The sequence below is a fragment of the Nuphar pumila genome, chromosome 16 (genome assembly GCF_984573655.1).
Source record: "Nuphar pumila chromosome 16, dmNupPumi1.hap1.1, whole genome shotgun sequence".
Taxonomy (NCBI): Eukaryota; Viridiplantae; Streptophyta; class Magnoliopsida; order Nymphaeales; family Nymphaeaceae; genus Nuphar; species Nuphar pumila.
This window is the reverse complement of record NC_143264.1, coordinates 82,977,407-83,116,832: the sequence shown is the minus strand read 5'-3', so window position 1 is coordinate 83,116,832 and position 139,426 is coordinate 82,977,407. Positions and strand designations below refer to the sequence as shown.

Below are 139,426 nucleotides of genomic sequence, written 5' to 3'. Positions count from 1 at the left end.
TGTCATGTCATACCCTCCATACTTGCACATGCACCCATACCCAGGTGACATAGCTTGACATCCATTTCGTATAAGTCCAAATCAAATTTTGCAACTATAGATAAAATTATTCTTATAGATGCAAACTTTGCAACCGGTAAGCATGTGTCAACATAATGCACTCCTTCCCATTGGGAAAATCCCTTGGCCACTAACCTAACCTTGAATTTATCAATATTGTCAGCAAACCTTTATTTCATTCTTAACAACCATTTACAACCAATGGACTTTCTTCTCTTAAGTAGATCAGATAGTTCTCAAACATGGTTTTCTCAATGCACTCAATTTCTTCATCCATAAATTTCACCCAGTTTGTTGATTCATGTGAGTTAATCGCTTCATAATAGGTCAAAATTTTGACCAAATCATTAAGATCTACTGAATAACATTGTTATTCAGCTAAATAAACATGGTAATCATTTAAATATGATGGAGAAGTTATAGGCTTCTTATGACCAATAATCTAACGAGAAAAGAAGGAATCACCACCAGTCGGTTCATGAATCGTCAGACTCATAGATAAGGTCATATGAGTCGTCACTATTATCTTTGGGGACTTCAAGATCCACATTTCATTATTCTAGAAAAACATCACTACTTTCACTCAACCCCATATTGGGATGATAAAATCTATAGCCCTTGGATCCTTTCGGATATCCAATAAGAGTGCATATCATTGTTTTGTTATCCAATTTATCTCTAAACTAATGAGGGACTTGGACATGAGCAATAGATCCCTACCTTCAAATGTGGCTTAGGTTTGGTTTTTTACCATTTCATTGCTCATATGGTGTAGATACAACTGCCTTACAAGGGACTTTATTAAGTATATATAGTATAGACTCCAAAAAAAACTTTTGGTAGAGATGCATGAATCATCGTGGATAAGGTCATATTCAAGAGTCATGTTATACCTTTCAACTACACCATTCTATTGAGGCATTCTTGGCATTGTTCTATTCAAGACAATATTGTGCTCCTTACAATATGTTTCGAACTCATTCAAAGTGTACTCTCAAACTCGATCTGTTTTAAGGATTTCTATGTTATGTCCTAATTAGTTTTCAACCTCTCGATGATATTCTTTAATTTTTTTTAGTGCCTCAAACTTATGAGATATCATATATATATATATATATATATATATATATATATATATATATATATATATATATATATATATATATATATATATATATAATTGTACCTCAAAAAATCATCAATGAATGTGATAAAATATTGCATTCCTCTATGGGTATTAGCCCTAAATGGACCGCAGATATCTGAATTGACTATTCATAATAGCTCAGAGGATCTCTCTCCTGAGAAGGGTTTCCTTGTCATCTTAACCGATAAACAAAACACATCTATGAAAGGGTTTTTGGTCAAACTTAAATAATAATTTTAAATTCACGAGTTGCTTCATTTTGTCGAGATTGATGTGACTTAACCAGTGTTGTTAAAAACATACCTCAAAGCAAAAAAAATGTGTCTTGCCTCAAGGCGATGCCCTTTTTGCCTTGAAGGGAAACCTCAAGAACACTTGCCCTGTGGTGTACACTTCATACACTAAGACGTGCGCCTTAGGGCAAGGCGCACCTCAAGCATGAGGTGTGCACACAAAATTTATCGAGTCAAATGGGGGTTAAATTTAATTCCTTGCTATCTCAATCTCGTTTTTGGGTCTCCCTGCGTCTCTCGCAAAGAAGATGAAGAAAGTGAAGGTATGCTTCTCTCTTTCCCTCCTCTGTCTCTCGGTTTCCCTGTGTCTCTCTCTTCCCCTCTCTCTCTCTCTCTCTCTCTCTCTCTCTCTCTCTCTCTCTCTCTCTCTCTCTCTCTCTCTCTCTTCCGTCTCACTATCTCCCTCTTTGCCTCTCTCCTCTTTCGCTCGTCTCTCTTTGTTTGTATCTCTCTCTTGTTCCTCTCTCTCTCTATATATATATATCTATCTCTTTTCATTTTTTTTTTGTTTGAAAGGCAAGTTGGGGTTTAGTCAGACCCCTACCAGTTATACAACTATACCATTGGGTTTTAACCTGCAACACCCCGATAAAAATTGATGTGCACTCACTGCCCCTACCAGACAAGCCAAGCCCCTGTTGTTTTTTTTTGACTGCTTTCTAAACATATCCATGGCTTCCTTTGATTTTTGTTTATATTTGAATTTGTTTGGTTTTATTTGAATATCAAATTAATGTTATTTTTTGTTGTTTAGTGTATAATCAATATGGGCAATAGGGAGTCATCCTTTGATGCTACTGCATTTAGATCTCAAATTTTTTTGTTGAAATTCATTATAATATGTGTTGAATATGAATTTGTTGGTTCTCTTGAGTATGAATATAAATTTGAAATTTATTTTTTCTATATTTTTTTTATTTATTCATAATTTTAGATATTTTTTATAGTTGTTTTTTAAGTTTTTTTTTTTAAAGGCTTACTCTTTATGCTTGGCCATAGTTTTTGGTGCAGTACCTCACTTTGCCTCAATACATTTCACAACATTTGACACAACCTTTTGTGCCAAGTATTTATATTAGTCATTAATGCATAATAAACATAGGAAGTATAACAAGGCACTATGTCAAGTTTGAATAGTACAAGATCCTGGTGAAGAGCTCCCTCAAACATAATTCAATAATGTTTGCCTACGGTTGCTTCCATTGAAAAAAAAGCTTGTTAGTAAAAACCACTAAGATGTAGTATTCAGATAATATATACTAACAAGTTCAAACAATTGAAATCACTAACATTTACAACCACTAAAATGAATTTCAAAAAATTAGCATACCATCCAACAAGTGTCAAATAAAAAATAAAGAGAGGCCACATGTTTTTCTCTTTTGTTATAGATTCTCTCTTTCTCCTCCCTTTGTTTATATCACGAGATGAGTTTACATAGTCGACATTGCTTGCTTGTACCAAAACAGAGAGGGATCTAAGCAATGGAATTTTGGTGACCAATAACATTGACCACCACGATGATCTTTCCTCTCTTATATTTTATGCATTTTTTTTTTTATGGTTGCAGGTACTAGCCCGTGTGGTTGTCATTTATCAAGGCCAGAAACGAGGCTTCTTTCCAATAGGTATATCTGCTCTCCTTTATTCTTATCAAGAGTTTGGTGTGCAGAGTCCTTTTTTTACGCCACCTATTGCTTATGAGGGTTCCAAAACAAGCCTCAAAGATGAGATACATTGTGCGCATAAACACCTGCACACTATATGTCTTGCAAAATGCCTAAGGGAGGCAATAAAGGGAAAATTAAAGAGGACGGTGTGCAATTAATTTACTGCACGCCACTTGTTTGGCAGAATGTCTAAAAGAAGTTAATTAAGTTACCTCTTTCATTAATTTCCTTGTCAGCTAATTGTGCAGGATGAGGATTTGAAGCATACCTGATTGTGCATGCTACAAATCAAACATTGATCAAGCACAAAATCAAAATATCGGATCGATCATATTGTGTCAATCTTTATTTGTCATTGATCGAATGCAACACATGTGTATGTGAGGTGCGGTGGGGTTATGGTGATGCATGCTTTGCTAAGTAGAAAGCCCATGCCTTGGATATGGCATGCGGCGACAGCACGAGACAAGGTCACATTGCTCATAAGCAACTCAACAAGCAAGCCTAAGTGTGTGTTACATCTCAAGTGCATTTGCTTAGCTCCATGCTCTGTGCCATGGGGGTCTCTCTGGCCACCCGCGGCCCATCTCAACTTCAAGTCTGCAAACGGAAGCCTTCCATGCAGAATTCATGTGTCACAGTGGAGTATTTTCCTGCACAATCATGTAAAGAACGTGTCTGTGAAGTCAAAACATAGAAAGAAACTACTTCATCCGGAGGTGGCACGCCAGTGCCTATGAAGGCCTGCCCAAACTTCAGGGTCGCGTATCTCCTTGCACGTTGAGAATTATCAAGTCAAGATCGAAAATCTCGCTGACACATTCATATGTGACAAAGACTATGGGTTAGTCATTTTGATGAAATACAAAGTCTACGTTATGGAACTCCATTGAGAACAAAAATTGTGTGTTTTAAAGGGACATTAGGTTTCCTCTTATTAACGGGGGTGAACGCCTATAACACCTACATAGGAGACATTTCTCTTGACTTGTATTGGTGCACCACAGTGCTGTCCGGAGTGAGCAACTCCTATATCTCATGAATAAGATATCAGAGTGCACGGGGGTGCTCACGAGTATACAAATTTCTCATGGGCATGCGTGGGGCTCACTTTTGTCACCTGCCATGCCGCCCAACTTCACACGTTTATGAGGAGTTCAATGAGTGCATGTCGAGCGACGATGATTGGTCTTGGCTAGAGAGCTTCACTACGTAAAACTAGCAACTTGCTTAGGTTGGAGGCCGAAAGGTCTTCTCCATCATAGTGGGGGTTATGCATGGGACGTGCGTTGCGCTCTGTGTGGCCCGCAGGTGCTGAAATGCAATATGCTCTTCGTTCGGTGCAACTCGGGAACTTAATGCTCACTCCAATGTATGCGATACTTATTCGGATGTGTAGCTGGCTATATCAACCCTTGATTGCTCATGCGCTCGTCACAGAAAGGTGACACACTCGTCACTCGTAGGTTTGAATGCTCATACGCCAAAGACTTTGGCATTGCCCGCTTTATTGACATGTTCGACTATGTCGCTTCAGATATTTTATTGTGCTAATCATGCATGGGATATGCACTGCCTCGAATCCGCTTTCGCTAGGCTTAAGTAACTTCTCATCTAAGGTAAGTCGTGTGTTGCATGGCTCAGACAACCCAACAATCTTATTCTCCATGCGAGTCAGGAAGATGCAGAGAAAAAGTTTATGACAAGATGCATGTTCTGATACTACTATTGGATTGAGAGTAGTGGAAGTTAGGTGAGTGACAACAATGGTGAGCAAAGTCCTTCTAATATGGGAATTGACAAAGCCAACACCCAAAGGAAATGTTCCCAAAGACTATATTTTTCACTGTCAAATATCTCTAGGATTTATGAGTTTTATTTCTTAGATTCCTCATCCCTTGAGTCGTTACCATGCATAAAGAGCCCACCAAAAAAGTAGCTCACCCGTTGAGAGTGGTGAGTGTGTGCAATTTACCAAACTTGATTTTTAACTGTGGTAACAGGTCTTTGTAAAACACGTGTTGTAAAAATAGAGGTAAAAAAGCATAATACAAAAAAAAAACTCTCGTTTCACATGGGTTAGCAGAGGTGATGAGGATACACAAACGTGTAAAATATAGGTGAGGCCAACATGGCCACCATCCTTATCTCTAAGGCTAACATTATGCTACCAAGAATCGAACCTCGTCCATTCATATGATGGTCTAGGCTCCACCTGATTACACCAAGCCCCCTTGGAGCCGCTTCCACCAAGCCCCCTTGGGGCCGCTTCCATCTTGCTTCTTATATTTTTATATTATTACATGCTTTTTAGTTATAAAAGACCAATATTCTCTTCTACATCTTTACATAGTTTCATAAATGTTGTTTCCCATTATTTCCACTTTCACTTGCTACATATTTTCTTTATCACTTTTCACATATTTTTGCAACACCTCATGTATAAGTGATTTACAACAACATTAATTTTTGTTGGCTTTTGCTTCATGAATGGCTTCCTCCCATGTTCGATTATGGAAACTATGGTTATACCGCCCTAAGTTTAGTACCATATTATTGTTGCAGCTAAAATAACATACATGTTGCTATTGTCCAGATTCCCCACTAACTCTTGCACGGTGTTTGATTCATGAACAATGTTGGACAAGGACACTATGCTCTGTCCAGTCTTGTTTTCACTATGTCTAGGACAGTCACATGGTGTCTTTGTCTAGCGTTTGCATTGACCACACTAGAACACTATTGTCCATGTGTATCGCATGTTTGATTCACCATCACGGACCATTTAGACAAAAATATTTAAAATTTTTACATTTTGACAACAAAAAGATACTCTGAGATAAAAAAAAATTAAAATTTAGCATGCATCCACTCAATGATTGCAAAAAATAAAAATAAAAATACAAAACTCTAAACATACATTAAAAAATAGATTTAACATCATTCACTTGATAAATTGAAAAATAATGGTCACAATACAAAAAATCCTAAAATCTAGGCATACAAAAAAAAATCAATTTCATCATTCACTCAATAAATTGCAAAAATATGGATTAAAATGCAAAACTGTTAAAATTTAAGCATACTAAAACAAATAGATTTTGCATGCATTCACTCAATAAATCAGAAGCAAATGGATTAAAATACAACCCCTCCTAACATCTATGCAAACAAAAAAAATCGGATTTAGCATCATTCACTCAATAAATTGCAAAATTATTGATTAAAATATAAAAAAACCTAAAATCTATGCACAAAAAAAAAATGGATTTAGCATCATTAACTCAATAAATGGCAAAATTATTAATTAAAATATAAAAACCCCTAAAAACTATGCATACAAAAAAAAATGGATTTAGCATCATTAACTTAATAAATTGCAAAATTATTGATTAAAATACAAAACTCTTAAAATCTAAGCATAATTGAGAATTTTTTTTGGATTTTGCATGCATTCACTTAATAAATTGCAAATAATAGGAAATAAAAAAACTAAAAACTAAGCATACAAAAAGATGTATTTAGCATCATTTACTTAAGAAATTGTAAAAATATCGATTAAGATGCAAAACTCTTAAAATTTTAGCATACCCCAATAACAAAACATAGGATTTAGCATCATTTACTCAATAAATTGCAAGGATATAGATTAAAATGAAAAACCTCAAAAAACTAAGTATACCTAAAAAAAATGATTTTGCATGCATTCCCTTAATAAACTGTAAAAATAGAGACTAAAATACATAAAACCTCTAAAATTTAAGCATAAAAAATATATTTATTATTATTTACTAAAGATATTGCAAAAATATTATTGGATTTTGCGTGCATTCACTCAATCAATTGCAAAAATAAAGATTAAAATACAAAAAACTTAAATTCTAAGTGTCCTAAAACAATAGGATTTAGCAAGCCCTAACCCTAAAACCGGGTTAGACTTACGAGAGAGAGAGACATTGACTGTGTGAAAGAGAGACGTTGACTAAGAGAGAGGCATCGACTGTGGGAGGGGGGAGAGAGAGAGAGAAAGCACATACATGTTGCTCTTGTCCAGATTCCCCACTAACTCTTGCACGGTGTTTGATTCATGGACAATGTTGGACAAGGACACTATGCTCTGTCCAGTCTTGTTTTGACTATGTTTAGGACGGTCACATGGTGTCCTTGTCTAGCGTTTGCATCGACCACACTAACACTATTGTCCATGTGTATCCCGTGTTTGATTCATCATCACAGATAATTTAGACAAAAATGTTTAAATTTTGTACATTTTGACAACAAAAAGATATTCTAAGATAAAAAACAAAATTAAGATTTAGCATTCATCCACTTAATGATTGAAAATAAAATAATTAAAATATAAAAATCTAAACATACTTAAAAAAATAGATTTAACATCATTCACTCGATAAATTAAAAAATAAGGGTTATAATATAAAAAATCCTAAAACCTAGGATGACAACAAAAAATTGAATTTCACCATTCACTCAATAAATTGCAAAAATATTAATTAAAATGCAAAACTCTTAAAATTTAAGCATACTAAAAAAAAGGAATTTGCATGCATTCACTTAATAAATTGCAAGCAGATGGATTAAAATACAGACCCCCCTAAAATCTATGTATGCCAAAAATATTTGGATTTAGCATAATTCACTCAATAAATTACAAAATTATTGATTTAAATATAAAACCCCCTAAAATCTATGCATACAAAAAAAAATTGGATTTAGCATCATTAACTTAATAAATTACAAAAATATTGATTAAAATATAAAAAACTCTAAAATCCATGCATAAAAAAAAATGGACTTAACATCATTAACTTAATAAATTACAAAATTATTGATTAAAATGCAAAACCCTTAAAATTTAAGCATATTTGGAAAAAAAATGTATTTTGCATGCATTCACTTAATAAATTGTAAAAAACAGGGAATTAAAAAAAACTAAAAATTAAGCATACCAAAAAAAAGGATTTAGCATCATTTACTCTAGAAATTGCAAAAATATTGATTAAGATGCAAAACTCTTAAAATCTTAGCATACCCCAACAAAAAAATATAGGATTTAACATCACATCATTTACTCATGAAATTGCAAAGATATGGATCAAAATGAAAAACCTCTAAAATCTAAGTATACCATAAAAAATTGATTTTGCATGCATGCCCTCAATAAACTTTAAAAACAAAGACTAAAATACCAAAAAAACCCTAAAATCTAAGCGTATAAAAACTAGATTTATTATTATTTACTTAAGATATTGCAAAAATATGGATTAAAATGCAAAACCTCTAAAACCTAAGCATAGCCGAACAAAAAATTATTGGATTTTGCGTGCATTCACTCAATCAATTACAAAAATAAAGATTAAAATGCAAAAGCCTTAAAATCTAAGCCTCCTAAAAAAAAATAGGATTTAGCAAACCCTGACCCTAAAATCGGGTTAGGCTTACGAGAGAGAGAGAGAGAGATAGAGAGATAGATAGATAGATAGAGAGAGAGCACCACCGATAGAGGAGTTCTTGAAAACCTGAGAGGGGCAACGCCGCTGGTGGAGAGGAGTACAAAAGGGAAGAGAAAGCAGTGCGAGAGAGAGGAGGGAGAGGCAGTTGGGTGGGGTTAGAGATGGCAATGGACCGGGGCGAGGGTGGGGGACAGGGTCTCCACCCTGCCCCGTCTCAAGATTAGAACCTCCATCCCCGCCTTCATCCCGACACGGGGATGGATTTTAACCTCCACCCTTGTCTTCATCCCCGTTTCATGTCCTCCATCCCCGGTTCAAACGGGGATGAGGCAGTACCATATGATTGTTGGAGCTAAAATAGCATACATGTTGCTCTTGTCCAGATTCCCCACTTACTCTTGCACGGTGTTTGATTCATGGACAATGTTGGACAAGGACACTATGCTCTGCCCAATCTTGTTTTGACTATGTTTAGGATGGTCACATGGTGTCCTTGTCTAGCGTTTGCATCAACCACACTATAACACTATTGTCCATGTGTATCGCGTGTTTGATTCATCATCACAGATAATTTAGACAAAAATGTTTAAATTTTGTACATTTTGATAACAAAAAGATATTCTAAGATAAAAAACAAAATTAAGATTTAGAATTCATCCACTTAATGATTGAAAATAAAATAATTAAACTATAAAAATCTAAACATAATTAAAAAAATAGATTTAACATCATTCACTCGATAAATTAAAAAATAAGGGTTATAATACAAAAAATCCTAAAACCTAGGATGACAACAAAAAATTGAATTTCATCATTCACTCAATAAATTGCAAAAATATTAATTAAAATGCAAAACTCTTAAAATTTAAGCATACTAAAAAAAAGGATATTGCATGCATTCACTCAATAAATTGCAAGCAGATGGATTAAAATACAAAAACCCCTAAAATCTATGTATGCCAAAAATATTTGGATTTAACATCATTCACTCAATAAATTACAAAATTATTGATTTAAATATAAACCCCCCTAAAATATATGCATACAAAAAAAATTTGGATTTAGCATCATTAACTTAATAAATTACAAAAATATTGATTAAAATATAAAAAACTCTAAAATCTATGCATACAAAAAAAAATGGACTTAACATCATTAACTCAATAAATTGCAAAATTATTGATTAAAATGCAAAACCCTTAAAATCTAAGCATACTTGGAAAAAAATTTGTATTTTGCATGCATTCACTTAATAAATTGTAAAAAATAGGGAATTAAAAAAAAACAAAAAATTAAGCATACAAAAAAAAGGATTTATCATCATTTACTCTAGAAATTGCAAAAATATTGATTAAGATGCAAAACTCTTAAAATCTTAGCATACCCCAACAAAAAATATAGGATTTAACATCACATCATTTACTCATGAAATTGCAAAGATATGGATTAAAATGAAAAACCTCTAAAATCTAAGTATACCTTAAAAAATTGATTTTGCATACCTTCCCTCAATAAACTTTAAAAACAAAGACTAAAATACCAAAAAAACCCTAAAATCTAAGCATATAAAAAATAGATTTATTATTATTTACTTAAGATATTGCAAAAATATAGATTAAAATGCAAAACCTCTAAAACCTAAGCATATCCGAACAAAAAATTATTGGATTTTCAGTGCATTCACTCAATCAATACCCTAGAATCGGGTCAGAGAGAGAGAGAGAGAGCACCACCGATAGAGGAGTTATTGAAAACCTGAGAGAAACAACGCCGACGGTGGAGAGGAGTACAGAAGGGAAGAGAAAGCAATGCGAGAGAGAGGAGAGAGAGGCAGTTGGATGGGGTTAGGGATGGCAATGGACCGGTGCGAGGGTGGGGGACAAGGTCTCCACCCTGCCCCGTCTCAAGATTAGAACCTCCATCCCCGCCTTCATCCCGACACGGAGATGGATTTTAACCTCCACCCCCGCCTTCATCCCCGTTTCATGTCCTCCATCTCCGGTTCAAACGGGGATGAGGCGGTACCATATGATTGTTGGAGCTAAAATAGCATACATGTTGCTCTTGTCCAGATTCCCCACTTACTCTTGCACAGTGTTTGATTCATGGACAATGTTGGACAAGGACACTATGCTCTGTCCAGCCTTGTTTTGACTATGTTTAGGATGGTCACATGGTGTCCTTGTCTAGCGTTTGCATCGACCACATTATAACACTATTGTCCATGTGTATCGCGTGCTTGATTAATCATCACTGATAATTTAGACAAAAATGTTTATTTTGTACATTTTGACAACAAAATGATATTCTAAGATAAAAAACAAAATTAAGATTTAGCATTCATCCACTTAATGATTTAAAATAAAATAATTAAAATATAAAAATCTAAACATACTTAAAAAAATAGATTTAACATCATTCACTCGATAAATTCAAAAATAAGGGTTATAATACAAAAATTCCTAAAACTTAGGATGACAACAAAAAATTGAATATCATCATTCACTCAATAAATTGCAAAAATATTAATTAAAATGCAAAACTCTTAAAATTTAAGCATACTAAAAAAAATGAATTTGCATGCACTCACTCAATAAATTGCAAGTAGATGGATTAAAATACAAAACCCCCTAAAATCTATGTATGCTAAAAATATTTGGATTTAGCATCATTCACTCAATAAATTACAAAATTATTGATTTAAATATAAACCCCCCTAAAATCTATGCATACAACAAAAAAATGGATTTAGCATCATTAACTTAATAAATTTCAAAAATATTCATTAAAAATTGAGCCCTTGTCCATGTTGTCCATTCTATCTCTCCTGGATAGATCTGTCCCCTGGACATGTGTATATGTTTTGGATCGGTGGACACATGATTATTGTTATTAAAACTGAACCAAATCTATGGAAATAATAATATGAGCATATTTAATTAATATAGAAAAATTGGATTTTTGGCTGTTTTGGGGTTGGGATAGGACAAACAACTGTCTAGTCCAAGTATGGATAGCTGGTTGGAACATGACAGTTTGTTGTCCAATCCTAGACAATTGTTCAGATTGGTGCTGAACAACTGTTGATGTGAAAATTACTACAACACACACACACACACACACACACACACACACACACATATATATATATATATATGATGGCTCCAACATATTCACTCGACAGGACTGAATCTAGAGCGGACCATTCCCAGCCGACGGGTCGGTTGGGGCTAGCACACTGTAAAAAAAAGGGTTTTGATGTTTAAAAAGTATATATATCTTTTTTTTTTGTTGCGGTCTGGTCAAGAGACCAATCGAGCTTGGCTCTACTAGCAAGGTCTGACCAGATCTGGCAGCACCATGATATGCCTGTCGTGCTTGTTGGGGCCCGATCGAGTGGGCTCGGCTGGGCAAGTGCCTTGCAAAAAAAAAGTTTGTTTGAAAACAAAATTTTTTAAAGAAAGTTTTTTTTATGCAAGTTGTGATTTGTCTGAAAAATTTTCAGATTTTCTATGTGTTTTACATGGTAGATCATGCAAAGGTGGAGTTCAGTTGGCTAGATGAAAATTTTCTGCTTGTGCTCATGTGATATGATTATGTGAACCTAGAAAAGACATATTCAGTTTTGGCATGACTAATTTCAGAGTTTTGCTTCTGAAAATAGGCTTGGTTTTATACATGCAAAAGAATGATATTGCTCACATGCCTAGACTTGTTATATTATGCAGGTTCATGATATTATTATAAAGTTGTTTTATGTACATATGCATACTTGAATTGATATGTCTTTGCATGTAAATAATTGCATGAGTGCTCACATGTTTAATTGAAATGGTTCATGAATGAAAGCATGGATTTGACATGATTAGGTAAACACATGCATATGAATATTGTTGTTCTTGCATATCTCTAATTGGCATGGATGAATATGCATTGAAAAAATGTATGAAATGAATGCGTAAGTTGTATGTTCTTTATGGTTTTTGCATATGGATGCATAAATGATCAAAATGAATTATCCTAGGTTGCGTAAGCCTTGAGCATGTGTTGCTCTTTGTTTTAGTTGTTTTATGCATTGCAAAAATCAAATGTGATATTATTGTTATAGTTGCACAGTTCTATATTGCCACAGGTTATGGTCCCATGAAGAGCCTCACATGAGAATTTGCGAATTTGTGTTATTAATTTTGCATGTAAAATTGCAAATTAAAGAAAGATGTAATTTAAAAGAATAATGTAATCTACGTTTCCTTTATATCCCTTCTATAGTATGAAAATCTTGGATATTGTGGTTTTGTGAAACTATGAGGATACTAAAACTCTGTGTGCATTGTTGTACCCCTGAATCCGATATTGAAGTTCTTATTCTGGTTACGGTTTTAGAAAGAGTTCATCACTTTGCCTGGGGGTAGTGTGTAGGCACAACTGTTGTTTTGGTATACCAAGAAACTAATGTCAATGAATATGAATTTTCCTAGTGTCCCGACATTGGATGCGAATTTTTAATGTTTCGATGAATGGTGTAGATTCCTGATATCGGTCGAGGGCTAAATGTAGAACCCAGTAATAAAATACAAATTGTGTATTAAGCTACAACTAAAGAGACTTACTTGACCTCGAGAAATTTTACTCGTTTGAAGTATTCACATGCAACGGTGGTGTGAGTTTTATGAAAACCCTTTTTAAAACAATAATTTTAATGAAAATTCAGTGAAGCCAGACACAAAAAATATAAAAACCGGCTCGCACAAGTGGTGGAGTCCGGGTCGATCTCAGGGAACGGAAAATACTTCGTATTCAACACACAATCTAAACTACTCTTTATTACCAAAATAAAAAGAATTAATTAAATAATTAACTATGGGAGTACGGCCCTACGCAGAGGGCTTAAACAAAATAAATAAATGTTTTTATTACAAACCCAATTAATAAAATAAAATAAAATCCTAATCTAAAAAGAAAAGAAAAGGCTTTAGTGCTTCGAGTCTTCTTGTCCCTTTTTGAGGTAATGTATGTTTTCTTGAACTTTTGCTTTTCTGAGGGCACTTTTGAGGGCTTAAGGGGACCTAAGAGGGTACTTTTAGGCACGAAAAGGCTCCACCGCACGTTCCAACGCCTCCCTGCGAAACACAAAAACACAAACGCAGCAGTACAAAGCCATCTAAACTAAATATGCTAGTTAACGAATTAAAAATCAGCAAAAAAAAAAAGATCTAAACTATGCTAAAAGACAGAATATCCAAACAAACTAACAAATTATAAACCACTTCAAGAACTAACTAAATTAACGTAAATATTTAAATCTAAATCCAACTACTAAATGAAAACTGAAATTAAATATAAAAACATATGATTAATGAAACTTAACATTAAAAGAAAGAACAATGAATAACTAATAAAATACCTAGCTATTGAGCTACAACAATGTATACTATAAAATATTCATATAAAATGTTAATGGACTGAACTACTGTAAGAACACATAACATAAAACACACTAACTTGTTGATGAAAGAACATGTAAACAAAACAACTAAGTGAAAAAAAAATTAATCAACTAATTTGCTGAAACCGTTAATTCTAATCACAGGTAACAATAAAATAAGTTTAACTAATGGGTAATGACTGAATGCTAATGAAATAAGATAACCTAATGAAATAACTAAACAAAACAAAACAAACAATGACTGTTACTACAAGAAAAACGCTGATGCTAACATAACTTAAAACATTATTTGCTAACCTATATAAAAATTGAACACACTAGCCTATGTAAAAATCAAATAACTAACCTATGTAAAAATCAAATAACCTAACCTATTTAATAAACTGACTAGAAAGAAATCAAACAAGCAACATTAAAAAACGTGAAACACAATAACGTTAAAACAACTACTAACTATTAGGGATGCCAACTGATTTACACTTATGGCTGAACACGGCTGCATACCAAATGTAAACGGTTTACCAAGAAACAATACAAACAATCGACTCCTATGCACTAATTAACGATAATGTAAAACAAAAATCAAAGGAAAAAAAAATCTGAACTGCAACCAAATAACGTGAATCTAGACTACATAGTTGTATCCAGAACTAACATTCAGCTATCAAAACTATGGTGATTTTAAAACAGCAAAACACTTATTAATTGACTCTTCAAGAAAACGCTGATCAGAAATCAAGAGATTGATTCATCTATAAAAACGACACATATTTTTGTTTCTTTTAATTTTCTATTTTTTATTTTTGTTTTCACATAAGAGAATGTTATGCTATACAAACCTACATGCAAGATGCAAATAAAACAATAATAAAATCATGAACCACTAAGTTGCAATGCAATATATATAAAAAGAAAAGAGAAAGGACAAAGAGGCAAACCGTGATTTGCTTCCGATGGAGGGATTGGGAAGAAGAGGGTGGTGATTCCAGCTGCGTGCACACGATCCCGATGAAGAGGAAGAGGCTGTCGATGAAGAAGGGGTTCGAGGCTTGATGCAACGGAGGGGGAAAAAGAAGAAGGGGAGAAGAAGAGAGGAGGAGAAATCGGCAATAGAGGGAGAGAGAGCAAGGGAGAGAGAAAAGAGAGAGGCAAGATGGAGCGGGTGTGATAGCTGCTGGGAAAAAAAATCTTCTCCAGCCCTATTAACCTTACTTATAATCCCTAATTAGGTTAAAACAGGTTTTTTCAAAAAGAGTCCAAAGATTTTTGCTAATTTCCAAAACAAGGTCTCTTCTGAAAAACATGTTTTTCTAAAAATCCAAACTTACTAAACTAACTAAAAGTTAGCTAATACAAGCCTAAACTAATTGAACTATAATTAAGAAAATCTAAATCTAATAAAAATACTAAAACTGTAGGAAAAGCTTTAAAAAACTCAATTTTCTGATAAAATTCAATTCAATGTGGTTTCTCAAAACTAACGATAAAAATGGGTTTTTAAAGCGATTTTAACATGAATCATGCATAAATAACGATTAATAAAATGCAAATATTATGCATGATCAAACGGTAATAAAAAGATGAACTTAAATTATGTGCATTTAATAGGGACATGCATATAAAATAAATATCTGATAAGAGATAGTAATTTATTCATGCATATGCATTGAAATCATGCATATTTCTGTTATGCATTAGATCATGCATATTTACTTGTTTTTTTATTTGTGAGGTTGATAATTGCATGATATGTGTTTTCTATCGCATGATAACTGTCTTTAATACTTAATTGATGTTCTCTATTGCTTAAATGATTATTTGAATTATAAATTTTTCATAATTACAACCCTCTAAAATATTGCATGAATCTTATTTGTGTTCTTTTTACTTATTTATTTTATTAGAAAGATTCATACAAAAAATTCTTTGGATCCTGACACTCCTACTTTTGCGTTTTTACAGTCTCTGAAGCCTAGTGATGAGATTTGCTTTGTGAGGAGCTACGAGGGCTATGTGACTTTTTGGCAGCTTTTTTTTGGGACAACGTGACTCTTCTTTTTGCTTTATTTATATTTTATTTGCTTATGTCTCATACTCTATGCACTTTAATAAATAAAGTCTGTGTTTGGTTTGAAAGATGGGTATAAGATCCTTTATAATGGTGGTTATGGTTAAACTGTAAATGCCCTAGGTTTCTGGAAATAATTTTGCACTTGTAAAAAAAAAATTGTCACTTTTTCATGGGTAGAAGTTGGGGTCATTACAAAGGCGGTCATTGAGGATGTTTTCACTAGATATGTGAGTCAAATATAACTTAGATACGTCTAAGTGATGAGTCAGTAAAGATTACTCAGGAAGTGTGTATATAAGGTTCCGATTGAAAACAAGCATAAAACACAGAGAGAGTAAAGATTTCTCAAAAAATGTGTATGCAAGGTTTCAGTTGAGAACAACCATATAAACACAAGAAATCCCTTTTGGCAAAATGGGAGATGTAAGGCCATATGGCCATAAAGTGACTCTTGAAGCCATTTCAACCATCACGATGTTCAAATGCAAGAGACATGTCTCTTAAGGAATGAAGGAATTTATCCTAAAGTTACGTCTCACAATTAGAACTCTTCACAAAATATAAAATGCAGTGAAAATGATATGATTAAGCATGTATGAAAATACAAAAATCATACAAGCATTCACGGTTACAATGATAAAACATTTTGGTCTTGTGAACGAATTGAGAGTTCGGACTTCCTGGCGATATCGAGCGTTAATTACTGCAATGTCTTCATCCCGCTCCAAGTTCTTCATCTGTGCATGTTAGAAGTCTTGTGGAGGCTGCTTTGTTACAATACAAGTCATGGATCTCATCTAAGGGTTCTTCTTGGTGGGGCATGTGTTATGCACTTCCTGCTCCTGCACACCGATGGTTAAGGTCTTTTCTTTTTTTATGACGAGGAACCCTCGCCAAAGCGAGGGCCCCACGACCGCCCTGCCTTACCTGGCCCACCTCTGAAAGCACCTTTCATTCAGCACCTTCACAACCACCCCACTGGCCACGGGGGCAACCCCACGGATGTGTTAAGGTCAAGCTATCATAACTGAGGAGGGGTCTTGGGTTGGAATCTACCTGTGTCTTCCTACTGATAAATTCCGTCCTTCTTTCTATCATGAATGTACCATTAATATTTAAGCAGCGGTTGTAATTTGTTAGTACCGATTACTGTATTTAAGCAACCGTTGTATTTTGATTAGCGTTACACTTAAGGCTTGGACACAGAACTAAGTGATAATCATATGTTTAAAATATCGTAATCTTCTTGCAATATTTTCAAATTTTGTTAAGAAAACGAGATAAAGTATGATATTTTTTGAAATGTCGATTGCATCTGAATACTAAATTTATCTTAGTATTTTTTAATATCTGATAAAAAATGTTGAATAAAGTACGATATTTATAACAACTTTATCAAGATATTAATGTAGGGGTATAAAAGGTATGGGTTTGGGTCGGTTATCCAACCAAACCTGAGTTGATTTAGTCAGATCCAGGCAAGAAAATAATATCTGGCGAGCTTATTGGATTGTTTCAGTTTTGTGATTTTACATCTGAGACCGAATCCAAATATGAATATCGACTTTGATTTTTTATAAATTTGGATTCGAGCAGGATATATGGTTAAAGGTAGGGCTTTCTCCATGTGGCTTCTATTCGGACTAGGCTTCATCCGATTAGATCCGACCCCAGTACAATCCAGGTCCGACTCGTTTTCCTTTTCTTTTATTTTTATTATTATTTTTTTCAGGCTAGGCTAAGGGAAACCGCCCATCACGAACTGTTGATAGGCCTCCGGTTGCTAAAAGTGTCGTGTCAACGTGTTGGATCTGGTTCGGACTCAGATAGGTTTGAACCTGGATCTGACTTTGAAGTAAAGGTACTGGGTCCGGATCTGGGTATGATCGAGTCTACCATAAAGTAAACCGTACTCAGGTCCTATAAGCATTACATGAACCATACACTGTCCATACCCTATAAAATAATATTTTTTCACTTTTACAATGAAAAACAATGGATCTTAATCCGAACTCAGGTCAGACCTGGGTCTGGTATGAAATTTCACAAACCATACCTAGCTCCATATACTAATCAGACCCTTTGGGTCTGATCCGGATTCTAATCGGACCTTCTTCTTTGTTACCAAACCTTGAACGTATAGGGTTTAGTACGGTTCGGGTCTGGATGAAACCCGACCCTTGACAATATGCCTGAACTAATATGGATCTAGATCTTCCGACCCGGATCCGACCGTTGACGCCACGGGAGACTTGAATGTGTGGATGGTGGGGCTGCACCCTTTTTCTTTGACCTTGCCTGAGAGGTAAACGGGTAACTCCTCCCGTGCTTTGCGTCGTAACGTCTCCCTTGTTCCTTCTTTCGGTCTGATGGTCTCTTTCCTCCTCCAATTGCTATCTATATTTATTACTTCAACTGTATATTGCTCTTCTCCTTCTGGGCATGAAGGACCCGATCGTTTCACGAAGCGTTGGTGGTAGTTTTTCCTGAATCTGGAGTTGTTGGGGCGAAAGAAGAAGTGGGTGCATTTCCAAATCAGCCATTTCGTCGATTTTTCTTGGGAAACTTCATGGGTGGATTCTGATTTTGTGATAATTGTGCAGAAGTTGGGACTAATCCTGAAGTGGGTGTTTCTTATTTTGTGTGTTTGAAGAGGGAGAGAGAGAAGAGAGGTGAAGGGGGTTTGTAGGGGTGATTCTTGGCATTTTTAGATAGGAAAGAAAGGAAGGGGTTTAGGGAATTTGGTGTTTTTCTTTTTGATCTTCCTTTGAGATGGAGGACGGCACGGTGAAGTCGCATTATGTGAAGCTGAGGAAGGACCAAGATGGGCCTATGGAGGAAATCGTGCCGGGAGAGCTGAATCAGCCTGTGCAGGTTCCCCAGGTCAGAAGTTGAAATCTCTCTCTCTCTCTCTCTGTCTCTGTGGGTAAGTCAAGATCATGATGACTTTTGGTGTTTTTTCGAGAACTGTAATGTTTCTCTTGTAAATCAAGATTTAAAAGGAAAGGTAATGACTAGTTTTGATTCTCCGAGGCTTTTTCTCTTGATCTTTGTGGATCTATAGAAAATACTGTTGATCTAATATGATTTCAGTGATGATTGTCTATTTGATTCGGTCAATCTTTGCTATTCGTACCGAGTCCAACAGGGCGACCTTCCTTTTGCTTTCTAGTTCCGTACTAATGGCATGTGAATGATTCTGATTGAGTCTGAGTCTGTAATTTTGCTATTTTCGGCGCCATATATCAAAGAAATCAAATGATGGTTGTGGTTAACAAGGAAATTCACAAAGCAAACGAACTGTGGACAATGATGAGAAATAGCGCAAGGGATTTTATTGGCTTTAATAACTAGTAAGACATGTCTAAAGCTTTAAGCGGACACATTCTAAACTTCCCTTTTTATCTCTTGATGAGGAAAATGTCCTCATATATTATCAGCATTTTGTTTGTTTTGTGTTGAGAATTATTAATTTATTACTATTTGCAAGTGAAAGGTTTCATGTTTTAAAGTTAAATTATTGGGAGTTATCGTGAAGTATGACTTCGTTTTTTTGCCAAAGCACATTTGATGAAAGAGATGCTCTGTTGTTCTCTTTCCCATTATATCAGAATCAATTGGAGATGGTAGTTTTTTTTGTGAATTTCACTGGGATTGGTGTTAGCAAAGGCAATTCTTAGGTGTACGTCTGATTCTATTCTATGTGGCAGTTGGTTGTGCACAAATGTCGTGAGTGTGGACAGCCTCTCCCTTCTAACCATGAGCCTCCTGCTGATGAGGCCTGGACGACTGGGATTTTTGGATGTGCAGAAGATACTACCAGTTGTAAGTTTTTTTATTGCTATCTTTGCAAGTTTTTTGGTCTTGCTTAATTGCATGTTTGAGACCTACTCATGGGGGAAACTCCAATTTACTCCCATGTTATGTTCCCTTATGTGTTATTCTTTACGAGAAGCGACACAAAAATATCATGTCCCTGTATCCTTTGCCGCTCACTGTGACATGGTTTGGAACCATAAACTCTTGCTTTTTTTTGCTAAATAAAACAGGATGACACTTCTGTAAAATGTTATGTATAGTTATCAGTGATTATTTGATGGATCCTGTGACTGTTTCATGCCAATATACGCGTGCATGCACACACACCATACTTATTCAAATGCACGTGCTGAACTGTGAGAAGAAAGATGAGTCATGATGTCAAAGCACCGATATACAGGATAATACTTAAGAATCTCTTCGGGTAGTATCTCACTCTCTGGATAACGTTTCCTAGCTAGTGTCCTAGGATAGACATCTTCTGACATCTCAAGGACATAGTTCTGTCATGAGATAGTATGAGAAGATCACAAAAGTTGGCTCTCACATTTTATTTTCTCCTTCCTAAATCATATTACGTTTGAAATTGTTAAGATTTTTCTCTCTTTTGCATAGATCCCCTTGATCTTGATTTACCCTGTTGCATGTTTGGCAACAAAGAAATAATTCACTGATCGCCATTCACTATTTTGGTTCCACAGAATTGGTTTTCTGCTATTTAATTTTTGATGATTGCATCTCCTTTCATTAATGTCAATGCTTTTCTTGAGATAGTAATAGTAGTTAGGGGTGTCAACGGGTCGGGGTTTGGTTACCCTGGTGGAACCAGACATGGACCAGATTTTTGGGTATGGTATCGGGTCTGATCCTGGGTCTAATCGGATCTACTATAAGAGAAACCATACTCGGACCCGATAAGAACTACATGAACCAGACCCGGTAAAATAATATTTTTTATCATTTTTACATTGAAAAATTGCGGGTTTTAATCGGAACTCGGGTCGGGCCCGGGTCTGGTATAAAATTTCACAAACTATACCTGGGTCCATGTATTAATCGGACCTTCGGGCCTTAATCCGGTCTTCTTATTTGTCACCATACCTGGACCCTATAGGGTTTGGTCCGGGTAAAACCGACCCGTTGACACCCCTAATAGTAGTAGTGCATGGTGACCTTGGTGGTCGTCATAGTGAGGTCTAAGGATAATTATGGTGCTGGTTACAATGGTGTAAGCATTAGCAAGTATAGGGTATGTGGAGGTGTGTAAATGCATGTTTCATGTGCATGCACACACACACATATATGCAATGATGCATACATGACAATTGCATACGCTGTGTGACATGTCGTGACATGTCCTACACTATTTTAGCACCTATGTCACATAGGTGCGGGTGCGGATGCGGGTATGGGTGCGGATGTGGCTATGCGGCACTTTAAAAAACCTTGGGTGTGGGGGTGCGGGGAGGATATATATATAATTTTTAACATTTTTAAGTTAACACTACGTGTATGTGTGTGCATTTATGTATTTATATATATATATAATATAAATAAAAATGGACTTGATTAGGTTTAACTTAATCTACTTTTGGATAGAAATGAACCTCAGTGTGGTGCACTTCACCTAACACAAAGGAAGTTGTGTCCAAGTGTCGTACCTGCCTGGGTGCGGGTGCGGTGCCCTGTTAGAAGAGTTCGTGTGACATAGTTTAGCACTATTCTAATAAAGGTAAATGATCCATGTCTTTGTATTCTTGTTTTAAAATTTTTCGCATATATGTGTGTTGTTTCCTATCGAGGCTTGAAAATGCTTGGGAGAGGAAGGTTTATAATGGTTGACAAATCTTTTTAACAAGATTTGGCGGACAAATAAGATGCCTAATGAGTGGAGGAAGAGTACTTTGGTGCCTCTATATAAGAATAAGGGTGATATACAAGATTGCACAAACTATCGTGGTATAAAACTCATGAGTCATACTATGAAACTTTGGGAGAGGGTGATTGAGTCTAGGTTGAGGAAGGTTGTCATGATATCGGAGAATCAATTTGGTTTTATGCCTGGAAGATCAACTATGGAAGCTATACATCTTCTCAAACAACTTATTGAGAGATATAAAGAGAGGAACAAAGATTTGCACATGTTTTTTATTGATTTGGAGAAGGCATACGATAGAGTACCTAGGGACGTTCTCTAGTGGACAATGATGAAGAAAGGCGTTTCTCTCAAGTACATTAGTATAATTAAAGATATGTATGAAGGAGTAGTAACCAATGTCTGCACTTGTGGAGGGGTGACAACCAATTTTCCTATAACGGTTGGGTTACATCAAGGATCTGCTTTAAGCCCTTTCCTATTTGCTATAGTGATGGATGAGCTTACGAGATCAATTCAAGAAAATGTGCCGTGGTGTATCTTGTTTGCTGATGATATTGTTTTGATTGATGAGTCTAGAGCTGGGGTTAATGCTAAGTTAAAATTATGGAGACAGACATTGGAAGCAAGAGGTTTTAAGTTGAGTAAGAGTAAGACAGAATATATGGAATGTCGGTTTAGTAAGCAACGAAGTAGTGATGGGAGTGTAGTGAAGCTTGGTGAGCAAGAAATACCGGTGGATGATTGTTTCAAATATTTGGGATCTATCATTCAAAAGTATGGAGAAATTGATGGAGATGTAAATCATAGGATAAAGGTTGGGTGGATGAAATTGAAAAGTGCAACTGGAGTGTTGTGCGATCGTAGAATGCCATTGCGGTTGAAGGAAAAGTTTTATAGGACGACTATTAGGCCCGCTTTACTATATGGTACAGAATGTTGGGCTGCCAAGAGACATCATATTCAAAAAATGAGTGTAGCTGAGATGAGTATGCTTAGATGGATGTGTGGAAATACAATAAAAGATAAGATTCAGAACGAGGAGATACGCAAGAAGGTAGGCGTTGCACCCATTGAAAATAAGATGAGAGAGAATCGTTTACGGTGGTTTGGACATATTCGGCGAAGGCCTAATGATGCTCCAGTTAGAAGGATGGAGAAATGAGAAAATATATTAGTTAAAAGAGGTCGGGGTAGGCCTAGGAAGACTTGGATGGAGATGATAGGAAAGGATATGAATGCTTTGAACCTCACCGAGGACATGGCATTGGATAAAAATGATTGGAGGATAAGGATTCATGTGGAAGACCCATAATGATTTTCTTTTTTGCTTCATATCACCGACCCCAATTGTTTTGGGATGAAGGCGTAATTGTTTGTTGTTGTTTGTATATGTGTGTTGTTTCCATATCAAGTGAGCATACATGTCCATGTCTATGTGACATAGGTCGTTGGTTTCATTTGTGGCACTAATAGAGCAGTAGCACCTATTTATTAGTGCCACCAAAGTTTTAAGATTTCACTTACATGATTGTAAATTTGACCATATTGATGTAATCTACATAAACTATTTAGTTGAGAACATGTGTTAGGTAAAGAGATTTTTGATGTTTGCTGGTTCTTAAAAGAATTTAAAATTTACGTCAAAACAAATATATCCAAAACATGTTTCTTAGTAAATAAACCATGTTAAACACATCTGCAGGGTCTAATTTAAGTAAATAAATATGAAGACAAAGGAAATTGTAATGAAGTAGCAATGGATGCTTCATTTGTGTGTGTGTGTGAGCACTGTGCAAGCTACTCCATGTGGTGCATCTATGGCATCATAATGAGCTATATGATAAAATTCAATATAATGTTTCAGGTTCGCTCATGCTTATGCATTATTGCAAGTTTCTTTGTGTAGAGTATAAGGTGTTATTTCAATAATTTTTACCTTTGTTGACATCTCAAATTTTTTATCATTTGTTATTGTTACCTATCACTGAAAAATTTCTCCTTTTTTGTTGGTTTTCCTAAGTAATTAGGACCATCTATAATAATATATGTTGTTGTGAAATCTAATTTGTCTTTTCTAATAAATGACTATAAGTGTGTGGTTTACAACATATGTTTTAATGCTATGATCTAGGAGATATCTCATTGTTCACCACCAACATATGTTTTAGTGCTATGGTCTAGGAGATTTCATTGTTCACTACCCTAGGAGATTCTAATGTGGTAGACAGTAATCTAGCCTTTTTTGTTTCTATTGTTGCCTTTTGCTTCACTGATTCTGCGGCTGTAAACTTTGTCTAAGCTTGTTAATATTTGCAACTGGATTTTACTGATTTTATTATATAATATTTAAGGATTGTAACACTTGAATCATGAGTTTTTCGAGTTTGAAACTAGTTGTGGAAATTATTTAGTTTTCATGATGTTCATTTCTTGCAGGTTTGAATATTTTGTTACTTTTGCTGTGGTTTGTTCTGATACATTGTTGATCCTCCTATTGTTTGAGTTGTTTCACCTTATTAGGTGCTCGCACTACTTTGCAATTTATATTTTGTGTGTTTGCAGCTTATTTCTGTTGACTGACTTGACCAGTACTAAGTGGTTTGGCCTTTCTAGCATTTGTAATGAATGGTGAATCTAATTATCCTGTTATCCATACAGTTGAAAGTTGAAACTTGTTAGAAATAATTTTTTATTGTAAAATACTTCTGGGACTTGCTGATAGAGTTAATGTTTGATTTCGGTTAATGATAGAGCTTGACAAATATTTCTTCATTTCCGAGGAGTCATCCGTAATGGAAATATTTGAAATGAAATGGGCAAAAAAGGACTTGGCCTCAAGACTTCACTTTGCACCAAAATGACAAAGCATTAACCCTTTTTTTTCACACTAATAACATAGCAAATCCTCGGAGACTCGAAAATCTGGATGCTAGATGGTCAAGAGTGTCCAAATAGTCCTAAGATGACCAGCAACAACTAAATGAATTTTTGCAGGTTGGCATGGATTATTCTGTCCATGTGTGTTGTTCGGGCGCAATGTTGAGAACTTGAGGGAGGACATTCCTTGGACAACACCTTGTATCTGTCATGCCATATTTGTTGAGGGTGGCATAGCGCTAGCAGCAGCAACTGCTGTATTGCATGGCATCGATCCAGGGACATCATTCCTGATTGGTGAAGGGTTATTGTTTACATGGTGGATGTGTGGTATTTACACAGGCTTATTTCGGCAAGAGTTGCAGAAGAAGTATCATTTGAAGGTCTCTCTGTGTGTGTGTGTGTGTGTGTGTGTGTGTGTGTGTGCAATTATGCATTGTTGGTTATGTGATGAATCTTTTGTTCTTCTGTCTTTAGAACTCGCCATGTGACCCTTGCATAGTTCACTGTTGCATGCATTGGTGTGCACTTTGTCAAGAACACCGGGAAATGAAGGGCCACCTGGATGACGATGTTGTTACACCCATGGCCATTGTAAATCCCCCGCCTGTGCAGGAAATGCAGCTGCCTACTTCAACTACAAGCGAGAACGGTGTCGATCAAGCCCGTCTGGAGATGCAAGCTTTGTAGTTCGAGATGCATGCTGCATAGCACTATTGTGAAGATCCTTTTTTTTTTGTAAATTTTGGGTATGGAGCACCTGGAACCCAACCATCTACCTGTCTTTGGCCCCAATTTTTGGTGCTCGCGACAAACCTGCTTGGAGAATATGGTAATCATAGACTCAGTTTTATTTGTTTTCCTGGACCTCAAATCATAGAAAGCATTAATACATGGATACTTTGGTTCATGACTTCAATCAAGAACTTGATATTATGAGAAACATTTTCCTTGTTTAATCAACATTTTATGGATGAATTTGGTCAAGCAGCTGATGACCATTATGTTTGTCACCATGTCACAATTTTGTAGAACTTGGATGAAACTGTTGAGGCGGCAAATTTTGGATGAAACCTACTGTGTTGTTCATAGGTCCTTGTTAGTGACTGAACATGGGTCTGAGCCACTGCAGCCCTATAAGCAATGAGGTCTGCCCACTGAAATCCCTTTTCACAGTCCAGTTTTCAAATGGTAATGGGGGTTTGTGTGGAATGGAAGAAACAGTTGAGAGAAGACTATGGAAATGTGGCTGTTTTGGTGACCGTGGCTGCACCAAAAAATGTAACAATTGTGCCAGATGACAGCATGTAGGATATAAATGTCAAGCCAAGGTCCTCCTATTCCCTTGTCTGCAAAGTGAAGGGCACCGTGGGAATGAAGAGAAAACAGGTATGAATCTCATTTATTGAAGGGAGAATGGAGAGAAAGGTAACAGGTATGAACCTCATTTACCGTTCGGCATTGGCACTTAACCATTTAAGTCATTTTACCTTAAGAAAATGAAGACATGTTTGTGATCCTGTGAAACCCTTTCTCACATGAGAAAATATGGCTTACTTTCTCACACTAGAAAGTGTTTCACAGGTTTGCAAATGTGATCTTTCGGACCCTTACCAGAACAACAGCCGCCCCATGTGGCAGATGGATTAGATCCTGGGCCTTCAGCTTGACACACGACCCCTCTTACCACATGGGATACCACCTCAGTGAGTACTTCTCCATGGGGGGAGGTATGAACCCATTTGGACAGGCTAGCTAATTTTTTTTCATTTATTATGTGGGTCCCATTACATATTTCTCATGATCATGTTTGTTACACTCTTTCTAGGAAACATGCTCTATTTCCTATGAAAGATACTCTCTTTCATGGGAAAGGGCATGAAACAAACACCCCTTTAGTCTTAACAAGCTTCTCCATTAACGGCATTTGATCACAATAGGCTCTCAAACGACACATTTTAAGAACCAAACATCTCTCATCTCTAGCTCCGCACAACCACTGGGACAAACCCACAACAGCAAAGCAATGGTGCAAGGCCTCTCAGCCATCCATGTCAAACTTAAATATGGATTTTACCAATGTTGTCAGAATCGTATCAGATCCTGAATTCAGAGAATCAGCCATTCAGATTTTGAACCGAATCAGCCAATTTTTAACCAGCAAATGACGTGTCAAAAATATATTAAAAAATATTTTAAAATTTATTTAAAATCGATACTTGCCAAAGCCCTTCCTCTCTTTGATATCGAAGAGAAACCACTATTTTTTGGATCATTGAGAAGTGCAACACCGATTATGCCTTATTCTGCCCCCTTGGTGTAAAGCTCCACAAGTACTCTTTCTGAGAAAGCTTTTTCCGCTGGGCTGGAAACTTCTCTAGATCAAGCATTTACTTTTCTAGTAAGAAACAAGCGCCTTAGGCTTAGGGCTAATGTCCAAATCATTCGGGTGGCTTGGAACAGAATTAGCAGAATCATATTTGATTAATTAGCAGTCATTCTACAGAACACATATACAGCAGCACGTTTGATGGGCCTGGAATGTGAATCAGATGCTCACAATTATGAGTACGATTCACATTGTTCTGCAAACGTGAAAATTTGCAATGTGTAAACGATTTCTCTTCACATTGGTTTTGCAAATGTGTGAGAATGATTTTTTGTGTGTAAACGAAATGGGTTTGAATCATATTTACATCTGATGTGATTCCGCTGCATGCGGGCAACCCCTGTGAATAGGAATCACATTCTCATTTTCAGATGTGTAAACTGCACATTCAAGTGATATTTCTGCTTTAGCTTCAAGCCATAATGAGCAACAGACAATACCAGAAAGATGAAATCTTGACATAAGCAAAAAAAAAAAAAAAGAACGACCTCAGTTGGTGTCAATATCCAGCAATGTGCTGTAGACTAGAATGGAAGATTCGTAGTGAATGAAACACCACAAATTTTGAAACCAGATCAAACAAGTAAAAGAGCATTAAGCGTGTTCTATGATCACATCCGGTGTCGAAGAGCGGCGAGAAGCTTTTCCATCAATTCCTTCCAAATTACAGCTCTAAATGACACTTTTGCCGCTGAAAGAAGAAACACGGGAATAAACAAATATCATAGTATCAGATTATCAGTTTATCAGTTACCAACTCAAATTCATTACTTATTCTTCACATGCAATTATATTGAAACACAGAAAGAAATGGGAAGTGTGAATAGGTCTGTGTGTGCATCTAAACCGCAGGGCATGAACATATTTCTAGGCCAAATAATGGGGAAGGAGTTACCACCTCACATACAACATCTGCAAGATGAACCAACTCTCATGTCATTTATCTGAAAGACGAGTGAAACTAGGGTGAACTGTAGACCTACTGACCTATACTCGAGCTGATTAATTTCCGAAACACACACACACACACACACACACACACACACATATATCTATATATATAAATTCAAAGCAGAATCGCTAAACCATTTTGTTCAACATTACATTATGAAATCTAAAGCATATCTAAAATATATTAATTACAAGTTAACAAACCTATATGAGCTGACCTGAGCTGAACATGTATTCTTGGTGTTCGGCTTGACCAGCCCTATTATACGAGTTCAAATAAGCTCTTTATGAGCCAAACATAACCCAACCACAAGCAGCTCGCCTCATTTCCCTGCCCCACGTGGAACCAGGGCTGGTAAACGAGCTGAACGAACCGAGCTTGAAGTGAATCAAGTGATCAAGCTTAGCTAATTCTTGTGGCAGGTCAAGCCAAGTTCTAGCTCATAATGAGCCCGAGTTCGAGCTGGCGTGTTTATAGAAAAATATGTCATTTTAGAGCTGGAAGAAATAGGATTACAAAAAAAATACATGATAAGTATATTTAAAATATATTTCTTATTACCTAACGAGCTTATACTAGTTGAGCTGAGCCGAGTACCAATTGTTCATATTCAGCTTGCCAGCCCATTTTACGAGTCCGAACAAGCTCTTTACCAACGGAGTCATGAGCGGCTCGACTTGTTTCCCATCCCCAAATGAAACTCAACATGGGGATGGTTTCGCCTGGTGGCTACATAACCAGCTCCACAATTCTAAGCCGTCCAAATTCTCCAGATGGATGATAGAAAACATTCCAAGAATTCAGCCAGGGAACCGATTGACAAATAGTCAAACACGAACAGATAAGAGAACAGACTCTCCACACAAAAATTTCCCAGATAACATATCAGCAGTGCACAAAAGGATGACAATAAAAAAATGCCAAAAAAAAAAGTTCTATCAGACTGCAATCAAATTGACAAACGGAAAAGGCACACCTACGTCTGCTTGGAGTAGGAGGATGAAAACGGGACGCGCTTGTTGCGGAACATCATGTAGCCAACGGGAAAAACGATCCCCACCATCATGATCACGGCCCCGATTATGTACCTCAGAGGGCCTGGTGCCTCTATCTCTAGAAGCCTCCTCATCTGCAAATAAAGAACCGAAAAACTCTAGATTCATCATCCATATCAACCTCAAAACTCTAATTCCTTTCTTCCCATGATCCCAGAAGAAAACCCAAATTTTCGTTCTTCCAATGTACCCAACAAGAGGAAAAAGGAAAAAATAAAACCCTAAATTCGCTCCAGATTAACCAAGAAATCAGCCAAAGTCGAAGCACAATCGCTGAAAACCCTAGTTTCTTCCTCAATTTCCAGAAGTAAATTTGATAAAATCGAGACTAAGAACGAGATAAGTAGAAGCAAGAAACTCACCGTCACCGGCATCTCTACACCAGAATGAAGATCGTTAGTTTCGTTACTCGCTTTCTTTGAGATGGTAAGCAAAGGAACCCGAGTCGTCGCTATTTATAACTCTGCGACGAGGGGCGTAAACGGTTCGGATTCGGTTCAGATTTGGTCCTAATGTATCCTTCATAATCCAGATCCGGAACGGAGTTTCGAATTGCCGTGTTTGGATTGGGAGTTTGGGTCGGAAGCCGGGTCGTCAGAGGCACGCTGCGGTTTCCCCGACGCTCTCCGCTGTTTGGGAGCAGCGGTGTTGCCAAAGCGTTGCGTTGGGGATGGACTCAGCAACGTCATATTTCAACTCCATGCCCTCTCGCTGTATCTGTGTAAAACCCTACTCTCTCACTTCTGCGTTCTTCTTCTTCTTCCTCCTCCTCTTCTTCTTCTTCTTCCTCCTCCTCCTCTTCTTCTTCATACGCAGCAGGTACTCTCTCTCTCTCTCTCTCTCTTTCTCTGGTTGCGCACGCGCGTGTTTGTATGAAACCCTAATCTCTGGCTTCTGCTTTCTTCTTCTTCCCTTGTACAGTTGCCTCGGGCCGCTGTGCGTAGAGCGTTCAAGTCATCTGCTCTTCTCTTCTCACTTCGGTTTCTTCGCTCTTCGTGACTCCTTCCTTCCTTCTCTGTCACGATGTGGATTCTTTGTATTGTTTTCTCCAAATTTACTTGCTGTTTTTGTGCTTCGCCGTTTATGTGCGTTTTTTGATCTGGTTTCTGCCTCTGGATGCTCTACTATTATTGGTGTGTAATGCTGCTCGTTTTGATCAGAGGGTTAAATTGCAGTTTTTGCTAAATTTTTGAGCTTTGTTTCAATGTCCGTTGAATATATAACATTGTCAATTGGATGACTGATTCCGCTATCTAGTTTATCTGCTGCTTTGGTTCGATGTGGTTTCTTCTAATCTGCTTGTTTTTTCTCTTTCTAGATGTGATTTTAACAAATTTTTTGGTGAACATTTTTACTTATTTCTCATGATGATGATGACGATGGCGGTCGTATTCGCGTCATCTTCTTTAGTAGCTTCATTTTGCTTGGAGATGCGTTTATTTACGAATTTGCAGTTTTTTTATATAGAGAAGAACCCTGTGGGAATCCGATAGAGTAGGTTCAAGAACGCAAGCCACTCCACAAGGAAACAAACAAAGCTCACAAAAGAATTACGTGGTTCGGTCAAGATCGACCTACGTCCACGAACCTCTCACATTCACTCAATAATGAGAGTTGCAGCACTATTAGGAATTTAAGGTGTACATCTCAGGATCGGTTACCAGAGTTTTCTCAAAAGGAAATGCATTGATATTATGAGAATGGAACGTGTCTCTATCTTCAACAGAACTGGAATCTGTTAGCTTGATCAGGATTTCCTTCACGTCCCTTGATTGTAGGCCTTGAGATATGATAGCTAGCTTTCCTATTTTCTCAGAATTTCCTAGCACAGGTAACTTATTTCATTTGACTTTGATTTACCATGCATGACATGTGAGATTCTGGATCAGCACCTGCACCAGACCCAATGTGACCTTGAACCGAGATCCTCTAACATCCCCCAGCATGGTCAATGGCGTGGGCCTGACATTGAGCTTGTGATAAAGCCATCTGGATGGTTGAGAGCTGAGTGATTTAGTTAAGATCAAAGTTACCAGAAGCTTCTTAGATAGGTGGGAAGCCCACTTCTCGCAAACTCGCTTAGGAAGCGCGATACTCTTCGCTTTTGAAACTTTATGAGAATTTCGCCAATCCAACGCCTCTCCTATATTTTCTACATGCTTCATCTATTCTTCTTATTTTCTCTCACTCTACTTTTCATGTTTTTTATGTGTTTCCTCACACTTCTCACTCACTTCCATATGCTTTCTCTAAATTGGTAGTCATCATTTTTAGATTTTGTTAAAAATTTAATTCTTACACTAAAAAATCATGAAATTTAAGAATAGTCACTTTTATTTTAGTTTTAATTCGTGTTTCATTTTTATTCCCATTCAATTTTTACATTTCTTTGTTTTATTTCTTGCTTCCCGCTTCTTCTACATTTTAAAATGCATAGCTTCTCGCTTATGCTTCCTTATTGTTTCCCGCCTCCGTGTCCTAGTTTGGCAACCTTGGTTAAGATATCTGCCACTTGGTATTTGGTGGAAATGTAATGAACACTCATCTCTTTCTTCTCCAACTTATCTTGAACAAAATGGATATCTATTTCCACATGCTTACACTGATTATGCAAATAAGTGGCTTCAAGATTATCACACCACATCAAAGAGAGTTGAGTGAGATTAATACCCCTTGAAGGAGAAATCTCATCCACGTGAGTTCAGCTGCCACATTCACTAATGATACTCTGATTCAGTACTTAACCTTGATACTGTTGATTGCTTTTTGGAGCTCCAGGAGACCAGATTAGACCCAAAAAGGCTCCATATCCTCCTGGCAACTTCTTATCATCTGGGCATCCAATATGCTGACACTTCTTTTGACATAGAAGGACGAATTAAAATCTCATGCTGAATAGTACCTTTAGGGTAGCGAAGTATTCTTTTTACAGCTGCTCAAGTAGGAACATGCATAAAATGACATACTTTTTTGACAACATATGATATATTGGGTCTAGTCATGGTTGCATATTGTAAGGCACTAACAACACTTCAATACAAAGTAGGATTTTCAAGACCAGTTCCAGTATAGCTTAACAAGGATGATCCAGTGGCCATAGGGATAGCTATTGGTTTACACCCCTCCATGTTGGTGCATCCTAGAAGTTTAAAGATGCACTTATTTTAGGACAAGAACATCCAATGAGTTGTCATCTCAGCCTCAATGCCCAAGAAAAAATAAAGATATCCCATGTCTTTAATGGAAAACCCCATGAGATAGGAGAACCTAGTCTTACGAGATCCGAATGCATCTTTAGACCCCCAAGTAGGTTTGTCTCTTATGAGTCTTTCTACCGAACTATAAAGCTTGCCTTATATCATGGACCCTCGACTTATAGTGAAGTCGAGGATATAAGAGAATGGGTAGAAGCCCTGAACCTAGAATTAGAGGCCCTACGTAAAGCTAAAACTTGAGAAATTCAACATTTACCTAAGGGCAAAAAGATTATAAAATGTAGGTGGGTGTTTAAAGTTAAGACCAAAAGTGACGGATCATTAAAAAGATATAAAGCTAGGCTAGTTGTCAAAAGTTATTCCCAAGAATACAATATAAATTATGAGGAAACCTTTTTGTTGTTCGTATGAATAGTGTTAGGACCCTCGTTGTAGTAGCCTCTGTTAGAAATTGACCCATATATCAATTAGATCTGAAAAATTCTTTCTTAAATAGTGATTTAAATATAGAGGTTTACATGGATCGCCCTCTCGATCTTAATATCGAGAAGGGTAAGGTTATACATCTTCGTAAAGCCTTGTACGAGCTTAAGCAAACCCCGAAGGCTTGGTATGATAGGTTCAATATATATATATATATATATATATATTTGACATGTGTCTTGCACAACTTCATAAAAAGTATGGGAGGTGACTCAATTGAAGACCTAAATGGCGATGGAAATGAAGATGTTACAAGAATTCATCAAATGCATATGCGAGTGGAACGAGGAAGCATTGAACTTGTGCCTACAGACTGAATTTTTTGTTTATTCACTGTTGACTTGTGATATTTATCTTCTGTCTGATCTGTGTTGTGAAAATTCCCATTCACTTGCAAATTATCTGACAATAGGCATTGACACCAGTCAGCAGTGAGTTTACCTTTAACCCCCTCTACAATGGCCACAAGTTTTGATGTTCCTGAAACTATACAAAATTATTCATTGCAATTCTTGCTTCAAAGCAGGTAAAGACCACTGGATGCTGTATTGCCCATTTATCATGTAATTTTTTCTTCACCATTAACTGTTTTTTTGTTTGTCTATACATGCAGATGCATAAAAAATATCGCCAAGGAGTCTGAGATCCTGTTGATTCACACGTTTTGATGATGCATAAATTATGGTTGCATTTTTCAGTTCCTGATTTACTGCTCATATATATATTTAATGTAATTGGTTTTCTTTCACAAGGAGAGACTCACTGTGTCCTTGCTTTCATATGTTCATTATGCTGTACAGCTAAAGCTCTTGGAACTTATGGCTGTCCATAGCTGGAGCAGATCCAGTGATCAGGCCCGAGTACTTTACAAGGTACTCAGACCACACAAAACACAGAAAATCGCTCTGCATGTAGCAATTTTGTGTTTTATGTTTTACACAGAAAATTGCTACATGCATTAGGGATTTTCTGTGTTTTGTGTGGCCCAAGTACTTTGTAAAGTTCTCGGGCCAATCGCCTAACTACATGCATGCAGTCTGCAAAAACAGAATAGGTCAAGAATGCAGATCAGTGTATCAACTATCTGATATATGAGAATCCTTGTGTTTTCAAGTATCCTTGTTGACAATGTACTTTGGAATGCGTGCTGACAAAATCAGTGTAGACGAAACATATTATCACCTGCTATTTGCTGTTGCCAACTTAAAATGTTAGACGTCGGATCCTTTTTCATAACTTTGATGTATAATCTTAATCAACGATGGGAACGCTATTTGTGAAGTCCAACATATATACCTTCATTGAAATTCAGTTTTATTTTCAAGATTTTGTCAGGAAAGTTTTTGGAAAGGTATAGGAAGGACTAATCAACATTCATCATGGTCTTATTCCATCTTTCTAATTGTATTTCCCTGAATGAAGAGAATACCTGTATTGAATGATTAACTTTTAATATACGGAGGGGCCTTAATCCCCCAGCTTGATTTTTAAGAAAAGGGGAAAATAATCTTCCTAACATTGGTAGTATTCTCTTTGGTCAGTAAATTTGCCGATTTCAAAACATGCATCTACATCAAGTTTATTTTCAGAACAAGGAAATGCAAACTTTTTCCTTGGTATTACTATGTGCGTTCAAAGAAATTCACAGCATATAATAAATTTCTGTCATGCCTATATTTTTCTATCCCCATTTACATATATTTCCTGGCCGTACATGATTCAGATTGAACGAGTTGCTCATCCGGACAACTTACAAAGCTTTATGCAAAAAATCAGAGGACCTTGAGAAACATTGCCTAGCAAAGGCCATTAAATTTTAATGTGAACTTCATGTTCTAAACCATGAACAAACTAAGACAGTTGTTTTCTAAGAAGCACCAGGTAAGTTATGGAGTCATGTGTCAATATTAATTTTCATTTTTTAAGTATTACTTTGCAATATGATCCTAGAAAGTTCTAGAATTCTAGGGTCATCTGTTTTGTGGGGCGTGGTTGGAGATTTTGGACTACTGGTTATGATGATCACTCGTAGATTTTTTGGTAAGATGAGTCCATATGTAAAATATTGTCTACAGTATATTAAGATGATCAATTGTCAAGGCCTGTAAGGTTCATCACAACTGGAGGAATCCGTGAGGCCAATTGTTCTCAAAGGTATGTTGCCCGTTTTGACATCACGAGAAGTATTTATGCTTCTCCAAGATATGCATCATATAGTGCTAGATATCTTACCTCAAGTACATCAAACACTATGGAAACAATTATTCAAAGTAATACAATTTACATTATTATTCTGTCGATGGTTGAATTTTCCCGGTCTGCACAAGCAAATACCGGACGCCGTCGACCCATTTCTGCTTTGACTCCTCATTTTTACACTCAAAATGCATGGCTCCCAGGCCTGTTTTTAAGCTAAAATAACATCTCTTTTCGCCATTGTTTCCTCTATCTCTTCCTGGCCATGTGACAATGTCATCACAAACTCCATAGACAATCCCTGAAAAATGTGGAGCATGCATGAAGATTAGGGAATAGACATTGATCCTCTTTCATATGTTGCTTACTGGTAGAACTGTAGACTAGACATGTACTAAGTTTGTAATTTAAGAGTAGTGTAACCCCATTTACATACCTGTAAAAAACTGAGGCAAGGAATAATTATATAACTGCAGGACCCTTTCCCCATGTATCTACATCTGTATTTTGTCCATTAATTCTATTTTCAAGGGATTTTTTAATTATAGATGGAAAATGTCACCATGTTAAAGTTATGGCTATCTTATCAGTATCTTTACCTAAGAAATTGAATTTCAAAAGATTTAATTTTTAGAAAATGTTATTTCACCAAATATTTTTCTGATAACATTACCTGTAAAAAACTGGGGCAAGGAGTAATTATATAACTGTAGGGTCCTTTCCCCCCTGTATCGACATATGTATATATGTAGCCACCAACTGTCATTATTTTTCCATTAATTCTGTTTTCAAGGGATTTTTTTAAATTTATAGATGGAAAGTGTCACCATATTTAAGTTATCACGATATTATAGGTATATTTACCTAAGAAATTCAATTTCAAAATATTTAAGTTTTAGAAATATTCTTTACCAATATTTTTCTAAGAGAAGCTTATTTTTTTCAATTGTAGGACTGGATGGCATCTACATCATGCAAGACATGTCTTTCTTCTCCCTTTTTGTTCTTCTTTCTCCCCGGGCAGCATTGACCAATATCGTTTCCTAGTCTTCGTTATCTCTTGTTTATTTGCTACACAGTGTTCTTGTTGATACCCATATTGCACTGTTAGATATATTGGGTGATGAAATTAACCTACATCTTCATGTGTAACATTTTTTTTTTACAGAACAATCTTATATATAAGTGAATCTAATACTAAATCTTATCAAATCAGTTTGCGATGCTTGGTTTTGTACTATCATGCTTTAAAACATGTTTTAGAGAACTGGTATCATGGAAAATTTTTCCTTGGCTAACTTTTTGGACGGTCTAGACTGTCATTTTTCAAAGCTTGAAGGCTGTAATAGAGGCCTTCTGCGAGATCCATGCCGACTTCATCAACACCACCAAACCTTTAAGCTAATGTATCTATTAAGATCGTTATGAGCAAGCCAGCTTTCAGTGAAAATAAGACTTAAATTTGATTGCACCATCCTACTGACGTAAATTATGTTTATACACTGAAGACTGTAGCCTGCTCTCTTTTCAAAACAACGATATCCTATATGCATTTATTGATGCAGTCTATACAGTATCCAGACCAATGTTGTTAGTATCGGTATCGGCCCTGTATCGTTTTGCCAACCATTCAGGTGAATTGGCCGAATACTGATACTCAAGTGAATCGTTCTGAATTGGCCAAAAAATTACAAAATATTATGTGTCAATCAGAACGTTGACATGTGTTAAAGCCATTAATATTAAAATAATATAAAAAAATATCCGATTCAGGGGTGAAGCGTATATATTTTGTAAAGCCATTAATATTAAAATAATGTTAAGTATTTTTTATATTTATTTAAAAATAGCTGATTCAGGGGTGAAGCGTATCGATTTTCTGGCTCCGATACTGACAACATTGATCCAGACAATTATAATCTGGACTCATGGTTTGTTTGTCTCAAATACCCTATGGGTGTATTAAGTATCTATTAGTTATATAAATCTTCTAAAATAACAAGGCATACCATCAAGAAAAACAATGCTTTATAGTATGCGTGTCTTATCTTCCGAAGCATTGATCAAACCAGGTTAAGGCCAGAAGAATCCATTGGCTTTCAACAATTCCAACTGAATGGTTGAATCATATAAAGTTCAAAGGATGAACGCCTGTTTCATTTCAGTTCTTTATAATATGTCTAAAAGACATAATATGGCCTAAAATTAGATGGCTAATACACAGAAGCTCGGAAAATTTCAAGTCATATGGATTCCTGTGTTTGCTATCCTAACACCTGTAATGATAAAATTGCAAATGGCAGTGCAGTAGTGTCAGTATTAATAATGATAAAAGCTAGAAGCTTACTCTTTTTATCTTTTGAAAAGGCCCGGCCAATATGTGTACTCTTGAGTTTCACCATGACCTGCAATATGAAATTAGTTGTTTGTCTGCCAATAACTAATCAAAGAACTGAAATTGTAATTAATAGGTTGAATTCTCCCAGCGATTTGCCCTCACCTCTGTATTCCTGTTCATGTACACAGAGACCCGCTTCCTACGAAATGCCCCTGCATGAAACCGTTGCTTGTTAGAGGTATTTTTTCCAATCTTAAGATTTGAAAATGAACTGACACCAACCAAAAACTATCATTTCTCTTTAGGACCAGCAGGTGAACAATGATTATATATATATATATATATATATATATATATATATATATATATATATATTTATTTATTGATGACAAGGAACTATTGCTGAAAACTAGGGGTGTCAACGGGTTCGGTTTATTCGGACTGACCCGAACCAAACTTTATAGGATCTGAGTATGGTGATAAATAAGAAGACCCCATTAAGACCTGAGTCTCGACTGGAATGTAATACATGGGTCCGGGTATAGTTTGTGAAATGTTATATAGTCCCGTGCCCCACCCGAGTTCCGATTAAGACCCACAAATTTTTAATGTAAAAATGATACAAAATTATTATTTTTAGCAGGTATGGTCCATGTCTGGTTCATGTAGTTCTTAATGGGTTTGGGTATAGTTTCTCTTGTAGTAAACCCGATTAGACCCAGGTTAGAACCTGGTCTAAGTCTGGTTCCACCTGAGTCCCAACCAAACCCGACTCGTTGACACCCGTACTGAGAACCAAGTCGCTTAATCCTGCCTTCCTACGAGGTAAATCCTAGGCCGATGTAACAATGATTCAATATCTCACCTTTCCCAGTCCGTTTGAGCAATTCCCCTTGGATGGTGCCACAACCGAAGACACCCTTTTCGCCCTTGCTCGGCAGACGAGCCGGAGCTGCAGCGGGGGTGGCTGTGGGCGTGTGCGCCGGCCCCTTGTCGAAGGGGATGATGGAGGCATTGCTTCGTGTTTCCTTGTGGACCCTTGCTTTCAGTGCTGCCGCTGCTCTTAATGCTGAATTTAACGGCACTAAATTCAAATACGGTTTTATATATGTTTGATAAATTTGCAAATATAAAAATGGGAAAGAGAACTTTTAAGAACAAAAAAAAAAAACAGTAGGTATGAATTTGGATTTGGGCCCACAGTATTTGGTCCAAAGTCCAAACTTATCTCTCTGATTGACTTGTCTCCTTAACCATTCAAAAATCAAAAGATAAAAAAAGGCAGGCAGACCCAGTGTGGCTAGGTCTCTAATCCCGGAGGGTTTCTCAGTGTAAATATAAAACAAAAAAGCGGGAGTGAGGGTCTCCAGCAGTGAGAGTACCTGTCGCGGCTCCGGCGGTGAGCGTCATGAGGTCGCCGGGTGTCTTGACGTTGACGGCGGAATTAACGACGGCGGCGATCCGGTCGCGATCGGCGCCGATTGACTCGGCGATCTCGATGCAGTGGGAGGCCATGAGAGCGGTGGCGGATGCCATCGCCGTTCTCTCCTTCTCGCAGGCGTCGGCGGAGGAGGCGTTCTCCGCCGCCGCCACCGCAGCGACGGCCGCGGCCACGCTGGCCACGGACAGCGCGGCGTGGACGTGGGCGTTATGGGCCCGGGCCTTCTCGCGTTTTGTCTCCCTCGACTTCTTCCTCGCGAACCACTTGCCGGCGTTGACTCGGTGTGCCCTCATGGAGTTGAGCGTCTTGCAAAACTAAACCGCAAAAACCCCGAAAGGTTAAATTAACAACTACCGCCAATTAAGATGAGAAAATGTCGGTTTTTAACTTTTGATGGTATTTTGCCTTATTACGGAAAAACAAGAAAGCACTCACCGCACTGCTCAGAGGTCGAATGGCTGCCTCAGCGTCAAGCGCGTGCCCAAGCATCACCAACGGCTGCTTTACAAGAGAGAGAGAGAGAGAGTCAGACAGAATTGGTGCAAGCTAAAGGCCCATGATCCAATCCCGCTGGCGCAATGGGTTGTCATTGTTGGAGCACATCCTCAACGGGAGGTAGCCCAGTTCTCCGTATGGGTTTTCTTTCTTTATAAAAAGAGTAATGCTACGGTGTTCCTGGAGCACCTACTCCCATCTATTAGAAATCATAGTTGTAGGTTGTATCTTCTCAATCTGACCTTATGGATATACTTAGTATTTGATAAGAATCATTTTTTGGACATAGAAATAAGATTTTTTAAGTCTACATTGTGAACCGTTGATTTTTGAAGATCCTGCATGTATGTGATCCATTACTTTGATATCTTTAGGGTCTGATCAACAAAAAAATGCTCAAATTTTTTTTTTTGAAGCTTTTATTAGGTGGGAGTAGGTACTCCCGGAGTACCTTATCATTACTAGTGAAAAACAAAAATGAAAAAAAAGGCAGACTCCATACACAAACATAGATAATTGTGGGGAAATTTCTTTAGTGAACGAGCGTCAAAAAGATTTTGTTCTGACTAGACTTTCAAACAAAACTGGGATCCGATACTCGTTTTCCCTCTAGTGAATTGGTGAAAAGATCAGGTGCAATATGATTGCACAAATATTTGTGGGGCCGATGGCCTGATGAAGGGCAATCAGGTGCTTAATGCACAAACATTGTACCATGTGATGGCACCTGATACCGACTCAGTGAATTAGGCAATTAGGCATGTTTGCAGTGTCCTGTGATTCTTGGATTTTTTTTCAAGAACTTCATCACAAAACCTTCTAAAGTTAATGAAACATGAAAAATGTACATTGTGATTGACAGCTGACTTTTTGCTTTAAATCTTGTGAAAGTTGGTCTAAAGAGTGGCTTACAATCACAGTTTTACGTTCTCAGCTATTATTGTTCATCCTCACAGGTGACCAAAGCAAACATGCCCTTGGTGTCTTGTGAAATGTGAATTAATGTTGGGTTCAACCCGTGAGATGCAGTCTGACCACACCATCCCCGCCTGTGCTTTGGGATGAGACTACACACAGGTTGTAGTGATCACACACACACACACACACACACACACACAATGTTCCAAAGTGTACAGGACCTAGGTCTGATGTAGACACTCGAAAAGGCTTGATTGACCCTACCAAGATTACAAAAGACAGCCCCCTAGTCGGGCCTGGTTTAAAGGCAGTAGTCCAAGGGCAGATACAAGATTCTAAACTAGGGTGGGCACAAACACAAAGTAAAAAAAAATAATAATTGCTAACAAACTATACTAACAATATATTTTTAAAAAACCAAATCAAAATCCTCATAAATTATGTATTTATGCTGATTAATTAAAAACTCTAATATTCTTAAAAAATGAAATCACACAATTATCATTCTCAAAATTAATCAAAACCTTAATTACTACCAACATCATAAATTATGTAATTATGCTAATTGATAAAAAAACCTAATATTCTAACCAAAAAATCACATCATGAATATTCATGGATTTATGCCTAATGATAATTAAAAAAACATGAAGAACCCATAAAACCATAAACTAAACTTTTATGTCATTATAAAAAAACTAAAGCAAAACCACAATTCAAACATAATAAATTATGCAGTTATGATTAATTAAAAACTTCTAATATTCTAACCAAAATCAAATCACATAATATTCATGTAGTCATGCCCAATGGTAATTAAAAACACACACACACACAAAACCCTTAAAACCATAAACTAAACATTTATGTTATCCTAAAAAACCCAAATAAAAACCTTAAATTGTAACATACATCATTCATAGATATGCTAATTGAAAAAAAAACCTAATTAAATATTTATATAATTTGAAAAAACAAAATAAAAAACATAAATCCTAGCAAAAATTAAAGATTTTGGGGTTTGATAACCAAAATCAATCATTTATTAATGGAATCATGCTTAGTGATAATTAAAAAGAAAATGATGGATAAAAAACCCTAAAACCTTAATTATAATTTATGGCATTTTGAAAAATCCAAATCAATACCCAAAATCCTAAAATAAATCATAGATTTATGATAAATAAAAAAAGAATAAATAAACCCCCCCAAATCAAGCATTCATTATTCATACTTAATGCTAATTCAAAAGAAAAACACAAAAAACCTCAAAAATATAATTAAACATAATAACTAAATTAAAAAGCTGCACACTAACAATATATTATGGCAATTGGAAAAAAACAAGTAACCCTATCAAGCATTAAAGAAAATTGGGAAGAAGAAGAGGAAGAAGAGCCCCAACCACCAGTGCCAGGGGCATGCTGAAAAGGTTGCTGGATTGTGCATGGTCGAAAGCAATCCAACAAAGTTTTGAGAGAGAGAAGAGGGCATGCATATCGGTAGTGTCGCCGAACGACAAATGGACACCGGAGTGCAGGGATCTAGGAGAGAGAGAGAGAAGGGGGCATGCACATTGGCACTATCCCTAGTGCCACCGGATGCCAGATGGAGGCCGGAGTGCAGGGCTTCAGGGGAGAGAGGGGGGGCAGGGGGGGAGGGCCCGAGTGTGCCCACCCTGACCCGACCTTACAAAGGTGAGGGTGGGCACTGCCCCATAACCCACCATTGGGGAAGTTTTCAGGTCAGGGTGAGTACGTGCCCACCCTGGACACAGCTCATTAAATGGACCTGCGTACTTACTAAGTAAACCTTCGGTAGTTCACTTACCCCATGCCTTACGAGAACTGACCCGAGAAAGCAATGGGTTACATCCTGAAAGCAATAGGATTTGATTTGGCGTCCTTCATTTTTAGTGTCTTTTCACACCCCCTCCTAGCCAGGTATACGTACCCCTGATGTAAATGATGATTTTACCAACCTTTATTTGATCTCTATGTTCTCCCATAGAAGGGCTGGGAGAAAATTCTCCCGAGGCTCGATGGGTGGACGAAGATTGCGACCTCCCAAGTTGACTCTTTTGTCCATGGCTATGGCTTCCCTGCAATTGGAAAAGAAAAAGAAAAAAAATCTGCAGTCATTTTGTGACCTTTAGAAGGCTGAAAAATGGAAGAACATGATAAATCATGAATTATGAGATGCAAAATCAAAACGTTATAAGACAAATATCGGCGATATTTTGATATTATGGTGATATTGTTGTTCTACAATCTCGAAAAACTCATGATATTTTTTAAAATATCACCTATTTGAAAATATATTATTTACATTTCATGTTATTTTTATTTTTTACTTTTATATCAGTTTTCTGTTTTATGTTGCCAACGAGATTTTCCCTCTAAAACAAAAATCATAATTTATGATGGGATTCTCCCGAACCCACAAAATCCAGTTTGCTTCCACTCATCCCTAATCTTCATGCCCCTCTTAAATCTGACTTTATAGATGAATTCAGCATTGTCCATTTTAATAAGAATTGACGCTTGGATTATTTTTTTAAAGAAAAATATGATTTTTTTAAATCACAAATTTTTGTGTTTTGTAAACCATTGATTTTTTAATAGCCAAAAAATCCTGCACACGAACTGGATTTATGTGATTTAAATGCCGATTTTCACTAAATGAATGATATAGATCACATCTATGGTGTCTGATTTGATAAGTTAAAAAACTTGCATCAATGAAGTCTCAAGAAAGGATATGGAGACAAGGATGACTTTGCGGATGAGTGGAACCAATTTCGACAAAATCCTTATAACCATGATAATGCTTCCATTTTTCATGAACTTGATCACGCTTCCATTTTTAACGAACTCCAAAGTTCTTAGTAGAAACATCCGAGTTCGTGAACTTGGTCACCTTTCACTTGATCCCCAAACGCATCCTTATGAGGGAGAAAAACTTGACTTACAGGGCTCCTTAGGATCTTGTCCGTGATAAACTCTGTCTTCCTCTCCAAAAACGATTTCTTCTTCTCTGCAAGAGCTTTGGAGAGTTCGTCAGCAGAGACACTCCAAGATCTGGCTAAGAACTCCATGGGCTCCTTGGGAGTTTCTGGCTGAGGAATCGGCGATTCCACGCCTTCTTCGCCAGCCTTCTTCCTGGAACGCCTCTGAGACACTCGAGAGAAGAAATCCCTTCTCTTTTCCATTTCAATGCCCCAACTCCACACTTATACTTTATTGGTATTCCACTGAAGTGAAGTTCTCCTGCAAATATAGAAAATGAGCTAATAAGAGTTGTTATAAACAAAAACATGCAATAGTTTTTCATTTTTAAAAAAAATAAACTATACAAAATAAAACAAACTATAGAACATGGAAATTCTTGACAAATTATGTTATTAATTCGGTTATTTACATAATACATTTGAAATCCTCATTGAAGAAACAATTCTCTCTCTCTCTCTCTCTCTTTCCACCCACATACACACACATACTCTTCATATTGGATGAACAGTTCTAAATACATAGAACCAATGAACAAAAACAAAAGATAGATCAAACAATAGAATGGCTGATAGGCAAGATTATCTAGCTAGCTAGATACCTTTGATTTGAGCAAGAAGCTGGTTTATCGACTTCAAGTTTTTGGGAGAATTGGTATGACTCCCTCTCTCTCTCTCTCGCTCTCTCTCTCTCTCCCTCTCTCTCTCTCTCTCTCCCTCTGTAGTATTCTCCTTCATCAACCCTCTTGGTACTTATATGGGATGACTCCTAAGCACTAATAGAAGAAAAAGGAAAGGGGGGCAACTGCACATATGAAAAATTCTAGGCTTTTCTTGTGTCGGTAAACACGTAGGGTTGGTGGATGCTTGGTGCTTGATACCGCCATGGATTTACAGGAATTTTTCCCTCTTGGGTTCTTGAATACCCCAACAGTTAGACAGCAAGACTCGACCTTTTAGAGTTTTTCTTCCTTCCACCTCTACAAATACTGCACCCTTGTCTACCCTAAGTATGAGAATAATGGTACTCTCGAAATTGCTACTTGCTACTTTTCCATGTTAAGAAACAGGCGAGCTAAGGCCCTTCTCTCCTTCGAAAATAACATAAATGGCAGTTGCCTATAAAAGTTCAATCTTGGCAAAGAAATGGTGTCATTTAGATAAATCTTGGCAAAGAAATGTAATATGTGATTGAACACGAACGGCGATGGCACTAGGATAATTCTTTACCAAATACAGGGTTGTTAACACAGTTCGCTTTTACGAGGCAATCGCTAAACTTTCTCCATGTCAACAGCATTCTACTCGTGCTCGGAGCACCAACTCCCAACTGATGGACCAAACCGACCCTGCCCGTCATGGGCCGTGTTTGGGCCATAATTTTAGGCTGGGGCCCGTTAGGTACCAGGCTGAAACCCGTCCCGTAATATATGTGGGCTGGCTCGATGGGCTTGAGTTATTTATTAAATTTTTTAATATTATTTTTTTTAAAAAAAACTAACTATTATTATTTACATAATTAGTTGCATGAAAACTTGATATTTGTTAATTATTACTATTTACCTAATTAGTTGTAATGATTAAGAATTAGTTGCCTGAGAACTTGCTATTCTCTCATTAACCCATAATTTCAGTCAAGCATTTATGCATTTTAACAGACCGGGTCGGGATGGACCTGGCCCACTTCACATTGGCCCGTTGGATCAATGGACCAGGTCATGGACTTCTCTTCAAACCCGAGACCGTTAAGAACAGGGCCAAAACCCGGCCCGTTAGTAAACGGGCCTGGCCGACCCGACCCGATGCCCACCCCTACTCCCAACACTCTTAAATGTGAAGAGACCCGCTTTTTCTTCAGTTTGGTTGCCAAGAGACCCTTATCCTCAACCATGTATTCTCTAGTAAATCCTATTTAATAGATTGCCATTTCATTCAGTTAATCGACACTATCATATTGGAATTTCTCTCTCTCTCTCATAAAAACAAACAAACTATCATATTGGAATTCATCTTATTTTGAAGATGATAAGGCCCTAAGATCGACAATCCAATTGTGTAATTGTATAAGGTACTTTATTTTCGCTTTTGTTCCGTATTCCCTTATATATTTATTAGTCATATTGAAAACTTTATGAAAATGGCCTTAATTATCACCTATATGCGGCCATATCCATGCAACATAGATTGGGAGTGGACTATCCCTTTTTTCAAAGAACAGCCCATCTCCACATAACAGATTGAACCAAGAAATGAGTGCAAAATTCAAACAATGATTTATTTTGTCACAACTTCAAATAAGTCTCGTTACTTTTTTTTTATTTAATTATAACCCGAAGAAATTACCCACCCGGCACGAAGACCTGGTCGTGTTGGTTCAGCCTGCCATACTTACGGTCATCGTGCCGACAGCGAAAAACTCCGAGGTTAGGACCCCTGCCCCCAGGAACTATGCTACGTGTTGGCTTGTACAGAGGGGCAACTCCCATGAGAATTGAACCTTGACTGTCCGTCTAGCAGCCAAGGCCCCGCCCCACTAAGCCAACCCTCCCGTTACATACAATACAACTAGGTTTAGCCTAATCACAATTTCAGTGGGAGCTTTCGAATTGCCACCATCATCTCTTTCAGTTCCTACCTAGATTACATTGTCCGTGTTACCTCTAAAAGAAATTTTTTATTTTATAACCAACGGGACTCCATTTGTCTGGCAGGAGCAGTTAGTGCACGTCACCTTGTACCGGGACGTTGCAAGTTCGAACCCCAAATGGTATGCTTGTATAACTGGTAGGGGTCTGCCTAACCCCAGCTTTCTCTGTGGCAAAAAAAAAAATTATTTGTTTTATAAATTTAAATTGTTCATTTTTAGGTATCATTGTAGCTTTTTGGTTAGGCCAAGGAAAAAGCCAACAACATGGACTACACGTTGGCAGACCTCCGATGGTAAATTGAGGCCTCCCGTGCCCACTGGGGAGCACACCCAGCTTCGACCTTCTTGCAAGTGATACCCTTTGTAATATTCGAACCGTGGTCCTCACATGTCAAGAGACAAATTATAGTCACCCATAACCACAGAGGGTCATAGGCTTCTTCTTTCTTTTTGTTTTCAGGTGACAAGGGCGTTGCTGAGTGATTTTTAGGTTTCATATATGTGAGTAACGCGTATTGTCAAACACATAGTTTTTTCGACACAATCGGTTGATTTTGCATGGCTGATCAAGCGCGCAATCAGTGGCAAAAAAAAAAAAATCAACTGAAAGAGGTTTTTAGCGGCGGTCTTGTTCGACGCTAAAAACCTGAGCGGAAAATAGGCTTTTAAGTCTTGGCTTTAAAAACACCTTTTTTTTTTTACGTGCTCCACAGCCCCCACCCTCATCCTTCAACGCAGCGGTGCAGGTGTAGCTCCATCCTTGCGCCTCCCTTGTCCGGCATAGGCCCTTCTAATCATCATCACGGACTCCTATCATCATAATCTCCCTCGGATAGTCATCATGGATTCTCTCCGATCGTTGTTCACATACTTTGATAATCGTAAGCTCCCTTTGATCATGGTCACTCTTTCAACTGCATGAGAACCCAAGGAATAAGTATTTTTCTATCCCAAGTAAATTTTTTGTCTTATTAATCTTTTACCCTTAATTATTTTTCTGATGTTTTGGCTTTATGCTTATTTTGTTTTTCTGTATATATATTTTTTATCGTGAGGGTTAATCATTCCTCTGTTATTTGGCAGATTCTTGTCTTCTCCTTTGTTTTGTGTGTGAAAATGAATCTTATTTTTGCTTCATTTTCATCCATGAATACTGCAGCCTTTGATGAGCGGTTTTAAAATTCATGCCCCGCCCACTTGTCGCACATTACATCCCAAAAATCTGACCTGATAGTAGGAAGGCCATGGCCCTTCCACTGCAATGGATTATCTATCTCACAAGATATTTTTATTGTTGCAGTGTTCTTATTATGCAGCATGTTTGCAAATCGAATGGCAACCACCTTCTGCTACACCTGCCTCGCGTCTTGCTCCTCCATCGCAGCCGCGAAGCGATTCGAAGCCTACAAATAATTTCAAAAAGTTAGTAGACATAACTATAACAAAAAATTAAATATGAAACACATTAGCCATGATAAACGATTGTATATTATGAATGAGGACCACAATCTGTTCAACACCTCCTTCATGTACTCTTTCCATTGCGCGACCGGTCTTGAAAAATGCTGAACTAGTGACTGTCTAATTTCTCGTATTACTTCTTGTGGCTTGAACCTCGTGCTGCACATGAATTGGTACACATTAACTATCGATATACACTATTTATAAGATATGTATTGGATAAGTGAAAATGAAATACTTATAATCGATTATCGATATACACTATTTGAATAAGTCATCGTGTGTCAGACTGAGAAGACCCTGCATCTGACGCTGTCTCGTGGCGTGTATGAATAGCTGGTATAGGAGACAAAACATCATTTATAGAAAAAATAGTTAGAAATTCACATAATGCGCATTTAAACTAATCAAGTATACAATTAGTTAAATGATATACCTATCGAAGCAGCCCGTGAAGATGAAGGTTGAGACTGGCTACCACTGGGTGCTCGACCACTGTGACCTCTATGAGCCATATTCTAACGAATAAAAATTTTATTTGGGTCAGTTACACAACTCTATATATTCATGAATACATAATCAAATCGAAAATAATTGTCGGACCCAGCCGGACCAAGAAGGAAAAAAGGGAGGAGGGGGAGGGGGGCAAAGGCCCCTACGACTCTTGAAAAGGAGGAGGCAGGGGCCAATGACCCCTGTCATCCTTGAAAAGAATCAGGGCAGGGGCCAATGGCCCTAGCGACTTTAAAAGAAAATCAGGGCAGAGACCGTTGGCCCCTACCGGATTCTGAAAAATGAAACAGCCCCCCCCTGTCAGAATCTCCAAAACAGGCGGAAGGGGGGGGGGGGGGGGGGTCCTGACCCCTTCCGCTGGGTGGCAGAGAGAGAGAGAGAGAGAGAGAGAGAGATGAGGGGAAAGAAGAAGAGAAGGGAAGAGACGTACCTGGGGGAGGAGGTCACCGGCGTCGGCGTCGACAGATGAGCAAGAGGGAAGGAGAGAGGAGACCAACAAGGTGGTGTCGAAGAGGGAGGCGGTCGTCAGAGGGGGGAAAAGGGAGGGTGAGCAACGGGGCAAGAGAAAGGGCGGGGGTGCGGGGGTGTGCGATGAATGAAACAGAAAGGAAAAAGAAAAGAGGCTCACATTAGGGTTTTACGAGAAATTTAGTAACGGATTAGTGACAAAAAATTTTTATCGCAAACGTCGTCGTAAATTTGTGACAGAAAAATGGTGTCGCTCATCCGTCGCAAAGTTGCGACAGAGTGAAACAAATTTTTTTCGTCGCTAATCCATAACAAATTTGCGACAAAAAATTTTCGTCGTTAATTTCAATTTTAGGGACGAATGTTAAAATGTAAACTGCAATATATATATATTATTCAATATTATTATATTTTCTTTTATTATTTTCTTTTTCTATTTTTTTATTTTCTTTTTTAGCATCTAGTTCAATAGAAACTAGATATTTTGATCCAGTCAAGTTCCTGTTGGAACTTGACTGTGCAAGTAGCTGTTGGACTGTAGTCCAACAGCTATAATAAATGCTGTTGGACTATAGTCCAATAGCTATAATAATAAATGTTGTTGGACTGTAGTCCAACAGCTATATTAAGAGACGTTGGATTCCAACGTCTCTTTTTGGAGAGCTCAAAATGAGCTCTCCTCTCTCTCCCATTTTTTTGTATATATAGGGGTGAACCCCTTCAATGTAAATAACCATGCTTCTTAAGCATTTTGTTCATGAATAAAGTATTATTTATTTTTCAAGTGTTCTTCCCTTTATACCCTTTTAAGGGTCATGCTTGTAGTGTCTCCAATAGACACTTGTTTGTGAGTTATTTGTGCATTTGTTGAAGACCACCATTTTATTACATGGTATCAGAGCTACGAAATCCTTAGATCTTGAAGTGCTTCCGCCTCGATTTCCGTGTCACATTTACAAAAGGTGTTTCATCACCTTGTTCTTGGCTCAAGAAGATTTGTTTGAAGAAAGGCGAACTTGTGCTACCAAAAAAAATGGTTTTGTATCCTCTCTTATTCCTTTGTCTACTCTTTTTCTTTTCTTTTTATTTTTTTCTCTCTCTCCTCCTATTTATTCCTCTCTTACCCTTGTAAAAGATGGATGACAATGATAAGATCACCATCATTCCTATGAAGCTAAATGATACTAACTATGTAATGTGGGCTTCGATTATGAAGCACCACATTTGGGAAAAAGGTTTATGAGGTATAGTGGATGGTTCCGATTTGGAACCTAAACTATCTCTTACCAAGAAAGAGGGTGATAAAGAGGTTCCTCTAACGGAAGAAGAGAAGAGTAAGGCGTTAGCCACTTATGAAAAGAAATGGAAAGAATGGAGGATAGGGCATGCAAAAATTATGTCATGGCTCATCAATAGCATAGACATTAAAAAATGTTCTAGTCTAGCTAAGTTTGAGCATTTGTTGAATCTTTGGCATTCTGTCATGCAAACTTTGGGAAGAGTTGGCTCTTCTTGAGCCCAAATGGCATTGTGCTGAAGAGATCGAGCTTCGCCAAAAGCAACTCGATATGGAACATTTTTATCAATTTGTGAATGATCTAAGGCCGGAGTTTGAATCCACCAAATCGGCCCTTTTACATCGTGGAAAAATTCCTTCTATTGTTGATACTATAGAAGAGCTCACTATGGAGGAAAATAGACTTAGAAAAAGTACTCCAAAAGTTGATGATGACTCCGTTTTAGCTGTATCTAGACCGAGGAATCATACTCGTACTTACAAGCCGCCTCATTTTGGAAGGCAAAACGACGACTTTGATAAAAGAAAAGTTATTTGTCATCATTGTCATGAACCGGGGCATTATAGGCCTCAATGTCCAAAGTTAAAAAGAAGAGAAGAAAAAAGAGTTGCATCTGTTGAATCTGAGTCAAAAGATCAAGATGCACCTGTGTCTATGGCTCAACTGATGGAAATCCTTCAACCTCTTCTCAAAGGGGTATCCTCCTCAACCGAAGCCTCAACTGGAGCGGCAGTTGCATCTTTCTCCGGTCCAGGTAACTTTCCTTGGCTTTTAGATTCTGGTGCTTCTTTTCATATGACCCCAAATGTTAATAGTCTATCCGAATGTCTTAAAAATAACTCAAGTGTGTCAAAGGTTTTTACAGCCGATGGCTCATCTCTCGAAGTAAAAGGAATAGGATGTTTTGAAAATCTTCAAAAATCCAAAAGATTTTTTTATCCTAGAAGTTAGATATATCCCTAAACTTAATTTGAATCTCTTATCTGTCTCGCAAATATCTGATTATGGATGTAATATCTCCTTCTCTTCTCATGGTTGTTGGGTACAGGATCATCAGTCATGGAAGCTGATTGGGGAAGGCCATAGAGAAGGAGGACTTTATTACATGGACTTTTTTGGAATTACCCAAGAATGCATTTTGTTATAATATTCAGAAATTAGAATTGGATTTATGGCACAAAAGGCTTGGCCATCCTCACATGTCTAAAATTCAATATTTTCCAAGTTTGAAAAAAATTTGTAATTCTGAAAATTTTACTTGTAAAGACTGCATTCTTGGCAAAATGAAAAGGTTACCATTTCTTAGTAGAACTTTTGTTTCCTCACGACCACTTGAGTTAATACATTCGGATGTTTAGGGCCCCGCACCAGTTATTTCCAAAGGTGGTTATACATATTATGTCATTTTTGTCGATGACTTTTCTAGACATACTTGGATTTATTTTCTTAAACATAAATCTGATGTCTTTGCTAACTTCCAAATATTTCATAAAATGGTTAAAAATAAGTTTCAAAATTATATTTCTGTTTTTCGCACTAATTCAGGGGGAGAATTTATGTCCAACGAATTTAAAGACTATCTCAATTTACATGGTATTACACATCAAAGATCATGTCCACACACTCCACAACAGAATGGCCTAGCCGAACGCAAACATCAGCACATTATGGAAACTACTAGGACATTGCTAATTGCAAATCAAGTTCCAAAAAGTTTTTGGGCTGAAGCGGTCCTAACTGCCACCTACCTCATTAATAGGATGCCATCTTCCTCATTAAAGAATACAACTCCAATAGAAAAGCTTGTTAATTTAACTCCAGATTATTCTAGATTAAGAGTCTTTGGATGCAAATGTTTTGTTTTCACCAACAGAAATGATAAACTCTCACCTCGTGCAATCCCATGTGCCTTTTTAGGATATGCTGATAATAAAAAAGGCTACAGGTGTTTCGATTTTCAAAATGACAAATTATATGTGTCAAGAAATGTATCTTTTTTGGAAAAAGAAAGCTTCTTTGAATTTGAAAAATCCAAGGATGTCACTGAATACTCGTTTTTAATTGATCCAACTTCAAAATCCAATGAATGTGATGTTGGATGTGACCTTGACAATGATCAAAGTCCTATTGTTGTTGAAAATAATGACAATGAAGAGCAAATCCATAGAGATGTTAGTCTACAATATTCAAGACGTAGAGAGCAAAATCTTCCATGTGCATTACAAAAATACTCTGAAGTCTCACCTAGAAGAACGTCTAGAATCTCTAAACCTCAAGAAAAATTTGTGTCTTATGAATCTTTTTCACCCACGTATACGGCCGCCATTACATTAATACAATCATATGTTGAACCATCATCCTATTTTCAAGCAAAAAATCATATAGAATGGATAGAAGCCATGAAAATAGAATTAGATGCACTAGAAAAGGCCAATACTTGGACGATACAAGATATTCCTCCGGGTAAGAAACCTATAGGTTGTAGGTAGGTATACAAAGTCAAAACCAAAAGTGATGGGACCCTGGAAAGATATAAGGCCCGTTTAGTAGCAAAAGGATATACCCAAGAGTATGGCATCGATTATGAAGAAATATTTGCTCTTGTGGCCCGTATGACCACTATTAGAACTTTAATAGCCTTGGCCTCCATTAGAACATGGCCTATCTTTCAATTAGATGTAAAAAATGCTTTCCTGAATGGGAATCTCGTTGAAGAAGTATACATGGAAGCCCCACCTGGTATTAGTATCCTTAAGGGTAAAGCTCTTCGTCTAGAAAAAGCTCTTTATGGTCTTAAACAGGCTCCAAAAGCCTGGTATGACCGATTTAGTCATGTTATGCTTGATATTGGTTTTCAACCTTGTTTAACTGACACTGCTTTGTTTGTTAAGAAATCTGATGCAAGCATCATTATTCTTCTTCTGTATGTGGACGATATGATCATCACCGGAGGCGACAAACAGGGAGTTGCAAATATCAAACCTCTTCTTAAAACTCACTTTGAAATGACTGACTTAGGTTTATTAAGATATTTTTTAGGCATTGAAGTTGCTTATTCCCCTCGGGCGTATTTGATATCTCAATCTAAATTTGCTCTTGATATCGTTTCCAGGTCTGGAATTACAGATGATAAGAAAGTAGACACTCCAGAAGTTGTCAATGTTAAAATGAAATTTGATGATGGAGAACTTCTTGATGATCCTACTTTTTATAGACAACTTGTTGGAGCTCTTTCTTATCTTTCCATTACTAGGCCAGATATAACTCATGCGGTTCATACAGTCAGTCAGTTTCAGCATGCTCCCACCTCCGTGCACATGGGAGCGGTTTTGCGTATTATTAGATACTTAAAATCCTCTATTTCACGAGGACTCTTCTTATCTGCTTCATCTTCATTAAATTTAATTGCATATACTGATGCTGACTGGGGAGGTGATCCCAATAATAGACACTCAACTACTGGTTTTTGTGTGTTCCTAAGTGAAACCTTAATTTCGTGGAGGTGCAAGAAGCAGCAGAAAGTCTCTCTTTCCTCCACCGAAGCTGAATACAGAGTCATGACAACCACCACTATGGAGGTTGTTTGGCTCAGACGATTGCTAGCGGATATGGGAGCTAAAGCAACACAAGCTTCAAAGATGTGCTGTGACAACAAAAGTGCGATCTACATTGCAAGCAACCGGACATTCCATGAGCGCACTAAACACATTGAGATAGACTGTCACTATGTCAGAGATGAATACTTACATGAAACCATTGATCTGCCATATGTTACATCAGAATATCAATTAGCAGACTTCTTCACCAAGCCTCTCGCTGCTCCCAGATTTCACTTCCTCTTAGACAAACTTTCGCTCATTATACCGTAAGTTTGAAGGGGAGTGTTAAAATGTAAACTACAATATATATATATATTATTTAATATTATTATATTTTCTTTTATTATTTTATTTTTCTATTTTTTTATTTTCTTTTTTAGCATCTAGTTCAATAGAAACTAGATATTTTGATCCAGTCAAGTTCCTGTTGGAACTTGACTGTGCAAGTAGCTGTTGGACTGTAGTCCAACAACTATAATAAATGTTGTTGGACTATAGTCCAACAGCTATAATAATAAATGTTGTTGGACTGTAGTCCAACAGCTATATTAAGAGACGTTGGATTCCAACGTTTCTTTTTGGAGAGCTCAAAATGAGCTCTCCTCTCTCTCCCATTTTTTTGTATATATAGGGGTGAACCCCTTCAATGTAAATAACCATGCTTCTTAAGCATTTTGTTCATGAATAAAGTATTATTTATTTTTCAAGTGTTCTTCCCTTTATACCCTTTCAAGGGTCATGCTTGTAGTGTCTCCAATAGACACTTGTTTGTGAGTTATTTGTGCATTTGTTGAAGACCACCATTTTATTACAACGAATAGGTTTCCTTCGCTAATCCGTCGCAACTTTGCGACAGATTATTTTCGTCACAAATTTCTATCGCTAAATAACATTTTTCTTGTAGTGATTGACATATGAATCACTGGAATTCGAACTGTGTGTCGAATCTTCCATCAATTAAAAAATCAATGGATGTAAAAGCACCAATTTTCATAATTTTAAGTCATGTTTCTTTGATAAAAGAAAATCTAAGGGTTGATTGCAATTAAAACCGACCATAATGAATTCATCTATAAGGTCAGATTTGATAAAAGAAAGCTTGCAACAATGAGAACCATATGATGTTAGGATGACATAGCCTATCAGAGAAGATATCTCATTATATATTTTAATCTCAGCTATGCTTTAGAATGACTCTAAAGATTTACTCGATGCTGATCTTGGATTTGGGATATGTTTGTTATGACTTGATACCATAGGCCTATTATGAGAAACCACTGCTATGGTTTGAACATCCCATTCGGGGCGTATCACATTGGCCATGGTCCGCAGTGTAAGCTCCATGAGTACTCCCTCCAGGCCCCACTGGAGATAGTTTCCCATTTGTCTTAGGCCTTGCAACAATAGACGCCGACCTTGAGTGTTGAACTTTCAACCTCCTTCAACTTGAAAGCCTTAAACCGACCCACCTAGCCGGGTGTGCAGAGCCCTTATGGTCTAGGTTGTGTAAGAGTTAGGTCAGTCAGATCCAAAGGGAACACCTTTGATGTGACCTATCATGCATGGTGCTTATCCAGATCCTGACCCAATTATGAGTAAGGGAGTTTTTTTTTGCGTTTATTATGAGTGTCGCTATACTTGAATTAAGGGTCTCGACAACAAACCGGAGCTCTCAAAAACCCAACCAGAACCTTTTTATCTCCTTGCTTCTCCATATACACAAAGATTGACATCGGGTCTGGTGCCCAATGGGTAGTCTGGTTCCTGATCCGAGATGGGCTGGGTTTTGAACCTGAAGCCCAATAAATCTGGGGCCTAACACGGCCAGAGTAATAAACAGGCTAGGTCCAGGTAATGATAAATGACCATCTTAATAAAGCCCGATCCTGCCCGGCCTGTATATAACTTGGGTTTAAAAGGCATGGCCCAACCCATCCTAAACCTAGCCCAATAGGACTTGGAGCCAACCCAAAATGGGTCTGACCCATAGATCCGGACAGTACATATTAGAATCTGGTGGATACAGAGCGAAGCTGGCCAGGTCTGGCTGGTTCCGGGTAAAAATCAGGTAAACACAATGGTCGGGTCAGGGTCGGACCCAATACTAAATCAACCTGTTTAACCTTTTCCACAAGAAAACAACATATTTTACCTATTTTTGTTGGATTTGGTACCACAGTGCTAGATTATGAACTCTGTTGTGGGATCGAGTTGGATGCAGATCCTGAACTGGACCGCACTTCAAAATTTGGATCCAGTATTAGGCCAAGATTGACATGATCCGGACAGGACCTGTTTGCATCCCCAGGACCTGAAGGGCCTTGCTGAATTTAGATGATCGTCCAGTTGGTGTCATATACGAATCAAAACCGACTAGTACGTGTCCATATGCGCCTGTTTATTTCGGGTGGTAAACGAAATCCAGCTCGGTTCAGCTCGTTCATGATCGATTTGTATAATTGACGAGCCAAGCCGCGAGCAGCTCATTTAGCTTAAATGAGCTGAGCCCGGCTCAGCTCGAGAGAGCACTAATAGATAAAATATATATAGTATGTATAATATATATTTTAAGTGTAATATAGATAAACAAGAATGCATAATATATATATATATATATATATATATATATATATATAAAGAGAAAGATGAATGAAAAATATGTATATAAAATATGAACTATGAAGTGTAATATATAAAAAAATACATTTAGTGTAATATATATAAAAATATATATATTCCATGTATAAATAACATGGAATGTTTTTAAAAAAGCCAGCTTGTGCTTGGCCCGTCTCATTCAGGGATGAGCCGAGCTCGAGCTCGAGCTAGGCTAAACACCAACACGAGCGAGCTCAATCCAATGGTAAGCGAATCAAGCCCAATTCAGTTCATTCTGCTCGTTTATCAGTCCTAGCCAGGGGAAGTGCCTTTCTTGTGAAGGCAAACCCCACGAGAAACAATCGGACCTGCATGCAGCAAGTGACATCTGTGATTGAGAATATTATTTCATATTGTTATAGATAAAGATTATTTAATTGATAATATTTTTTTTAAAACAACAAATCACTCATCTTTATTTTATCTTGATTATTTTTCATAAGGATCATGTAACAATATAAATATGTAACTTGAGATTGAATAAATGACAAAGGAAAAAAGCTTGAGTTTTTTTCCTAAATGTAAGTCTTTGGCCCAACCACGTATTTATTTATTTGTTTTTCCTATATTCTGATTTTATTTATATTCAATCCTTATTTTATTTTTTTTGCTTGTTAAGGATTTTTGGAAGATTCAAAGTTTACTCTCTTTTAGTAAAGTTGAAAAAAAGTGAAGAAATAAAGAGCTACTAGTCTCTAAGGCTACTGCTTATTCGAAACTGAGATGATACTATCGAGTTCCAGCATGTTTCAGATCCGATTCTTTTGAATCGTAGCCTCCTTTTTTTTTTAGCTCCCGAGTCGTTCAGACTTTTTGAATTCAGGAATTCTGTTCATGATGAAATGACACGTGTATAGAAAAGCTGACGACAGATGCCACATCGGATTCAGGAGGGCTTGTGGCCATCACCGTGGCAGTGGCTCTAGCCGAAGCTTGCTCTGTCGGCCACGTCAATCCAGCTGTCACCTTGGGATTGGTATTTGGGCACCACATCAGCATCCTGCGGGGCATCTTCTACGTGATCTCCCAATTGCTGGGGTCCATCGTGGCTTGCTTCTTCTTCTCCATTCTCCATGGTTGCCGCTGGACAGGTAAGGTTCAAACTTCATAATGTGGGTTTGGGTCAAATACCGGATTAGATCAGTTTAGTTGGATTAAGACAATAGGCTAATCAATGGTTGGATCTGTTTCCAGTATTCAATTTAACTGGTACCCAAACTCCCACTCTGGTATGTCGCACAAAAATGTTGATCCGGACCCAAATAATACACATGTTGTGTTTGAACTGTGATTTTTTGTTAGATATCCAAACGAACTTGAGTAATTTATATGTATTTTTTAAGTAAATTTTCTTGACCCAACATAACATGAACCTGAACCCAAACACAAACCGGACAACCTGTTAATTGGACAGGTTCTAGCATGTCCTAATGAATCAAATATCCAACCCACTGCCAGCCCTATAATGATTTCGAGGTGCAAACATACCAGATACTGGCCCGATCACATTGATCCCGAATCCAACTTTTAAGCAGTAAGCCTGAATTCATATCCTAATAAAAAATAGATCCATAAAGTGGATTTGAATCCGGATCTTAATTTTATATGGTGTCAACATATACAATAAAAGGAGGTTAAAAACATGTACTGCACATGTAAAAAGTGCAAACTCAGGTCATATTTGATCCGTATCTGGATGCAGATCCGATAGAATGCCTTGTTCCTAGTACAGCTGTGAACTAGAAAGAGTCTTACCATATAAGTCCGAATTCGATATAGAGCACATTCAGGTTCTATTTTAAGATTCATATCTGAAAAAAATGTATTAGATTTGGATCACATGTCTTACTGAATCCAATCCATTTTCATCCTCAGATAGTGTAAGCCTTAAGTTAAGCCCTGACCAATTGGATTTGAGATAAAACTATTGGATCAGGTTCTTGGTTGGATCCAATTAAGAATACAGATAACCAGCTTTGCTTCCTTACAACTGCACATGATAACCCGATTGGACCTACTTGAATCTTTAAGGATCTGGGGCCCCAGGTGGACCCGTGATGAACTGATTGCAATTCTCTTTTCATTCTTTCTGTTTCATTCTCAATATTTCCACACCAATTTTTTCCTATGTCAGCAAGGGATGTTCTAATAATTCTCACATTTATGAAGCTAGTTTTTGTAAAGTAGTTTTCAAGGTTCTAAGAAGCTTTTGGTAACTATGTTGATGAATACCAACGGGCTCCGCATGACTGGTAGGAGCTGTCAGTGCACGTCTCCTTGTGATGGGATGTTGCAGGTTCAAACCCCAGTGGTACACGTTCAATAATAACTGGTGGTAGTCGGACTTTCCTTTCAAAAAAAAAAAAACTATGTAGATGAGTGCACAATCACTAGGTAAAATGTAAACATTTAAATTGGGCAAGTGTCTTTTTTATAAGCAAGCTCGGGTTAGGAAAACTCCCACCAGTTATACATCATACCATTAGGATTTGAACTTGCAACGTCCTAATACAAGGTAACACGCACTAATAGCTCCTACAAAACAAGCGAAACCCCTGTTGGTGGATAAGTGTCATTTAGGAAGATGAGAGCGGCACATTTTTTGTGCAATCACATTGCAGGCGAATATGCCCGATTGGTATTGTATCGGCAGAAAATCGACAGGATACTATAATTTTAATAAATATAAAGAATACTTAAAATTATTTTTTAATATTATTTTAATAATTTTAACACGTGTTACATTCTGATTGACACGGAATAATGTTTATTATTTTTTAGCCGATTCAGAATGATTCACTTGAGAATCTGTATCGACCGATTCACCTGAATCGTTGGCCAAACGATTAGATACAATTTTGACCACCTGGCTCTGAGCTGAGTTTGGAGGGTTCATTCTCGTCCACAAAGGCTGTTTGGATTCAGGACTTTGGCAAGGATCGCCCGCAGCATAGCTACACTCAACGTGAGGGCAGCGTACCTTTCCTCTTTGGATAGAACCACCTGCCAGAGTAGTGCGGCTTGATGATCTTGGGGAACGTGTCGCATTTTCATTGGTTGGATTTATCCACGCGGACGTACCGGGTTGGTTGTTCCAAGAATAAAAAGAAGCCTGACGTTTCGTCATCGACCTTGGTTTCATGATTCGAGAATGCCACTGAGGATTAAAAAAATTACAACAGTGTACATTAACCTTTTCTTTCTCCTAATTCGTGAACAAATAATAAATATCCCCGTAATACAAGATATTAACAGATATGCCACCACGTGCATGATTCTTGGGATCCATTTTTGTTATTATACGGGTTTCGAATCCGGATCCGGATCCGTTTATAGTGGGTATTTTGGCTTAAGAGTCAATGTCACAAATATCGGTATCGGGATCTTCTCAACAAGGGAAATGAAATCGCATGATTTTTTTTTTTTTGAGAAAGCCTTGGGGAAAAAAATGCTATTAAAATTCAAAGAAGAAAATGCATAAAATACACAAAAGCACAACAAATGTTAAAATTGCAGATAGAGTAAAATCACTCGATAAACCTATAACATTTTAAAAATATCATGCTCTTTTATGTCTTATTATAATTGAAATAGTTGCAATGAAATAACGATATTTAAAAAAAAATGTTGGTATTTATGAATCATGTCACGATTTTATAAAAGTTGGTATTTTATGAGCCGTTGATAAAAAAGTGGGGAATAGAAACTAATTTTAGTCCCTAACGATCATTGTGATCCATATGATTTCGTGCTGATTAGAACAGGACATCCTAATGATGCGTGCACAGTGGGGACTATCTTAGACTTCTTAACAGATGTGCCTCAACTTCAATTTTTGTCAAAGGACAGAGAGGACCGTGTGTGTAGATGTAGAATGAGCCAAACAAACAGTGTTCAAGCTCAACTTGTTCTTGTGATGAGTCAAACTAAACCGAGTTCAAGTACATAATGAGCTTGAGTTAAATAAGTAGAGTTCGAGCTGACTCGTTTGTGAAAAAAAAAAGAGAAACTTTTTGAAAGTTTAAATTAATAAAATTTAGACTTTAAACCTATTGATCTATGATCAAACACACTACAAAATGAATACATTGTTTCAACTTCCAAAGCTGTAAGTAGGGATGCAAATGGGTCTGATCCAGGATGGCGATTTTGCAAATTTTGGCTGTTCTGGATCCGACCAGATCCAACTCTCCAATGTATTTAGCTCTCTCGGATCCAAACCGTTTGCATCCCTGCCCACAACCCTTTCAGGTCGATTGAGATGCACCCGTTGACAGCCTAAGATCCAAACCGCCTGAGTGACCGATCCCTAACCAGCAGTTAGTGTGCTAAGTGTTAACTAGTAACAGATAGTCGAGATCCCATGATTTAAAGGGTGTTGGGGTCTAGATCCAAACAGGTAGGAACCAAACCCGAATATTTACATGTATATGATATATCTATCAAAAGAAAAGAAAAGAAAAAGTAAAAGTTTCACATTTTACAGTCTGATCCATGTGCCCAATCCAATTATCATTGCCCCACTACTAGGGATGCAAATGGGTCAGATCCAAGATTGAAGGCTTTGCAAATTTTGGCTGTTCGAATCTGATCCTCTAATGTATTTAGCTGTTCCGAATCTGAACCGTTTGCATCCCTGCCCACGACCTTTTCGGGTCGATTAAGACACACCCGTTGACAGCCCAAGATCTGACCCGCCTGAGAGACCGATCCTTGGGGATGTAAACGGTTTGGATTCAGATTGGATGTGCCCAATACCATATTTGTTTAAGCCGATTTTGGCTAAACAGATTTGAATTAAGGTTTGGATTCAGATGTTAAAAGTTCATACCAGATTCATTTTTTACATGTAAACAAATTCGGATATTTGTTGGATTAGGTCACAAAAATCAAAACCATATCCGCATCCAATTATAATTGGGTATGGTTTTGGCTTATCAAATGCGGAATCGAAATCGGTTGGATATCGGATAAAATCCGATTCGTTGAGATCCCTGCAGGCGATCCCTAACTACCGTAGTGTGCTAATAACGAGTAACTAGGCAGCGAGTTCCGAGTCAAGTGGCTTTGACCAAAAATACGAGGAAAAGAAGCCAATTTCGTAAATTACCATGCATGTAAGGGCACTTACAGGACCTCTACTTAAGTTCGGTTCTAACTTCTTTCGTGTTTGAAGAAAAAGAGGGAAAAAAAGAGAGAGAATAAAAAAGAAAAAAAGGAAAAGAAAAGGAATCGTCGGGAAAGCGAGGAAAAAAAATCCCATTCAATTCACGGCGTATCGGCCCGGAAAAATTTACCGGCTGGACCGAGCTTCGGTTTGGCGGCCGGAATTCTTGACAGGCGGCTGCGGAATGACGGTTTACCGGCAATCGGAGCATCGTCTGTCGCCGTCTCCTCCAGGTTTTGCCCTAGGGAAATGAAATTGCAGAAGAAGAAATTTGCGGTCTGGAGGAGCAAAGGAATCGGCATTTCCACCATATGGAGCGAGGTAGAACACGAGGAGCCTTCTAATTTCTCGTTATTTTCTCCTATTTCTTGTTCTCTTACTTCTGGAGATGGTTAGTGGACGAATCGAGCCAAAATTAGGTTTTTTTTTTTCGTTGCGTTGGTTTTCATTCCTTGCCTTAGTGGGTTTGGTTGCGTAAATGGATGGATTTGGTGTTTGTCTTAAGAAAGGTGAGGTTTTTGCGAACTTGTGTGCAGTAGTAGGCAATTCTTTAGTCCTCTTGTTTGGCTCCTCGAGTGAGGGGGCGCGAAACTTAGGGCTTTCTAGTATTTCATTGGAAGTGTTATTGAAACAAGTACATGAGTGTGTACATGTCTGCTGCGACTTTCTCTTGCTTACATAAATGTGTTTGTTTAGGGCTCTAGGAGAGCTTCTCTTGTTAAGGAGTTTAAAACAGTAAGGGTCTGCAAGTTTTTGGCTGGCGCCTGGCGGAAAGTCGGATCCGTTTCCATTTGATCTTTGGAGGCATATATACAAATAAATAAATAATATATATAGGGTAACTGGAAATATAAATACATAAATAAATAAAAAATAAAAAATAATATATATATATATATATATATATATATATATATAGAGAGAGAGAGAGAGAGAGAGAGAGAGAGAGAGAGAGAGAGAGAGAGAGAGAGAGAGAGAGAGAGTAACCGGAATATGTAAACCAGCAAAAAATGTAAACTGGTTTGCACCGAGATTTTCATAGTTTTTTTTTCTAAAATTTCACCGTAATAATGCTTGGTTTTATAGATACAAACTCTTAGGTCATCTGATTACGATGTATAAGAAGGATCTTTTAAGGCTTGAAAATCAACTGCTCAGAATTTTAGTAAATACTCAAGCGTAAATAATCTTATTTCTTGATCTGATTGCGATGATCCAATAGTCATTTCCAAGCAAATGGACCATGCTGAATGCATCTTCAGGGTTATATTTGCAAAAAACCCTATGAAAACCTCAGGTCATACTAGTTTACATATTTTGCTGGTTTATATATTTCAGTTTTCCTATATATATATAGTGTTGAGTATGTCCTAAACCGTCCTAGGGCAAAGTTTTGAGTGTTTGCTTATTCTGAATTCATAGTTTTTTCTCTATATCTTACTCAGCAGAAGCAATGTATTAAATTTGGCATTTTTCATCTTTAGTTATGTTTGTAGAGCGATGAAAAATCAATATCTCATATTGCTGGCTAATATTGCACAAAAACTTTATGAAATTAAAATAATCTCTCTTTATGTTGACTTGATCAAAGAATGGTTCAGTAAATAAGCAATGATAAACACATCTACAGGTTTGGATTAAGCAAGAAACACCTGCAACTATGCTTTAGAAGTGTTTAGGGCTTTTAGGACACAAAACTGTTGTTTGTATGTGTCTCTCTCTCTCTTATATATATATATATATGCCATTAGAATATGAAAACTAGAAATATGAGAACCACTGACACTGATATTGCCGATATTTTCAAAATATCAGAATATTATTGGCATTTTCAGCTAGGCTGATAATGTCGGCAAAATACCACTATATCTTCATAATGAAAATTTCACGATGTTTTTTAAAAAATCTTATTTTTTTATATATTTCAAGTTCAGTTTTTCTATTTTTGGTTTATTTTGTATTTTAGAAACTTTTAAAACTTGTTTTGTTATATCTTTTCAAGAAAAATAATAGAAATCCTATTATTTTCATATGTTTGTTATTCTTATTTATAGTTTTTCAATTTTTAGAGCTTCCGAGATGTTCTCGAGAAAAGTCACGTTTTGAAAATATCTCCAAGAAATTAACTTGAACGATACAGGTGACTATGATGAGAACTAGAGTGTGAACTGAGATTTTCATGCTTGGTTTTAAAGGGACCGGCTCTTGAATCATCCCATTGTGAAGCATAAGCAGGATTTTTTAAGGCTTGAAAATCGACGGTTCAGAATTTTCTTAAATATTCAATTATCCAAAAGCATGATCCAACAGTCATTTTTTTGCAAATGAACCATGCTGAACGCATCTGCAGGGTCAGATTTGCAAAAAAGATATTGGAAACGCTTAGTTCACACTCTTAGTTTTCATATTCTAGTTGCCCTATATATATATATATATATATATATATATAGAGAGAGAGAGAGAGAGAGAGAGAGAGAGAGAGAGAGAGAGAGAGAGAGAGAGAGAGAGAGAGAGAGAGAGAGAGAGAGAGAGAGTCTCCATTTGGTACTGAATACTGATGCTCCTTGATTTCTCTAATCCTTTGTCCTAGTGTAGGAACTACCTTTTGGTACTTCAGGAGTCGGTGGAAAATATTTCTCCAATGACAATTCTCTCATTCAACATATTGGGCAGGGCCAACTCCAGTGCAGTGTTCCTTTTTTAATAGGGCCACCTTCTCCTTTGGTATTTCAAATAAAACTAGATGATAGAGGAACATAGATGGTGCTGTTGCTAGTTAGAGATCTCAGTTATAGTATCTGGGGTTGCATTGCACATCATCTTGAGTAATTTGGTTGTTAATTTTGCTTACAGATCATGCTGAAAATACATAGAGGAAAACCAATTTGCAGAAGTATGAGTATTATGCTGCTTGCTATGCATACAGTACCACTTCCCCTGATCTCTCACTCTCAGAATTCCTTCCATATATTCAGTAAAGAATATCTATTCTGAAGGAAGGACTATTAGGTTGAGTGCCTTCACTGTCCTTTAGATCTTATTGCATTTCATATTATAGTGGCTTGGAGATAATTACAGGCCATGTATTGCAACACATCTTTCTGTTCGTACTGATTGCATCTTGTGGACCTCTTCTGGTTTTCATTGTATGTATTTGGATAATATTCTTCTATTTGGTTGCATCTTCTGGCAGAGGCTTTGCCTAAATCTTCAATGTCTTGCCTTCTGATGGTATTTGTTAATCTTGCAGCAGTGCCACCATTAACCTATGACCTGCTGTGCCATTTTTTTTGTATATTATTTTTCATTTTAAATACAAAGAATTGGATGATCTATATAAGATGTGATCATGTTTGCAACCTTTGGAAATTGTAGGGATACACTCATGGATTATGATGAGAATGAATATGCACCCCAAAACACTCGATTAGTCAGCGAAGAGAATACTAAATTTCCTCCAGGGTTACGTTCTTATGCACCTCCTAAATTCGACCTAGATGAACACCTTCAAGTTCATTTGAGGTTTGATAATTTAGGAGAAACAGGAATATTACTTGACCTTCCAAATCAGACAGAAGACCACTGGATTGAGGAATATTCGAGGGAAGATAGCAGTATTCTAGTGCTTGATCCAGTTTCTCAAAGCATAGACTTTGGTGTGAGTCCTGAAGAATCTTGCAACATTTCAAGGAACAACAATGTTTGGTCTGAGGCTGCTTCATCCGAATCTGTTGAAATGCTACTGAATTCTGTTGGGCGGGATGAGATGAGCACTGAAAAAGGTGATGCTGCCAAATCAGATGCCTGTGCTACACTTGATAAGTTTAACAAACAAATGGATCCAGGACTTTTTCAAGATAATTCCTCTTCTAACTTAAGAGATTCTTCGCATGCTGATCCTATAGTATTGCCTGATAGTTGTCTAATAAATTCATCTTTGTTAGAAAAAGATGCTTTAAAGGATATGGCCCATGTGGAAAGTATGCCTGAATGCCATATCAGTAATCATCGTGAACATCAAAGAGGGCAAGATCTGACAACAAATGTCTTGCATGAAAGAGAAACAAGTAGGCCTAGCAGTTCATCACAGAAACACTCAATCATTGTTGAATCATTTCAAGATACCAAGACTGACTTTCTATTAGATGATAAAAAGTTCCCTGAAGGTATGGATGTAAAAGGTTTAGGCCCTCAACAAGCAGAGAACAGCTTTCTCATAGAAGGCCCATTACATGGTGAATCTGAAGAAGATGCAAGGGATTGTGTCTCTACAATTCCAAATGAGGAGTCATCTGAAAAGCTTGTCAGCAGACAAACAGATTCTGCAACCATGCAGCCTGATACAAGTCCAAAGCTACCAATTGCTGAAAAGGCAACCCTTCCTATAAGAGAAGCAAGCAACAAGGTTTTATGTCAGGGGTCACAAGGGACTGTAAAAACAGATGGTGCTAATGCTATTAATGAACAAATTCCTAGAATACATGCAAAGATGAATAACCACCCTATGGAGGATGAATTTGTGGACAGAAAAGGCGATCAGGTTGGCGAAACACATTTGGTTGAAGATAGTAGTGGAGTTGCAAGAAACCCTGATTTGGTGCAAAAGGTATCTGCTTCTGGTGTGCATGACTTCTCAGAGTCCATTGACGTCAGTTGCACAAAGGTCAACTCAACAAATACCAAAGTAATTCCAAATCCATGTTCTACAATTTTACAGAAGGAAGTTGCTGATAAACCAGTAAACAGTAAGGTGAATCCTTCTATAGTTAATGATATCTCAGAAATTCTAGTGGGACATGGTCAAGGATCACCTAACCTGAAAGATCATAGTGTAACAGATTTCCATTCCTTAGGATCTTTCTCTGAAGACGCTTCACAACAATCACGTAGCAGTAAGATGCCTGATTGTGCACCTGTTTTAGATGAGAAAAATTTTGATTCATCGAGCTTAGATGCATCCAAAGCTGATGTTGTTTCTGATCTTGGAAATATGGTTGTTAATCCTCCTCCGGATCTTGCTAAGAAAGGTATAGGGCAACCTAAGATGGTCGTGCAGGATGCTCAAACTTCTGATAAGTTGACATCAAAAACTGAAAGCATGTCCTCTGCAGGCTTAAGTGTAATTGTGGATCAAGCTAAACCTGGACCAGGTGGTGTTGGTACCGAGGAGAACATTTTATCTGATAAAAACAGTACTCAACAAAAAGAAGGGACATCATATGTGCTTGGATCAGGAGAAACAGACAACCGAGATCATTGGAACTCTATGAGGAAGGATTCTTTTGTTTACTCTGCTTCATTTGTTGAACAAAGTGATTCGTCTGCACTGTCTGAAGTTTCCTTGACAAACTCTGAATTGTCAGCATCGCCTGTTACAGGTAATTAGTTGAGTTAAGCTGATTTTAGGTTCCGAGTCTTTGCATTCATTCTTTCATACCTTTTGTTCTTAGGTAATGATAATTGTTCTCTCCACAATCTCTATGATTAGTTTGTAGCCTCATGATCTCAAAAGTTGTAAGAGGAATAACACTTGGAATATGATCTTGGTACTTCTTGTGCATGATAATGCATAGCCTTTTAGGATGGTTGTTGTTTTGCAGATAAACCAAATGGACAAGATGAACAGCTCATGCAACCTATTGTTCCTGCTGTGAGATCCATGTCTAGTGTGTATAAAAGCAAAAATCAGACATCAGAAGAAAACGCCTGTCAAAATCATTCTCCTAGCACAAACACTGTGACATATTCAATTGCCTGCCCATCTGCTTTTACATTGACAAACCCTTCAGATTCAGATTTAAAAAAAGCTTCTTCTAATGCTATGAAGCCCATACCAGCACCAAATTCAGGTATCTTTTTCTGCTTTTGGAGCTAATAAGAACACCTTTCTTATGTTTGCTGAAACTCTAGAAACTTTTCTTTTCTTCTATTAATTGTCATAAGTTACTAATTAAATGACCAGGGAGGTGGCGGTGTTATGACTATTATGTGATTTGATGTTGGTTTTCTTAACATACATATCTTTGCTTTAATCAGTTTTTTATTAGTATCTGTCTGGATTCGTTCTTTGGGATGTTCCAGATCAACTGAGCATTCAAATGGATATAAGAACATTGTTTTTTTTCCATGTGGAGTTTTAACTTTGATGAAATTAACTTCTGTAGAAACAGGTAGCATCTGGATTACACATGTGCATGCACACACACGCACACATACAGAGAGAGGAAAACAAGGACAAGTGAAGTTAGACTCCCCTTCAACTCACATGTGATTCGCCTCACTTCCTCCCTTAATCTTCATCATGCTTGAGTGCCGGTCCCAGCTGGTAATATGGGCTGCAGTCTGGTTTGAATCCAGAAAGGGGCTTTCAATGCTTTGGTGTCCATATTTAAGATCCATTTACATGTTTTAGTCTTGATTTAACTGCTGTAATGATGAACATGCAAAAAGCCTGTTGAGTGTCACATGCATGAATTGTTTTTCACAGTTGATGTGCTAGACTCTGTTGAAGGTAGCTCTTGCAAGCCTGAGTCGTTGAAGACTGGTGTTGGTGCCACCAAAGCTGATAATGATGTTGTAAGTTACGTTGAACCTGATTGTGGTTCACCTACCTTTATTAGTTGCAGTGAACCTTGTATAAGTGAGGTTGAGTACCATGATAGTGAGCAGCAGTCCTTGGCTCAGACTCCTGTTTCTGGAAATGTGTCTTGTGCTTCTGTCGATATCACTGGTCAGTCTGATAAACTGAAAACAACTGACCAAAATCCTGGCGGGAGTGATACGCCAGAAAGTGACAAAAGTTTCACATTTAAGGTAGGAAAAATGGCAGATTCATGTGTGAATGAGAAAAATGATAAAGGCTGGAAACCGTTTCCTTCTGTTGAGCCTATTGAATTGTTCCAGGTAGTTGCTCATTAACTTATTCTCATTGATTGTTTCACATTTTTGTTTTTCCACTTTTTGGCCTTAATTTATAGACTGTAGTACTGCCAACAGCAGTTTTCTTTTTGGTGTTTCATTAGAGCAACCGTAAGGGATCAGGAGAGGGTATATCTCATGGGACTCATCAAGTATGTAATGGGAAAAAGATGAATGAAGCTGGCAAGGTTCATGGTACGGGTAATAGCAGGTCAAAACCTGGTGGTGGAACTGAAAGGGTGACGATCAGTAAAGGGAAGTCATCAAAACAAACATCATCTACAAAGCCAACATCCTCAACTGCACATGATGATAAAAAAGTGGGCAATGCTTCATCTTCTCCTGGCAAAACTTTGCTAAGCAGTCCAGTGCAAGTGCAAGAGACACAAAAAGTAGCATATGTAGAAGGTAGCACTACCAAACCATACTCTTTCACAACCGTCCAAACATCTAATCCATCTGTTTTGAATGCGTTAGCTTCTCCCACATTGGCATTGTTCCAGCAGCCTTTTACAGATCTGCAACAACTGCAGCTACGTGCACAGATTTTTGTATATGGATCTTTAATGTAAGTGGTTTCATTTGTTATGTGTTAGCTTTCCTAGCCATGCCTATGGTAGTTTGTGCTCTTGTTGGTCTAATAAGTTCTAGCATTATTTCAGTCAAGGTATAGCACCGGATGAGGCTTCTATGATTTCAGCCTTTGGTGAAGCTGGGAGAGGTTTGATTTGCAATTTTTATTCTAAAGCGCTCATTTTTTGAGTTGAATCTCTGACTGACTGGGAAAATGTAAAGTTTCAGGGATGAGAGGTACTGAGCAAGCCTCAAGGGGAAACTCCGTTCAGGGTAAATCCCCCGTTATTTCTTCTGGTAGGACATCTAGCAAGGTTTCCCCTGTCACTCTTGTGAATCCTGCAGTTTCTCTGCCTTCTCCGATATGGGGTATGTCAACCTCATCTCGTGATGTAGTGCAGGCTAGTAGCATAACAAGGGCCTCAGTTATTGATCCTCATCCAACTTTCACACCATTGCACCTCTACTCTTCTCCCCAAATAAGACCTTTTACAGGACATCCCAGCTCTTGGCCTTCTCAGATCTCAAATCCTGTCCCCTGGATTTTATCTCCTCATGCAACTGCCCTGGATTCTGGTTCACAGCATGCTGCTTTTTCCATGTCAGAAACTGTTCAAGTAACTGCTGTTCGAGACAATCCTGTGGTAGCATCTATCAGTGCCACTTCTACTATTCCACTGGTTACATCTAGTCCTTTGTCCTCAACTTTGAGTTCCCCGTTAGCCTGTGCAAATGTTCCAGCAGAGGTGAAGAAGACTGCCTCTACTTCTGTTAGGCAACCTTCTGCAGAGAAAAAATCAAGGAAGAGGAGGAAGAGTGTGCCTTCAGAGGACAAGCAGCTTTTATATGTTCCACAATCGCAAAAGGAGCCAGGATCCCCAGCAATAATTACTAAGCACATCTCTGCACCTATTTACCTTACTGCACCTACCACACCATCTGCTTCTGTAATCGCTGTATCTAAAGTTACTTCTGGTGTTCCTACTTCACCTATTCCTCCTGCAGCGCTACCCTCTTCAAATTATCAGATAATATCTGGTAGTGACACTCAGAAAAGAGTTATTTTTTCAGAAGAAGCCTGCAGCCAAATCGAAGAAGCGAAACTCCGGGCAGAAGATGCTGCAGCACTCGCAGCTTCTGCTGCCAGACATAGCCAGGAAATATGGAGTCTGCTAGCTGTACAGAAGAACTCTGGACTTGATACTGATGTTGAAGGCAGGCTGGCCTCTGCAGCTGTTGCAGCTACTGCAGCTGCTTTAGTTGCTGCGGCAGCTGCAGCAGCTGCTAAGGTTGCATCTGATGCGGCATTGCAAGCAAAACTGATGGCTGATGAGGCACTAACAAAGAAAAAGATGGTTACTGGTGGTTCTGGTACTGAAATTGGCATTTCTGAAGTTAGGAAAACTTCTGGAAAGTTTACCCCTGCATCAGTTTTGAAAGGGAAGGGGAAACAAGGCAACTCCATTTCTGTTACCGAGTTTGCAAAAGAGGCTGCAAGAAAGAGGGTTGAAGCTACCTCATCTGCCATGAAACGAGCTCAGAACTTGGATGCAGTTGTAAAGGCTGCAGAGCTAGTTGCAGAGGCTATATCTCAAGCAACCGCAGTTGTTGCAATGGGTGACCCTATCCCATTGACATTGAATGAATTATTAGAAGCTGGCCCTGAGGGCTATTGGAAACATCAAGATATCTCTGGGGAATATTCAGCACGACCAAAGGCTGTGGAGGTAGGACAACCATCTAGCAGGGATTCTGGAGAACCCAATAGCTTGAATGTGAAGGCTTCGTCTAAAAAAGGTTCTGTGCAAGGTGCTGAAGAGAGGATCATAAACATTTCTAAAGAATCAGTCAGTCAGTCAACTGAGAACCGCAGAAAGCGGGCAAATTTAGCACCTAAAGATGTTGCCATTGTTGAAACTCCAACAATACGCCGGCAGAGAACACGGAAGGTTTCTGATACTGGCAATACCATTGGATCCAGCCCTTCATTAGAGTTTGAATCAAGAAGCGCATCCATCCCCGTCCGATCTGAAGGACCTGAAAAAAATGTGCAAAGTGAAACTTTGAAAGGGAATTCCATTGAGCAGGGATCACTTGTTGAGGTGTGTTTGATCTGTTGTTAAGTTAATTTTAGGTTGGCAGTTTATAATTTTAGCTTCTAAATTCAGGATTCTTTGTCCCAACTATTGTGTTGGCTAACACATGGTTCTCTGTATTAGTAAGCATGAGAATAAGAAAAATTGTAATAAAGAATGTAACTTTCAAACAATTTTAAATGGTTTTATAATTTCTCTTTCCAAAGAATCAGCTTATGCTTAAGAAAATTGCTATAATGGACTTGTGAATTCAAGGCATTCCCATGGTCTATATGCTGTGTATACTTTGTACCTTTGTCAGAAATGGAATCCTTGGATAATTTTGGCCGTGTGAAGCTGGAGGGATGGCTTTCTAATGATCAACAGTTCTGCTGGGCCCATGAAATGCTTGTTGACTGTTGGTGAAAGATCAAGAAAAAGTGATATAAAAATGTACAACTATTAGTAACTTGATTTTTGAGTCAACTCCGTTCTTGTTCTTACTCCTTCTGTTCATCAAGGGGCCTGAACAATTGATATAATCAGTAATCATCACAATGAGCTGATTTTGTTGTGAGTTCTAAGGGAACATTCGGAAGCAAGAAAAAGTCTCATAGGAAAAGAAAATTTTGCCTATGAGAAGTTTTGATATGATCACTTTTCCAAATGAAATTTTTTTGCTTGTTTGTGTAGCATGAGAAAAACTGTGAAAAAAATGTGAGAAAATGAAAATGTACAGCTATTAGTAACTTAATTTTGAGTTAACTCCGTTCTTACTCTTTCTGTTCATAAAGGGGCCTGAACAAGTGAAGTAATCAGTAATCAGTAATCACCACAATGAGCTGATTTTGTTGCGAGTTCTAAGGGAACGTTTGGAAGCAAGAAAAATCTCATAGGAAAAGAAAATTTTGCCTATGAGAAGTTTTGATATGATCACTTTTTCAAATGAATTTTTTTTGCTTGTTTGTATAGCATGAGAAAAACAGAGTGAAAAAATGTGAGAAAAACAAGAGTGAGAGAGAGAGCTCTTCTTATGGCAGCCCATGTAATGAGATGCCCTAATGCAAAAAGAATTTTTGATAGGAAAAAATCCTCCACCCTCACCCCCTAAGTGGAGGATTTTTTCTTATAAAAAATCAGACTTTTTAGAAAAACTTTCCTTAAATTTTTTTTCTCTCATTTGGAACGGGTGGAAAAGTTGTATTTTTTCTTTCTCACCTTCACTTTTCCTACTATTTTCCCACTTCCAAACGTGCCCTAAATGAATAAACTGTGGTAGTTGGGGAATCTTCGCAATTTTTTTTGAGCTACCAAGGGTAAAAGAATAGGATAAGGAAAAAAAAGGAGGTTGGTCACCAACTGACTTCATGATGTGGACTGACTGACTTGTTTGTTTAATTATTTTTCTGAATCATTGGGTTTGCTTTTATATTTTGAACCTTGAAATGCCAATCTTTTATTGTATTGGAACAGTTCATGTTTGATGTTGTTTTAGCTTCTACCAAGATATCAAATTTTGGTCTTTTAGCTTCTATTGTCATATCTATTATTGTGGACCAATTGACTTTGCATGTTTAAATAATTTTCTGAGTCATAGAGTTTGCTTGTATATTTTGAACCTTCAAATGCCAATCTTTTATTATATTGGAATAGTTCATGTTTGATGCTGTTTTAGCTTCTGCGAAGATACAAATTTTGGTCTTGTAGCTTCTATTGTCATATCTATTATTGTTTTTATTTTCTGCTGATTTAATGGTTTTAGAAGTCTCCTGTTTTTTTTTTAACTAAAAAGTTTGTCTTGCACCTGGTCATTTGTGGAAGCTCTTTTAATTCCCAGTAGTTCTCAGCAATGTTCCTTTTACATAGCTAACATTACCTTTGAAGTTCCATGAACTCTATTGCTTTTACTTTCTGACGACTTACTAATGGTTTAGAAGAGTTTTCTTCTTTCATGGCAATCCTCGTCTTGCGCCTCCACCTCCTAGTTTGTGGAACCTTCTTTAATACACAGTTCTTAAAAATGTTTCTTCATATTTAACTCTCTCTCTCTCTGTATTTGCATGTGTATGTAATTTATTTGTTTCTTTTTTTTACTTGCTCATTTACATTGGTGATTCAATTTATTGGTGCCCTTACCTTTCTGGAACATTGTTTTATCAGATATGTATTCTTTTTGGTGTTTATAAACCTTTTATGTTGTGTACAATGACAGGTTATTTCTGATGAGGACGGTCTCAGAGCAGTATGGTTCTCAGCCAAAGTGTTGGAGGTAAAGGATGGAAAGGCCCACGTGTGCTACAATGATCTTTTGTCTGATGAAGGTACTTTTTAAAGTTTGGAAACTATGATGCGTCTGTTACTACATGTACCATTACTTCTCAATAGGCATGTTGCATGTAGCTATGGAATTCAGAGGTGTGGCCTGTGGGACCACATTAATAATATTCTCTTTTAATGCAAGTAGGCCCTGGGCAGCTAAAGGAGTGGATACCTCTTGAAGTTGCTGATGGCAAATCTCCCAGAGTACGCATTGCTCATCCTATGACTGCCATGAAATTCGAAAGAACAAGAAAGAGGCGTAGAGCAGCTTTGGGGAATCATAACTGGTCTGTTGGTGATCATGTTGATGCCTGGATGCGTGATGGGTATGAAAGTGTTTTATGTTTCATATTTTTTCCGGATGGATAATGCCACTTTTTCTCAACATTTTTCCTTCGTAGTGCTGAGATCTATACTGGTTTCCTTGGTAGATTATATTTTGGATTTTAATGTAATTTCAGTTTGTCAATGGTTTTCTTCTTGGTGCTTTGTGCTTCACGTTGCATGAACTGTTATTGTCTAGGTAATTTTTCTATACACGTTTGATCTTTCCATTTTCATGTATATTTCCTCTGTTATATGTATTCTGAAGGCTTGAAACTGACTGTTCCAAACATGTTTTTGGAAAATTAGTTGATGTCTTCATCATGAGAAGTAATATAATTGGTTTGTCTATGCACATGGCAGCTTCAATTTTGAATATATGTTTTTAAACATCAAACTTAGCTTCCCACCAACTTTATACTTGACTTGAATGACCACAACTCCACTGCTGAAGATTCTTGATGGTTAATTAAAGGTCAGCAGTGGTGTTTCATCGAACTCATGAACCTAGAACTCGTGCTGATATTTCCTTATTACTGAATTACCCGGCTGGACCTCTCTCTCCCTCCTGACCCCCTCACCCTCCCCGAAGTCACTAGACTAAATAAAGTATCTAATGCAATTTTCCAAACACAACCAACAGGTACCCAGCCATTTCTTAAGTGCACAGTGTCACAGTTACATGGGGTTGGCATCAACTGCTTCTTACTGGTTTATAAGTAGTTCAAGCTGCTCTGTGTATCTCTCAAACTTAGTGTGCTGCTATGCTATCACCTGCACCATCTTTAAATTGAAGTTTGCTTCTTATAGGTTCTCGTTTTTCTCCTGCAGTTAGGGACATACTTGTGGAAGCTATTTTTGAATTGGTTAGCGAACCAAGTGTTGAAAAGAAATATTTACTATTGCTAAGCATCTTTGCATTATGAATCAGCATGCCAGACATGAAATGAAAAGAGTCGGAAGCACCAATAGAGCAAAAAGTCACTCTTTAAGAGTGACTACTAGAGCCAAGAACACAAACACCAAATGTGCACACACAAAACTCTCAAATATAGAAAATGACTTAAAGTCATAAGTTGGATTTATTGAAGAAAGGGAGAGAAGGGTGTAAGAGGAACACCTCCTCTATTTATAGAGGAGGAGGGCACTAAGAAGGGACCACAAGGGGGCTCCCTTGTAGTCGTTGGGAGCCCCCAACGGTCAGAAATTTGACCTTTGGGGCCCCAACGACTACAAGAGTGGGGCCCCTTGTGGTTCAAACAAAAGTAAAAATGAAAAAAAGAAAAAGGTAAAAAAGGAAAAAGAAAAAAGAAAAAGTAAAAAAATAAAAAGTACATTTGCAGTTTTACAAGAATACCCCTATCAGGTATTTCACTAAAAAGAATATGTATATATATACTTATATATATATACGAATGTATATATATATATATATATATATATATATATATATATATATATATTTTAACACGCCCCCTCAAACTTTACGGGGAGAAGACCGAAAGTTTGCTAAGGAGAAACATAAATCGTGGAGTTGGGAGCGCTTTGGTGAAGAAGTCAGCTAGTTGATACTCTGAAGTAACATATGGTAATGAGATAGTCCCTCTGAGGTATTCGTCTCGAACATAATGGCAATCCATTTCGATATGCTTTATCCGCTCATGAAAGGTGTGATTGCTGGCAATGTATATCGCACTTTTGTTATCACAGCAGAGCTTGGTAGGAGTGAAAATGAGGACGCCCATGTCAGCAAGGAGACTTCTGAGCCATACGATTTCCATAGTTGTCATCGCCATAGCCCGATATTCAGCTTCAGTAGATGATAAGAAGTCCTTCTGCTGCTTCTTGCATCTCCACGAGATGAGAGATTCACCTAAAAAAATACAATGACCCGTAATTGAGATACGATCATTGGGATTTCCTCCCCAGTCAGCATCAGTAAAAGCAGTCAATTCAAGAGATGAGGAAGAGGATAAGAAGAGTCCCTTGGAGATGGTATTCTTGATATATCGCACAATTCTCATTACGGCCGCCATATGAACCGTGGTAGGTGCGTGCTGAAACTAGCTTGCTGCATGAACCGCATGAGCTATGTCTGGACGGGTGATGGATAGATAGGTGAGGGATCCAATTAATTGACGGTAGGGAGTTGGATCTTCAAGAAGAACACCATCTTCAAGTCTTAGTTTCACATTGATAACTTCGGGAGTCTCAACTTTCTTTTCATCAGATATTCCTGATTTGGTACAAATTTTTGCAGCTAACTTCATTTGAGATAAGATGTATCCTCGTGCGGAATAAGCCACTTCAATTCCTAAAAAATATCTCAAATAACCAAGGTCAGACATATCAAAAGTATCTTTTAGCATAGACTTAACATCATTTACTCCCTTTTTGTCATTCCCAGTGATGATCATATCATCAACATACAACAAAAGCATAATAATGGAGTCACCTGTCCTTTTAACAAAAAGAGCAGTGTCAGTATAGCAAGAAGAAAAACCTAAATTGATTAATACATTACTAAACCCGTCATACCAAGCTTTAGGAGCTTGCTTAAGTCCATATAAAGCCTTTTTTAGTTTTAAAACTTTTCCATTTAAATTCATACCTGGAGGTGGTTCCATATAAACTTCTTCATTTAAATTACCATTCAAGAAGGCATTTTTAACATCAAGTTGAAAGATTGACCATTTTTTAACAGAAGCTATAGCAATAAGGGCTCAAACACTAGTCATTCGAGCAACTGGGGCAAAAGTTTCATCATAGTCTACCCCATACTCTTGGGCATATCCTTTGGCTACCAACCTAGCCTTATATCTTTCTAATGAACCATCACTCTTAGTTTTTACTTTAAACGCCCATCTACATCCAATGGGTTTCTTGCCATTGGGAGGATCAATGATTTCCCAAGTTTGCGCCCTTTTAAGGGCATTAAGTTCAAGTTCCATAGCTTCATTCCAATGAGCATATTGTTTAGCATCATTGTAATGAGATGGTTCATGAAAGGAGTGAAGAGCAAGTAGACATGCTCGATAATTAGGAGAAAAAGAGTCATAAGAAACACATCTATTTGGTATCTTGGGAATGCGATTTGATCTTTTTTGAGAGGTTTCTTCTATCGACTCACTTTGAGAAAATCTTTCAAGGGCACAAGAAGGATTTCTTTCATTCCTTCTAGAGTAGACTTGTATTTGTCTTGAAGTATTTTCTTCTAAGTTTTGATCATTATTTGGATGTTCAACAAGATCTTCATTAAGAGGTTCACTAGGATCAACATGATCATCTATGATGTAGTCTTGAGGTAACAAGTCAAATAAAAAGGAATAGTCAATATTTTCATTTGGTTGATGCGAAAAACCATTTTCTTCTTCGAGGAATGTGACATCTTTTGAGATATAAAGTTTATTCTTAAGTATGTCAAAACATCGATATCCTTTTTGTTTTTCGCCATATCCCAAGAAAATACATTCAATAGCCCTAGGAGAAAGTTTATCATTTTTGCGAGTTAAAACAAATCTTTTACATCAAAAAATTCTTAATCTTTTATAATCAGGAGACATATTGTAAAGTTTTTCAAATGGAGAAAGATTTTTCAAAGAGGATAAAGGGATTCTATTGATGAGATATGTTGAGGTTAGAACCGCTTCGGCCCAAAAGGATTTTGGGATATTTTTTGAAATCAATAATGTTCTTGTAGTTTCTATTATGTGCCTATGCTTTCTTTTCGCAAGACCATTTTGTTGCGGAGTGTTGGGACAAGAACGTTGATGACAAATTCCATTTTCTTTTAAGTAACTTTGAAAATCATTAGACATATATTCACCTCCCGAATCGGACCTAAGAATAGATAGATTTCCCAAAAATTGATTTTTAACCATTGCATGAAATTCTTTAAAGAAGGAGAAGACTTCGGATTTGCGATCTAGGAAGTATATCCACGTAAATCTAGTGAAGTCATCAATAAAGACCACATAATACGAAAAACCTCCTTTAGACAAAATTGGAGAGGGTCCCCACACATCGGAATGAACAAGTTCAAATGGCCGAGTGGTAAAGTAACTTTGAGGAAACGAAGTAGCTTTAGATTTCCCAAAAATGCAATCTTTACAAGTCATGTGATTGTCTTTAAAAGTATTGTTCAAAAAAGGGAAAAAAGACATTTTTACAAAATTTGGATGACCAAGTCTCTCATGCCAAATTCCAATACTTTTGTCTTTAACAAGATTGCAAGATGATTTAGATGAAAGCGTCAAAAAGTCTATAAAATAGAGATCACCTCTTCTATGGCCTTGCCCAATCAGCTTCCCTGACTGGAGATCCTGCACGGTGTAATCTTTAGGTGAGAAAGAGACTTGGCATCCATGGTCGGTGATTTGGGAAACGGAAAAGAGATTTAAATTAATTTTTGGAACGACTATTACTTTAGGAACGAAAAAGTTTTGAGAATTTTTGAAGTCAAGTGTTCCAATACTTTCAATTTTCAATGACGTTCCATCGGCCGTTGAAACATAGGAGGACATGGGTTCGGAAAAAACATTTGAAAGAGAGTTTTTATGAGATGTCATATGAAAAGAAGCACCAGAGTCTAGTATCCACATACCTGGAGGTGATGAAGAGTAGGCGATGGCGGCTCCGGATGTTGAAGGAGAAGACTTGAGAAGGTGTTTGAGAACTTCAGAGATATGATTAAGAGTTTCTTTGATATCTCCTTCTTTGGTACTTTCTTCTTTCTTTGGAGAACTTTCTCCAACCGCGACAACCTTTCCTTTAAGCTTTGGACAAACCGGTCTAATGTGCCCCGGTTCATTACAATAGTGGCATATAATTCCCTTTTTAGGCCCATTGCTATTTTTGTTAAAGTGGGGAGGTCTATATACTTTAACATTCGATCCGGGCCTATTAACGGCCAAAACTTCATCACTCATAATGCTCAAGCCAAGTCGAGTTTCTTCTTGACATATCTCGGCAAGGGCATCTTCAATAGGTAGGGCTTTGCTTCTATGGAGAAGAGATGCCCTCACTTGTTCAAATTCCGGGCGAAGTCCATGAAGAAATTGAAAAAAGTGCTCATTTTCAATTTGTTCCCTTCTTAGTTCAATATCTTGTGGAGCAACTCATTTAGGCTCAAGAAGGGCAAGCTCATCCCAAAGAGGGGTTAGAGAGCTAAAATAGTCCCGGACACTCATATCCATTTGTTTGGTGGAACGAATTTTTTCTTGACAAAAAAATTGCCGAGCAAGATCCTTTTGGGTATACATACCCTTAAGAAAAAACCAAGCCTCATTGGCCCTTCTAAATTTGACAATATTAGCACAATTTTTAAGGTCTACATTGTTCATAAACCATGCCAAAATTTTGGCATGGTTACTTTCCCAATCCTCAATTTTGGATTGATGTTCATTAATGGCTTTGATGCACTCATCGCCATCTAAAGCTTTTTCAACTTCATTTTCAATTTTGGTAAGAACAAGAGAGGGTTCGGGAGTAGTTCCCATAACAAAGCCCCAAAGTTTCTTACCTCTTAGATGATTTTCCATAGCGGAGGCCCACATGAGATAGTTGGATCCATTTAGCTTGAAAGAAAGCTCCACTTTAGAGTCACGTTCCATCGGCACCAAATATACTTCCTTTCTTCAAAACTTTGAGAGGCACACGTTCCAAGATGACAAAGGAAAAGCCCAATCACCAACCTCGCTCTGATACCATGAAATGAAAAGAGGCGGAAGCACCAATAGAGCAAAAAGTCACTCTTTAAGAGTGACTACTAGAGCCAAGAACACAAACACCAAATGTGCACACACAAAACTCTCAAATATAGAAAATGACTTAAAGTCATAAGTTGGATTTATTGAAGAAAGGGAGAGAAGGGTGTAAAAACCCATGCTTACAAGAGAGGAACACCTCCTCTATTTATAGAGGAGGAGGGCACTAAGAAGGGACCACAAGGGGGCTCCCTTGTAGTCGTTGGGAGCCCCCAACGGTCAGAAATCTGACCGTTGGGGCCCCAACGACTACAAGAGTGGGGCCCCTTGTGGTTCAAACAAAAGTAAAAATGAAAAAAATAAAAAGGTAAAAAAGGAAAAAGAAAAAATAAAAAGTAAAAAAATAAAAAGTACATTTGCAGTTTTACAAGAATACCCCTATCGGGTATTTCACTAAAAAGAATATGTATATATATATATATATATATATATATATATATATATATATATATATATATTTTAACAAGACAATCCTTATCCCATGAGCCCCACTTATCTATATCTTTTCTTTTTCCCAATTGAGCCAGTACTGCTGCTGTTTCTTGTTGTCACTTCATATGAATGTAAGAAAATTTTCCTTACTGACCTGACATGTATCGAAGATTGTCTAATGGAAGACGGTATGAGCTTAAGAACACCAAACCTTGTATCTCTCTGGCTTATGTTTGAGTCACCTTTCTTTTGTTTAGCTTTACATTGATTCTGATAGAGAGAACATGGCATATGTCTGAAATGAAACAACAACAAATACAAGATAATGCCACTAAGGGCTACAAGAGAGCACAATACATAATGACCACTAATGGGTCAATCACAATCTCACAATGGAGATAATCACCAAACACAAAATCACAATATAAAAATATAATTTGTATTGAGCCACAATAATCTTAGAAGTCCCACATACACAATATGGAAGGTCCCTATTTATAAGCACTAGAGAGGGCAAAGGGGGGCAGTCCAACTAGTCATTGGACTAGCCCTCAACGGTCATATTTATAACTGTTGGGATCATGGGAGCAGCCCAACGACTAGTTGGGCTGTCCCAAGTCACATGAACTGAAATAAACAAAAAATAAAAAACAAAAAGATAAAAACAGAATTACAAAACAAACCCTACTAGGCTGACCCTATTACAAAAGATGAAATGCCCAAAATGCCCCTGATATATATATATATATATATATATATATATATAACAACCATATTTCAACACTCCTCAAACTTGCGGTGAGATCACCAAAAGTTTAAGTGCCCTTCAAGTGCTCTTCCCGAACGTAATGACAATCCATCTCAATGTTCTTTGTTCGTTTGTGCGAAGTGTGATTGTTAGCAATATATATGACACTTTTGCTATTACAACATATTTTTAAAGGTTCTACGACATCAACTCCCATAGCTTTAAGCAAAGACCTCAACAACATACCTCGGTTGTTTCAACTACATGACCTTAGTTGTTGATGTAGCAATCACTTTGTATTCAGCTTTCAGGGAGGACAATTATACCTTTTGTTGCGTTTTACATCTCCAAGATATAAGGGAATCACCTAAGAACACACAAAAACCTATAGTTGAGTGTTGGTTATTGGGACCTCCTCCCCAATCAAAGTCAATATATTCCATAAGATTTAACCATGTGAAAGAAGACAAGAAAATCCCTTTGGATATAATATTTTTAACATATCAAACTATTTGCAACACTGCACTCATGTGGACCAAAGTTGGCACATGCTGAAATTGAATTGCGGTATGAATGACATTCACTATATTCGATCTAGTAATAGATAAATAAGTTAGTGATCCAATACATGCTTTTCATCCGTGATTCATGAACGTGCAACTATATCAGCTGCAAACTTCATCTGGGACAAGATGTATCTTCTTGGCAAATAAGCTACTTCAATACCTAAGAAATATCTCAAGAAACTAAGGTCAGTCATATCAAAAGTTTATTTAAGCATAATTTTGATTTCTTTAACTCTTTTTTTATTACTCCCAGCGATGATCATATCATCAACATTAAGGAGAAGAATGATGAGTATGGAAACAATAGATCTTATAAAAAGAGCAGTATCATTATAACATGATTTAAAATCAAGATCCAACATAGTTATATTAAATCGATAATATCATGCTTTAGGAGCTTGTTTAAGCCCATATAAAGTTTTACGAAGATGAAGAACCATGCCTTTCTAAATACTTAGACTAGGGGGAGAATCTATGTAGACTTCTTTATTTAAACTACCATTTAAAAAACATTCTTAATATCTAACTGGTATATAGAAAAATTCTTAATGGATGCTATTGCAACTAGAGTCCTAACAATAGTCATAGAGGCTACTGGGGCAAGGGTCTATATCACATTCCTAAGAGTACCCCTTCGCAACTAACCTAGCTTCGTATCTTTGTATCGATCCATCACTCTTTGTTTTAATTTTAAAAACCCATCTACATCCTATAGTTTTCTTTCCCTTTGGAAGTTGTTGAATTTCTCAAGTATTATATTTATGTAAGGCTTCTAGTTCTAAGTTCATAGCATCAACCCATTCTTTTGTGTCTTTGACTTCCCTATAGTTTGAAGGGTCGTGATATGAATGTATAGCTAGAAGAGATGTCCTAGATTTGAGAGAAAAGGATTCATATGAAGCAAACTTTATATTTGCGAGAAAAGGATTCATATGAAACAAACTTATTTGGTGGTCTAGATATATGTTCAGTTCTCCTAAGACTAGGTTTGTCTATTTCAAGGATTAACTATATTTATCGAGTGCACATGGATACTCCCTATCACCACGTCTAGAATAATGAATAAGTTTATGAGTAGGTTCACTACCAATACGTGGTTTATTACTCGGTTCTAACATCATCATCAACATTCGCACCAGAATCATTAATGTCAATATTCTATTTAGGCAATAAATCATGCAACAAAGCATACTCGGATTGCCCTTTAGATTCTTGAAGATCAAATCATCTTTCTTTTTCAAGGAAAATAACATTCCTAAAAACATAAAGTTTATCATTTTTCAAGTCACTACAATGATAGCCTTTTTTACTATCGACATATCCAACAAAAATACATTCAATAGCTTTGGGGGCTATGTTACCAGGACACGACAAACTAAGCCATGTACCCATGTCAATACGGCCTGATACGCATATGGGTACTGGGTGCGGTAGGGGTACGTGGACCTATGGGTTGGGTCGGGTCCAACTAAGATCCAACCCGAAGCCCACTCTCACTTTTTTTGTTTGTTTTTGTTTTTCTTTTTTCCTGTCAAACCTCCCATTTCCCACCCTTGACAACAGAAGGGGGGAGAGAGAGAGAGAGAGAGAGAGAGAGAGAGAGAGAGAGAGAGAGAGAGAGAGACCTACCTCATCCATCTTCTTGGTCTTCTTTTTCACCTCCTTGTTCTCCTTCTTCGTACCCAGAGAGAGAGAGAGAGAGAGAGAGAGAGAGAGTTGGGGTTGGCTCCACCTTCTTCTTCTTTGTCTTTGTCTTTGTCTTCTCCTCGTTCTCCTTCTCGGAGAGAGAGAGGGAAAGGGGGTTACGTATACCCCTTTCCCTTTATATAAATTTTTAATTTTTCTCCTATTTTTCGAAAATTACACATACAAACCTTTTTTTTTTCATTCCTCCCTTTTTTTTTTTTGAGAATTACACATACATGCCTTTTTTTTATTTTTAATATGGACCTTAATATTGATCCAAATCCAAACTCTCTCTCTCTCTCTCTATATATATATATATATATATAAAATCGTGTCCCCGTACCCTCTTTTTTTTAAATTAACGTCTCGTACCCTTCGTATCTATACCCGCACTCGTACCCAGGTGACAGTTTGGGGGAGAGTTTATCATGTTTTTAAAGAACAAAGCACTTGTATCCAAAAGCCCTTAATCTTTTCAAATCAGGTTTAATTTTGAAATGTTTTCAATTGAATATTTATTTTCTAATTTATGAGAAGACATTCTATTTATTTCTAGTTATCTCAATAATATGACGATGCTTTCTTTCGACAACTCCATTTTGTTGAGGAGTCCTAGGGCAAGATTTTTTGTTAACAATACCATGGGTTTTTAGATAATTTTGAAATTCATTTGAAAAAAATTCTCCTAAATCGGAGCAGAAGATCCTAGTTTTAGTCTTAAATTGGTTTCTAACAAGATTATGAAAATCTCTAAAACATGTAAAAACATCGGATTTGAATCTAAAGAAGTAGATTCAAGTATGTCTACTAAAATCATCTATAAATGTAATATAATAAGATAATCTACCTTTAGATATAATGGGAGTCGGACCCCATACATTCAAATGCATCAATTTGAAAGGTTCATTAAACAAAAAAGTTTTAGATTCAAAAGGAAGCATTTTCATTTTTTCAAGTATACAATCATTACAAACAAAATCTTTTTTCTTACAATATTTTTTCCAAAAATGAAAAAATAGATCGTTTTGATATACTTGGGTGTCCTAATCTTTTATGCCAAAGATCTAAGTCAATCTCTTGGGCATAATTACAAAATGATTCTTTAGGAAGGCATAAAAAATCTATGTAATAGAGGTCTGTTCTTCTATGGCCTTGCCCAATCAACTTCCTTGACTGGAGATCCTGCATTTGACAATTTTTAGATGAGAAGAAGACCTCATACCCATAATCGAAAATTTGAGAAACCGAAAAAAGATTTAAGTTTTGGAATGACTCTTAACATTTAGAACAATGCTTTTAACATTTAGAGAGGTTTCATGATTCATCGATAATGGAAACACATGAAAAATATGAATGGGTGCAATCAGAAAGTAAGGATTCATTAGGTGTCATATGAAATGAGGCTCCCAAATCTAAGATCTAAGAGGACTTACCTTGAGGGGAAGAGGAAGACACGCCGACATCGAATGTAGATGGGGCAACCTTTAGATATTGTGAAATAGCCTTCGCTAGTTGAGCAATAGACAAGTCTTTGAGGTCGCATTTTTTGCTTGTCTTTTCTCATTTGGGATCCTCTTCACTCACCGAAGCCACCTTTTTTTTAGTTTATGGCATTCTGGGTTTACGTGCATCAGTTCATTACAATAATGACATGATTTTTCTTCCTCCATTTTACTTTCTCTCAAAATCTCTTCCATTGAATTTTTTTCTCAAAGTAAGGAGGTTTATATGTCTTCACATGGTTTTCGGGCCTTGATACAACAATAACCTCGTCATTTGTCTTGTGCATTCCAAGCCTTGTTTCCATTGGATACAATTCGGCAAGCGGATCACTATTAGATGGTGGGGTGGGTCTATGAAGAATGGATCTTGCTCGAATTGCAGTTTAAGCCTATAAAAGAAAGAGAAAAGATTTTCTTTCAACTTGTCTCATTTCTATTATTGGGTCTTCCCACTTAGGTTCAAGCATAGCTAATTCATCCCATATTGGATATAAGAGACCATAAAAGCCTCTGACACTACTATCTCCTTGTTTGGTAGTATGTACCTTTTCTTGGAGAAAGTATAGGTGAACCATGTCTCTTTGAATAAATGTGTTCTTTAGGAATATTCAAGCATCACATGTCTTTTGAATTTAATGATGTTGGTAGAAATCTTGAATTTCATGGTATCCATGAACTATGAGAATATTTGAGCATTATTCACTTTCCATCCTCTAACTTGTCTTATTCTTTTAGTGTTTGTTCTTTTTCTTCATTGGAGAGAGCTTTAACTTGATTACCTTCTTTCCTTGTTAGCTTCAATTGTGGTTCTACTAACGAAACCCCATAGCTTCTTTCCTTTGATGTGGTTTTCCATAGTGGTGGACCACGCCAAATAGTTGTTCTCATTGAGCTTGAAGGAGATAATAAAAGATGATTCCCTCTCGACCATGATCATGATCAAAGTGGAGAAGATGACTTCAAGATAACAACCAAGAAGAGAGCTCGATCAAGATGATTTTCGAATTACAAGAGCCTGTGACTCTGATACCATGAATGAAACAACAGGATACTTGTTTCCTAGGAAACTGTTTGGAAACCGGAAACCATGTGTTTTCGAAACTTGTGAGAAACTTCTAAAAATACATGGAGTGAGAAACTCATTTTACATCACAGGGCAACCTACTTTATATGGCAAACTCGTTTCCTTTATTTGAGAAACATGTTTTTTGTACATTTCTTGTAGGTTTCTCTTAAATATTTTTTTTCTTTTTAATGAAAAAATGAGAATTTTAATTACTTTTGTTGTAATCAATGTGATGGTAGATTTTTTAAAAGGATTTATTAATTCTTATTATTTATCATAATATTTAAAAATGTAAAGTTTGTGGAAACTTGCAATACCTTCCATCCATATTGTAACATACTAGGCTGACCCTATTACAAAAGATGAAATGCCCAATATATATATATATATATATACATACTGATGTTTAGGGTTCATTATATTAAAATGTAAAATGTAACATATATAATATATATATAATATTATTATTTTTATTTTTATTTTTATTGTATTTTATTTTCCTTTTCTTTTTATTTGTTATCTAGTTCGTTTAGAACTAGATACCATAATCTCGTCAAGTCCCAACTAGGACTTGACTAGAATATAGTTGTTGGACCTAGTCCAACAACTATATTTATCCCAAAAGTTAGATATATTCTTAAACTAAATCTAAACCTTTTAGCTATTTCTCAAATATCTGATTATGGGTGTAATATCTCATTCTCTTCTTATGGTTGTTCGGTACAGGATCCCTAGTCCAACAACTATATTTATCCCCAAAGTTAGATATATTCTTAAACTAAATCTAAACCTTTTAGCTATTTCTCAAATATCTGATTATGGGTGTAATATCTCATTCTCTTCTCATGGTTGTTCGGTACAGGATCCCTAGTCAGGTAAGCTGATTGGGGAAGGTCATAGAAAATGAGGACTCTATTATGTGAATTTTTTGGAATTGCCTAAGAATGCTTTCTGTTATAATGTTCAGAAACTCGAGTTGGATTTGTGGCACAAAAGACTTGGTCATCCTCATATATCTAAAATATAACATTTTTCAAGTTTAGGAAAATTTTGTAATTCTGAAAGTTTTACTTGTAAAGATTGTATCCTTGGCAAAATGAAAAGATTATCATTTCAAGATAGAACTTTTGTTTCCTATCGACCACTTGAATTAGTACATTCAGATGTTTGGGGTTAGTCACCAGTCATTTCAAAAGGTGGATATGCATATTATGTAATTTTTGTCGATGACTTTTCTAGGCATACTTGAATTTACTTTCTTAAGCATAAATCTGAGGTTTTTTCATACTTTCAAACATTTCATAAAATGGTTAAAAATAAATTTCAAAGTGATATTTCTATTTTTCGCACTGATTCAGGGAGAGAATTTATGTTCAAAGAATTCAAAGACTATCTCAACTTACATGGCATCACATAAAAAATCTTATCCACACACACCACAACAAAATGGTCTGGCCGAACGTAAATGTCGGCACATCGTGAAAACCATTAGGACTTTATTAATAGCAAATCAAGTTCCAAAAGGATTTTGGGCAGAAGCTACACTAACTGCTACCTATCTTATTAATTGAATGCCATCTTCTTCTTTGAAAAATATAACTCCAATTGAAAAACTTGTTAACTTATCTCCTGATTACTCTAGATTAAGAGTCTTCGGATGCAAGTGTTTTGTTTTCACCAACAAGAATGACAAACTCTCTCCCCATGTGATTCCTTGTGTCTTCTTAGGATATGCTGATAATCAAAAGGGCTATAGGTGTTTTGATTTTCAAAATGAAAAATTATATGTATCAAGAAATGTATCTTTCTTGGAAAAAAGAAAGTTTCTTTGAATTTGAAAAACCCAATGAAATCACTGAATATTCCTTTTTAATAGATTTGACTTCAAAATCTAATGAATATGATATTGACAATGATCAAAGTACTATTGATTTGGAACGCAATGTTGATAATGAAGAGCAAACTTATAGGGACGTTAGTTTACAATACTCAAGACGTAGAGAATCAAAGCTTCCATGTTCATTAAAAAAATATTTCAAAAAACCAATGAGAAGGTCATCCAGAATTTCTAGACGTCCTGAAAAATTTGTGTCATATGAATCTTTTTCACCCACATACAGGTCAGTTATCGCATTAATGCAATCATATGTAGAACCGCCATCCTATTTTTGAGCCAAAAATCATATAGAATGGGTAGATGCCATGGAGGCAAAATTGGATGCATTAGAAAAGGCTGACACTTGGACTATTCAAGATATTTCTCTAGGTAAGAAACCTATAGGTTGTCGATGGGTTTACAAAGTCAAAACCAAGAGTGATGAAACTCTTGAAAGATATAAAGCCCGATTAGTGGCCAAAAGGTATGCACAGGAGTGTGACATCAATTATGAAGAAAATTTTGCCCCAGTTGCTCGAATGATCACTGTCAGAACATTAATAGCCTTAGCCTCCATTTGAAAATGACCCATATTTTAGATGGATGTCAAAAATGCTTTTCTCAATGAAAATCTAGTTGAAGAACTGTACATGAAAGCTCTACCTGGAATTAGTATCCCTAAGGGTAAAACTCTTCGTTTAGAAAATGCTTTTTACGGTCTTAAACAGGTTTCAAAAGCTTGGTATGAGAGGTTTAATCATGTTATGTTTGATATTGGTTTTCAATCTTGTTTGGCTAACACTGCTTTGTTTATTAAGAATTATGATGCAAGGTTTATTGTTCTTCTTCTCTATGTGGATGATATGATCATTACCGGAGACAACAAACAGGGAGTTGAAAACATCAAAAAACTTCTTAAAACTCATTTTGAAATGATTAATCTAGGTTTATTAAGATTTTTTTAGGAATTGAAGTTGCTTATGCCCCTCGGGGGTATTTGATATCTCAATCTAAATTTGCCATTGATATTGTTTCCAGGTCTAGAATTACAAATAATAAGAAAGTGGACACCAAAGAAGTTGTTAACGTTAAAATGAGAATTGATGATGGAGAACTTTTTGATGATCCCACTCCTTACAGACAGCTTATCGGAGCACTTTCCTATCTTTTCATTGTTAGGCCAGATGTATCACACGATATACATACAGCTAGCTAGTTTTAGCATTTTCCCACATCTGTTCACATGAGAGCGGTTTTACGTATTATTAGATATATAAAGTCCTCTCTTTAACGATGTCTCTTCTTGTCTGCTTCATCGTCGTTAGATTTAATTGCCTATACTGATGCTGACTGGGGAGGTGATCCCAATACTAGACACTCAACCACTGGTTTTTGTGTTTTCTTAGGTAAATCCTTAATTTCGTGGAGGTGCAAAAAGCAATAGAAGGTCTCTCTCCTCTCCACCGAAACTGAATATAGAGCGACGGTGACCACGACAATGAAAGTAGTTTGGCTCATACGTCTGCTAACTGACATGGGAGCTGAAGCAACAGACATGAGAGCTGAAGCAACACAAGCGTCAAGAATGTGTTGGGACAACAATAGTGCAATCTATATTGTCAGCAACCGAACCTTTCATGAATGTACCAAACATATTGAGATGGATTACGTCAGAGAGGAATATATACATTGAACCATTGATCTGCCATATGTTACATCATAATATCAATTAGCAGACTTTTTCACCAAACCTCTTGTTGCTCTCTGATTTAACTTCCTCTTAAACAAACTTTCGCTCATTGTACCGTAAGTTTGAGGGAGAGTATTAAAATGTAAAATGTAACATATATAATATATATAATAATTATATTATATTATATATTATTATATATTATTATTAGATTTTTCTTTTTTTATTTGTTATCTAGTTTGTTTAGAACTAGATACTAAAATATAGTCGTTGGACCTAGTCCAACGGTTATATTCAGAGCCGTTGGACTAGGTCCTACGACTCTCAAGGAGAGCTCTAAAAGCGCTCTCCTTCACTCCTCTCCCTCTTATATAAATAGGGGTAATCCCCCTTCATTGTATTTCATTGCTTTTTAAGCATTTTTTGTGAAGAATAAAATATTATTATTTTCTTTCATTTATGCCCTTTTATGGGTTATACTTGTAGTGTCTCCAATAGACACCCTTTGTGACTTTGGGTGCTTTTGTGTAAGATCACCATTTCATTACACATTTATGCAGGATGTTTTTTGTTATGCTGGTTATTTTTATTCTTATTTTGGGTATAGTATAGACCAAGGTTGCTAGACTAAAAGCAGAAGCGAGAAGCGATGCATTTGAAAATGTATAGAAAGCGGGAAGCAAAAAATAAAAATAAAAAACAATATAAGAATTGAATGAGAATCTAAATAGAATGCAAATAAAAATTAAAATAAAAGTGACTATTATTAAATTTTGTGATTTTTTAGTGTAAGAATTAAATTTTTAACAAAATCTAAAAAAGATGACTGTCAATTTAGAGAGCACATGAAAGTGAGTGTGAAGTGTGAGAGGAAACACATAAAAAACATGAAAAGTAGAGTGTGAAAACATATAAGAATAGATAAAACGTGTGGAAAACATAGGAAAAGCGTGAGAGAATCGAGATTCTCATCTAGTTTTGGAAGCGAGTAGCGCACTTCCGAAGCGAGTTTTCGGGAACCGGGCTTCCCACCTATCTAAGAAGCTTCCTGTAACTCTAGTATGGACTTAACTGGTTCCTGCAAAGTGCTTCTGGGAAAGGAAAAATAAAGAGAAGATTTCTGAAAGGGAATTAAATAGAAAAATATTGCACATAAACAAAAGAAGCAAACCTGCCCCTTGGAGTTATGTTTTCAGTTGTAGTCCATAACGCAAATAACTGCAAAACCAAAACAGTGGGGCTAGGATGGCAACACCAGAAGAAAGTAAGCTGCAGTTTGTTGACAATGCATAAAACATGAGATTACTATCCAAGTATCCAGTTATCTGGAATAGGCCAGTGTAGGTAATTCCACTTGGAGACCTTCAAAAGATGGGACTTGATTGGGAAGTCCACACTTGATTTGTTCTCACATTTGCAATATTATCATTTATGGTGTGATCATTTGTAATCCCTGTTAAAGGTAATCTGGCCATTCTGACCATATATATGTTTGCATGAACTATCACATGCAAGGATGGCTTCGATAGTGTGCAAGATCAAATTTGATTTTTTGTGGTGTCATGTGGCATGTCCCAGTGCTCGATTTGAGATGTGCTTGGTATAGACACTGTTAGTTGCCCAACTGTTCCTTTTTTTGTCACAAAAAAGGTAATTTTTCTTTTTATCATACCAAAAAATTTCTGCAAATTATTCTCCATTTCTACTTAGATTTTATATCAAGATCTTCCTTTGCATCAGAAATTGCTTTCCTATTGTTAATGCTCTTGATTCTGGTCTAGATTTAGGGCATGCTTGTTCTTGCCCTCTACATGTTATTTTTCTTTTGTGGTTTTTTTTTTCAGATTTTGTTTAGTTAGTTTTTGTTAATTTTTAGGTGATTAGTGTCGTATTGAATTCATGGAATTCTTTTCAGATGGTGGGAAGGTATTATCATAGAGAAAAGCAAGGAAGACGAAACCAAATTGACAGTTCATTTTCCAGGTAATGCCAATAGTATCTACTTTGCTATTTTTATTCAATCCTTTGAAAATGCATTAAAAGATTTGGCTAGCTTGTTTTTTGATGTATTTGCTATATTGTATGTGAATGTGTATAACTTTTACTTGCTGCTACTCATTTTTGGTAGCTTACCACTTTTAAACAAGTGTCTTTGGGTGCAATATTGAGTTCAACACTCCCGGTTTCAAACTCCCATAGCTTTTTTGGGAGTTTAGTTATGCATTCATTTAGCTAGCACGGGTTTTTTTCTTAACTATATGAATTACTTTCTACGTGATTCTTGGGTTGGATTTGTACCAGTATGTTATGTTCTTTTGCCTAGTTTTTACTATTTCTTTATGGTCTGTTTCTCCATAAAAGCTGTATTGCCATATATCTTAGTCATGAATCAGGTCATCTATACTGAAACTTGTTTGCAATGGGATTGTATACGCAGCTGAAGGAGATGAATCAACTGTAAGAACCTGGAATATTCGGCCATCTTTGGTTTGGAAGGATGGGCAGTGGGTTGAGTGGTCAAGTTCAAAAGAAAGTGCCAGTTGGGTTGATGAGGTTGCAACTGTCCTTTTGTTATAGTTGGTTTCAATTGTCCCCTTTTAATGCAAAATATAACAGTATTTGATTATTTTTACTTTTGAAATAAAAAGTTGGGACATGTTCATGTTAAACTGATATCACTTTTCTTTTCTTTTTTGCTGGTACATGTGAATAGCAGGGTGATGCTCGACTTGATAAACGACAAAAAGTGGATCGGAAACTTGAAAATGTTTCACAAATTGAAAAGGGAAAAGAGAATCTATCAAAAACTACTTCTTTTGATGGCTCCATTAAACATCAAGAGTCGACACCATTTGTTTTACCAACCAAGGATAACTTTTTTTCTGTTGGGAGGAGCACCACAGAAGATGATAACCCTGCTGCAGGGAGAGTAAAGCGAACTGGACTACAGAAGGGAGGACCAAGGATGGTGTTTGGGGTACCTAAACCTGGGAAGAAAAGGAAATTTATGGATGTCAGCAAGCACTATACTGCAGAACAAGTTGGCAAGGTTGTTGAAACAAACAATGCCATCAAGTTTGCCAGGTATTTGATGCCACAAGGATCCTCTGGGAGGAAAAATGCTTACAAAGATGATCTAAAGGGAGGTCGATTTACTAACACAAAGTCCAAAGATGTTAAATCAGGAAGGTCACGGGGCCTTCAGAGCAAACCTGAGAAGGGTGGTTCATCAGTTTCTGTTTTGCCTTCTTCAAGTGGGGCTATTGGGGTTGATCCTGTACCAAATGTGCAACCTTCTGTTATCCATGAAGAGAATCCACAGAAACAGAACAGGATGGAAATTGGTTCTTTCCATGACGTTCCAAAAGTATCAAGTGATCCAGGTGTACTTCCATCCAGGAACAGGTCCTCTTCAGCTGTAAATTCTAGGCAGGCACCTAAAGTAAAACTCACCTCTGCTGGTGAAAAACTCTCTTCTGATGAAGGAAAGGACTCGGCTGCCACTGATAGTCAAGGAAAGACAGCTTCTGAGCGACGGAGGTCTAATCGAATGATTCAGCCAACCTCAAGGGTAGTTTCTTTGGACTCATTAATTTTGTTCACCTTTAGGTTTTCTCCTTCTATGACTAATTTTGCGTCTATTTGCACAAATAGTTGTAATTGTACTTTTCTTTTTTTATGTGGATCTAGAAAGATATAGGATCTAATTGGGTTTAATAGCATTTTGTTGTCTACAGCATGGATAAAAGGGATCTTTCACAATATCGTTGTATTCTCTACATTGAGGAATATGCAGTTAGATGCAGTCCAGACCCAGGTTTCTCAGGCTCTTTTGCAGCCACATCCCTGCCTTTAGATAAATGGATGATTGACCAGCCTTGTCAGATGAGGTTGATCTGTTACCTGGGAGATGTTCCATTGATCCTATTCTTGTTTGGCAATGCTACCTAGGTGGCTTTTTTTTTCGCCAGACTAATTTTAGTTTCATGTTTTTTGGTGGTTTTATTTTTAATCTGCTTTGATCCAGGGCAAGAATTCTTGCTAATGAGAATTCATCACTGGACCTGCATTTCTTGTGTTTGCTTGAGATGTGGAAATGTGTGGAATGAAATCCCTCATTCTATCAATCTCTCAAAAATTGCATGTTAGCCTTCTGAATGGGAATCCCCATGACCTAATCTTAGGTGGTTATCAGAACCCAAAAATCCAAAAATATAGGTCCCCAATTCTGTTTAAATCTCATTCGTCCATTTTCCTAGGAGCCCTAACCGATGACATATCCTATCTACCTCTTGTTTCCTTTTGTTAAACGAACGGTTGACACAAATTTGCTTTCTTATCCTTCAGTTTCTTATGTATGTATTTTTCTGTATATTGACACTCCATTCTGTAATGAAATTGTGAATTGGCTACTTACTACCAATGTTCAACCCTAGGTCTTGTTTTAGGACTTCCACCAGCCTGCCTTATCGGATGTTGGTTTTCGAGGTTTGCTGGGGCTCCAGCTGTTTAGATAATAAACTGCATAAAATTGATAGACGGTGATAGAGTTCCTGGGTTGGTTGGTCTGTTTAAACATTGGTTGGAACTAACTCCACAGTACCTTGTTTCTACAGCTATTGGAAGGATTACAGAGCTCCTTAATTATAACCAAGCTTTCTTCCATTGGTGTGCATGATAAGGGTGGAATGTCTTCGAACAGAAACGTTGACTCCTCTGCAAAGGGTAAGGCTTCACCATATTTGCTTGATTTAACCTCTTTAGTGAATAATGGTTGAATTGACGTTTATCGAACCAGGGAACCATGGTTTACAGAAATAGGGCCATTCAACAAGGTTACGATTTACTCTGTGCCATCAACCGATGAGGTAAATGCAGGAGGAATACTGTCACTTTAATTTATTGTGTACATAATTTTAGCTGTAGGTGATCAAATGCGGAAGCCCTATTTTTTGGGGTGAAACAGTTGTAACTGTGTATGCCATAATCCTTTCTTGCTTTTCATATGGAAAATTTCCTCCATATGATATTGTTTAGACGCAATAACACGCTCACATGCAATTTGACTTGCTGTCCTGAAAAGGCGGGGACTACTTTCATCTGTCTATGATAAAGAAGCCAAGCTTTGTGTGTTTTTGTGTTTCTTGAGTTTGTAGGTACGTTTACAACTGTGTTAGCAAGTTGAGTGTTTCACTCAGTCGACCTGGATGATCACATCGAGTCCCTTTGGTTTGCAAGCCTTGGGCAACTCTTGACTCGATGTTGTCAGTATCGTGTGAATCAGCCTGAATTGGCTCAAAATCAATACGAAACAGGCTCATTTGGTTTATTTTTCAAAAATGCTTAAAAACCATTAAATATTATTTTAATACTTTACTGAGATCATCCTCTGGTTGAAAACTGGCCGATTCAGTTCAGAATCGGAATTTGCCAATTCCTTGAAGATTCGGCATCGATACCCATATTGACAATATTGGTCTGACTGAGTGCAACTCAATTTTCATGTTTGACTTTTTGTCCTGGGAGTCCGATTTGTCTTTAGGTTTGTTTCCATTTATCCAGCCTGGTTGACCTGGCGTAGTGCCAATTTTGGCCTCACAAACTGACAGGCAGCTTGCATGACCAGCTGAATTTCAAACAGGTATGGCTCTCAGATCTGATCCTGTCAAATCTGAAATTAACTTTCTTTTTTTGAAAGGCAAGCTGGAGTTAGGCCCTACCAGTTATACAACTGTATCATTGGGTTTTGAACCTGCAACGTCCCAAACACAAGGTGACGTGCACTAGCTACCCCTACCAGACAATCCGAGCCCCGTCGGTACAAACCTGAAATTATCCTACTCAAGCCTTTTGCGGTTTCGCTTGCTGCTATTTGTCGAAGGAAAAATATACCCAGTATCGATGCTGGATGTCGATAATTTATGGTGATTATAACCTCTTCACGCACCTTACCTTTTCGCTTGAGGATGACGAGGGAAAAATTGTTAAAAGATCTATTTCTCGTTGTTGAAGAGTTTGACAAATATGAGAGAAGGAATCCCTGTGTTTCTATTTGACTCATGCTTGATTGCATTTCACGTGATGGACAGCACTTTTCGTGGAGAGACTTCTTTTTTAGTACCAACTTCCGTGACACAAGATTTTGCAGCTTTTAACATAAAAGCGTTGGTAACTAGGCATTTTGGCTTCAGACTCTTTTACATTGAAAGAATGCGGTCTAGATTATGGCCGGAGAAATGTTGCTGCATCTTGTCAGATGCAGCTCGTGCAACTGGGTCCTACAGCAAGAGGCAATTTCCGACTAGTGCGACTAGCTCCTAAAGCAAGAGGCGATTTCTATGGGAAGCATCAACGTTTGATTTTTTTCGTTTTTCCGTGGGATGCAGGCACACCATGGCAGAAGTGGAGTCCTGTCTGGAGGGAAACTTTCAGTTTTGGCCCTGAATTAACAGGGAATGAACGGCATCCTAAACACCATGGTTGAACTCTATTTTTAGCCGCTAATTTTGCAATCCCTCTGGCCTGAAACACATTCTTAATTTTTCTATATAACGTGGCAGGGCCTTGGATGAAAACATCGAAGGACCAGCGTCTCCTGATGGTTTCTCAGCAAAAATCCTAGTCAGTTCTGATTATCAGAATTTGGAAATTAGAAAAAACGAAGACCTATAATACCATAAACCTGTGACCCGGTATCTAATTTATCATACTAAAATTTGATCAAAAATTAGTCTAAGGACAACACAAAGCTGACAAGGATTGGACACTTCATTCTCATGAGTCACCTTTGGCTGCCAATTTGCTGACATAATCCCCGGAGATTGTTTGGATTATGTGAAAGCACGAGGGCATGCATGCCCGGAGACAAGGTCATACATACTGCTGCATTCTATGCTAAGCATGTTAAACTTACAGTTTCCCTCTTCATGCTGCCAATGATTCCAATATCGTATAAGCGTTTTAAGTCCCTCGCCAATAACTAACTGCACCCACTTCAGGCGATTGTACATGCAAAATTTTCTCATTTCTGTCATTCTCAAAAGACTCCACAAAATATTACATCCCACTACTACTACTATTTTCATCACTTTGTCCATACATTCCCTGCTTTGCCAGGTAAGACAAATTGAGTCCAAATAAGTGGACGCTAACTACTCTCATCTTCAGCATATGCTGGAACAGCGGACTCGGTCAGTGTATAGCTGTTACTAGTTGACCCTACGGTCCATGTGACTTCGCTCTTCTGTTGTTAGTCAATGCTGCTGTTCAATTGCTTAGGTTTTTCACATATACAAGAATAAGGAAATTCATGAAAGTCACCTCGTCCAGGTTTCAACTCATCTGGTTCCCCCATGAATCCTCTCTGGCATGACCTAACCTTCCTTGCAAATATTTCTGGCTCCATCTCATGGCGTGCTTTTAGTAGTGAGCTCAACCTTTTTGCATTAGGCCGAATTGTTCGTTTGTGACCCATGTATCTCCTGTAGTTGTAAAGAAATAAAGCCAACTGATTACATGATTAACACAGATCTGGTTGAAGCAAACTACGGCAACTCAGAAGCACAGGAGCTTGCAGGTGATAGGCACACACACACACACACACACACACTATATATATATATATATATATATATATATAGGGAAACAACTGAAATGTATGGGCCACTAATAAAAGTTTCATATAATGGTTGCCTGAGGGAAACAAAACATGAGAAGCAATTATTATTGAAAGAACTGCCAGAACTTACACGCATAGACAAACATCCAGGAAAGCATACACAGTATGAAACAGAATAATGCAAATGAAAACAAAACCAAGGCACAAGATATTGATCTAAACACAAACATGTCTGTGTATTCTGCATGCATTCCTGCAAGTGTGTAACAGAAACAAGTTAAATGAGAAATTCTATATATTCTGTTATTTTCATGTTGAACTGTGAAAACAATTGCAAAGAAAAAGTAATACAATATAGTCAATTTATCACACGATGTCATGATAAAATAAAAAATATAGGTGAGAAACTGAAAACAGTGTGTTTCTTTTCAGGTTAAATTAGGGAAAAACTTGCAAAGCAAAACTAATACAATAAATTCAATTTCACTTATATGTCGTACCAACAAAATCACACACACACATCTTTATATCAAAAACATAAAATTGCCCATATCATAAAAGATTAAGTGCAATAATAGGTAGTTTACAGGGTAGACTAAAGGCGTGTTTATTTTGGTCACAGGTGAGAAAGTAGAAGCTTGCGAAAGTAGATCACAAGGCCAACCTTATGATCTACTTTCATAAGTTTCAAGGCAAAAAGAAGCAAAAACAATCACAATCACTACTTTTTCATGTTCCACTAACCTTGAAAAAGTATGATGATTGTGATTTACAAACACAGGATCCAAAAATCACAGGGCATTGCAAACATGCCCTAAGAAAATGACATGATTTTCAATTTTTTTTGTATGCAGTAAATACTCTGAAATTTGCCATGGTTAAACAACCACAGATTACAACAGAAGGTTTGGTCGATAGCACACTCTGCAAGATAAAGTCATTCAGACCTTTAATGTCATATTATTATTATTATTACTACTATTTATTATTATTTCTGAATCAAACCAAGGAATTTCAGAAACATACCTACGACCAGCCAACAACTTTGCCATGTTCCCATTGTTGTTTGTGACAAATACATCACTCTCATCACATACAATGTAGTCAATAGCAGCAAGACGAGAAGAGAAAGGCATGAAAGGCAACAACTCTTCATTTGCAAGCATTTCTTTAGTGAAGAAGTTTGGAAAGAGGCCTCGAAGAGGACTAAGAGTCTTTTCCCCTCCATATATTTCTCCAGAAGCAACATATAAATGTGAATCATTGCTGAAACCGAGGCCTCTTAACATTATGCCCACCTCATGTGGAGTGAGTGGGCACTTTCCCCGTCGTAGCTCACCTTCTGGACCCAAATCCTGTGGAGTTGAATAGGCCAGTAAGACGTACGAACTTGAGCAGTCCCTGATGCAGATGGCACTTAAAAGTGCACAAAGACAATAATTGAACAAGATTTGAAAAGGTAAAGGAAGAGTAATTTTTTTTTAAATGAGCAGGATGATATTTGATTGAGTAATATAAGTTTAAGCATATTTGGCATCTTGACAACTAAGGTTGGTTTCTCTATAACAGTTCATTTTCAATCACAGAGAAAAACAGCCAGCATCAATGATTCAAAAATAAATGCATAGGTGTAGCGGTCTCACAGGTAGAGTTGCCCAGCGTTTCCTTATCTCATTCAACTCTTCCCTTTGCTTCTTGCCTCCACCGTAATAGCATCCAGAAAATGCAAGCATGTCAGGCTCAAACCTATAACAACAATCACAATCACAATCAAAGATCAAAGAAAAAATAACAGCATTGTCACACAAGGCCATAAAAGGGGGCGGGTTGAATGAGTTGATGATTTGGATGAAAGCAGGAATTGCCAACAAACATAACTAAATAATCAAATATTTTGTACGAAGAATGGCAACCAAAATATACATCTCAAATTTTTTGTATTCCAAATTGAGTTGATCTATCACTTAACTGAGTCTGCATTCTATGAATACAGTGAACAAGCACATATCATAATGACCAGAAGCACTTTGTGACAATTAAGACTGTGAAATACTAATTGATTAAGATATGTACAATTGGTATTGGTATCGGTGACCTGAACTAGAACTTTTTCTTCTACAATACATTTTAAATAAAGTTACCTGATACCCAGGACAGAAGCTGCAATAAGCAGAAATCAAAACATATCTTTAAAAGAGTTCAATAACACACACTCTAGAATGAAAAAGGAAGAAAAATTTTGAAAGCTAGACTGCCTTTTTTTTTTCTTGCCAGGGTTATGCAGAGGACTGCCTCAAGGCCCAGACCTCATGACCAGATTGCATTTCCCCTGACTTAAAACTTAAAACAGTTAAGATACTAACCGAGTCCTACCTAAGATGGATTGCAATGTAGCGTCCACCACTCATACTCCGCATTTTCTTTACCAACATCTGTCCAATTTCTCTGATTGGCCTCGTAAACTGCAAAGCATGATAGTTTACACGACACCGCAACTTTTGTAACTCATCATCCAGGCTATTTGTGAGTCTATAGTCAAATTTTGTCAACTGGACAACCTGTATAAATTCAGAATGTTAAATGTAAATAATGGACATACAATTTTGAATAAACTCTCAATAACAAGAACAAATCACACAGATACTTCAAGTGCCAATGACTTTAAACAACAGCTAAGAAAAGCTCCAAGAATTCCGAGGATGGAGGACAGCTTTACATATTTTAAGACATATTAAAGCGAGTGCATATCAATTTAACATTTTAACTAATCAAAAGGAAGAAATCAATTAATTTTTTTTTCAGAATTCGTCAGAATCTGCTAACAAAGAAAAAGTCATTAATCCACAGATGCATGACAAATACATCTGAATTATTTTCTCATTTGCCTTAACAATTGAGCCATCCAAGTCATAGTCCTGGGCAGTGGAAGTCCATACAAATGTAAGGAAGTACGTCGTGGAAAACTCCAACAGACATTTCCAAAAAGTATTACAAACATTGTAATCATTTTTTGTGAATTGTAGGTATTTTTAAAAAAAATATTAGAATTATGTGAATATAGTAACAGAAGTCCATCCAAAAGCAACAAAGGTTTTCAATTGAATCCAAAGATCCATTACGCATTATGTGTGATGAAGTATGCGAAAATATAGAGAATGCTTAATGCATTCATAATGTCCTACAATGGACAAATACAAGAGAGAGGTCCACTATGGGACAATACAAACAAGCCTTAAAGAAAACAACAATAAAAATAACAAATGATCTTATTGAAGAAGAGCACAAAAGCTTAAAGAATACAAGGGAGAGACCCCTATTTATACACAAAGAAAAAGGTAAAAAGGAGAGGCCATTGAGAGCTCCCCATAGAGTCGTTGGGAGCCCCCAACGGACATAAATATGACCGTTGGACGATACTATGTGAGACCCCCCAATGTAAAATACAAAAAGATTTAAAAAAACAAAAAACAAAAAAAAGTATTTAAACAAATAGTTGTTTCTATATACAACTATGTGAAATTACGAAAATACCGCTATCGGGTATTTCACACACACACACACACACACACACACACATATATATATATATATATATATATATATATATATATATATATATATATATATATATATGAGTACATATATTTTAACACCCCCTCAAACTTTACAGGGAGATGACCGAAAGTTTGCTAAGAAAATAAAACGGGAAGTAGGAAGAGCTTTAGTGAAGAAGTCCGGCAGTTGATATTCTGATGTGACATATGTTCCTTTCGGTTACTCATCACAATGTGCTTGGTAGGTTCATGGAAGGTACGATTGCTGGCAATATAAATTGCACTTTTATTGTCGCAACACAGCTTCGAAGGTCTAACAATGTTTACACCCATATCATTGAGAAGACTTCGTACCATACGAGTTCCACTGTGGTAGTTGCCATAGCCCTGTATTCAGTAAAGGACAACACGAGTGTACTCAGTTTCAGTAGAGGACAACGAGACTTTTTGTTACTTCTTACATCTTCAGGCAAATAAAGAATCTCCTAAGGAAACACAAAAATCAGTAGTTTGAGATTATATCATTAGGGTTACCTCCACACTCAACATCAGTATAAGCAAGTAAATTTAATGAAGAGGATGAGGATAAAAATAACCCTTTAGTGATGGTATTTTTGATGTATCTAACGATTTGTAGAACGACACTCATATGCACAATTGTAGGAACATGTTGAAACTGGCTAGCCGAGTGAACTGCATACGCAATATCTGGTCTAGTAATGGATATATACGTGAGAGAACCAATGAGTTGTCTGTAGGGTCTGAGATCTTCTAAGAGAACCCCATCCTCCAGTCTTAATTTAGCATTGATCATTTCAGGAGTCTCCACATTCTTGTCATCTGAAATCCCAGATTTAATACATATATGTGGAGCAAGTTTCATTTATGAAAGTATATATCTCCGTGAAGAATATCCAACTTCAATTCCTAAGAAGGATCTTAGGAATCATAAGTCAGACATATCAAAGTTACTTTTTAAAATATGTTTAACATTGCAAATACCAACTTGATCATTTCCTATAATAATCATATCATTAACATAAAGTAAAAGAACAAAAATACTAGATTCTGCATTTTTTATAAAGAGAGCAGTATTAGTATAGCATGAGCAAAAACCCAAATTAAGCATGACATCACTAAATTTATCATACCAAGCCTTGAGAGTTTGTTTAAGACCATATAATGCTTTTAAGAGTTTGACCATGTTCAACATTAAACTTCGATGGACAATCCATATAGACTTCTTCATTTAGTTTTTCATTAAGAAAAACATTTTTAACATCTAATTGATATATAGGTTATTTTTTAGTTGATACAACAGCTATCAAGGTTCTAACACTAGTCATTTTTGCTACAGGCGCAAAGGTTTCCTCATAATCAATACCATATTCTTGTGAATATCCCTTAGAAACTAGTTTTGCTTTGTATTGTTCTAAAGATCCATCACTTTTAGTCTTAACTTTAAAAACTCACCAGCATCCAATAGGTTTTTTGTTCATTTTTCATGGTTTCAACCCAATGAAGTATATTTTTTGCTTGATAATGGGCGGGCTCATGACATGAATACAAAATTATTTGACAAGCCTTATAATTAGGTGTAAGCGATTCATATCACACAAACCTATTTGGTAGAATGGATTCTCTAGAAGACCGTCTAAGAAAAGTTTCTTCTATAGATTCATTATTTAGAGAATAATTTTTTAAAGCACTAATAGGTTTATCATGTTCACGTCGGGTATAAACATGGAGATTTTTATCAATGATGCCATCACTACTTGGTGATGTCTCAATATTAGATAATTCATGATGTGTATCATCTATAATTTCAAAATGATTCAAAGAATCATCACACATATCTTTCGTTGAGGAAAGATCATACAAGAACATATAGTCAATTTCATCTTTCTTATCAAGTTTTTCAAAACCATTTTCATCTTCTAAGAAGTTCATATCTTTTGAAACATAAAGTTTATTATTTTTGTAATCAAAGCATCTATATCATTTTTTATTTTCACCATATCTAAGAAAAACGCATTCAATCACCTTTGCAGACAACTTATCCCTTTTATGCAAGAGGACAAAGCACTTGCAATTGAAATCGGGTGAAAAATTAAAAAGTTTTTCATGAGAGATATTTTTAAATTTTGATGATGGCATACAATTTATTAAATATGTGAAAATTAAAACGGTTTAAGACAAAAAATTATTAGGAATATTTTTGGAAATAAGCAAAGTTCTAGCGGTTTCTATAATATGCCTATGTTTTCTTTTCGCTAGCCCGTTTTGTTGAGGAGTTCTAGGACATTATCTTTGATGACAAATTTCATTTTGCTTTAAGTAATCTTGAAAATCATTGGATAGGTATTCTCCACCCGAATCGGATCTAAGAATGAATATGCTACTCTGAAATTGGTTTTGAACTTTCATGCAAAATGCTTTAAAGAAAGAAAAAACTTTCAATTTGAAATTATGGAAATAAAGCCACGCATATCTAATGAAGTCATCAATAAATGTTACGTAATATGAATAACCACCCTTACATGTAACCGGAGATGGACCTCAAACATCCGAGTGCACCAATTCAAAAGGTTTTGTTAAAATAAAAGTTTTAGTTGGAAATGGAATAGACTTCATTCTCCCAAAAATGCAATCTTTGCAATTTATATTTTTTTTCTTTACAAAATTTGTTTACAAAAAGAAAAATATACATTTTGGAATAACTTGGATGTTCAAGTCTTTTATGCCGAGTTTCAATACTTTTATCTTGAACATAAGTACAAAAAGAGTTTGTAGGAAGAGTCAAATTATCCATATAGTAGAAGTCTCTCTTCCTATGGCCTTGCCCAATCCGCTTCCCGGACTGAAGATCCTGCACAAAGCAACCCTTAGATGAGAAGGATATTTCATATCCATGGTCGACAATTTGAGAGACCGAAAAAAAATTAGGTTTAATTTTGGAATCACTCTTACTTTTAGAACAAAAAAGTTTTGAAATTTTTAGAATCTAGTGTTCATATACTTTTTATTTTTAAAAAAGTTTCATCGGTCGTAGAGAGACAAGACATTTTTGAATTGGTGCATACATCGGTTAAAGCATTTTCATGGGGGATCATATGAAAAGATGCTCCAAAATCAAGAATGCAAGAATACGTACTGGGTGGTGATGTAGAGGCAATGGCGGCACCCGATGTAGATGAGGTAGCCTTAAGTATTTGTTGAAGAGCCATGGATATTTGTTCAAGTGTTTCTTTGAGATCCCCACTCTTGCCTTCATCTTCCTTTTTAGTGATGGAGGGCAAGTGGGTTTAATATGACTTGGCTCATAGCAATGATGACACACAATCATCTTTCTACTTTCATTATAGTTTCGTCGTTTTTCAAAACATGGTGGTTTGTAAGTTTTAACATTGTTGTCGAGTTTAGATACGGCAATGACTTCATCTACACTTTTACTCATGTCAAGCCTTGTTTCTTCTTGAATAATTTCAGCAATGGCACCTTCCAAAAGAGGAAGAGTGGATCTATGAAAGAGCGATGATCTTACTTGTTCAAATTCGGGACTAAGCCCAAATAAAAATTGAAACAATCTTTCTTGTTCCATTTGCTTTTGTCTAAGTTCATCATCCGCTATAGCCACCCACTTAGGCTCCAAAAGAGTCAATTCATCCTGTAAAGGATTTAGAGCACTATAATAATCTTGAATGATCAAATCTCCTTGCTTAGTGGTTCTTACTTTTTCTTGCAAGAAGTAGGCTCTTGCAAGATCTTTTTAGGTATACATACCGTTCATAAAAAAAACCAAGCCATATTAGCTTTACGAAATTTAGCAATATTTGCACATACCTTGAGCTCTACATTATTCAGGAACCATGCAAGAATCTTTGCATGGTTGCTCTCCCAATCCTCCACCCTTCTTTGGTGTTCTTCAATAGCCTTGAGACGAGCATCTCCCTCAAGAGCATTCTCTTGACTTTCTTCCATCTTGGTGAGTTTTAATTGAGGTTTCAAAATAGAACCCATTACATAACCCAAAAGTTTTTTTTCTTTGAGGTTATTCTCCATTGCGAATGCCCACATCATGTAGTTCTTCCAATTTAGCTTGAAGGATAGGTCGATCTTTAATTCCATTGCAAAGGAGATATGAATGGAGGATGAAAGAGAGATGTCACGAATTTAGCTCCATAAATAATGTGGCTTTGATACCATGTAATGAAGTATGCGAAAATATAGAGAATGCTTAATGCATTAACAATGTCCTACAATGAACAAGTACAAGAGAGAGAGGTTCACTATGAGACAATACAAACAAGCCTTAAAGAAAGCAACAATAAAAATAACAAATACTCTTATTGAAGAGGAGCTCAAAAGCTTAAAGAATACAAGGGGAGAGACTAGAGTTACCAGTCGAGGAAGCGGGAGCGGAAAGCGAGAGCGGGAAGCGAGGCACTTTCAAAAATTTAGGAAGCGGGGAAGCGTGGGACCACTTAGAAGAAAATTCTGAACCGTCTCGGAAGCGACCTAGGAAGCGAACCGAAAGCGACCTAGGAAGCGAACCGGAAGCGAGGGGGAAGCGAAAAAATGGGGAAGCGAGTGGGAAGCGTGGGGGAAACGTGGGGGAAGCACGCTTCCCATAAAAGGGAAGTGTGCTTCCCAAAAAAGAGGGATGCTTCCCCTCGCGCTTCGGAAGCGCGGCGTTTCGCGCTTCCCGTTTTGCTTAGGCGCTTCTGGTAACTCTGGGAGAGACCCCTATTTATATATAAAGAAAAAGGTAAAAAGGAGAGGTCATTGGGGGCTCCCCATAGAGTCGTTGGGAGCCCCCAACGGTCATATATTTATGACCGTTGGGGTCCCAACGATCCTATGTGGGACCCCCCAATGTGAAATACAAAAAGATTTTAAAAAAGAAAAATAAAAAACAAAAAACAAAAAGAGTATTTAAACAAATAGTTGTTTCTATAAACAATTATGTAAAATTACGAAAATACTCATATCGAGTATTTCAAACAGAAAACAAAAAAGAGTATTTAAACAAATAGTTGTTTCTATAAACAATTATGTGAAATTACGAAAATACCCATATCGAGTATTTCACACACACACACACACACTGTAAAACCCACGTTTTTTCAAAAAAAAAATTTATTTTATCGGACCCGGGCCGGGTCGGGTCCGGACCCGACCCGGGCCCGCCTGCGATAGGGTTTTAATAACCCGACTCAGGAAGAGGATTTTAAATCCTCTTCCCGAGCGCCGCCCCCCTTCCACCTTCGTTTTCGGAAGATTAGGGAAACCCATCGGGGTTTCCCCATTCGTCGCCCCCCCTGAGGCTTTTAAAAAGCACTGCAGGGGGCGGGGGAAGGCACACAGCCCTTCGGCCCCCCTGTGCGTCTCCTCCTTCCCTGCGCACGCCGTCGATCGCCAGCCACCTCGCCTCCCAGGTACGCCCTCTATCTCAGTCTCCTCCTCCCTCTCCTCCCCCTCCCATCTCTCTCTGTCACCGCGCCAGGACGCCGGCAGGCGGCGCACGGCCTCTGCCGCGCCCTCCCACCTCCCTCTTTGCCCATTGGAAACCCGACAGGGGGCCTACAGGGCCCCTGTCGTCCCCTTCTCTCTTGTGGGGGTTCGCCGGAGTGCCGGCAGGGGGCCAATGGCCCCTGCGGCACCTCCTCACCCCTGTGGGTGATAGGGAAACCGACGGGAGGTCGGTTGCCCCTGTCACCCCCGTCCCGAGCTCTCTCTCTGGCAGGGGTTAGCCCCTTGCCTCCTCTCAATCTCCGGTGAGCAGGGGCAATGCCCCTGCCGTTTCCTGTTTTTCCGGCTGGCAGGGGCGATGCCCCTATCGCCCTTTGTTTTGCTGGGCTGGCAGGGGCTCGCCCCTGCCGCCTCTTGGCTTCTGAGAGGGCAGGGGATATCCCCCCTGCTGCCTCTTGTTTCTCGGCACGCAGGGGGCTTGTCACCCCCTGCGGCTCCGTGGATTTGTCAGGCAGGGGTCGAGGCCCCTGCCATTTGTTGGTTCTGCAGGCAGGGGGCCGAGGCCCCTGCCGTTCTCTGTTCTGCGAGGTAGGGGCCGATACCCCTGCCCTTCATTATTCTGTCTGGCAGGGGCCGAAACCCCTGCCATTCTGAGCTGGCACGCAGGGACCAGTGTCCCTGCCACTTGTTACCTTCGTGAGGCAGGGGCCGAGGCCCCTGTCAGCTGTTTTGTCAGGTAGGGGCCGATGCCCCTGCCATGCGTGACCTTGTTTGGCAGGGGTAGAGGCCCCTGCCCTTCGCTTCCTCGTCAGGCAGGGGCCGAAGCCCCTGCTATTTTATTGTTCTGTCGGAAGGAGCCGAGGGCCCCTGTCGCCTTGCTATTTTCGGCAGTGGCTCGTCCCTGTCGCCTAAACCTACCCATATCCTCATCGCACCATTAATTAGATTAGCTTAATTAAATGTTTCGCACTCTTGCAGATTTACGCAACAGGTCTCGATCGTGCTCTGCGGCTCAACCCTCATATTATCCTCACGCGTAGGCGTACGCAGTTGCACGACATGCCAAGGTAGGGTAAAGTCGCACAAGGGGCAATAATATCTAATTAAGTTGAAATAATTAAAATGTCTATGCTAGTTGTACTTAGATTTATACTGCTGTTGCATGATTTATTATTCTTGTCTCCATGTTTATGAGTCGAGGTACGGTTTTACTCTTCGAGTATTAATTTGTGTATTTGCTTACGTGTTGAAGGTGGTTTCGCACTTTTTGCAATACTTATGCCCTAAATTGCTTGCATGTATACTTGTTTGTACCTTTCTATGGGTGGATGTACAATTTCATTATTCGATTATTATTTTGCGTAGTGTTTATGAATTTGAGGTGTGGTTTCGTATTTCTTGAAATACATATGCCCTTGTTTGCTTGCATCCATTTTTGCCTGCACATTTCCTTTGAGTGAGGTACGACCTTGTGTCTCGTGTATTACTTATGACCTTATGTGTTTGCCTGTCTAAGTGGTCAATGTATGGTTTTGGTACCTCATGTATTACTTATGTGCTTTTCCCTCGATGTGCGGCATCGCAGGTCGAGAGTTGTTTGTTGACATGTTATAACCTGCATATGCTCACACTCATGGTAAATATGTACTTACATAAATGTAGTCTTGTGCCTATCCTGTTATCACCTGTTTTCAAAACACTAGAAGTTGCACTTGTGCACTATAGTTCTTTTAAAGAGGATTTCCTTCTGCAAACCCAGGGCTCTTCAAAATGCACAACTTTTGCAAAGTATGATTAAGTCTTGCAGGATTGCGAAGTCACATTTGGCCCCTCCCAAGTCCACACACTTGGGAGAAATGTTTTATAACCTTGACTGAAGTTGCGGCTCATTTTGAATAACCCCGATCAGGGGCATGAGCATATGAATGAGTGGGGTTCTGTTGAAGGACCCATTCTTTATGTATCAATCTAGTGTAACATGTTGATACTAAGATAAATTTTGGATGTAAGATTGATAGTGTTGTGTCTTGTGTGAATGACTTAATGTGACATTATGGCTTTTAAGGATGAATCGTGCCAAATGAGCACTCCTATATTCCTTGAGTTGTTATGAAGTTGTGTGTTGGGTATTCCTTTTGAGAAGCCCACAAACCTCCCTGGTTCAGTATAGCGTACTTTTAGACATGCACAACATGTTAAGTACTTTGTTGATCGGACGAGAGATCCGAGATGACCTTGCATCATGAAATATGAAAAATGTTGTTGAAGTGAATTCAAGATTTATCTTGCCAGGCTGTGTTGTATTAATTCTTTTGCAGATGACATCTGTTGGGGTTTCTTTTGTGGAACCATATCCCTTTCATCGTAGTCGTACTTATGACATGTACGATTGTACTTTTTGACAAATACGTCTTCTTACGTTGCGATGATTGGATGAGTAGGTTGTGGCAACCTCGATGAGCGCAAATAACAAAATGTTGTGATCACCTAAATAAGTGATGTTTTCGCCTTCACCGGCAAGATACTCGAGTGGGTCGAAAGACCAGAGTATGTAGAATGAGTCTTCAGTTAACTACCCTTGATGTACTCATTCGAATCGCTGACTCCTGTCAGGAGAGAGGACAGGAAGGTACAAAACTTCGATGGACAGGCCATTAATGGCAGTTACGAGCAAAAGACTCGGCTTCCTCAGTCATCGGAGTTAGGGGAATGGGACTACCATAATTATCCTAGGTGGTAGCTCTCCATGTTTGGGATGCATCCATTGTTTATGCTGCTTTGGGGATTTCTCTCTTGGTCACCGACCGTCCCCTTAGGTGCGGACTCAGTCAGTTATCCGGGTTATCATAAAATACATAACATAATAAACCCCCGGATCAGTCTAGGCTGTTTCTAGAGTCGTGCCTTGTGCGTACCCGCTTGGCCAGTTAATATCGAAACATAATTTAAATCCGATCACACAATGTGTTCAGTTATGCACGTATGAAAGTTATAGGGTACAACCGGTTCAATACTTATGGAATTGTGTGTGTGGTTGATGAAGCATTGTATTTTGCTAGTTAACTTTCTTGTGCAGTGTTTTGCTTGTAATAGTTAGCCTACTTGTGCCAGTGAAATGCTTGTATTATGCTCATGATAGTTTGCTCTATGACTCTGCTGAAAGCAAATTGCTATCTAATTGCCTGTCTACTTGACATATTAAATTATTCTGCTTAATTATGTTCAATATTGTCTTGTCTGTGCACCTACCAGTTTTTAGTGAAACTGACCTATTTTATGGGCAGGTTTTGGATAGGTGATACAGTCTGCGATGGCATGATGGCGTGATGAGGTCAAGATAGAGCTTTTTCCCTAACGTTTCGCTCCTGAGGACATGTTGGTAAATTTGGTATAAAGTGTGTTTCAAAATTTCTCTTTTATTAAACCGTGAGTTAATAAAACTGTTTTAGTAAGCTTCTTCTTGGTTTCAACAAATGAATTCTCAATTATTGAAACTCTGTTTCTAAACCATTTGATTTCAATGGTTGTGCGGGATTTGACAAAAGGAAAGTTTACGCTGTAATGTGCTCAAGATCCATTGACTTGTGGTTTTAAAAATATCATTTTCCGCTGAAGTATTATTTAAACTCTGATTATTGTATGATTTCAAAGCTTTCTAAACTTTTCTAAAAAGTTACAAGTCCTGGATTTTTGGGGCGTTACACACACACATATTCTAACATTATGCACTTATGCTAGCAACCATAGTCACTTGCATCAGTCTCAACAATTTCTCACCGAGGGTTTTTCTGAGAGATTTTCAAAAGTTGGTTTTTCTTGAAAAAATCTTAGGAGTTTAAATAAATAATAATAATAATAAAGATTAGAAAATAAGTGTCGCATTATTTTTTCTTGCAAAAATATAAAGAAATAAGTTTTAACATATAAAAGAAACAAAAAATAGAAAATGTAGGCTTACAAATTTGTGATATTATGGCAATATCATGAGTTTTGGTGATATTTTGAAAATATTGTGATATATTGCCTAAGGGCTATAGCCCTCTCTATCTCTTTCCCATTTGAATATGTATATATATGGGCATTTGGCCCATCTTTTGAATATGTTTCTCTTAAGCATTCATATGAATAAGAATATTTATTTTTACTTGTGTTTCTTGCCTCTTTAGTGGGCTATTACTGTGCTTCCTATCGTGATATTGTATCAGCCCTTAGTGGCTCTTTTGTATTGCCTTAAGTGGCTTTGTGTCGGTGTGCTCTCTTGTAAGTGTGTAACCCTTAGTTGTCTTTATATTGTGCACACTCTTGTGTTTCATTACAATTGGCTGACCTTAAATCACAGATATTATCGTAGTATTTTTAAAATATCACCAGTCACTGCACTAGCACCAATATACTTCAGAGAAAGTCTTCTAACTGAATCAAATAAGTATTAAAAATGGGCTTTTAAGTTGTGCAGTAAAACCATACTGTGGCAGGCTCATTAGAATGATTTGTGAATACAGTAACAAGCATCACATTTTTAATATCCAATGAGATCTAACCAAATGATGGAAAAAACATCCAATAGCTGCTTACACGTCTCCTCAGAAGTATTGGGAGCACTTCCTCCAGATAATATTCAGGTGCTGATTTCCGTGGAACCCGCATAGTATAAGGTGGCTTCTCCATTGACCTCATCACCTTGTCAGGAACCCGTTTTACAATTTTCACATCCTTTGAAAGTGATGAAATAAACCAGTCAACATCAAAGATGTCAACAAAATCACTGCATTCCATGCCAATATTTAGTTATAATTTAGAAAACAAACAGTAAAAATTCAGAGTAAAATCAGTTAGTATGAACAGGACCAAGGGAGAACCTGCCATCTTTCCAGAAGGAATGATGATCCAGCTGAGGTACGACTAGTGTGGCATTCAGTATCCTTGCAACAACCACTGCATCTGTTATCTGAGAAAAAACACATCACTGATATTCTGTGAAAAAACCATAATTTAAAACCATCATCACAGCTAGAGATGGATTTCATTTTTTTATGACTTTGACTATGTTAAACTCAAAATATTAGACTATATGAAGAATTCACAATTATAAGGATGGCAATTTGTGAAAAAACAAACCTAATAAATTCATCAGAAGACAATGTTATTCTATTTGGAAGTGCCAGAAAGAACTAGATATATTAGGCTATAGCTTGCTCCACAGATTTATTGTCCATTTCAGCCATACAGGCCATGTTACCGCGACACTGCACTTAGGGTGCCCCCGTACCCGCACCCGCACCCAGGTGACTTAGCACACAAGTAATATTGTAACCTTTTTGCAAGGAGAATACTTGTATCCTTTTCACAAGGAGAATGCTTTCATCAATTTTAAATTTGGGTTAGAAGAAAGCAATTCCAGTTTTCTCACACAAGCACTGTGCAAATTTGACTAGGTATCCTTTTCAACATCATTCCATCTTATTGATAGTGACTTTGTTGTACCATTCTTATGAGAAAACAGCAGCTATGGTAATTCTGTAGTAGCAATGTCATACTAAAGTTTTTGTGTGGTTAAGGGCTCCCAACGATTTTAAAATTTGGTTACAGGAAAGCAGTTTCAGTATTCCCACCCAAGCAGTAGGCAAATTAGACTAGGTGTTCTTTTGGACATCGTTCCGCGTTATCGATACAGTGAGTTTGTGGTACCATTCTTTTGAAAAAACAGTGGCTGTCATTCTGTAGTGATAATGTCATACTAAAGTTTTCGTGCGGTTATGGACTCTCATCAATTTTAAATTTGGGATACAGGAAAGCAATTTCATTTCTCACCCAAGACTGCAAAATGGACTAGGTGTCCTTTTGGGCATAATTCCACCTTATCGATACAGTGACTATTTTGTACCATTCTTTTGAGAAAATAGCAGCTATGGTCATTCTGTAGTGAAAATATCATACTAAAGTTTTCCTGTGGTTAAGGGTGAGCAATGAGCCAAGCTTCTCATGAGAAGCTTGGGCTCGGCTAGCTAACGTTCAACACAAGCTTGCTCATTAATAAACAAGGCAACCTGAAACAATTTAAGGGCCATTTAATTAAATGAGCAAGCTTGAGCACTACAGAAGTTTGTTAAAAAAACAATGATAGTCAAGGAAGATGAAAGTGAATTGTTAAGCGGGGCAATATAAACACTTATGATTAATAAAGAGTTAAAACAACAAAAATAACATGGAAATCTTACCTGGTATTTCTGGTTTTCCAGCTCTCTCTCTCTCTCTCTCTCTCTCTCTATATATATATATATATATATATATATATATATATATATATATATATATATATATTCTAGAAATGAAGGCAGATATCCCCTAACATACTTTTATAATAAGTTAGAATATACATATAGTGGGGAGTTCCACAGTATCCTGCCAACTATCCTGAACATGGTTTATCAACTTCATAATCATATGATCATAGAAATCCAAAAGTAAAAGTGAATAACCTAACCATCAAACAAAAGAAAAACCATAACCAGACTAACTTCTCTCTCTCTTAATCTAGAATAAATGCCAAGTTGGTCAGCATTCTCCTCAAACTTGGCTTCTATGATATGTTAATAGATAGACAATAGATGGGGAGCTCTATACTCTATCTTGCCAAGTACCCTAATCATGGTTCATCAACATAATCATATTATATTTGAATATACCCTTTTTCAGGGAAAAGAAAAGAACTTTGTTTAACCAAATAAAATCATTCAAAGGATCACATGCTATAAGTCCTCTTTAAAAAGATATTACACTGTGTTCCTAAAAAAATAAGACATTACATCAAAATAATGCAAAATATTTGCATATTATTTAAGAAAAATGCAATCTAGACAGCTAACAGATGCATGCATCACTACACACTTTAAGAATACTATCCTATGTTCTCAAGGCATACAGGGAGCAAGCTGAACTTTAAAAATATGTGATCATCATATCGTAACTGAATGAAAAGGGGAAACCAAAACATACAAAGTTTGGAACATACCCCTACTCTTTGTTGGTTTAGACCCCCACTTGCAGCAATCAGCAAATATCCATTTGACAAGCTTTCACGAACAGCAGCTGGGATTAGATAAGACAGAAGTCAAGAACATCCAGCAATATCACAAAACACATGCAAGAAAAAAGCCATTTAAATGATCTAGAAATGAAGCAATAACCAACAGCAAGAATGATCTTCAAGAGCACTGTGCTTGATGTTTGAAAACTCAACAAGCCAACCTGGTAATTCGGTCAACTCAGCCCAACTTGGCCGCTTACTAGGTTAACCCAGTGAATGACCAAGGACCTCACAAAACTTGGCTGAGCCAGCCGAGTTTTGGCATGTTTTGCAAATCAGACCTCACTGATGCGTTCAGCATGTCTCATTTTCTAGGAATTGGTGGTTGGATTGTGATTTTCTGATGAAGAACACAATTTTATGAGCTTTGGAATTTATGAAAGTTTTGGGTTGTTGATTTTTGAAACATTATAAAACCTGCTCACATAATATGATGAGAGAGAATCGTTTACGGTGGAAATACAATAAAAGATAAGATTCGGAACGAGGAGATACGTAAGAAGGTAGGCGTTGCACCCATTGAAAATAAGCTGAGAGAGAATCGTTTACGGTGGTTTGGACATATTCGGCGAAGGCCTAATGATGCTCCAGTTAGAAGGATGGAGAAATGGGAAAATATATTAGTTAAAAGAGGTCGGGGTAGGCCTAGGAAGACATGGATGGAGGTGATAGGAAAGGATATGAATGCTTTGAACCTCACCGAGGACATGGCATTGGATAGAAATGATTGGAGGAGAAGGATTCATGTGGAAGACCCAGAATGATTTTCTTTTTTGGTTCATATCGCCGACCCCAATTGTTTTGGGATGAAGGCGTAGTTGTTGTTGTTGTTGTTGTTGTATAAAACCTGCTCACATAACATACGGATGATTCAAAAGTCTATTCCCACTAAACAAACGATGTATATCACATCGATAAGGTCAGATTAGAAAAAAGAACCAAAAAATTGAAAAAAAAAGGAAATCAAATCATCCATTCCCTCCTACCTAAACCAATCACTCCATCAACACATATATGTCATATATATAATTACATATGCATATTATATACGGGTTTATATTTGGTAGTTGGTGTAAAAGTATCTTTAACAAGATACTATAATCGATGGAACGATATAAATGTATGAACATACACACACCAAGAACACTTGAAACACTTGTGCTCAAAAGCACAAATCACGAAATCACAAATGTGCAAATGCACTCATAAGTTTCATAAACAATAAAAAGGTTGGGCAATAATCCCCAACACCCTTAAGAGAAATACAAGAGGGAGTGCCCATATTAATAGGGCATTAGGAGACCTTAGAGGGGGCTCCACATAGTCTTGGAGCCCCTCCAACAGTCACAAATGTGACCGTTGGAGGGGGTCCAACGACTAGTGTGTTGGGCCCCTCCCAAGGTAAGTACAATGCTTTAATAAAAAGAAAAAAAGGAAATAAAGAAAAAGAAAAAAGAAAATACAAAACATATTCGAAAAAGAATATGTGTAAAATACCTAAACTACCCCTAAGACTAAAGATAGGAATATATATATTTTATATATATAATCGGTAAATACATATACATATATATAATATATGTATATGTATTACCTTATATATATAAAATATATATATGAAATTAAAAGCTTTGATTTACATAATTTAACACCCCCCCTCAAACTTAGGGCAAGATGACTGATAGTTTGCCAAGAAAGAAGTTGAACCGAGAAGCGCACAAGGCTTTAGTAAAGAAATCTGTCAACTGGTATTCGGACGTGACATAAGGGAGATCAATGACTCCCCGGAGATATGCTTCACGAACATAGTGACAGTCCATTTTGATGTGTTTAGTCCGCTCATGAAAGGTGTGATTTTTCGCAATGTAGATTGCACTCTTGTTGTCGCAACACAGCTTGGTGGGCCCTTCAATTGTGATCCCCATGTCTTCCAGCAGTTGATGAATCCAAACAATCTCTATGGTAGTAGTTGTCATAGCACGATATTCAGCTTCAGTTGAGGAAAGCGACATCTTTTGTTGCTTCTTGCATCTCCACGAAATTAGAGAGTCTCCGAAGAATACACAAAAACCAGTGGTGGAGTGACGGTTATTTGGGTCACCTCCCCAATCAGAGTCAGTATAAGCAATCAATTTTAAATCGGATGAAGAGGACAGGAAAACTCCCTTATTTAGAGTACTCTTTATGTATCTTACGACTCGCAAGATGGCACTTGCAGTATGGACTGCATGAAATATATCTGGTCTGGTAATACTCAGATACATCAAAGATCCTACAAGTTGTCTGTAGGGTGTAGGATCCGAAAGAGGAACCCCACCATCAATTTTCATTTTTGCCCCTACTACTGCAGGAGTTTCACAAATCTTCTCATCTGTAATACCTGACCTGTCAATGATCTCAGAAGCAAACTTAGTTTGAGATAAGAAATATCCTCTAGGAGAGTATGTTACTTCAATCCCCAAAAAGTAAGTTAGGAAACCCAAATCAGACATTTCAAATTTATCTTTCAAGATAGATTTTATACTTTTAACCCTGTTAGAATCATTCCCAGTGATGAGCATGTCATCAACATATAATAATAAAATCACAATCCCTGTATTGGATTTTCTAACAAATAGAGCAGTGTCAGTAAAGCAAGAAACAAATCCATTTTCGATCATTACAGAGTTAAACCTATCATACCAGGCCTTGGGGGCTTGTTTTAGGCCATAAAGTGCTTTTTGAAGACGAAGCACTTTTCCCTTGGGAGTCTCCATTCCAGGTGGAGCATCCATATAAATTTCTTCGTTTAAATCACCATTTAAAAAAGCATTTTTAACATCCATTTGATAGATGTTTCATTTGTTGATAGAAGCAACGGTTATAAGACATCGGACAATGACCATACGAGCTACATGAGCAAAAGTTTCTTCATAGTCAATACCATACTCTTGACTATATCCTTTTACGACTAATCGAGCTTTATATCTTTCAAGGGATCCGTCACTTTTAGTCTTTACTTTGAAGACTCATCTGCACCCTATTGTTTTCTTACCTTTAGGAAGATTTTGAAACTCCCAAGTTTTAGCTTTTCTCAGAGCTTCAAGTTCATTGTCCATTGCACTAATCCACTCAGGGTACTTTTGTGCTTCTTCAAAATTTTAGGTTCTATATAAGAATGAATGGCACTAAGACACGCTCTATATTTAGGTGAAAAAGAGTCATAGGAAATAAACCTAGAAGGAGTCTTTCTACTTCTTTCGGTTCTACGAGGGATTACTTCGTTCTGAGGAGCACTTGGACCAGTATCATCATGTCTTTCAAGAGCACTTCTAAAGTTGTTTCGATCTCTATGAGTATAGGTGATAGGGTCTCTAGGTAACCCTTCATCAATATGTTGATGTGATGAAGGGAGCAAGGGGATGTTTTCCTCAGTTTCAAATTCATTTAAGTTACCTTGATCTGACTCATTATCACTAGAATCATCGTCTTTATTCAGTAAATCAAATAGAAAAGAATAGTCCACACTCTCATTATGAGGTTCACAACGTTCGAATCCACTAAGATTTTCCAAAAAACTCACATTTCTGGAAACATATAGTTTATCACTTTTGACATCATAACAACGAAAACCCTTTTGGGTTTCAGAATAGCCAAGAAAGGCACAAGGAATGGCCTTAGGAGAAAGTTTGTCATTCTTATCAGTAAGAACAAAACATTTACATCCAAAGACCCTTAACCTGCTATAATCAGGTTCCTTTTCGTATAATTTTACAAAGGGAGAAATTTTGCCTAAATTTTTCGATGGAAGCCTGTTTATCAGATAGACAGAGGTAAGGGCTACCTCAGCCCAGAGATTCTTTGTAATGTTTTGTGGAATGAGTAAGGTCCTAGTTGTTTCAATGATGTGCTTATGCTTTCGTTCGGCTAACCCATTTTGTTGGGGGGTTTTCGGACAAGATTTTTGGTGAAGGATACCAAAATTTTCAAGATAACTTTTGAATTCATTTGAGAGGTATTCTCCTCCAGAGTCGGACCTAAGGATTTTTAGGGATCCATTGAATTGATTTAGAATCATCATATGAAAACTTTTAAAAGTTGAAAAAACTTCATGTTTATGTTTAAGGAAATAAATCCAACAAAACCTAGTGTAGTCATCTACAAAAATCACATAGTATGAAAATCCTCCCTTGGACATCACAGGAGCCGGACCCCATACATCAGAATGAACAATTTCAAAAGGTTTTGTCGTAAACATGGATCTTTGAGAAAAAGGCAAACACTTCATTTTCCCAAGAATACATTCATTACATATAAAATCACTTTTACAAAGATGTTTAATAAAAGGCAAATAGGAGATTTCAACAATATTGGGATGACCCAATCTCTTATGCCATACATGAATATCTTTGTTTTGAACAACATTACAAAATTAACTCTTGGGAACTTGAAGAAAATCAACGTAGTAGAGGCCTCCTCTTCTAGAGCCTTCCCCAATCAATCTCCCGGACTGGCGATCCTGTATCCAACATTTATTAGAAGAGAACTTTATATCGCAACCATGGTTCGAGAGTTGGGAGACGGAAAGGAGATTTAAATTAAGTTTTGGGATAAGACGAATTTTTGGAACAAAAAAAACTTGTCTTTCAAAATTGCCTATTCCTTTAATCTCAAGAGGTGTTCCATCCGCGGTTGAGACAAAGGATGGAAGAGAATTTTTAGAAAAATTTGAAAGAGAGCAAGTTCTTGGGGTCATGTGAAAGGATGCCCCGGAATCTAAAAGCCAAGATGTCTTACCGAGGGAAGAAAAGGACATAGTGGCTCCAGAAATGCCTCCCTTGAGAAGAGGTTGCAAAGCATCTACGATTTGTTTAAGAGAAAAAGGCTCACTTGATGATGGTCGTTCTTTTGCTTCGGATGCCATAGCCGTTGCAATTAATTTTTTCCATTTAGGAAATATAGGTTTGATATGTCCTGGTTCTTTACAAAAGCGGCAAGTTAATTTGCTATGGTCCCTTTTGCCATACCGATCATTTCCTCCTTGATTCTTGAAATGAGGAGGTCTATAGGTCTTCACGTTAGTCCCCGGTCTTGACACGACATTAACCAATTCACCATCTTCTTGAGTGGAAGAGGTAACAAGAATACTAGGATTATTCTTGCTAATCCCCATACGGGTTTCTTCACCACTTAGCTTGGTGATAACATCTTCAAGGGAGGGAGATGTAAAAGCGGAAAGAAGAGAGGACCGAACTTGTTCAAATTCGGGTCTAAGACCGTTTAAAAAATTGAAGAACCGGTCTTCCTCAAGTTGTTTGTGCCTTAATTCGATTTTGGTTCAAGGATGGCAAGTTCGTCCCAAATAGAGGATAATTCGGCAAAGTACTCCCAAATAGTCATATCCTTTTGTTGGAGGGTTAAAGCCCTCTTTTGGAGAAAGTGCTCGTGAGATAAGTCTCTTGAAGTGTACATTTTCTCAAGATACAACCAAGCTTCGGAAGCTTTTTTAAATTTGATGATATTAACGTTTATCTTGGTCTCAACGGATGAAAAAATCCAAGATAAGATCTTGAAGTTCTTCATTTCCCAATCATCATGCATTTTAGAATATTCTTCAAGAGCCTTTTGTCTCTCATCCCCTTCAAGGATCTTAATATCCCCTCCTTCAATGATGGTGATTTTGGGTTCCGATTCCGGTATTGACCCATGAATGTAACCCCAAAGCCCCTTTCCTTTAATGTGGTCTTCCATATTACCGGCCCAAATATGATAGTTTGAGCCATTAAGCTTAAACCCAAGAGAGAAATGAGAGTCTCTTTTTCGCCCATTAGAGAGGAAAGAAGACAAGAAACAATACGTACCTTAAGTATTTTACGCGTCTTTCTTGATAAAAGAGGCTTCTAAAATATTGTCCGAAGAAGATGATCTACTTCAATCTCAAAAAGCTTGGAGGCACGCTTTTCAAGATTCTCAAAATGAAGGAAAATCGCAATTCTTCTTCTTCAACCTGGCTCTGATACCATGTAAAAGTATCTTTAACAAGATACTATAATCGATGGAACGATATAAATGTATGAACATACACACACCAAAAACACTTGTGCTCAAAAGCACAAATCACGAAATCACAAATGTGCAAATGCACTTGTAAGTTTCATAAACAATAAAAAGGTTGGGCAATAATCCCCAACACCCTTAAGAGAAATACAAGAGGGAGTGCCCATATTTATAGGGCATTAGGAAACCTTGGAGGGGGCTCCACATAGTCGTTGGAGCCCCTCCAACGATCACAAATGTGACCGTTGGAGGGGGTCCAACGACTAGTGTGTTGGGCCCCTCCCAAGGTAAGTACAATGCTTTAATAAAAAGAAAAAAAGGAAATAAAGAAAAAGAAAATACAAAACATATTCGAAAAAGAATATGTGTAAAATACCTAAACTACCCCTAAGACTAAAGATAGGAATATATATATTTTATATATATAATCGGTAAATACATATACATATATATAATATATGTATTACCTTATATATATAAAATATATATATGAAATTACAAGCTTTGATTTACATAATTTATCAGTTGGTACAATCAATTGTACCTACAATCTAGTTTGAATCTCACGCTGCAGGTTGTTTTGACACAATCTAACCTCATAGATGTGTTCAGCATGCTCGATTTAGTAGGAATTGACTCTTGGATCATGTTTTTTTTTATGAAAAAACATGTTTTATGAGCCAGGAAAAATTGATGCCTTCATAACCATTGATTTTTGGATCGCCGGAAAAAACTGTATACAGGTCGGATTCCGGTGATCCAAAAGCCAGTTCCTACTAAACAAAACATGTAGATCACATTTATGGTGTTAGATGTGAGAAAAGAAAAACCATAAAAGGGGGTTCCACCCCATTTAGTAGGTCGTTTGCACCTTCAAACGACTACAGCAACGTTGTTGAAAATGCGCCTCAAACGCAAAAAGTGTGCCTCGCTTTGAGGCGAGGCTCTTTGTGCCTTGAGGTGCACTTATAAAGCATAAAGTTAGTGAGCTGCACGCCTCGCAAGCTATGAGGCACATGCCTCATGGAGAGGCGTGCACCTCCCTCTCTCCGTTGAAAAGAAGAAGAAGAAGGTGCTCTCTCTCTCTCTCTCTCTCTCTCTCTCTCTCTCTCTCTCTCTCTCTCTCTCTCTCTCTCTCTCTCTCTCTCTCTCTCTCTCTGTGTCTCCTTCTTCCCTCCCTTTCTCTCTCACCCTCGTTGTTTCCCCCCCCCCCCCCCCTCTCTTTCTTTGTCTTACCCTCGCTCGTTGTCTCACCCTCTCTCTATCTCACCCTGTGAGATTTATCTAATCAATTTGGCCCCATGGATGTGTTCAACATGGTATTTTTAGGAAATCACAATTTGGATCAAGCTGTAATGATGTAAAAACATGATTTTTTCAATTGTGAAATGTTGGTATGTAGCATTTCTTTTATTTATATTTTTACATATTTTTAAAGGAATTTTTTAAGTTTTTTTTTAATTTCAGGGTTACACTTTACGCTTCGAGGCTTATGCCTCGCTTCAGTTTTTGGTGGAGTGCTGCGCTACACCTCAACGCTTTTCACAACATTGAACTAGAGCAAATCTTAACCCATTATATATAAACATATATTAGTATACAATATAATATCACTTTATATGCCTATATGCATATTATATATGATATATCAGTAATAGAATATATAACAAACATATTATATACATATTTTATATAAAATATAAAGTCAACATGACTTGGCAAAGTCATCAAGTTGATCCAGCCAAAGTCACGGGTCAACCCATGCTGGGTCAAGTCAAGGGCCATTTTTTATAAACTATGACAAGGACTATCCAGGGAAATGATTATACATTAACACAAAAGCTGTAGAGATCAAGATTTTGTGTTTTTGGCATGTTTCAGAACCAAAATCTTGAGCCCATGCAGAGCCAAATCTGTGACTCAAGTATGCATTCATCAACATTTTCCACAACTTCTGTTTTACTTTTAGTTACAAACCATGTAACACGGACTCTTCTAACAGGGCACCGCACCCGCATCGCACCCATGCTGGTGCGACACTTGGACACGGCTTCCTTTGTGTCAGCCGAAGCCTCATAATGCGTAGAACATATCTTGTTTGCATAAAGTTCCAACTTTTTCATTTGCATGGACGACTCTATGCAAAAAAGAAAAAAAAAACTGTTGAGTGACAGCACTGCTGCCACACGAAATAGCAGCTTGCTGCTTGCTTCTAAAATATATGTTAAAAAACAAAAAACCTCTTGAACCTTTTTTGAGTTTTCAATTAGCTAAAAGTTTTCAGCAATGTCATTTGACATAACCAATGCAACCTATGTCACATGGACCCTTTATAGAGCCTAACACACCCAGCGGGTGCAGGTGCGGCACCCGGTGTGGTAGGACATGAATCTTGCCGCAGCGGGTGCAGTCACAACACATCTGGAGTATGGTCAACACACACTTGAGACTATGTGTCCGAAAATGGACTCGGTCAACATTGACGAAGTACATTTTTGTTCTTTTCTAGTATTAAAAAAGTTTAAAAAGACACACACACACAAAAGGGGGTTAGGGCACCATTCCCCCCTCCTCCTTACTCCCCCTCGGTGTGGTAGGACGCGAGTCTTGCCGCAGCGGGTGCGGTCACAACACATCTGGAGTGTGGTCAACACACACTTGAGACTATATGTATCCGAAAATGGACTCGGTCAACATCGACCGAGTACATTTTTGTTTTTTTTCTAGTATTAAAAAAGTTTAAAAAGACACAAAAAGAGGGGGGTTAGGGCACCATTTTCCCCTCCTCCTTACTCCCCCTCCCCCCCACTATGCTTCTCCTCCTTCGATGCTCTCCTCCTCGACATGGGCTCTTTCGACACTCCTCCTCAGCATAAGCTCCCTCCAACATGTGATATCCATCCAGTCTCTCTCTCTCTCTCTCTCTCTCTCTCTCTCTCTCTCTCTCTCACACACACACACACATCTGGGTTCGGGTGAACCCAAGCTCACATAATCGAGCCTAGGTTCGAGTGATGATGAATTGATGATAATTGTGTTTACTTTATTAGCGTAAAATTGTATGTCTAACACAAGAATATATATTCTGCCAAAACCCCTATAACCCAGTTTTTTAAAAGTGTTGCATCCTCGCACCCACAACTATGTGACATAGAATGCCACTTTTTGTTCATTGATGTGTTGATCTGATAACACTCGAAAGTCAAATAGAATGTTCTAGGGTTAGGTGCGTAGAAGAATTTAGGGAAAAACAAAATTGGAAGGTTTGAAGATCAATGGGAGAAACGAAACTCAGCCAAATGGTGAGGATAGAGTGACAAAGTTCCCCAACATGGATGTCAGATCTGTATCCATCATTTATTCCATTAGACCACACACACTATTGGGATCTACCCATTACAACTGGACCCATATCATGATCGAGACAGAAGCCTTCAGTGAGAAGTAGCTTTCCAAACTGCCCCCAAGGCAGTGCCATTTTTTTAAATTTTCTTTGTTGCTTTTAAGGAAATGCCTTAGTTGTCAAAGGCGCTAGGCGGTATCCCAAATAAAAAAATTTTAAAAACACACAAAATATGTAAACAAACTGCTAAAACTAATAACAAACATGTGTACAACATAAAAGCAATCAACAATAAGCAATAGACAAGTCACAAAACATAACATGTTGTCGAACACTGTAAAGCAATTATATTAAATAATCTGATTAATTTTTTAATATATGTTTATGATATGGTAAAATGTATAATTATATATATTTACACAAAAATATATGTGTGTGTGGACTGTGGGTGAATGTGAAGTGTGATTTCTGAAAAATAACTGGAAAACAGATCATATATGAAGTACACACAGTCACTAACTCGGAAATATAACTCACAAAGACACAAACATAACTCAGAAACATCATCCATAAACAGATTGTATTAAATTATACATAATTTACAGTACATACACAGATATATTTATATATAAATGCAGTATATAATATATAATATGCTGAAATACAGTATTAATAATACTGTATTTCAGCATAATATAATATATATTCTGAAATACAGTACTGTCTTCCAGCATATAATACTGTATTATATATGCTGAAATACAGTGTATATAATATATATAATATATCGGAAATACAGTATAATTAAGAGGAAGAAAAAGAAAAAAGGAAGAGGAAGGAAAAACACGAAAAAGGAAAAAATGAAAATGAAAGGAAAAGAAAAAAAAGTTTTGTGAACCGAGAAAGAAAAAGAGAGTGAGAACTAAGAACAAGAGATAGAGAGCAGAGAGAGACAGCGAGAATGAGAGAGTGAGAAACCGAGAGAGAGAGAGAGGAGGGTATACCCGGTACTTCTTTGACGTTGTCTTGTCAAAACCAGAGAGAGAGGAGAGAGCGAGAGAGTGAAAAAGGGGAAAAGAGGCAAATTAGGGCCTCCTTTTCCCCCCTTTTATATGGATCTTAAAGTCAACATAAAAAAAAGGACCAAGCTAGGCTTAAGCCTAGGCGCTACAATAGTGCACCAAAGCCCAGACCTAGCCGCTCAGGCAGTGGTTCTGCGCCTAGCTCACCTAGGCAGCGCCTTTGACAACAAAGGGAAATGCACATACATAACGTACCACCAAAACTAACAACAGAAATTTCAAGAGAGACCTATGTCACATGGGTATGGGTACAGAGGGTACGACATGGCAATTTCAAAAAATGGGGGTTCAGGGACATGGCTATATATATTGTATGGATCCAATGCAAGATCCACATATATGTAGGTCCAATCCAATACAGTTTTTAGTAAAAGAGGAACAACATATTTTAATAAGAGAGGGAGTTGTGAGATGTCATTTTGAATAAAGGAGGGGGTGTAAGAAAAAAAACTAATTAAAAGATGAATAACCTCTCTCTCTCTCTCTCTCTCTCTCTCTCTCTCTCTCTCTCTCTCTCTCTCTCTCTCCTGCCGAGGGTGGGAAGGGGGAGGTTTGACCGGAAAAAAAAAGAAAAACAAAAAAAAGAGTATGGGTTTTGGGTTGGGTCTTAGTTGGACCCAACCCGACCCACAATCCCACGTACCCGTACCACACCTGGTACCCGTACGTGTGTCGGGACATGTCGACACGGGTACGTTGCCTAATTAACCATGTCCCGATAACATAGAGAGAGACATTGTTGTAGGAATATAATTTGGTAATGAACACTCCTAATGTTAAGCTAAAGGGGTGTTATGTGTGCCATGGAAACAACAGCATTTCTACATAAATGCACAGAAAAGGACACCAATTCAACCAAAACAAACCAAAGGGATGACTTTCCTTGAGCAACCTTGCCTCCATTTAACACACAACCTCCCCCCTCCCCTTTTGTGGAATGTTCATGTCTGTACCCATGGTCCCACGTCAAAGACAATGGGCATGAATGAAATTAACTGTTAAGTTATTACTCGTTTGATTTAGGTTAAATTAGCTTACAACATGCCTGTTTTTTGTGTTTGCTTCTCTGACAATATACACGCACCTATAGCACGTATAATGACAAACCCTGTGAAGTCTAATTTTTGCCATAAACAGCACGTTTATTTTAGTTTACTCTTGTCACAAAGAGATAAAAACAAGATCTTCCATGCTCTCTATAGAATAGTTTTTCTGTTTTCTCCTTCAACAAAAATATTTCCCTTCATTTTCACTTCAAAAGATGAAAAGTCCTTTGAACCAAACGCCCCTTTGGTTCTTGGTTCATTATCAAGAACCATTGGAAGTTGAACCCAATAGAAACTAGGGCACTCGTGAAAATTGAAAGAAAAGAAAAGAACTGACACCAAAGAGGATATCTACATCTTGGATGTCATAGAAGATACCTTTAATCCTTACTTTAGGAGAACAATAACTGGAGCTATGAGTACAAGATGAACTCAATATGCTCCTTTGGCCAACAAGCCGATCAGTATAAATCAAATAACAAATGTGACAAGCAAAAAAACAAATGCTAATGCTAAATTACAAACATGGTGCCAAGCAGCATCCTTATCAGATCACGTACTAACCAATGTAAATGTCATGAACTGAAGCTGCACTTGGACCAAACTGAGGTCCACCAATCTAGAACAATCTAAAGTAGAAGGCAAGCTTAACAGGGTGGGACTATGCATCAATCTCAAACCAGAATTAGAGACTATCAAGTTTATTCGGCTTGATGATGGAAACCACATAATTTTAAAATGTTAGGCCTAGAAAGTAAGATGAATGTTTGGCCCATTTAGTAAATGGACCTTAAAATCCTCTGAGCCTGCTTGAGATGTTTTCAACTTGCAAAATCAGACCACAACTAGGTAAGTGGACACTGCTAGCAACCAACAATGTTCATGTCAAGACACTTGTCAACCCCGATGCTTCTGGACACCCTGTATTTTAGTTCACCTAGTGTTCATCTTCTTTGTAAACTTCAGGCCATAAGTTTCAGATTGAACACATCTTTTTAGGGTTAAAATTTGCTAATTTTGTATAAAATAACAGGAATCTTGATAACTTCTTAATGGTCACACCACTCATTGCACTTCTTTCTTTGTAGTTCAATGTCCAAACAGGTTTAACCGTCTTACTTTGCAATTTAATTCTCAATATGCTTTCCCCTCTCTTTATGATTTGAGGTTTGAACATGTATTATCACTCTTCTGTGTGTGTGTGTGTATAGTCATGTCCATGTATCTAAGCTTTTAAGACTCAATGTGTCCAACACTCTGTACCTGCATTGAACATGGACACCACATCTATGCCTAGGTGACATCGCCCATGACAAACACCAATAAGGATAATTAACATGCTTACATCCATAACAGTAAAATCACAAATTAAAACCATAAGCATACACCTACTTTGTCAGAGAAAGGAACAGGGCAGTAACAATGGCTTACAAGAAAAGTGAGGGCCTTTATTAGAACAACCATAGTAGAAATTTGCAGCTTTTGATTTCCATATGTCAATTGGTGCAGCATGATGTCCTTCCTAAATTCATTGTATATTAGTCAGATCAGCTCTGGCAGATGAAGTAAAAGCATAATTACCATGGGAAAATTAAATCTAAAAAGGTTATTCAACATAGCAGCAATCCCAACCAGAATAATATGGCTACTACCATAGTATGTACTCATGTAATGGACGGCTTGCACAGAAGTATAACAGAATGCAGATGGCATGAGGCATCCCTACTAGGATAAACAGTGACTATTCAACATTCATATGTAAAAATGACCACTCCAAGTACAAAGAATAAGAAGTACAAAACAGACACGATGTCAGAAGGTAAGCAAAAACTGTTTCTCCATGTAGTAAGTAATAATCACAACCGCATAGAAACCACCACTAGTTACATAAAGGAAAAGGCCTAACTTGTAAAAATATGAAGTCTTAGTATAAGATGCAGAAAACAGTTAATTTGCAAACCCACAACATAAACTGTGTGAGAACTTTTTCAACCATGAAGCCTACAATGTAATACGCCATGAGAGTTGAGTTTGATTTCAGTTTCCATGACCATGTACCCTTGTAAGTTATAAGGAAAAGAAAATAATTGATAAACCGATAAGGACAAACGAAACATGTTTTCATGAATATATGCATCAGTTCAACAGTTTCACTTCTTTTGCACTGGGTTCAACAAGTGAACATGAAATTTTCACGAGAAGATGAGAGGCAGCTCTTTGATCCCAGTAAAAGGGATATTCCCTGTCACAACAATACAACTTAGCACCATGGACTGTTAAGATTAATGTATCCTTTATATATATAAACTTTTTTTAATAGGTCCCAATAATATATATTATACATATCTTTATATAATAAATATATATATATAATATATTACAATATATACATATAATATGTATATAAAAAAAAAATATATATATATATATGAATACATACGTTTATATATACGTGTGTGTGTGTGTGTCAGTGTTGTGAAAAGCATTGAGGCGTAGTGAGGCGCTCCACCAAAAAAAGAGGAGAGGCATAAATCTCGAGGCGTAAAGCGTAAGCCTCAAAAAAAAAATTGAAAACTTTAAAAAAAATTATAAAAAAATATCTAAAAATATAAATAAATAAAGAAATGCTTTATTGATGAAATAATAACCAACAAGAAATAGAAAATCTCAAATAAGTACTAAAAATATGAGATTAACATATAAAAGTAACTAAAAACTGATTACATAACTGGAAAATATATGAGATTAACACAAAAAAAGTTAAAATATACTAAGAAACTGATTACATAACTGAAATAACTGGAAAATATATGAGATTAACCTACAAAAGTTAAAATATATGAGATTATTCTAAAAAAATATGAGATTAACAAATAAAAGTAACTAAAAAATGATTACATAACTGGAAAATATATGAGATTAACTAACAACAGATAAAATATACTAAGAAACCGATTATATAACTGGAAAATATATGAGATTAACCAACAAAAGTTAAAATATATGAGATTATTCTAAAAAATATGAGATTAACATATAAAAGTAACTAAAAAACTGATTACATAACTGAAAAATATATGAGATTAACCAACAAAAGTGAAAATATACTAAGAAACTGATTACATAACTGAAATAACTGGAAAATATATGAAATTAACCTTCAAAAGTTAAAATATATGAGATTATTCTAAAAAATATGAGATTAACATATAAAAGTAACTAAAAACTGATTACATAACTGGAAAATATATGAGATTAACCAACAAAAGTTAAAATATACTAAGAAACTGATTACATAACTGAAATAGCTGAAAAATATATGAGATTAACCTACAAAAGTTAAAATATATGAGATTATTCTAAAAATATGAGATTAACATATAAAAGTAACTAAAAAACTGATTACATAACTGGAAAATATATGAGATTAACCAAAAAAGTTAAAATATATTAAGAAACTAATTACATAACTGAAAAATATACGAGATTAACCAACAAAAGTTAAAATATAGTAATACACTAAGAAACTGATTACATAACTGAAATAACTGGAAAATATATGAGATTAATCTACAAAAATCTTGTTGATTGTCTCAAAAATCTTTTTGTAAAAAAAATAAAAAAAAATGCGCCTTAAGGCACAGAGTGTCGCGCCTCAAGGCAAGACGCGCCTTTTGCACCTCAAGGCACGTTTTTGATAACACTGGTGTGTATATATATATATATATTATATAAAGATATGTATAATATGTATTATTGGGACCAATTCAAAAAAGTTGACTTGCTCCCATCAGCTAGAATGGGACAAGTCAAACTTGTTTGACTTGATCCCAACGGCTAGATTTCTAGCCGTTGGGAGGTCCTTTCCTCTTACTTGAGAGGACTCTTTCTCTCCTCTCTTACTCTATTCTTCCTCTCTTTCTTCTCTATAAATAGAGGTGGGTGGGTGCCTCGTAATGTGAGAGAGCGATGGATAGTTTTAGGGTTTTGTGTGATTTAAGTGTATTGTAGTGAGGATTAAATATACATTTCTTTTGTATTTTTTAATGTTCATTATTAATAAAGTTATTCATTTACATTCCATATGTTTCATTTTAGTTCTTATGTTTTTGTCCAAATGTATTATGTTCTTGGAGTTCGTTATGGAGTGCATTAGGATCCGTGTCATTTTGTGGCATGGTATTAGAGCAAGGCATCATGGTCTTAGAAAAGATTTTTATTAATGAATAGTATGGAGTCAAGGATTTTGCATTCCGGTATATATCTTTGTTTTTTTATTCTTATATGTATGGTAGGTGTTCTTTTATAAAGGGTTATATTAAAAATAAATGTTTTTGTTTTGAATTAGAACATATAGAAATTGTTGTCTTTTGATATATGAAATATATATTTGAGATTATGGATATGTATGTTGAAAATTTATATTTTACAAAATTGTGTTTCATGTTTTTGCAAAATATTAAACTCTATGTTATATTTTTTTTGTCTCTTATCGTATGTGTATACATAGATTATCGTTTGGACTTTCTTGATATAGTGTGATGTTTCCTTGGTGATTTGAATTATGTAACCATGCATGATTTTAATTATGAAGCATTTATGATTATTATTGGATGGCATAAGCATGGTTCGTCATCATGCACTCGAATGCATATTTTAATAATATTAAATGTGTTTTTCATTATATGTTATATTCTTTCCTAGTGGATTCTTGTGTTTGTGCTTCTTCTTGAGCATTTTTTAAATCTTATATTTCTAAGACTCTTATATGCTCATCGCTTAACCCTTAGTGGCTTTATGTGCTTTTGCCCATTGGTGGCTTATTGATATTGTGCACGTGTATACTCATGCAACTAGGGGTGGGCATCAGGCCGTCCTAGCCTGATAATGGACCGGGCCGACCGGCCGACCCAGTCCATCAATGATGGGCTTGGCCAAAGGCCCGGTTTGGGCCAGCCCATTGGAAAACCCTGGCCCATGGCCTTCTCGATAGCCCATGGGCCAGACCTATTATATAATATATAATATATAATATATAATATATAATATATAATATATAATAGACATTTTATGTCACAGGGATTCGGCCAGCAGGGTGTCGCACCTACATCGACGTGACTCGAGTGCGGGTGCGGCACCAAGGGTCATAAATGTCCAAATCTGGACTTGAAAAAGAATATATTGTTAAAAATTAGTGGTATTGTTGTTAACTGTTAAAAATTATATATATATATATACCCTCCCCCACCCCCGCACCCAAGTTTTTTTAAAGTGCCGCATCGCCACACCCACACCCACACCTATGTGACCTAATATATATTATATTATATAAATAATATAATGTATATTATTTATACAATGTATTATATTGTATATTATGTTATATATAATAACAGGCTGGATCGAGCCGGCCTGCGGTCCAGCCCATGTCGACCCGCTTCGGGTCGGGCCGAAGGCCCGGGTCGGGCAGAGCCATGGCCAATTATACTGGGCCAGGCCGACCAGCGGGCTGCCCAGTCCAGTGCCCACCTCTACATGTAACCCTTAGTAGTTTCTTTCTTGTGCATTGATATTTCGTAATATGCTTCTTAGAGATTTTATATTTGTTGGAATTTCTTGTAATAACATGTGGATTCATGATTGGAGATAGTTGTGCATGTTATTGAAATTTTATATAGCTCTTTGTTAATCTCTACATGTTTTTCTTCAATTGTCCCATAGCGGACTTATGATTTAAATCTAGATTGTTAGAAGCTCTTCTTTAATAAAGATCATATATTCTTATATCGTTATTGAGATTTATTGGATCTTTTGTATATGATGTGCCTTAGTGCACTTGTTCCTTGATTGGTGAGTTTATGATTCCACTATCTTTTGAAGGATACTCAAACTTCATAATTTCATCTTCTCTATGTAGACTTATATTGGCCATGATTCTTGTCTGTTATTTGCTTGTTCAAGTTTGTAAAAATTATCATGAGATATCTTGTGTTGCATATGATTGCATCAATTGACATATTCATTCTAAGTTTTCATTTATCTTTATTGGATTTGATTTTAAACTTTGTTCTTTCAAATCACTTCGGTCATATGAACTCACTTATTTGAAAATTGTTTTCCATGAGTATTTATTGCCTTCTTATGGCATTAGCTCTGTCCATCATAGAATTTTATATGGTGCATCATTTCTCTTTGCCTTGTTATTGTTGGGAAAGAGTTAGCCGTTGAGGTGAGTTATGTGTGCACTTCATTATCTTAGCAAATTGTAATTATCAAAGTTTAAGAGTGCTATGATGACATATGTCTTAAAACTAATTGAGTTGATTGGCCTCTAGATCCATGTTGCCTTTGTTGAACCGAAGTTGTTAGTTGGGGTGAGTTGTGTGCACCTCAATTTTTTGTCAATTTAGATTGTCGACTTATAGTTTGGCTCTAACTAACGGTTGTTTAATCCCTGGTTCTATGAGTGTGTTGTATCACTCATTTTATTATTTGACCATTATTATTATGTTGGATGCTCATAATTATGTTTATTTGTGATGGCTATCTATTTTTGAAACCATGGTATATTGAAATATTGTTAAAATTGATATTCTTATTCTTCTTGGTGACATTAGTTTGTTTTCATTACAAACTCTCTTACCTCGTGTGTTTTCAACTATTATACCTCTTATTTAAGTGTCATTTGATGTAGACAAGAAATGTTTTTCAAATGTGGTGAGTTATGTGCACCCATTGGTTATGCTCTTGTTCTAGTCATTGATACACTTGTTTTAAGTGTCATTTTATATAGACAAGAGACGTTGGTTAATCACACTTTTTGCATGTTTTTAGCCCATTAGTGGCATTATGATTATGCCCAGGTTCTAGTCATTGATATATGTGTTTTTAAGTGTCATTTTATGTATACAAGAGATGTTGGTTTTTCATACTTTTTGTGTGTTTTGTTGCACATTAGTGGCATTGTGATTATGTTCTTATTCTAGTAGTTGATACACTAGAATTTTGAGATTTAGTGATCTAGTGAAGTGATTTCTTATGGTGGACCAACTATTGTTAAGATTTGCAAATATCATTCATTGTGTTATGTGGGTTTTTTAAATCTTTCATAAAATTTTTAAACTTTTACTACTCATTTGCCCTTGTATGGGAAATGATTATTGAAAATTTTTCATTGAATATGCTTTAATTGCATTTGTTCCATAATTGGATGTCGTGCATGATTTACATCATGATTGCCTTGGTTGCATAAGATGCTATTTTGAGTTTATTTCTATTGTTGGGATTTAAATTGTTATGATCATTTGAGACAATGTCATTATTACAAAATATCTCTTGTTATGTTTTGCATGTGGGATTTTTGAACTTCCCCATTATTTTCGTTGTGCATTTAATATGGCTGCTTGTTTTGAAAAACCCTTCTTTATGAATACTTTTTGTGTGGGTTAAACTCCTTTGTGAGTTATTTATTCATGATACTGATGTTGTTTGAAAATCCATATTTCATGCCTTTTATGCATTAATGTGTTTTTCATGATAGATGTTTGTATTGAATTCGAATAATGCATGTTTTCATGAATGTTTAAAGTGATGAATGATTTATAAGTTTACCTTTGAGTTATTTTATGCGCGCATCTTTGCTTTTGATAATATGCAATTATGTTCTCTTATAAATTAAGAACTATGATTTCTTAAAAAAAATTTGTTAAGGTGAGACTCAATGAATTTAATGACTTTTTCAGAATTGAAGTTGATTTTTTTTCTATTATAAGATTTTTTTAAAATTTGGTAAATTGTCTTATTAAATATATATTGTATTTTTGACGTGCTTGGCCATCCTATATGTGTGTGTGTGTAGTCGGAATGCTTCATTAGCTCTATTTAAAGGTTTTCAAGTAGTGATGATATTGAAGATTCTAAAGTCCCTTTATATAATGAAGCATATGATTGAGTAAGTTTGAGGGGGTGCTAAGATTTATATATATATATATATATAAAGATATATATAATATATATATATATATACATATTATATAAAGATATATATAATGTATATATTATTGGGAGCAAGCTAGATTTCTAGCCCTTGTGAGGTCTCTCCCTCTTACTTGAGAGGACTCTTTCTCTCCTCTCTTACTCTATTCTTGCTCTTTCTTCTCTATAAATAAGGGTGGGTGCCTTGTAATGCTAGAGAGTGATGTTTAGTTTTAGGGTTTTGTGTGATTTCAGTGTATTGTAATGAGGATTAAATGTATTTTTTTTTAATGTTAATTATTAATGAAGTTATTAACATTCCATGTGTTTCATTTTAGTTCTCATGTTTTTGTTCAAATGTATTATGTTTTTAAAGTTCATTATGAAGTGCATTGGTATACGTGCCATTTCGTTACATGGACATCCAAAACCAAGCAAAAGATGGTGGCATTAAGACAAAACTAGTTGCAAAAGGTGGCAAAAAGATAGCAACTGGTGGCAGGGGCAGAACCAAGGTGGGGGCAGGGGCCAGACCGCCTCAAGGCTTTTAAAGGAAGTTTTTTAAGCTTATATGGGGCCTGGTCCCATATAAGTTATATCTTATATGGGTCCTGACACCCCCTAAAAAGTAGAAAGAACTCCCTAGAGGCATCCATTGAGTTGCCTATCTCATTTACCTTATTCAATTCATTTCATGAAATTGGTTTCCTAAAAAATTAAGTTGCCTATCTAGTTTAGCTTCTTGATTGTTGCCTTGTCCATGTGGTATACTGTATTTGAGTTTGAGAAGGAGGAAAGCATGGACTCAGACTCGTCTCTTGCCTTGTAGACCTCTTGGCTGCTTGAGAGGTTGAGAGTAATCTTGACTGCTGTGGAAGGTTGAAAGCTGCTACCATGTGGTGTCATTGACAGCACTGCAGCACATTGTTTAGGTTCATCTAACAATCTCATGAAAACTTGTCTTGTTTGAGTTATGTTAAAAAAAACAAAAAATACTATTATCTAAACTGGCTTTACACTGTCTTGATCTCTTCCATCTTGTAAACACATCTTCCTTAATTGACTAACAAAGTGATTTCTTGTTGATCATTTAGTCCTCATCCTACATCTTGCATTCAGGAACCATTAGGTCAAATAATTAATTTTGGTCATATATATTGTTTGCCCCTCCCATATAAAATTTCTGGATTCACCCTTGTCTGGAGGGTCATTCTTTTGATTTTATCTTGAAGGTTCACCCTCTATTTCACACCTAGCAGTTTCTCACCATATCACCTTTGCATTCATATCCTTGACAATCAAATAAACATTGTCATTCTTATATGACATGGGAGCTCTGTTACTTTTTGTCTGCAAATTCTACTTAATTAACAAGTATAGTTTTTGAGATCTGATTCATAAATGTGCAAGCATGTATAGCTGATAATCATCACCATCAAATGTCAGTTATATTTTATTCTCAACAAGGCAATTTTTCCAGATATTATAAGCTTAGGGCAGGTTTGGAAGCAAGAAAAATTCTCATAGGAAAAGAAAATTTTGCCTATGAGAAGTTCTGATATAATAACTTTTCTAAATGAAAATTTTTCACTTGTTTGTGTAGCATGAGAGAAACAAAATGGAAAATGTGAGAAAAATGAGAAAGAGGAGGGCCCATCATCCCCCTCTCAGAGAGAGAGAGAGAGAGAGAGAGAGAGGTGGTTTGAGGAGAGAGAAAAAGAGACCTAGAAATGGTGGTGGGTGGGAGGAAGATGGAGATGGAGGAAACTCTTCTTGTAGCAGCCCATGGGTTGAGATGTGTTGTGGGTGAATGGTTGCCCTAATCAAAAAGAATATTTGATAAGAAAAATTCCTCCAACCCCCCCCCCCACCCCTTCCACCAAGGTGGAGGAATTTTTCCTATCAAAAATCACACTTTTTAGAAAAACTTTCCTTCAAAAAAATTTCTATCGTTTGGAATGGATGGAAAAGTTGTCATTTTTTCTTTCCTAAGTGTATTTTTCTTAGCATCTTCTCACTTCCAAACATGCCCTTATGGTTTTCCGAAAAATCCAAACAAAGTTAAGAAATCATTGAGATATAGAAAAAATAAGGAACAAATGTTCATACTTGCAATATAGTGATGAAAACTGAAATTGTGAGGAGAAAAAAACTTGGATAGTATTATCACTTTTTGGGTAATTTACATATAGGCACCTAATGTATGCCAAAATTACATTTTGCTGCCTCAGATTTCAAGTACTTAAGATAAACCCCTGTCTTTTTAAAAAAAAATCTCAGATGACTTCTTGATTACTTCTACCCATTGAAATTGCCTATTTGCCCTTGATTGTAGTTACAAATATGGGGTGCTACAAAAGTGACATTCAACCATTTCAAGAAAGGAAAAGACTAAAGGTGCTAAAATTAGGTGATATGAAAAGTAATTCAAGAGGATATCTGAGCAATTCATAAAAACATAGGTGTTTATCTTAAACATTTGAAAACTAAGGCGGCTAAACATAAATTTGCCATGTGTTAGGCATCTATATGTTAATTACCCTTGTTTCTTAAATTGCCAATTTTCAAAAATAGCACATTAATTTATTTTAACTCATCTTTCTATTATATTGCATAATATTATACTCCTTCTAAAGTATCAGACTATCAGTGTCTCCGGTGATTATACGATATCAGCAATTACACATTTAAGTTTTTCATCACTTAGCTGATTGGACTCCATCGGGCTCAAATATTTTCACCAGACAGCAACAATGAGAAGAATGCTTTGAATTCCAAAAAATTCACGTAAGAAGAGAGCATTTGCTTGTGTTTTAGATCCATCTTTCAGGGACTTTCTGATAAGGCATGTGAACACTTATGTGAATCAGGGTTGCACGACCAATAATATGTAAAATCTCATAATATATCACATCAATTACTTGAGCATATTCTTTATGACCTTCCCCTTGCAGTGTATGTGATATACATGTTGTCAATGCAATCACCTGCCCACAGTAATGTAAACATTGGAAACTATGAAAATTACTATAGTTTATAACTTTAAAATGTGTCTGAATTAGTTCCCTAAACCCCCATGAACAAATAAAACTTGGGTCATGCATAACTATGAAAGAAGCATCTTGAGAACAGTAACAATCAAATAAGGGGAATCCATGTAAACTAATTTGAACTTCGAGGATTACTTCTATTAAACAAGCAAATAAAACAGATCATCAAAGAAAATGAAAAAGAGAAACATCCTTCGTTAAACTTCCATACCGTTTTGAAAAATGAGGTTCGCGTCAGGAACTGGTGTGGATACAGCTCAATATCGATGAACGACCCACTAAACAAAGAAACAAGTGCAAGGGCAAAAATAGTTGTTCCGCATATAAAAGAAACAGAAGCAGGTCTCCTTAGCCACCTCCACTTCTGTTGCAAATGCTTCCGCGGCATGTCCAACTTGGACAGGGGAAAGCTCACTCTCACTCTCTTGAACTTGCAACCCCGCAACATAACCGCACCCATCGAACCCAGAAAACCAAAAACCACCAAAATCAGCACTTGATCCTGACTTCTGAGGCCATTAATCCCCCGCTTCCTTCTTCCCCCTTTCAAGTATAACCCTTAGAAACTTACACCTGCAAAAAACATACAAACAAATTACGTAACGCACTGCAAAAAACTTATATCCATCACGAGACGCAATATCCAAAATCCCTCAAAATGATTACAAATACAAGTTGAAATAGACATCGCGATTTCCCTTCACGAGTCACAAAAAAAACCCCTCGAAACCCACATTCTCTGTAACGAACACTATCAAGTAAAAAAACAACCACGACTTCGCCAAACACTGCAATAAACCAAACACATTACCGTGTAACTTTCAGAATGCAACAAACAAGCGAAAAAACAAAAAGAAAAATCACCGGATTTCTTCGTCTATAATCCTAAATCCACCCAAAACAAGTGACAGCAACGACAAAACCCAAAAAGTCTCCTTCCAAAACCCTAAAATCATCAGAAAAAGACGTGTCATCGATCTCAAGCCCCATCGAAATCAACGCCCCAATAAAGAGAAAAAAAAATCCAAGAATCATCGAACGAAAATTTCGCACCAAGACGCGGCGGATCGCACGGAAGGCATGAATAGGAAACCCTAAATCCGGGAAAAATATCATGAGAAATTAATGATCCGGATGACGGCAACAATTGCGAAAAAGAAAAAAAAGGAAGGGAAGGATTGAGTACAGACGCAAGATAAATGAGAGAGATCAATGAAGGAGGGATCCGTACTGCTTCGAAAAACTTGCCTAGGGTTCATCGGCAGCCCTCCCGGAGCCCTGATTGCCACCGGATTCCGGCGTGCCAACGCCTTCCTTCGTCTTCGTCTCACTGGCACACCGGAAATTTAAACGAGGAAGAAATGAAAAGGAGCGCGTCCGCCGTTTTTCAGCACAGCGCCACAGCCCGCGTTTCCAATATATATATATATTTATTTATTTATTTATTTATTTTGTTCTACGGCGGACGAGATTGGCCTCCCTTCCCGTACGTAGACGGTTGATAGGGGTACTACCGTAATTTTACAGCGTTCAATCCCATTGATACTCCAAACCGAAGCAGATCGGGTCATTTTCAAAATGAGCCTTCTGCTCATCCGAGAATCGTGGCCACCCATTAAGCAAGCCGGATGTGTGCCACGTGTCACTTAACGGCACCCTTGCTTTTCCGTCAACTTTTGAAAATAAACTACATTGTTGTCCCTCTCGCCTCCCGTTCTCTTCTCCTCTCTCTCTCGCGCGCGCCCGCCATTAACGCAGCTCGTCTCTCCTTATCTTCTCGCGATCAAGAAAATTTGAAAAAGTAAATGATACTGACCCTGCAGCTCGCGATCATCATTTCAGCTTCGCAAAGAGGTTTGGAGCGACCTGCAGTTTGGACCCTTTAGAAGGGAATAAAAATTCAACAAATATAAATCGATTCTGCAATGCGCAAGCTTGTGTCAGTACTCAAAGTATTGCCATGTGCAATGCTTGTGGCCCGTTTCATCTCCTTCGATCCTCTTTACACATGCCTGAACCCATTGAACCAGAGTCAGAGACATGCTTATCTCTGGTTGTTTTCTGTCAGCATAAAGCATTCGTCGAACAGAGCAAAAAACACCCAGTACTGTGTTGGAGGAAGAATCAGAAGTGAGAATATGAGAAGCACAATTAAACTACCATCTCCAAACCAAGGAAAACAAAAGCTTGGAAAACAAGAACATTCTAGGGCAAAATACAGAGAGATGAACAAACAAAACAGAGAAACCAAAAAATCATACATAGACGTGATTCAGTTCAGAAGTTCAGACCCCAAAAAATATATACATATTCAACAGAAATTCTAACAAAAATAAAGGTAAAAAGGAAAGTAATATACAATGAATTTCTGACCAATTTGCGTCTTTGCTGCTGTTGCGGCGCCAGAAAACAAAATCTGCCTCAAAGAAGCAGGAATCATACCCTTTGGGCGAAACAACCGTAGCTCACCGGAATACGGTGATCGGCTGCAGCATCCGCTTTCGGATCCCGTCTCCGACCAACGCGCAAGCTACCTGACAATCCCGAAAGAGAGAGAGAGAGAACCAGACGGACTGGTTTCGTTAATGGCGAGAGAGAGAGAACCAGATCTGAGAAACCGTAAACGGAAAAGTTATGTGACACGTGGCTTGCATCTGGAATGCATTCTTTATTGGCTCAAAAATAATAATAAATTATCGTGTATCAATCAACTCCGCTTGTGCATAACTGTCAGTCCCAAGCCCGGATAAAAAGAAAGGGTTGCGGTAGGCCTGTGACAGCCAACATAAAAACTTAGTCAAAATGAACCAATATCAGAATTTTGTTGGGGCGTTCCCTACTGAGCGACGCGCTGTACTCTCTAAGCCCGGAGGGAGTGATAAATGGGCAAAGGTTGTTAGGTCGTCGCCCAGAAGCGACGCGTCACACCGGCGCCCGGGTGTGGTGTCAAATAGGCAAGGGTTCCCTCACTTTGTTGGATGGGTGGGGGTAAAGAAGTTAGTCCAAGACCATAAAATTAGGTTAGCCACTTTGAACATAGGGTCTTTAACTGATAAGTTGGTAGAGTTAGTAGATGTTATGTGTAGGAGAAAGATTGATATTTTATGTCTACAAGAGACCAAATGGGTAGGTGAGAAAGCAAAAGTGATAGAACCTTGGGGATATAAGATTTGGTATACAGAAATAAATAGGAATAGGAATGGAGTAGGGATTGTTATGAGTCGTCAGTTTATAGATAATGTAGTTGAGGTCCGTAGGAAGGGTGATAGAATTTTACTTATTAAATTAGTATTAGGTACGGATATTATTAATATTATTAGTGTTTATGCACCTCAAGTAGGTTTAGATGAGTCCATTAAGCATCACTTTTGGGAAGATTTAGATGGAGTAGTACAAGGGATATCTTATGGAGAAAAGCTTTTCATCGACGGTGACCTTAATGGACATGTAGGCATTAGTAGGGATGGATTTGAGAGTATCCATGGAGGCTATGGTATAGGAGAAATAAATGAAAGTGGAGAAATGATTTTTGATTTTTTTTTGTCCTATGATATGATCTTAGCAAACAATTGGTTTAGGAAGAGGGAGTCTCACCTAGTAACATTTAAAAGTGGGGTTAATACGAGTCAGATAGATTTTTTCCTACTTAGAAAAAGAGATGGGGGTTGTTGCATCAATTGTAAGGTTATACCGGGAGAAAGTGTAGCTACATAACATAGAGTTTTAATTTTAGATCTTAGAATTAGACAATGCCGCAAAAGGGATAGACATATGATAGATCCTAGAATTAAGTGGTGGGCACTGAAAGGAGCTAAACAAGGAATGTTTGTAGAGCAGGTAGTTAAGGAAGTTGATTGGTGTCTCGAGGAGGATTCAGAATCAATGTGGAATAAGATAGCGGGTGGCATGAGAAAAGTGGCTAAGGAGGTATTGGGTGAGTCTAAAGGCGGTGCACCACTTGGTAAGGATACATCATGGTGGAATGAGGATGTCAAATTAGCTATTAAGGTTAAAGGAGAGTGTTATAGAAATCTAAGTAAGAGTCGTGATAATGAGAATTTGGAGAAGTATATGATAGCAAAGAAGGAAGTTAAAAAAGTAATTCGAAACGCGAGGGCTAAGGTATATAAGGAGGTTTATAAAAAGTTGGATACCAAAGAAGGCGAGAAGGATATTTATAGGCTTGCAAAGATGAGAGATAGGAAATCCAGGGATTTGGGTATGGTTAGATGTATCAAAGATGAAACACAAAGGGTTTTAGTCAAAGATGAGGAGATTAAGGATAGATGGAAAGATTATTTTGATAAGCTATTTAATGATAGTCATGCTCAAGATCTTGGAGACTTCTCAATTCCTTTTCATGAGATAAATCGTGACTTCATGCGCAAGATTCAAAAGAAAGAAATTGCAGAGGCTTTGAAGAAAATGAAATCAAGAAGGGCAGTTGGCCCAGATGGTATACCTATCGAGGCTTGGAAATGCTTGGGAGAGAAAGGTTTAGAATGGTTGACAAATCTTTTTAACTTGATTTGGCGATCAAATAAGATGCCTAATGAGTGGAGGAAGAGTACTTTAGTGCCTTTATATAAGA

At 37.1% G+C, this 139,426-nt stretch overlaps 5 protein-coding genes across 12 annotated transcripts; 2 read left to right on the top strand and 3 right to left on the bottom strand.

Moving 5' to 3' along the window:
• Positions 1–18,475: 18,475 nt before the first annotated feature.
• Positions 18,476–25,692, top strand: LOC149813874 (cell number regulator 6-like). Its single transcript, XM_089991509.1, has 4 exons — positions 18,476–19,041; positions 19,869–19,983; positions 24,851–25,116; positions 25,211–25,692. The coding sequence occupies exons 1-4, from the start codon at positions 18,931–18,933 to the stop codon at positions 25,421–25,423; spliced, it is 705 nt and encodes a 234-aa protein (XP_089847635.1). The 5' UTR covers positions 18,476–18,930; the 3' UTR covers positions 25,424–25,692.
• A 1,867-nt stretch (positions 25,693–27,559) lies between these two features.
• LOC149813873 (uncharacterized) lies at positions 27,560–29,551 on the bottom strand. 2 transcript variants are annotated; one of them, XM_089991511.1, is made up of 3 exons: positions 29,492–29,551; positions 29,051–29,203; positions 27,560–27,813 (listed from the first exon to the last, which is right to left on the bottom strand). In XM_089991511.1, the coding sequence occupies exons 1-2, from the start codon at positions 29,501–29,503 to the stop codon at positions 29,051–29,053; spliced, it is 165 nt and encodes a 54-aa protein (XP_089847637.1). In that variant the 5' UTR covers positions 29,504–29,551; the 3' UTR covers positions 27,560–27,813. The 2 variants fall into 2 exon arrangements, with proteins under 2 accessions (XP_089847637.1, XP_089847636.1); XM_089991510.1 differs by having other exon boundaries at positions 29,055–29,203.
• Positions 29,552–35,115: 5,564 nt separating this feature from the next.
• LOC149813872 (VAN3-binding protein-like) lies at positions 35,116–39,535 on the bottom strand. Its single transcript, XM_089991218.1, has 5 exons — positions 38,744–39,535; positions 38,227–38,445; positions 37,524–37,573; positions 37,371–37,428; positions 35,116–35,324 (listed from the first exon to the last, which is right to left on the bottom strand). The coding sequence occupies exons 1-5, from the start codon at positions 39,093–39,095 to the stop codon at positions 35,116–35,118; spliced, it is 888 nt and encodes a 295-aa protein (XP_089847344.1). The 5' UTR covers positions 39,096–39,535.
• Positions 39,536–61,047: 21,512 nt separating this feature from the next.
• On the top strand, positions 61,048–93,655 carry LOC149813871 (protein SWOLLEN 1-like). 5 transcript variants are annotated; one of them, XM_089991295.1, is made up of 15 exons: positions 61,048–61,354; positions 64,409–66,411; positions 66,634–66,882; positions 67,521–67,936; positions 68,056–68,359; positions 68,429–68,519; positions 68,614–68,672; positions 68,753–70,626; positions 72,812–72,920; positions 73,064–73,244; positions 90,489–90,556; positions 91,011–91,126; positions 91,287–92,144; positions 93,190–93,298; positions 93,372–93,655. In XM_089991295.1, exons 2-15 carry the CDS (start codon positions 64,419–64,421, stop codon positions 93,392–93,394), a joined length of 6,450 nt encoding a protein of 2,149 aa, XP_089847421.1. In that variant the 5' UTR covers positions 61,048–61,354; positions 64,409–64,418; the 3' UTR covers positions 93,395–93,655. The 5 variants fall into 5 exon arrangements, with proteins under 5 accessions (XP_089847421.1, XP_089847422.1, XP_089847420.1 ...); XM_089991296.1 differs by having other exon boundaries at positions 61,050–61,354; positions 67,533–67,936; positions 68,747–70,626; XM_089991294.1 differs by having other exon boundaries at positions 61,050–61,354; positions 68,747–70,626; positions 91,290–92,144.
• Positions 93,656–95,582: 1,927 nt separating this feature from the next.
• Positions 95,583–137,361, bottom strand: LOC149813870 (O-fucosyltransferase 29-like). 3 transcript variants are annotated; one of them, XM_089990751.1, is made up of 10 exons: positions 137,195–137,361; positions 135,047–135,408; positions 125,243–125,333; positions 112,230–112,306; positions 110,077–110,165; positions 109,793–109,982; positions 98,565–98,749; positions 97,835–97,937; positions 97,218–97,546; positions 95,583–96,054 (listed from the first exon to the last, which is right to left on the bottom strand). In XM_089990751.1, the coding sequence occupies exons 2-10, from the start codon at positions 135,293–135,295 to the stop codon at positions 95,823–95,825; spliced, it is 1,545 nt and encodes a 514-aa protein (XP_089846877.1). In that variant the 5' UTR covers positions 135,296–135,408; positions 137,195–137,361; the 3' UTR covers positions 95,583–95,822. The 3 variants fall into 3 exon arrangements, with proteins under 3 accessions (XP_089846877.1, XP_089846876.1, XP_089846878.1); XM_089990750.1 differs by lacking the exon at positions 137,195–137,361 and adding an exon at positions 136,067–136,245; XM_089990752.1 differs by lacking the exons at positions 95,583–96,054; positions 137,195–137,361 and adding exons at positions 96,269–96,444; positions 136,067–136,227.
• Between the last annotated feature and the right edge of the window lie 2,065 nt (positions 137,362–139,426).

Coding starts and splice junctions, on each gene's coding strand:
- LOC149813874 (XM_089991509.1), top strand. CDS start 18,931: ATGGAGGACGGCACGGTGAAGTCGCATTATGTGAAGCTGAGGAAGGAC. Junction 19,042..19,868: donor AGCCTGTGCAGGTTCCCCAG/GTCAGAAGTTGA, acceptor TCTATGTGGCAG/TTGGTTGTGCACAAATGTCG. Junction 25,117..25,210: donor AGAAGAAGTATCATTTGAAG/GTCTCTCTGTGT, acceptor TTCTGTCTTTAG/AACTCGCCATGTGACCCTTG.
- LOC149813872 (XM_089991218.1), bottom strand. CDS start 39,095: ATGAGGGCACACCGAGTCAACGCCGGCAAGTGGTTCGCGAGGAAGAAG. Junction 37,574..38,226: donor GCTCAAACGGACTGGGAAAG/GTGAGATATTGA, acceptor GGTTTCATGCAG/GGGCATTTCGTAGGAAGCGG. Junction 37,429..37,523: donor ACATGAACAGGAATACAGAG/GTGAGGGCAAAT, acceptor TTCATATTGCAG/GTCATGGTGAAACTCAAGAG.
- LOC149813871 (XM_089991293.1), top strand. CDS start 64,419: ATGGATTATGATGAGAATGAATATGCACCCCAAAACACTCGATTAGTC. Junction 67,937..68,055: donor AGCCTATTGAATTGTTCCAG/GTAGTTGCTCAT, acceptor GTGTTTCATTAG/AGCAACCGTAAGGGATCAGG. Junction 72,921..73,063: donor TGATCTTTTGTCTGATGAAG/GTACTTTTTAAA, acceptor TAATGCAAGTAG/GCCCTGGGCAGCTAAAGGAG.
- LOC149813870 (XM_089990751.1), bottom strand. CDS start 135,295: ATGGGTGCGGTTATGTTGCGGGGTTGCAAGTTCAAGAGAGTGAGAGTG. Junction 110,166..112,229: donor TAAACCAACAAAGAGTAGGG/GTATGTTCCAAA, acceptor GTTTTTTCTCAG/ATAACAGATGCAGTGGTTGT. Junction 109,983..110,076: donor TCCTTCTGGAAAGATGGCAG/GTTCTCCCTTGG, acceptor CATGGAATGCAG/TGATTTTGTTGACATCTTTG.